The sequence below is a fragment of the Lontra canadensis genome, unplaced genomic scaffold (genome assembly GCF_010015895.1).
Source record: "Lontra canadensis isolate GAN:19392208 unplaced genomic scaffold, GSC_riverotter_1.0 scaffold4, whole genome shotgun sequence".
In the NCBI taxonomy this organism is placed as follows: domain Eukaryota; kingdom Metazoa; phylum Chordata; class Mammalia; order Carnivora; family Mustelidae; genus Lontra; species Lontra canadensis.
In genome coordinates, this window is record NW_022630998.1 from 51260502 (window position 1) to 51404680 (window position 144179).

Sequence of the window (144179 nt, forward strand, 5' to 3'; positions counted from 1 at the left end):
TAGGAATATACAGTTAGAAAATTTTTCTCATCAGTCACTTAAGCTATAAATATTTTAATTTAGAAATCAACTGTATTTTTTAAGTCAATAATTTCTCCTTGCCATTTAGTTCAACAAACCAAGGTTGAGTCTGTTTCAGCCCCTGCACTAGTTAGTGAGGGCACAGAAATAAATAAGATACTCTTCCTACAGCTGCAAAACATCTAGTCTCTTTCAGAAGAAAGGTAATTAAAGGATTATAGCCCAGTGGGAGAAGGATGAAAAAGTGTAGTTATGGTTGCCAAAGCATTACAGGGAGAATCATCTGACCCACCATGGGTGAGAGTAACTTCCTAGAGGAACTAAGAGTAAGTCTTAAATAATAAGTTGAAGTGAATCAGGTGAAAAGAGGGACAGCATGTCCTAGTAGAGGAATGTGATGATAAAGAGACCATTCCCCATGCTGGGAAATAGCAGTGGCTGAGAGGGTATCTTGGTCTTAAGATGGTGATAGTCCAGGAGATGAGAGAGTTGAGCAGAAGTCAGACCATGAAAAGAACATTTGAAGCCATCTACACTACTTCCCTTCACTTCTACATAAGTAGCAGTGTGTTAGTTTTATAGCATAATGATTTATGTATACACTGTAAAATGACCAGCACAATAAGTTTAGTTGACATCTGTCACCACACAGTTACAGTTTTTTTCTTGTGATGAGAACTTTAAGGTCTACTCTCAGCAACTTTCAAATACACAATATAGTGTTGTTAGCTATAGTCACCGCGTTGTACTCAATACCGTATATCCCCAGGACTTATAGCTGGAAGTTTGTACCTTTCAACCACCTTTGTCCATTTTTTGCCCAACAACAGCCCCCAACCCCTGGCAACCACCAATCTGTTCTCTATTTATGAGGTTTTTGTTTGTTTGTTTGTTTGTTTTAAAGATGCTACATATTAGTGGATCATACCGTCTTTGTTTTTCTCTTATTCACTTAACATATAATGCCCTTGAAGTTCATTGATGTTGTTGCAAATGATAGGATTTCTTTTTCACAGCTAAATAATACACAAGCGCGCGCACACACACACACATACCACATCTTTATCCATTCATCCAGTTGATGGACACTTGGGTGGTTTTATGTATTGGCTGTTGAAAATAATGCTACGGTGAACATGGGAATGCAGATACCTTTTTGTGATAGGAATTTCATTTCCTTTGGATGAATACCCAGCAGTGGAATTACTGGATCATGTGGAAGTTCTGTTTTTAATTTTTTGAAGGAACTTCATACTCTTCCACAGAGGCTACACGAATTTGCGTTCCCCAAGGTGATATCTCCTTGTGGTTTCAGTCTGCAGTTCCCTGACGATTATTCATGCTGGTCATCTGTTCCTGCATCTCTTGACCATTTGTATGTCTTCTTTGGAACAAACTATTCAGATCCTCTATGCATCTTTTAATTAGATTGGCTTTTGCTATTGAGTTGTGAGTTCTCAATGTATTTTGAATATTAACCCCTTAGGAGATACATGATTTACAAAGATTTTCTCCCATTTAGTAGGTTACCTTTTCATTTTGTTGTTTCTTTTGCTGAACAGAAGGTTTTTTGTTGTTGTTGTTGTTGTTTTTTTAAAGACTTTATTTATTTATTTGACAGAGAGAGATCACAAGCGGGCAGAGAGGCAGGCAGAGAGAGAGAGAGAGAGAGAAGCAGGCTCCCTGCTGAGCAGAGAGCCCGATGCAGGACTCGATCCCAGGACCCTGAGATCATGACCCGAGCCGAAGGCAGCGGCTTAACCCACTGAGCCACCCAGGTGCCCCGGTTTTTTTTTTTTTTTAAGATTTAATTTTTTTTATTTGACAGAGATCACAAGTAGGCAGAGGCAGGCAGAGAGAGAGAGGAAGGGAAGCACACTTCTTGCTGATCAGAGAGCCTGATGTGGGGCTCAATCCCAGGACCCTGGGATAACGACCTGAGCTGAAGGCAGAGGCTTTAACCCACTGAGCCACTGAGGCACCCCTGCTGTATAGAAGTTTTTAGTTTCATGTTCCTCTTACTAACTTTTGCTTTTATTGCTTCTACTTTGGTGTCCTATTCAAAAATTGTTGCCAAGACCATCATCAAGAGTTTTTATCCCTGTGTGTGTGTTTTTTTTTTCTAGGAGTTTTACATTTCAAGTCTTATAAGTCTTTAAACCATTTTGAGGTGATTTTTATGAGTGATGTAAGATCAGTGTTAATTTTCATTATCTGCAAAATTGTTACCCAGGTTTTTCTAGCAATATCTTGACTCCCTTGTCAAATATTAGTCGACTCTATATGTGAGGGTACATGCCTAGGCTCTTAATTTAGTTCCATTGGTTATTGTACCTATTTTTGTGCCAGTACCATACCATTTTGGTTACTGTAGCCTGATAGTATAGTTTGAAATCAGGAAATGGGATGTCTTCAGCTTTGTCTTCTTTCTCAGGATTGCTTTGGCTATTAGGTGTCTTTAGTGGTTCCATAGAAATTTTGGAGTTGCTTTATCTATTTCTTTGAAAATTGCCACTGGAATCTTGATAGAGATTGTGTTAACTCTACAGGCGGCTTTGGGTAGTATGGACATTTTAACAATACTACTTAAGTTTCTTCAATCATAGTTTTTTAGTTTTCAGTGTCTAGATCTTACACCTTCATGGTATTCCTGTCTTTTATTGGTCTTGATGCACTTGTAAAGGAGAATGTTTTCTTCCCTTTTCAGATATTTGATTGTTTGTATATACAAACTACTGACTTGTGTATGTTAATTTTATATCCTGCAACTGGAAAAAAAATTTAAATGAAGTTATTTGACATGTAATATTGTATTAGTTTAAGGTGTACAACATAGTCATTCAATAGTTACATATATTTTGAAACACTCACCATGATAAGTATAGTTACCATTACTTATCAAACAGTTATTTTGATATTATTGACTGTATTCAGTTAACTTGTTTTATTGACTGTATGCTGTACTTTCGATCCCCATTACTTTTTTATTTCATAACTGGAAGTTGGTACCTCTTAATCCCCTTTACCTTTTTTGCTCATCACCTCCCCCTACCCCCACAATCTCACTCCCCTTTGGCAACCACCAGTTCGTTCTTGGTATTTATGGATCCATTTGTTCATTGTTTTGTTTTTTTGGATTCCACATATAAGTGGAATCATATGGTATTTGTCTTTCTCTGACTTATTTCATTTAGCATAATATACCTAAGTCCATCCATGTTATCACAAATGGTTAAGATTTCATTCTTTATTTTTATGGCCAAGTAATATTCATGTGTGTGTATACACATCTTCTGTATCCATCTATTGGACACTTAGGTTGTTTCTATATTTTGGCTTTTGAATATAATGGTACAGTAGACATAAGGGATATATACTTTTCGTTTAGTGTTTTTGTTTTCTTTGGGCAAATGCCAAGAAGTGGGATTACTGGCTGATACGGTAATTCTATTAATATTTTGAGGAAGCTCCATACTGTTTTCCATAGTGGCTTCACCATTTTGCATTCCCAAGAGAGAAAGGAATCTTTTTTCCACATCTTTGCCAACATTTGTTATTTCTTCTTTTTTATACTAACCATTCTTATCAATATGGGGTGACAGTCATTGAGGTTTTGATTTGCATTTCCCCGGTGATTAATGATTTTGAGCATCTTTTCATGTCTGTCAGCTATCTGTATATGTTATTTAGAAAAATAACTAATCAGGTACTCTGCCCATTTTTTAATCATATTGTTTGTTTTTCAGTGTTTAGTTGCATGAATTCTTTATATATTTGGATATTAACCCCTCATCATATATATCATTTGCAAATATCTTCTCTTCTTTAGTAGGTTGCCTTTTTGTTTTGTTGGTGGCAGCCTTTAGTGCAAAAGTTTTTTAGTCTGATGTAATCCCAATAGTTTATTTTTACTCTTGTCCTTGTCAGAGGAGAGAAAACCAAAAAATACTGCTAAGACTGATGTCTAAGAGTTTACTGCCTATAAAAAAAGTTACTGTTTAAGATTGTTTATGGTTTTAGCTCCTGTGTTTAGGTCTTTAATCCACTTTCAATTTATTTTTGTATATCGTATAAGAATTTGATTGTTTTATTCTACTTGTAGCTGTCCAGTTTTTCTAACACCGTTTGTGGGGGAGACTGTCTTTTCCCCATTGTGTATTCTTGTCATAGATTAATTGACCATATAAGTGTGGCTCTACTTCTGGGCTCTACTCTCTGTTCTCCTCAGTTGATCTTTGTTTTTTTGTGCAAGTATCATACTGTTTTGATTACTATAGCTTTGTAGTATAGTTTAAAATCTGGGATTGTGATAACTCCAGCTTTGTTATTCTTTCTTGGGATTGTTTTGGGTACTCAGGGTCTTTTGTGGTTTCAGACAAATGTTAGGATTCTTTGTTCTTGTTTTGTGAAAAATGCTATTGGTACTTTTTTTTTTTCTTAAAGATGCATTTATTTGAGAGTGAGAGTGCACACATGTAGGGGGGAGGGGCAGAGGGAGAGAATCTCAAGCAGACTCCCCTCTAAGTGGGCAGCCCAGTGCAGGGCTCTGTCTCACAACCCATGAGACTACGACCTGAGTCAGAAGCTTAACCAACTGAGCCACCCAGGGGCCCCTGTTGGTATTTGATAGAGACTGCACTGAATCTATAGACTGCTTTGGATAGTATGGACATCTTAACAATATCAGTTCTTCCAGAGGAGGAGCATGGTATATTGGTATATATTTTCATTTATTTGTGTCATCTTCAACTTCTTTCATCAATGTTTTATAGTTTTCAGAGTACAGGTCTTTCACCTCCTTGGTTAAATTTACTCCTAGGTCTTTTATTCTTTTTGATGCAATTGTAAGTGGGATTGTTTTCCTAATTTCTTTCTGCTAGTTATCCTCACTGTATAGAAATGCAACATATTGGGTACCTGGGTGGCTCAGTGGGTTAAAGCCTCTGCCTTCAGCCCAGGTCATGATCCCAGGATCATGGGATCGAGCCCCGCATTGGGCTCTCTGCTCAGCAGGGAGACTGCTTCCTCCTCTCTCTGTGCTTGCCTCTCTGTCTACTTGTGATCTCTGTCTGTCAAATAAATAAATAAAATCTTAAAAAAAAAGAAATGCAAAGTATTTTTCTACATCAATTTTGTTTCTTTCAACTTTACTGAATTCATTTATTCTAACAGTGTTTTGGTGGAGTTTAGGATTTTATGTATGTAAGACTGTATCATCTGCAAACAAAAAGAGTTTTACTTCTTCCTCTCTGATTTGGATGCTTTTTGTTTTTTTTTCTTATTGTTCTGGCCAGGAAATTCTAGTAGTATGTTGAGTAAGACTGATGACAGTACACACCCCTGATTGTTCCTATCTTTCAACTTTTCTACACAACTGAGTTATGTAAAGCCCTCATCTTGGCAGCGTATTTACATAAAGGTTGAGAGATCTCCCTAAGCACACTGACCTTAAGGGAAAATAACAATTACGTATATGAAAACTTAGTTGGGTCTGATGTTAGTTGTGTACTTGTCATGTATGGCCTTTATTATGTTGAAGTATGTTCCTTCTATTCGCTCAACCCCTGTTGAGCGTTTTTTGTTTTTTTTTTTAAATCATAAAATGACATTGCCTTTTTGTCAAAAGCTTTCTGCATCTATGTGGCATATCACATTCTTTGATTGTATATATGGAACCATGCTTGTATCCCAGGAGTACATTCCTCTTGTTCATGGTGTAGGAACCTTTTGATATGCTGCTGAATTCAGTTTGATAATGTTTTGTTGTGATTTTTCGCAACTATATTTATCAGAGATTTTGGCCTATAGTTTTCTTTGCTGGTTGAGTGCTTATGTGGCTTTGATATCAGGCTAAGACTGGCCTTATGAATAGAGTTTAGGAGTGTTCCCTCTTTAGTTCTTTGGCAAAGCTTGAGAAGGATATTAATTCTTTCAATGTTTGATAGAATTCACCTGTGAAACAGTCTTGTCCTGGGCTTTTTGTTTTTCTGGAGGGAGGTAATTTTTTGATTACTGATTCAGTCTCCTAACTTGTTAACAGTTTGTTCACATTTTCTGTTTGTTCATGATTCAATTTTGGTAGGGACCTATTACGCTGCCATGATGTCACTCTCCCTTCACAAATTTTTTTTTTCTTTTAAGTAGGCTCCAAGCTCAGCTTGAAGCCCAGTGTGGGACTTGAACACCTTACCCAGAGATTAAGACCTGAGCTGAGATCAAGAATCAGATATTTAACCGGCTGAGCTACCCAGGCAACCCCCCTTCATAATTTCTTAACTGGACACTGCAGCTGTCTTCTGACTTTGTCTCAGCTTCTTGTACTACTGTGTTTCTTTCTTCAAGATGCTACTAGAGTGATCTTTAAAAAATACAATCATGCCACTTCCTGCCAAGGATTTCTCAATGTCTACCATCCCGTGTTATTTCTCCTCCTTTCCTTTTCACCCTAGTTACACCCTTATTCTCTCAGTATCTCTCTCTCTTTTTTTTAGGATTTTATTTATTTATTTATTTATTTGAGAGCAAGCAAGCGAGCAGACACAAGCAAGGGGAGCGGCAGGCAGAGGGAGAGGGAGAAGCAGACACCCCACTGCGCAGGGAGCTCAATGCCGGGCTGGATCCCAGGACTCTGGGATCATGACCTGAGCTGAAGGCAGACGCTTAACTGACTGAGCCTCCCAGGCACCCCTCAGTATGCCTTTATACGTGGTGAGAAATCTTTAGCAAATTGACTTTAAAGGAAAATAGCATTTAATTATCTCTAAACTTCTAAATAGGAATTTCAGCATTGTTGGAAAGGTACTTTGGGGTGTGATGTCTTTGCATCTTACATCATCATGTTAGCTTAGTTTTAGCCCTGCGTGGGTGGCAAAGGTATGAGGGCCATGAGGCATGGGTTAGAGTGATTCCAGGTTGACTATAAAGTGGTGATGCTGCTTCAATCATGGATGGAGTTCTCTATTCACATAATACAGAATATCTGTTGTCAAATAAAATTCACAAAGTTAACAATATCACAGTGATGGCATATTTGAATGTTACATATGCATAATATGCTACCTGATAATTAGGATTTAATGGTAAACATTTCACATTAGTGCATATAGTTAGCCATTAATTTTCTCCTCAGAGGTTTATTCTCTAGCATCTGTAATCAGCATCTCCACTTTCCCCTCTTCTCACAGCTCTTAAAAGACAAAAGTCCTGGATCCACTTTTCCAAAACTGAGATTCTCCTCCAGTAGTCTACCTTCTTTTGTTTTAAAAGACTGGACCAAATCAGAGATCAAAAAGTGGCTAGCCACAGGTTAAAACTAGCATATGAGTTTTGTTTAGCCTATAGTTCCTAATCCAAATTTTGAATTAGTTTCCCATATTTAAACAACAGGAAGTAGCAGATAAAATCCAGATTTCCAGCTTCTTTTAAAAATTTAGAGGCTTTTATTTTTTTCCCATTCCAGTATGGCAAGCACAGACCCCTTCTTGAACATGAATTTGGCATGAACTCTTAGGTTGGCCATAGACCCTGCTAAGGACACTTCAAGCCACATAGGTATTTGGATCTGTAACCTTTTCATCTATTTATACAAACATACAGTGTGCATCCAATGTGCCTGACAGTGTTCTACACTGTCACTTTCATTCTATAGAGGCAGAAGTGAAGGTTCAGAAGGTCAAATGGCAAGTGGCAGAGCCAGATTTGACCTAGTGTATGTATGTATTCATGGTTTCCAGGTCCCTCCTTATGACCCTACTACTGTTCCCTAGAAACCTAAAAACTGTCATGGTGTAGAAAGGGGACATATTGCAAAAGTTTCTGTTTAGTCACTGTTTTCCCCAGTGGCATCAGTATTTCATGCATTTTATAACAAGTGAATTACTATATTAATTCACATGTGCATTTGTTGGCATTTCTGGGTAAGCAGGATACCCCAACGTTTTTCTAGATTCTATCTATCCTATATATACAGCCCTTTTACACAATTATTATTGCCATTTAAATAGATGGCAAAGAATCAAAGAACAATAGCATTTATTTTAATTCCTCTAAGGCAAAAATCTGTTCTCAAAGGTACTATTTTCTGGAAATGACATAAGTGTACTGTTTAACAGTAATATCTAAAGCCTATTTAAAAGATGCACATTTAGGGGGGCACCTGGTGACTCAATTGGTTAAGTGTCTGACTCTTGACTTCAGCTCAGGTTGTGACCTCAGGGTTGTGAGATTGAGCCCCATGTCGGGGCCCACACTGGGCATGGAACCTGTTTAAGAATCTCTCTCTCCTGCCTGCGCCTCATCCCTGCCCCCCTCGCTTCCTCTCTTTAATAAAAAAAAAAGATGCATATTTTCACATTATACAGAGTCTTTACAACAAACGTAGATACAGAAAATGCCGTCTGAACCACCACTTAATCCGTGACATTACCTATTTTGCAGGCTTAATTCATCTTGTTTCTGATTAAGTTTGATCCTGTGAGAGATGACTACTGGCAGAAAAATGAAGAATGAAAGTAGAAATGAGCACACAACCACAAGGTACAATCTAAGACTAAAACTGTGGGGCAGGCCAAGGGAGTTCCCTGGTGTAGCTTGATTGCAGAATGATTGCAATTGGCTGGTTTCTGCATTTGTGAAATGGAGCGTAATCACTGTTCCAGGGTATGCCTGACAAATACTTCTGGTGAGTGAATCTTCATTCCTATACAATATAAAAAGAATTAACTAAGTTTAATCTGTGCTGCCTAGGAACAGTAATAGTATTTATATGAAAGTATATAACATGTCAAGCCACATAAGGTAGAGTGTTAAAAGAGTTATAATTTTCACTTAAGATTAAAAAAAAAAAACTTAACTTTTTTGGAAGAGCTTTCCTTCTTGGCAAAAAGTCCTTAGATGTTGATAGTTGGGGAGGCTGTGAGTCAATGGGGCCAGGAAGCATATGAGTAATCTCTGAATCTTCTGCTAAATTTTGCTGTGAACCTGAAAGTACTCTAAAAAAATAAAGTATATTGTATATATAATATATATGCTATTATATGTAGAGTATGTATCATCCAACTTTTATATATACATGTAAGATGGCTTTAAAAAATATATGTGGAACATATATATATGAAAGCCTACAAATAAGTAGGAACAAAGGCAGTCCAGCAGGGGTTGGGCCCCATGCAGGGAAGGCAGCCTGTCAGGGATTAGGAAGATTGGTTACACACTGGGGTTGGGGTTGGTGGGCGGGACTTGAACAAATAAGTCAATATATTGAGGTACATGTGAGTCAGGTTTTTCACTGTCCAGGAAAGGATTAAAAATATGGAAAGAGGGGAGGCTTGAATAAATCTCGTGTGGTAGACTGAAATTAGATTGGTATGAACTCATGGTTTGTGTGTGTGTGTATGTATATTTCTTGTATGTGCACAAGAAAAACTCTGGGAGCAGGTGACACAAAAGTGACACCCAAGAGCAAAGAGTATTTTTAGCACCCTGTTTTTAAATACTAGCCTCTATCAAAGGAATCTTTGGAAAATGGCTGATCCCAGGGCTGAAACAGAGAACACACAAGATGAGTCTCTAAATATGGAAGTGTTCGAAGAAGGTGGCTTGCTAGTAGACAGAGAAGCTGGCTTTCAGAGGGACCCAGGGGCTGAGGATGACTATTTGAGCCAATACATGATGACAGTTAATTGATTTTCTCTCACTGTATAGGAATCTAAAAAACCATTCTTATAAATGAGTAATAAATAGGAGAAGAGAAAGCTCATCTTATAGCAAAATGTCTATTAACAAAATACAGAAAGAATACAAGAACTAGAAAAATCACCATTTGGTATCTATCGGAGTAATAATTCAGAATTCAAGAAGGTTAAGAGCAGAGAGTGAAAGTTGAATGAAGAACAAACTATGTAATCTCAAAGTATCACCTCTACAAAATACTTAATATCCATACTAAGCTGGATATTAACTACAAAGGGAAATGGTAACTTTACAGTGGTGAAGCCTACTCAGATGATCACTGTTAATATCACCAGCATTGGGACAAATTGGCTTTGAAGCGCCTCCTGATAAGATACACCAGGAAGAGCCGGCACTGGGCTCCCTGTTCAGCAGGGAGTCTGCTGCTTCCTCTTCCTGTGGCTCCCCCTCCCCTCCACTCTTGATCACTCTCTCTCAAATAAATAAAATCTTAAAGGAAAAAAAAAAAAAACACACCAAGAAGAGCATAGCATCACCTCTCTGATATTGCTGTCACAAATGCATACGCTGAATCCAGTCATGAGGAAGCACCAGATGAACTCCAGTGGAGGACTTCTATAAAACAAAAACCTGTAATCTTAAAAAATATGAAGGTCATGAACATAAAAAACTAAGGAATGATTCTGGATTGAATGAAACTGAAGAAACCTGATGACTACGAGGAATACATATTCTTGGTCTGGATCCTTCATCTATAAAGGACATAACTGGGCAGCTGGCAAAATAAATAAAATTATCAACCTTTGTTCAAAAACTTTTATTTACTATAAAGACAAACACCAAAATAGGTACAAATACTATAAAATTGGTTCAATGGGGTAAAAATTTTAATTAAAATATCTCGATATATTTAAAATAACAAAGGATACATTTAAGCCAAATTTTCTTAACCCAGAGATTTTTTTTTTGTAACATTTGCTTACACAGTAAGGTGCTAATAGAAGTTAGCCCTTAAGCCCTGGAAGTCTTAGGAATCATAGTCACACAGCAAATATAATTTCATTGTGAAAGTGAACTTTGGTAGAAGAAGAACTATAGGACACCTGAGGTAGTAGAACCTGGAATAAACAGCAGTAGACATTATTTACAACTTTTGAGTACCAAATAACATTAAGAACACAAAAATAATTACACAATACAATTTTCAGTCCAGCTTTGATCCAAAGAAAATAAGAATATTATATCACATTTGCATTGAAAACAAAACAAAACAAAAAACAAAACACCACAATTACCAGCAAGCTGAGGGAACTGCAAACAAACTCAAACAATGGATTTGCATCTAGAGGCAGTTTGAGTTTGAAATGTGGTGGGCATGGTGATCTACAAAGTAATACTGATTAGCTGAGGTTCCTCAGTTTATACAGTTTACATTTCTGTCAGACACAGTATTAATCTGACCAGTGATGATCTTCCAGTACATAAAATGGCAAGAGTGCATCTGTTAAAGCTTGCACATGAGAAACTCGGAAACAATCTTATTAGGGTTGTGAAAATTCTAAGTAGTCACACACACAGAAAAGATAGAAAATAAAAAAAGAAAGTCAAGTACAACACATTTAGAGCTACCAAACTTCACATTTCGGTACTATTTTTAACTCTTCAAATATTGCCAATCTTCCAAAAACAAAGGAATGTAAAATTTCACTAAGAGACACATTCACGTAAAAAAAAAAAACAAAAAACCAAACCAAACCAAAAAAAAAAAAAAAAACACCTGCCTTTTAAAAATTATATGCAATATATCTCTGTAAACTTATCTTGTAACTTATTTTACTTCCAATTTGTGATGTACATTTAAAATGTACTCTGTATAGCTTATTTAGTTTATCCTGAGTCTTTGAGAATAACCAATTGTTTCACTCTGCAATAATTCAACTGGCTTCTGAAGAGTTAAAACTTCTCATCTCAAAAAGTTTTATTAAATATTTAAAGAGTCGCAAAAAAAGGATAAAAGAGCTGCCATTTTCCTTCAGGATTCCATGCATGTGAATTCAACTCTGATGAAAACCATTAGATAATTGAGCAAAATCCAAGAATTAGGGTGTAAGTCAAATTCAATTTCACTTTTCTTTCTGAACATGTTTTCAGAGTTCCAAGAAAATTTATTTTGTAAAAACACTATTACTCATTGGTAGTTATTAGTTAATTTCTTTAATTATCAGCCACGCCTACTGTAAAGAGATAATGCATGGTAGAAGGAAAATAGCAGTTTAATATTATTAGTGGTGATGGATGATGAATGATGGATTGTTACATACAAAGTAAGACTTCAAAGGTGTGATGTTTCCTATAAAAGAAACCAATACATTAAAAAAATCAAATTTCAAGGTCATCTTGATCTTGGTTTTGAGCTGCATCACAGAGAATAGTTGATTTTCACTTAATTTATACTTAACCTGCATGAAAAAAGCAGTGACTGACTCAGTGAAGGTAGTATTTTATTATATTCCAATTTTAAAAACAAACAAAATTAAATCTGTATTAAAAAAAACCCTCTTGCAATAGCAAGATACTTAATAAACTCTAGTTCACACCTAGTTCTATTTTTTTTTTTTCTGGTTTGAAAAAATCACCTTTCCCTGAATATTAAACAAAAGTGAAGGTGAAATGAAAATACAGAACCATGATTTCCAAAAACGAAATGAATGGGCCAACAGTAAAATGCACAGTGAACCACAACTGCCCAGGCATTTAAAAAATAAAGGTCAACTATGGTTCATAAAGAAGTTATCAACTTTTAAAAATATATTTACTGCTACTTATAGCATATTCTGACCTAAAAGAGGCAGATACTGATTGGGAGCCAGTGACAAAAAAAAAAAACAAAACTGAACGGAATTGCAGAACCCCCTGCTTGTGATCACGATATGAAATGGAAGAATAATTCAAACATTAAAATAGATCCTGAGCCCCTCAGCTGCTAATATTGCTGAAAAAGTGCTCCAAAAAACCCCCAAAATACGCTTCTGTTAGTCATGCAAACTTCACTGCTTTCCTGTTTACCTATGGCCAGTTCTTTGAAAGGCACGGTTTACAGTTTCTGCACAAATTGTGGGCTTTTGCATACTAAGCTTAGGTACAGATCATGATTTGTCAATCACATACTTAGGTAAGGGTTCCCCACTGGTCCTGTTCATAGCTGTTCAGTGGCATGAAGGCCAGCAGATTATCAGCGTGGTTCCCCACAAAAGTTTTGCCTTGTTGAGCATCCTGTCTCCATCAGAGTCTATAATTGGCTACCAAGTCGTACGGAAGACTGGATGCTTCAGTAGCTCTCTTGACGGAGGTCTGTCCTGAGGTTGAAGTTCTAAACACCGAAGAGCCACATCTCGTAAACCAGGAGACAAGTGTGAAGGGATCGATGGAGCAGTAGTTGCACTTGCAATCTGTAAGAAAAACCACCAGTGTGTTGACACCTTGCATGTCGGAACTCTGTAGTACACATGGATCTTGTGCACAGAACGGAAGCTGAAGTGTGTGGACTTTCTTCTGACAAAGTTTATGGGAAAACTCACCAGCCGGATGGGAGGCTTCCTCTAAGAACCTTCAAATTTTAGGATTTTTAGAATTTGACCAAATACATCCTGAGCAGATGGATCTATGCATTTCCCTTATTGTCTCAAATGAACACGGCTGAGAGCATCAAAATGCTTAGATAGGTAAAGTATTTATACTGTATGCTCTCCCTACATTTTATATTATGCAGCACAGAGAGCTATTCAAAGTGAGAAAGACCACACCTGCCCATTTTGTACATCAGACACACAGCTGCACCAAAGGAAGAAGGTCTCTAAGTATGGGAAGGACCAGAGGCAGTTATGGCAGCTGGGAGGTGCTGGGGTGCCAGTGCAGTGGACTTCGATTTACTCAGGCCCAGAGATAATCCCATGAAGTAGGTGCTGTCATTACACCTATTTTACAACCAGAAAAACAGAGGGTAGATTGAGTTAGTTATTCCCCTAGTGACAGGGCTATTAAAGGCTAGACCGTGGTTTGAAACCATGTCTGTAACACTCCAGAGCCCAAGCTGCTTTTTTTTGTTTAACTTAAATTCAATTAACACAGAACGTATTATTTGTTACAGGGGTACATGTCTGTGATTCATCAGTCTTATATAGTACCCAGTGTTCATGACAACGTATACATACCCTTCCCAATGTCCATCACCCAGTTACCCCATCCCGTCAGAGCCCAAGCTTTTAACTAGCACATGTCAGAGCCCAAGCTTTTAACTAGTACATGTCTGGATCAAAAGCTAAAAATCTCAACTATGATACTCTTCTTTGCTGGAAAGGGACAGAATGGATCTGAGCATTGTCAGAAAGATAGAACAGATAGGATTTGGTACCTGATTCAGGTGTAATTTTTAAAAATACACCAAAGAGTAAATCTGATTTTAAAAATTGGCAGATTGTGTACATAAAAAGCTCTATGTTCTTACTTTTGAAAGTTGGATACATCCATTTATGTATTTCACCTAGGAACAATGATTTATCATTTGCTAACTCATTGTTCCAAGTGACTTTATAGAGCCTTACTACTGTGAAAAATGAGGACTGACTATATTTGCTGCCCATATTCACCACACCATATAAATTCCTGGAGATGTACACATGCATATTTATTTCAAAGAGGATATGCTTTCACCTGAGATTGAGAGTTAAGGGGAATCCATGAAAATCTGCCTCCTGCCAATTTTAGCAGAAAGAAGTAATTTTTATATCACAGTTACCTTAAATATCAAAGCAAGATGATTGGAGTGTTTTTCTGCATTCCAAGGTGGTTTAGCACAAGCCATTTCTATAATGGCACAGCCAACACTCCATACGTCACAGCTCCTACCATACTGCTGACCTCTTAGTACCTAAAATGGAGAGTTAATTTGGAAATATGACTCATTAAAAAAAGAGAAAGATGTTCTGTAGTTATAGATCCTAGTTTTTTTAATTTCAGATCAAAACAATGGTAACTCCATGGACTACCCTGATGTCTCATTTATTTCATCAATAAACTTATTAATCTCCTATGTGGCACAAAAGTATTTTGGAAAATTCTGAGATAATGAAAGAAAGAGACATATCACAGAATTTCCAAGCACCCACTTAAGTAAACCAAGCGGCCAGAGGACAAGTGATCACTACATGTAAACACGAAGAGTTCGGAACACAACAGATGAAGCCTGATTCAGAACAGCAGTGCTTAGTTACACTTCTTCCACTGCTACTAAGACCGGCTTCTCTGTGCTCACCTCCCTTTGGAACAGGGAGAGACCAACTGTTGAGATTCCTAACTATGTGTGCTTTGAGTGTACTACAAAACAGTAGTACAAATCACCCCAAAGGATAAAATTCTTTGTTAGAAACAGTCTTATAAACAAACTATTAAAACCTGCCTTTTAAAATTTTGTTAAGACAAAGGTGGAAAGGCAGGGATTAAGGGTTCTGAAATCAAGGATATAATTAAAACCTTATTTTTAGAGCCATGCGCTTCTAATTTATAAGCATATACTGAATAACATTGCAAATTAATTTGCTCTAATTCTGTCATCTAGAACTCCAGGTATTTTCTTTCATCACACTCAAAGCTGCTTCTCACCTCAGGTGCCATAAATGCAATTGTCCCCAATAACTGTCCCTGAAACTCTCCTGCACCAGTTCCTTTTGATGCCAACCTGGCTGCAGCTCCGAAATCTGCAATTCTCAGTCTCTGACCTGTGCTGTCAATTAGCAAATTGGCACCTGTCAAAACAAAAGAACAGATTAGAAACTCAGTAAGATACTAACAAAATAGGACCGTAACAAAGGAAGTGGACATGGAAGGGTTCAGAAAAATCTCCCCTCTGAATTCATTTCATTCTTGCTAAAGGCACAGAGGTAACAACAGTGCAAAATAAATAAAATCCAAATCCTCAGAGGGAAGATTAAAGTAACGAGGCAGAAGGAAATAAAGGCAGACATTTAATAAAATGTTACTAAGTGCTGAAAACCTTTAATATAATGATTCCCATCAAAAATCTTCCCTCGAAGTTAAAATTTTAGTGTAGTTTCCATTTTAAGACAAAGTCCTACTGAAACACACTCACTAGCCCAAAAATATATACAGGAATATATATACAGGATATATACATACACAGGAATTTCACAATTCTAACTTATAAAAAATTAATGTTATAAAATTACTTGAATATGTTATGTCAAATACTAGCCACAGACATTCATGTCAGAAAGCCAACGTTGTTCTTAATAAGATGAACTGCAAAAGATTTGAAAGGATTTTTCTCAAAAAAAGTACATGACATCCCAATTATTCTAAATAAAGCCAGGAATAGGAACTTTTGGGGAGGCGGGAGGTCATGAGACCAAGATAGGAAATCAGAGACCCGATTTTTATACCTGATTTGCCATCAATTAGCAGTAGGACTGGAAAAATCAGTCCCTCCAAGGAAGACAGATTACATGACTCCACAGTTTCCTTTCACTTCTATTAATTCTAGTGATTTGAGTTACTCAGGAGAAACCCCAAGTTTCTAATTTGAACCCCATAGTTTCAAGTCAGAAACTATCAACAAAGGTCCAAGTTATAAAAAAACACTACATTTGTTTTCTATTTATTGGTAGTAGGTAGTAATTAAAAGAATTCCTACCTTTGACATCTCTATGAATGATCTGGTTTTCATGGAGATATGAAAGGCCACGAAGTAACTGTTCAGTATAGTTAATAACTACTGATTCCTTGAAGGCTCCGTATTTACTGAGCAAATGAGCCACAGATCCCCCTATAAGACAAACATAATAATTATCATAAACTCAAGCCAAAATTAAAACAGTTTTATTACACTTTGGTTACATATGCTTGTGCCAGAGCTCATGTTCAATTTGAAATATTAAATTTATACTCTGCACCAGAAGTGAAACGGATTTTGAAACTAATATATTCCAGGGATCTCAAAACCTATCAATTAGACATTTTCATCCAACTTTCATGACCTAGTTTTTTGGAAGGTCAAGATTTCAGAAAGCTTTGAAACTTAACAATTTTGGATGGAACTATTTCTGCAATGTACCATTCACCTCTCTTTTTGACCAAGATATACAAAATACCTTTCTTAGTAAGACTTAAGTAAAGAGTGCTAACATGTTATTTTGCAGAAGGTAGAGAGAAGCCAGACCAGAGAGGAGACAGAAGAGCCAGCAAGAAGCTTCATACTCTTACTATTTATGAGCTCTGACCTGGGACAGGTCACAAGCTCAATAAACCTCACACTGAGAAGTATTTATAATAGTCAACCTAAAAACAACAATCTACACAGCTACAACCAACATCAGAGAACATACCAAAAAACAAATATGTAAACAGAAATACACTCCTTCAGATGCAAAAAAATCTAAGATGTGAAACCAAGCATTTGTTCATTCATTATATCCCAAGTTACTTGTTCTACTGTATGTATGATATGATACCACATAAAATTCAGTTTTAATTTTTCAAGTAGATGACAAGGTTCAACTTTATGCTTAAGTGCTAGTTTGCCTACAATAATTTTTCCAAGTTATATCTTAATTTCATTTTTATACTGTCACATTAAAACATCTCAAATCTGTCCAACTGATGATGGCTATCTGGAAAAATATGGCTCTTACACATAAGCAGGTCTTAAAATTATTCCTGTAAAACAGTGCTACACAATCATCTAAAAAGGAACATTGAAAAAGTATGAAAGGTAGAGACAATGAATATCTTATTTATATTCAAATGTAAGACAAAATGGGCAACCCAATCCTCTTGGCTCCCCTCCCTCTTTGAGAGCTTTGTACTATTACTCAGTACACTTTGTTTTGCTGCCCACCAATCAATCAGTGTAAGACAACAAAGTATTTCCAGTTCATATTATGTTAGGGGTGATTTGCTATTAGAAAAGCAACTACTTACTAAAAATAAGTGTTTATTAAGCTGTTTTTCTCAAATTTAGTATTAGCCAGAAAGTTACATTCATGTACTATTACTGGCAATTTAAAACAGGAACGTACCTGCCATCCATTCGATGAAGAGATTATAATTGCTTTTCTCACACGTGGCTCCCAACATTCTAATGATGTTGGGATGATTCAAATGGCTCATCATTCTGATCTCTTCTCTTAATGCTTCCACTACTTCCTCTTGCTCAGAAGATGTATTTCTGACATAGGTCACCTGTTTCAGTAAGCATGTTTATAAAGTTTTGAATTCTGACGAATTTCTATTTATAAACTTTATTAACAATCTGATCTAAAGTGGACAATTTCAAATCAGTTATAGATTAACAGGAGTTAGCATTTATGCTTATGGATACAATGTAGATACTCCATAAAAAAAATCAAATTAGAAAGAAAAGAGAGTCTAGCTTAAGAAGCCATGAAATATCAGAAAAAGGGAAAAAACTGGGATGTAGCCATTCCTCCCAAACTGTCCAAAGATGGAATAAGAAAAGCCTATTCATAGAAGAACCAACATGATTTAAAAATGAAAGCTTTATTTTAATTTTCTTATTTTGATCAGGATGTTCATAAAAAGTAAACTAGAGATAACTCTTGTTTATAAAAAGCACAACCAGGGGCACCTGGGTGGCTCAGTGGGTTAAGCCTCTGCCTTCAGCTCAGATCATGATCCCAGGGTCCTGGGATTGAGCCCTGCATTGGGCTCTCTGCTCAGCAGGGAGCCTGCTTCCCCCTTCCCCCTCTGCCTGCTTCTCTGCCTAATTGTGATCTCTTGTCTGTCAAATAAATAAATAATCTTAAAAAAAAAAAGGCACAACCAAAAACAACCTCTATGAGGCCCATTGTGGTGCTGCATTTTAAATAATCATACTTTAAGACTATACTTTCAGGAGCACCTGGGTGGCTCAGTTGGTTGAGCATTTGCCTTCGGCTTGGGTCATGATTTCAGGGTCCTGGGATCGGTCCCCTATCGGGCTCCTTGCTCATCAGGGGAGGAGGCTGCTTCTCCTTCTCCCTCTACCTCTGTCCCTCCCCTAACTCATGCCTCCCCCCCTCCCAAATAAATATATGAAATTTTAAGAAGAAAGAAAGAAGACTATCAGGGGACATTTCTGCAGCTCATTAAAATAAATCATGCTTCAGCTTTCATTAGAATTCATGATGCTTTTGGTGCTTTGGCAGTATTTACTTTGAAATTTAGGTTTCTGAAAAAGAACTAAAGCATATACACACAGGAACATATCCTTTATTTTTCTTATTTGCTCATGCTTCATTTTTATAATTTAAGTCATTTATGTGCTCACTAGGTATTTACCTGTTTAACAGCCATTAATGTTCCAGTTCCCACATCTTGAGCCTGGTAACAGGAAGAAAATGCTCCAAGGCCTATCTGCTGACCTTTCAGCCATTCAGTGTCTTCTCTGTAAGGTTGTTTTGCTTTGGTATGTCCTGGTAGAGTTTCTGGTGTCTACATATTAAATGAAAGCAATCTTTTTACTGTTAGGTTAAAAGAGGAAGAGTTTGTGAAATTAGCCCAGCAAAATACTATTCTTGCTTGGTCTGGCTTCTCAGACCACCTATAAGTTGACCTCTGTAGGGACAGTGTTGATGACCAATGTCAAATGCAGAAGGGATCACCATTACAGAAATGCCTTTGAAATAGGCAAGTAGTGTTTGTGGTCAAGCAACAATAAAAAAAACTGTTATATAACTCTATGTGAAAAACTGCTTCTCACAATTAACTCATATGAAAAGCATCATTTCTGAGTTAGGTTTCTTTTAGCTTGGTGCAAGGAAACTCTCTAATCACTTCAAGACTATACTTACATCCTGTTGAATAATGATGATATCTTCTCCATTTTCAACTTGTAGTTGAGGAACTATGGGGAGGGCATCCTGAGACGCTGACATTGCCATGGCAATTGCTAAAGCTTCTTCTTCTTCAGCTTCCATCTTTTCTTTGCATTTCTGATTATGATTCACGTCATCTTTGTAGGTATCATCATTTTCATCCTTTTCAGGGGAGAGCACAGCAACTTCTGACTTAAAAGTTACTGTTGTATCACCTGAAGGCATAGATGCTTCAAGAAGGTCCTCAATACTGGAGTTGAGCTCTGTATTGACATCTAATCTGCATTTCTCTTCTACTGGGGTGAACACTGTCTCATCACTGGGTATGACAGCATTACTGCTATTGCTGCTGCCAAAGCTGTCATCACATTTGGCACTACTGTTCAAATCAAGTGTCATACTATTCTTTGAGGCCTCTCCCTGTTTACTTGTATTACCTGGGGAAGGTCGAGATGGCTTTGGCCTGTGTATATTACTAGAGGGCAGGGGTCTGGACTGAGTAAAGATGGGGGAAGATTTATCTGAGTCTCTGTTTTCCGAACAGTTTCTCTGGAACTGTAGAGAAAATTTGCGCTGTGTTTGAGGAGATGCAGAAGGTATTTTGCAGGGAACGAATCCCTGAGGTCTGTGCTTAGAGACATCCGTTCCAGTGCCAGTTGGTGCAGAGGGGGCAGATGAAGAAGGAGCTGACAAGGGTGGAAACATTAATGGGGAATGATGAGATAAAGGAGAGGTGTTCAAACACTGACTGTGGGGTCTGCCTTTTGTTTGAACCATTGGCTTTGGTTGCTCCATTGTTGTTGAACTGGGAAGTCCTAGTGAAATGCTGCCCAGTCTGTCAGTAATGTCCTCTGAAGTGGCACTCAGTTTTGTAGCACATAGTCCTTTTCCAGTTTTCTCTAAATGGTCTGTGCGCTCAAGGGAGCTGTTCTCTGTGGTTTCTGGGTAACTGGTTGGGACAGCCGCCTGTAAAAAGCTGTCATGTCGACCCTCCAAAGTGTCTCCTACGCCCAACTGGATGGCCTCAGCAATTTCCACCTCATCTGCAATAGCCATCAAACGACGACGCATCCTGGTAAAATGAGTGGAACTGGAAACATTCAGCATTTCTAATAGTTTTGAAAATACGTGGGGGACTGCAGTAACCATTCTTGCGGAACTCAGATATATCCTTCGGGAGAGTTTACCAACCATTGAGTGGGAATTATCAATGGACTGCAAAGCAAAGGTTAAGAGGGACAGCAGCTTTTTATACCTGAAAGAAAAAAAAAATTCAATTACTAGACAAGTCAAAATTACTGCAAACTATATGCAAATAAGAAATGTACTAATTTAAAGCTTATACACTGAAAAAAAGTAATTTCAGAACAAAGAATCTATTAAATTTTAATTAAATAGCCTAGACTTGAGGATTTTTTAATCAATCAAAGATTAAGGTATTAGTAACCTATATATACGTTCTGTAGCTTCTGAGTCTTTAATGAATCTAAAATATATCCTTATATATATATAAAGTAATATATATTTGCAGAAGAAAAATTACCTGACATCAACAGGCTCAGCTTGTGAAACATCAGTACTGACAATATGAGGGTAAAATTCAGCAGGAAATTCCAAGAGCAGTCTGTCTATAAGACAAAGGCGGCCCAGAAGTTCTTGCCAGTTGTTTGATTCAGTTTGGTTTCCAAGAATACAACTTAAGACATAATCAACACCACCAATACCAATGGATCCTGTGAAAAGGAAAGCAAAAATAATTGAAAAGTAGTGATATTAAAATCTAAAACAAAACATGGTCAAAACAGCACAATGTCAAGAACAATACTCAAACTATATTCATTTTAAGAATGTCTTAGGGGTTCCCTGGGTAACTCAGTTGCTTAAATGGCTGACTCTTGAGTTTGATTCAGGTTATCATCTCAGGGTCCTAGGATTGAGCCCCAAGTCTGGCTCTGCGCTCAGCAGGGAGTCTGCTCATTCTCCCTCTGCCCGTCCCTCTGTGCTCTCTTGGATAAATAAATCGTTTAAAAAAGAAAGAATTCCTTAGATTAATTCATATTTCTAACGTTAGCTGACTCAATCAATTTACACAATTACTCCAAAATCCTGTATACAACTGCCCTATCACAGATTACAGGATTAGACAGTCGGCGAAGGAAAATGGTAAGATCTGCTATATTATTATTAAGTAAAAAGTTATTACCAGCTTTAAGTATTTCTCTGCCAACTGCCAACTCTCCTGCTTGGCCTTTGCATAATTCCAACAGTGTCGATATAGACAGCTGACTTGTACGACTACAAATGAAAGAAGCAACATCAGACTTGGATCTTAGATAAAATGCACATTAAAAGGACAAAAGTAATGTAATGCTATGTGAAAAGGTGGGGAAAAAAGCTTCCACGTGTGTTTGCTTTTCCACCACTAAAATCACATTAATAATATTCCTACAAATAATAATATTCATTACTTAAGGTTAATTTCATTACCTCATTTGTGTTAAGCACAGAACTTTTACTAGTGGCTCTTGAAGAGCAAGTACTGATTTAAATAGCAAACCAGATAAAAAGCGTATTTTGGTTATTTCATTAAAATAAAAAATACTTGTTTTGATTTCTGAATTTTCAGTAAGAATCTCTTGCATTAAAAACAAAACCTTCCCATCCAAAACTTTATTTCTCTTATATAGCCTGAGTGAGTTCCAAATACCTTAAAATCTTTTTACTGTATTTTTTTTTTTATAATCTGTCACTGAAGAGACCAAGTAAACAACCTAATTTTAGTATTTGGGAAAGCACACAACACAACAAATGCCACAAAAGCAATGAAGTTCTCAGAAAAATACATACTCTGATTCTGAAAAACAGTAATTTTTCTATGCATTTTGCAAATTATTAATCTGCCTAATGTTGTTCATGTATTATAGTATTCTCTCTAAGCAACAAGACAATCTCTAATACTTTCAGTTCATAGGCTTGTGTGGAGAAAACAATGGAGGCAAAGCACAGACTTCATGAAATGAGAAGTCAAATCTAAGCACCTAGTTTTTGAGACCAGCTATAAACCTAAAACTACATCATGTGACTTAGGAAAGAAGACAAAAGTTGGGCTGAGCGAGCTTCAAATGGGTCATGGCAGAGGCACATGGGAGATCCAGCGCTTCCTCCCCCGAGATGGGCAGGACTGTAAAGAGGTGAGAATGCCCAACGACCTTTAACGCTAGCTATGCTCATTAATGGAGCAGAGGGCGAACCACTGGTCTCATAAAAGCACACTTAGAGCTTAGTTTTTACCATGATCATGACTCATTTCTCTACCTATCCTTACCTCTCCAATTAGCATTACTCTTGTTGCTCGCCAGTTTTTAAGGCTATTGCAGAACCAAATGGAATTTGTTGCTGTGTGGTTCTTTTTTTTTTTTTTTTAGCATAAACTGTCATAGAGTAAAATTCTAAAACACAGCAAATATGGAACTGTTTGGTTTTTTAAGCAGATGCAATGATTTTATTGGTTCCTATCCTGTGTAACTCATTCTCTAAAGTAAGATTATGTATATAACACCTACTGTTCTTTCAACTGGACTTGAGATTAAGAATATTACTTTAAGGGGCGCCTGGGTGACTCAGTGGGTTAAAGCCTCTGCCTTCGGCTCGGGTCATGGTCCCAGGGTCCTGGGATTGAGCCCCACATCGGGCTCTCTGCTCTGCAGGGAGCCTGCTTCCTCCTCTCTCTCTCTCTGCCTGCCTCTCTGCCTGCTTGTGATCTCTGTCTGTCAAATAAATAAAATAAAATAAATAAAATAAAAAATAAAAATAAATAAAATAAATAAAAAATAAAATAAAAAAAGAATATTACTTTAAGATAAAAGAAAATCAATCACAACACAGTAAAATGGTTATCCATGCAGTCTGTTAGCCTGGTTTTTACTTGTCACTAGTCCTTCTCCCTAGTGTTCAACAGCTTTAAGTGTTAAATTTTAACTTCAAATCTCATGTTAGAAAACAATATTCAAAGCCTCATTTAATAAACATGTATCAAATACTCACCAGGTGTGAGGCTTGTTGCTAGGCTTTTAATATAAGAGGGTTTGAAGCAGTTCATCAATAGGGCCTTACCTATTGGCATCTGCACACTTGACTAGGATGGTGTCTACAACTGGCCGGAGAAGTCTCTGCAGTTTGATTCTTTCTGCCAAACTATGGCAAGGAGTATATACTAGCATGGCTCTCAACGTTTTCTGGGAAGAAAAAACCGAAGGTCAGTTTAACTGCATTTGAAAAGCATCAGAGACCCTGGCATAATCTGAGACCATTTAATAAAATAAATTATGATAGGAAAGGATTGTAATCCATAAATAATCCATGATATATATATACATATATATATACACACACACACATATATACATATATGAATAAACAGTGGGGTATAAGGAAACTCTTGAACTATTTCTGCAATTTTTGAAGAATGAATTTTAAAGTAAGTTAAAAAAGAGCTTCTCATGGCCAAAGCTCAAATAATATAAGCAACAAATTAAATGATGATAGTACTGGATTATAATCCACAGAGAAAATAAATACCCATCAGTCTATATTGGTATAAATTTAAAAACTGAATAAATACATAAATGGGGGGAGAAGAGACAGTTTGTTCCTCTTGATAGAAGAATTCTAATTAATTAATATAGAAGGAATAAGGGAAATAGAAAATCACCATTAGAACACCATAATAATAACTGCTATAGGCAAGATCCACTGACAAATGCTAAAATCAGTGGGCAAAATTCTTAAGAGAAATAGAAGATATTTGCAGCCTCAAAGTATCTCCCCTAAGACATTTATTAATAGTAATTTTATAGCAAGAAACCCAATAAACTCTACTTAACCAAATGATGAAAGACCGCATCACCAATAATAAGACAGATCAACATTATATATCCTTTGATACAGTGCACTAAAATGGCAAATCACCTCTCATTCCTTTTTTTTTTTTTTTTTGAAGATTTTATTTATTTGACAGAGAACACAAGCCGGGGAGCGGCAGCAGAGGGAGCAGAGAGGCAGGTTCCCCGCTGAGCAGAAAGCCGGATGTGGGGCTCCATCCCAGCACCCTGGGATCTTGACCTGAGCCAAAGGCAGATGCTTAACCGACAGAGCCAACCAGGCACCCCAACCTCTCATATTCTTATGAAAATGCATAAACTCTATCAAATCATGAGAAAAAAACAGATAAACCCAAAAATGAGGGACATTCTTCAAAATAAGTGGCCAGCACACTTCAAAAATGTCAAGATGTATCCAAGACAAGGAAAGATTAAGGAAATGTCACAGATGGGAAGAGATTAAGGGAGTACAGTTAACTAAATGCAATGTGAGTTTCTGGACTAGATCCTGGAACAAAAAAGACATTAATGGAAAAACTGGTAAAAACTGAGTAAAGTCTGTGGCTTAGCTATAAAGGAGACTGTTGCAACAACGGGATATCTGAATTATGGATTTCATAAGTACATAATAATATTGTTATTAATGCTAAATTTCCCGAGTCTGCTGATTGCATTGTGGTTATACGGAAGAATGTATTTTTTCTTAAAAACTACTGGCTAAAATATTTGAGCTAAAATGTCATGTCGTGATGCCCACAAATAACTCTCAAATGGTTCAGCTAAGAATTGTATATGGCAAGGGAAGGGAGGGGAAAACAGGAAGGACAAAGGGAAGGGAGAAGGAGAATGGAGAGCTTTAAGGGATGGAGCCATTTCTGCTTCCACTGTGCATGGCACACTAAGTAATTATAGAGGAATCAAGAGTATAGTCTGATTCTCAGAGTCCTTTCACTACACAGTTCACAAACTAGATGGGAAACCATCTGAACTTAGGAAGAAACAACCAGACAGTAAGGCAGTACTTTCAACAGTTAAGTATGCCTGAAGGTTTGTGTTGGAAAACAGTAAGAAAAAGAGGTAAAAAGTTGGGCCAAGAACATTGGTCTTTATAGTTGCTGGTCCCTGGATATTCTACATGAAAAAACCAGACCATGGTAAGATAGTTTGGGAAATAATGCATTCTACTTCTTGCTCTTATAAATTCCTAATGTACATTATTTCACTGAAGGTTCCTAGAAGCCTTGCAGTGTACAGACCTGCTTAACTTGTATAATTCACTGCTCATCAATTTTAACTGAACAGAGAACTCTTCCTTCAGGGGAAGTTTTCATAATCCTGCTAAACTGCCATGGAATACGCTTTTGGAAATGCTGCTAATCCTCTAAGGGTTTCTAACCCAGGGAATAACCAAAGTGGTCTTTAAGGAATACTGATGGCTACTATGTAGTCAGTGTTCTTACAATGTGCCACACTTTATGGCTAGAGGTTTACACAATCTCATTTCAAACCTAACAGGTAATATTTTCATTATTTTATGTGAGAAAGTTGAAATTTAATGAGTCCTAAAGTCACACTGCCAGCAAACGGAAGAACCAGAATTTCAATTAAGGTCTCTATAATCTTGATCTTACGTTCAGACTGCCTAGGCTAGTCCCAGTTTAACTAGCAGATTATTCAAGTACCCCAGTTAGGATGGTCAGTTATGAAATCACTCAGTTCTAACTCCAAATTCATGTTCATAACCATCAGGCTATATTACTACATCTCAAAAAGAAGATTCACTGGGCATAGTTCTTACAGGATGGATTACAAGAAGACGGAGAGTGGAAGCAGAGAAATTAATTAGTTTTAAAAAACCTGAGCTTGGAGCCTAGTTAAAAGAAGAAAGAACTAGGTAAGAATTATTCTAAAGCAGTCGTCATGAAATGGGGCAATTTTGACCCTCAGGGACACTCAGCAATGCCTGGAGACATTCCTGGCTGTCATGAAGGAGATGGGAGGGAGAAGAGAGGTTTGCTACTAATACGTAGTGGGTAGAAGCCAGGGATGGTGCTAAACATCATACAGTGCACTAGACAGCACCCTTGCCCCCAACAAATAATTATCTGGCTCAATGTCAAGAGTGCTGAGGTTGAGAAATCCTGTTCTAAAGATATACATACTCAAAATGGAGAAAGTCAAGTTAGCCTCCAAAATTACAAATTAAACAACCTCCTCATTCCATCCCACTCATGAAAGACAACTTTTAACAGCTTCAACTAGAAAAACAACTCAGTTATCTATGTCATGGAACCCTCCTCTGTGAAAAGGATCCTGAATTTCCATACAACAATGTTTATTAATAATCAGTTCTCCTTAATGTCTAATGTCAAATTTTTTTAAAAAAATCAAAGGAACTATGATCACTTGCTATCCCATAAAGCATTTTTTTTTTTTAAGATTTTATTTATTTGAGAAAGAGAGAGTATATGAGCAGGGGGAAGGGGGCAGAAGGAGAAGCAGACTCCCAGCTGAATAGGGAGCCCGATGTGGGACTTGATCCCAGGACTCTCGGATCATGACCTGAGCCAAAGGCAGAGGCTCAATTGACTGAGCCACCCAGGCCTCCCCTCCCATAAAGCATTTTTAATTTGATCATGTATAAGGTACTAGGAAGATTTAAAGATAGGAACAGCAAGACATGGCTATTTTAGGGGATAAAAGTAACCAGCATATAAGAAAACCTGAATAGGTTAAAACAAGTAAAATCCAGGGGTGCCTGGGTGGCTCAGTGGGTTAAAGCCTCTGTCTTTGGCTCGGGTCATGGTCTCGGGGTCCTGGGATCGAGCCCCGCATCGGGCTCTCTGCTCGGCAGGGAGCCTGCTTCCTCCTCTCTCTGCCTGCCTCTCTGTCTACTTGTGATCTGTCTGTCAAATAAATAAATAAGATCTTTAAAAAAACAAAAACAAAAACAAAAAAACCAAGTAAAATCCAAATGAAGAGATTAAATAGAAAACTGCAATTTCTTGGGATTATGGAATAAAAATTTGGATTTTCCAAAATTAAATCAGATAAAGTAGTTTCACTGGATCTTAAGAGTGGTATCTACAAGTTCTAAACAAAACAAAAACCCACCCATAATGCTTTGGTTATGTAATAAAGCTACTTACTAAAGCAGCAACGTACACTTTGTAGACAGGGTCAGCACAGACCATTGACAAAACGTTGCAGCATGCCTCTACCACGTCTCCTGAGATACTGGTCTGGGAAGACCCACTGGCTCCAGCACTTGGGCTGCTTCTACCATTGCTCCCAGAATTTCCAGTGCTCTCCCCATTTGCCAATAGCAGAGCCCCACTAACATCGTGGGAAAGACGCCTGAGAGCCATCTCTCTTACATTCCAGTTTCTAGAAAATAAGCAGCCAACGAGTTCCATTCCAAATACCTGTAGTCAAACAATTCAATGTGAAGAAAAACTGGTAAGTCTCAAGTATTTGAAAATAAGCATGATTTTTGATTACTAAAGGAAAATTGTGGACATTTCTTAAATCTTCACCAATCTACAGGTTCAAGTTATGTCCAGCAACTTAAAAATCAGAAGGAGGAATTTTATATTCAAGATTAACTAGTAATTACCCAAACTCCTTAACATTCATTGGTGTAAACAAAATTAAGAGTGAACTTCATTAAGTAATTAGATGGATATGTATATGTTTTTGTACTATTATACTTATGACACAAAAAAAAATCTGTTTAGAACCCCAACTTTGTATTAAGGTTAGTTACAGAGAAAAAAACTGAAGCAAGATAAACCCAAATCAAAAAAGGCAGTGGAGTGTCCAAAGAGATACAGAGTATTTCTCCTACAGATGACAGTGGTTAAGTCAAAAACTTTAAATGTGATTTTTGTCTTGCAGAAAAAGGTTAAGGAAAAAAAATACCCTCAACAAAAAAGATGGAACTACAATTAAGGAGTGGAAAAATCTCAAGAAAAAAACTTGTGTTCAAATCAGCAAATCACCATGCCTGCAAAGAAAGGGTACATGGTCTTGACATTATGGGCCAATCAGTTAAAAGTAAACTTAAGACCCAAGATAACTTATCTTATGAAAAATTTCTGAATTTTTAGGGCAAATAAATGATTTATTTAAATGTGTTCCATTACAAGGTGACAGTAAAGGAGAATAAATCAACTAGAATAGTCAACTTATGTCTGGCATGCAGTGTTAAATAGCATACCATGACCTAAGTCTTAATTCTGTCTTATGTCATATTCTTTTTTTTTTTTTTCTTATGTCATATTCTTAATAAAAAACTAGTAGATAGCATAGTCCAGCCTAAAGCTTAAACAAAACTGACTACACCACTGCCCTGAAAGAATGGCATCCATAAACAATCCTGGAACACCGAAAAAATAAAATAAAATTAAAAAACAAAGCAAAACACAGATACTGCAAAATAAACAAACAAAAACGACAACAAAAAAACCACGAAAGAATGGCATCCCTAGCTCCTGAGTACCAACTTTGAGAATTCTCTTGAGGACTCATGCAGGGGCAGGGTAAGGGCCTATGTTCAATACCATTAATGAATGAGATAAATAAGGTTATGTTTTTTAAGTTTCCAAATTTTATTAGATTCATGATAGGTTACTTACATACTAAGAAAAGAATTCAAAAGCTGCAGGACAATGGTCATTAAAAAGTAAAAGGAAATCCTAATGACATACAAACTGAATGAGTCAGTGTGTCTGTTTACAAATTTAATAGTATTAAAAAGAATTTAACAGTTTACTGAAAACATTTTACTTCACTACTGTCTACTGGAGACATTGTTTAGTTTGGGATTCTACATTTGTAAAAAATAACAGACTAAGCAGACAACAACAAAGAAAATCACTAGAATCCAACCAACCAACTAACAGAAATTCCAATTTACCGAGTAAGAAAAAAGATTTCATCAGAAGAGAAAGTAAAAATGGAAACTGCCCTTTCAAATAAAAATGGCTAATATAAGGCAAAAGCTGTATGTTTTTTTTCTTATTCATCCACTCAGCAATTATTAAGCACCTACTATATGCCATGAGGATACAGAAAAGAGAAACTGAGTTTAAATGGTCATAAAAAGAAAAATGACAGAAAATTCTTCGTAGAAATGGGATTAAACATTTGAACAAGTTAGCACTGAAGGAGTCCAGCCTCTATCCTTAGATAATCCTGATGTCTGATGGTTCTGAGATTTTTCTAGAGATGGGAGGTGAGACTCCAAGAATGTTTGAAGTTTAAACTCTTTAATAAGCAGATGAGTGTTAATACCAGAGGTAAAATTTTTCAGTCAAATTATCAGTCATGATGGAGGCAAGCAAAAGTACTTTCTTAAGTTAGAACAACTGGGAGATAGCTACATTAATTGGTCTATAAAGGTTTATTTGAGAAATGAAGAATAAAAACTATTTACCTGAATCCATGGCTCAGCTAAATCTTTGTAAGCAGGGGGAATCTGCTGAGTTCCATAATGCATAAGGTTAAAATTGCTCTCCTGACTCCTCCGTTGGGATCCAGCCAAAGGTTGCTGATGTATGGTTTGCTGCTGTGCAGCTCGCAGGGAAGAAGGGGAATCCACAGGGCTTGACAGCTCGTGGCTAAATGAAAAATTAACAAAAGTTTGTTAAAAAATTTAGTAACACTTTTATTTTTTATTAAACATGTCTACATCATTAATTCAAAAACTGTTACCTGTAGAAATCATGAGATCTCCACTTAGACCTACAAAGGGGACATATTAAAGGTTCTCTATTTCTTCTACATTCTTCTGCCCCTGAAAAATTAGAGGAAAAAAACTTCAAAAAATATAAATACTTAACATTAAATAGTTGTATGTAATAATTGCTGCTAATGGTTAGTACAGGTTTATAGGAAGGAACCTCAAAAAATACTTTGATGTAATTACCTGAAGCAGGCAAACACAAGAGGTAAAATTATTCTGATGCATGTACCTTTCACATATGTTTTTTTTTTTTTTGTTACAACATGTATTTTGCTAACTGTTTTTTAGAACATTCTGCCCACTTGATTACCTCGTAAAGTCATTCCAAAACTTGCTTTCATGTTACCCGTCATTCCTGCCCAGGTCTTCTACCTCCTCACCTCCACGTACACTTTCCAGTTAAGAATTATGTTTTCAATCCTGTGCATGCTTTCCATTACTACATGTATCACCCTATATTACATTTCTTTGCTCACAAAGCTCATGTCCTAAGAGGTCCTCAACTCCATTTCATTGAAAACTTTACATAAGGACCTAGATATACCTCTTTTCTTCTCTCCCCAGTCTCCCCAAAAGTCATGTTAAAATCCTAAAGAATATAGTTAACTCCTAAAGTAACTGTGCTGAGTAGGCACAGGGAGAAAAAGAGACACATACAGATTGACATGCAGTGATGATGCAGCTTGTTCCTGCAGCCATCTTCACACACGGTAAGACTCTCTTCATCAAGCATGCCCAACAAGCAAATAGGACACATCTGTTCCTCCTCATCTTTTATACTGTGAGGAAGGAGAAAGGAAAGCATTAAATGCCCAAGAATATAATGCAGAATTAACACCACAGCTAAAAACAATTTTGGATTCTTTACGATATGAAAAAAACTCATTAGAAATTCTTGTTAGGAACATCTATAGAACTATTTGAGAAATATTTATTTCTTCTATTACTATAGAGTAATTTTAAGTAAGAGTCACACCGCTAATATTTATAGATTATGGGTATGCGTTAAGCTTCCCTTGCTATGAATACAATTCAAAATATGAAGTACAATCTTAGAGATCTATGTATCCCCAAAATTCTGCAGTTGTACCTTTTGAACACCTACTATAAGGTCTGACGATATGGAAATGTGATATGCCAACAGATTCAAGATTTCAATTATTGAAAAGGACCTTAGAGCTCCATCTATCCATGTAAGTATGAAGGCCCATCACAGGTGCTTTTTGTGGGTCTATAAACTGGTCCAACTTTCCTAGAAACTAAGCTAAAACATATGTCACATTGTTAATAAGCAAAACCCTTCAATTAGACTTCCAGGAATGTATCATAAGGAAATAGAATAATGAATATCTGTATCTATATCTGTAGATCTTCACTGCAGTATTATTTAGCATAAAGGAAAAAATCAACCAAATGAACATCAAAAGGTTAAAAAAATAGTACACCACACACTGTGAAGCTTTTAAAAAGGATCTAAGACATTCATAAATAATGACAAAAACATCCACAATATACTATATGGTGGGAGAAAAAAAGCATGACAGAATTCTAATTTGTATAGAACAATTTCAATATATGGCAAAATTGCAACTTTACTGTGTATATTTGAAGTATACCGTATATATTCGAACACTCTTACTACACCAAGTGCTTTTAAAAATCAGTAAGAAAAATACTAGTAATTCAATAGTAAAATGGGCAAAGAAGATGAAAAAGCAACTGAAATGAAAAACACCAATAGCCAATTAAGTATGAAAACTGAATTACAAATGCATATTAATGAAACTGTATCTTTTTTTTAAATAATCTGGTTGACACAAATTCTATAAGTTGGTAACATCTGGCCTTCATTTTGGCATAGGAAAACAAGTTCTCATATACACTACTGGTGGGAGTAAAAACTGAAATTTTTGAAAGGGAATGTGCTAATATTTCTTAAATTACTTGATGTACATATGCATGACCTAAAAAACCTATTTTCTAGGATGCTGTCCTACAGAGTTATTTGGAATATATAAACAAAGCAAATGTATTGCATTTAATAGGAAAAAAGTTGGGGGTACTAAATGTCCATTAATTACGGCAATGGCAAAATAAATTGTGTCCTATCTACATTATCTTATACAGCCATAAAAAGAAAGTAGTGTGTACTTTTGTACTGACTCAGGAAAATCATCCTGGTATCTAAAATTAAAAAAAAAAAAAAAGTTTCAGATCAAAATTTAAAGCATGAAATTTATATTTGTTTAAAATACAAAGATGAGAGAAGTACTAAGGAGTGTGTGTATGTATATAAAAAACAATGCAGGGGAGAGTTTTATTTCAGTTTTTAAAAGTTGTATTAAACTGTTAACATTAGTTATTTTGTATGTAGCTCAGACTGGAAGAGAGGGGTTTTGTTTTGTATTTTATAAATTTTTGTTGAACCTTCATGATGTCACGAGTGGCTTTTAAAAATCAATAATATTGTTTCCATTACAGTACACAGACTAGGTTCTGAGATGTTAAATAAGCTGCCAAAGACCATTAAAATCAGTTTGTGCTATGCTTTAATTTGAGGAGAATAGTTCATATTCTGCCTACTCCAACAAATTCGAGTCTCTACTAAGCTTAGGCTTTTCTCTGGGCCTAATATTAGACTTCTACAACCTTAAGCTATAGTTCCTGAAAAACAGTCTGGATGACAGCAAAGTAACAGTTTGCTTAAAAAACTTTCATAAAAGCTGAACAAACAGGTGCAACAAAGTCATGATGCATGGTTCCTGAGGTGAAGGCACACATACTAGTCTCTTTCCCTCCTGATTATTTGCCCCTTCTCTTCATCTCTTTTCATAATTATGGAGCTATGTGGAATGGGGAAGTGCTGTCAATGTATGTGGTATGTGGTAATATATGTATGTGGTAATGATAAAAATGAACAGATACATGGCAGAAATTACTTGTACAACAATCTATAATAAACATATGAATGGCAGAGATCCCAGGTCAAGTAACTTTCAAATTACACCAAAAATAGCTTATTCAAATGACTTAGAAGAAAAAAAAATTCCACAATTTAGTCCAATTGCAAGTATAACTTATCACTCAAATACTTTTTTTTTTTTTTTTTTTTTTTTGCAAGACTTTATTTATTTATTTGACAGAGAAAGAGACAGCAAGAGAGGGAACACAAGCAGTAGTGGGAGAGGGAGAAGCAGGCCTCCTACTGAGCAGGGAGACCGAAGCGATGTGGGGCTGGATTCCAGACCCTGGGATCATGACCTGAGCTGCAGGCAGACACTTAACAACTAAGCCACTCAGGCACCCCTCAAATGCTTTTCTGACTTCAGCATCTTTTTATTGCTGGACATGAATTGTTTCTCTATTTTCACCTTTTAAGAAACCAGCAGAAATATTTTTGTGCCCACTTCTACATTATACATTTTCTTTTTACCATAATTTTCTCAGAAGTAAAGTCACTTGAATAGAGAGCAGGTATTAGCATACTACAAGGGGATCACATTAGCCTGTACCAACTTTTGTAAATAAAGTTTTACCAGAACACAGCCTAACCCATTTATTCATTTATCCTGTATGGCTATTTCAGCTACAAGGTGATGAACCTTAAAGCCCGAAGTATTTAAAGTCACCCATAATAATGCCACCTGTTAATAACCATTAAAATTCTTACTCATTATGTATACACCCACAATACCTTTATATATAAAAATTAGATTCAGGCATAACATACAGTATTACATAACCTGGATTTGGTTTCATGCCATTCAGTATTCTTCAGACTACAAAATTTAAAAAAAAAATTTTTTTTTTTTAAATATTTAGAGAGAGAGAGAGATTAAGCGAGCAAGCAGGAAGTGCAGCAGACAGAGGGAGAAAAAGGCTCCCAACAGACAGAAGTCCGATGTGGGACTCGATCCCAGGACCCCGGGATCATGATCTCCTGAGTGGAAGGCAGACGTTTAACCGACTGAGCCACCCAGGTGTCCCCATAATTTTTTTTAAAGATTTATTTATTTATTTGAGAGAGAGCACAAGACAGCAAGCGACAACAGGGGAAAGGGGCAAAAAACTGGAAAGAATCTGAAGCAGACTCCCTGATAAACTCAGAGCCGGAGACCAGGCTCAGTCTCACAATCCTGAGATCATGATCTGTGCTGAAATTAAGAGTTGGATGCCTAGCCAACTGAGCCACCCAGGCACCCCAGAAGCATAATTTTAATAGCTGCTGCATGAACTATTCCTAATATGGGTATACTTTAACCATTCCCTGGCTGGATATTTAAGCTGCTCTCAATTTTTTCCATAATACTGTGACAGGGTTATATATATAAATCTTGTGCATTTCTCAGATTAAAATTTTTTGTCAAAAAAGTACATTTACAGGGCGCCTGGGTGGCTCAGTGGGTTAAGCCTCTGCCTTCTGCTCGGGTTATGGTCTCAGGGTCCTGGGATCAAGCCCCATATCGGGCTCTCTGCTCAGCGCGGAGCCTGCTTTCCCTCTCTCTCTGTCTCTCTGCCTACTTGTGATCTCTCTTTCTGTGTCAAATAAATAAAAAGTACATTTACTACGTCAACAAATATAAACGTTTTTTAGAAAAACACATTTTTTTCCAGAGGGCTACAGAACTTGACATACGGTGAAGCAAATCCTTATACAAGAACTGAACTGTCTGAAAAATTATCTAAATAAATCTATATAAATATCTAAATATCTATACAAATATATAAATAAATCTTTTTTTTAATGACCATTTCCTTAGTATGTTTGTTAGCTTCTTGAAATTTTTTTGTGAATGTTCTCTTCACGCCCTTTGCCCATTTATGTACTAAGACCTTAGGTTCACTTTGTCCTAATTCTGGCTTTTGTTGTTTCTTATATAATTTAAAATTAATACAATGCAATCAGGTCTCCAGACAGATTTCCTGTTTTTTTTTTTTTTTATTGTAGTCTTTACATATAAAAATTTGTGGTTACATGAAACATTAACCTACCTACCTATATAGTATCATGTCAGTATATCAAGATGACAGCTTCAGTGGTTCCCCCCCATATATATATTAATCCAAGTGAATAAACAAAACCTCCATATTATGGCCAGTCCATATTTGGAAGTTATCTTCATTTATTTTAGAGAGAAACTTTCTATTTTAACTTTGGCTACCTGGTTTTAAACATTTTTTTTTTTCTTTTCCAAAGCAAAAAGCTATAGCAATGTGAATCAAAAGGAGGAGGGTTCCAGAATAAGTTTGGGTCATGAAGCTCAAGAAATAAAGCTCACTTTTTCATCTATTTACAAGAGATAAGGAGTAAGAGAAAGAGCCCTGAACTAGAAGTCAAGATACTGAGGTTCTGGTTCTTCCTTTGCTCGGCTGAGCTGCATGACCTCTTTTGGTTTCAGTTATCACTAAACCATGTAAACTAGAAATCTCTAATTCCCCCAAAAACTTGTAAAACTCTGCAATTCTAAAATCAATTCATTTAATAAAAAATAAGAAAATTTAAACATTTACTTTTCCCATATATCTATCCATTCTTTTCTTTACAAATCCCTGACCTCATTACTTTCCATTCTTCATTAATTTTGAAGTAGTAATAATACTTAAAAAAATTGCTGATATGAAGATGGGACTTAATCACTAAGACTACTGCTTCTCAAACAGGCACCTCGGGAACATAATAGGAGGTGCCCTTTTAAGAGAAGCAGCATTCCTTTTCTGGAGTAATTTTAAAAACTCATTTTTACCAGTGAAGGAACCAATGAAGAAACCCAATAAAGAGCTTAGAAAAGAAAGAAAATTCAGATGAGAATTGAAAATTTTTTCACACCTGTCATTTTGGGCTTATTTCAGATTCTCAGCATTAGTTGTTCATTCTTATTAGCAGCTAGGCAATGGAAGAGTTTGAGAAGCACTGTAGATTTTAAATACCTGTGATTAACAGCTACTGTATCACTTAATTACAAATGATTAATCTGTTTAGAAGAGCATCCTTGTGTTCTCACACATAAAACAGCCTGTAATGAGGATTCTGTGAAAGTATCTATGAAAGAAGTAGTGATGTCATACAATTTAAGGTACTACATGGGAAACTGATTTTGGAAAACCACTTTGGCTTGTATATAATTTGTTTATAAAAGAACTAAAGACCTATTTTTTACACAGTAGCTTAACTTTACTGTCTGCCAAAGAGTGGTAAAACCATGTAATGAGGTTTGTATAAGAACAGAATGAGAAACCATATTAGGTGCTTGGCAAAAAGTAATGATTGATAAACAGTAGCCACTTATATTTTATACTTGCCACCTGATTTTTCTTATGAAGTGCCTATTATATTCTGATTTTTATGGTGCCATTTTTCAACAGCGTAGTTTTTCGGGATGAAAAGTCCATATATATATATATATGTATACACACAAATACTCAGATGACCTTTAACTATTGTTTACCCTTGATTTTAACTTCAAAGCCAAGATATAGTAATTATTTTCGAGCAACTTAACAAGTAAATACAAAAAATTACCCCTATAATTAAAAAGTAACACTGAATTAATGCTTTTAATTCCTTAAATTGTACTAACCTGTTTTCTGAACTAGATGTAGAAGTACTAGATGATGACAATGTATGGGAATTTGACATGCGTGAAACAAACTTCTGGATGGTGTTACGAGATGGAGCTTTGATCCTTGAGCTACGCCTACTGTGATATTTCTGGAACAAACTTTCAACCTAACATTGAAAAAAGACAGTAACAATGATATTCACACTATAACATACATATAAAGAGTTCTAGAGGTTCCACTGTCTTTTATTTCATAAATTTTTCACAAAGCCAATCTTAAGAGCTTCAAAAATAAGAACATATATAGTTTACTAAAGACAATATTCATTATAACATGTCAGTGTTTACTTTCTTTTCAATCTGGAAGAAAAAAACTAGTCAATGAATTATAAGAGATAAGTCTCAATCCTTAAATATCTTCACACCTTCAAAATGTCTCTTTAAATTTATAGCTCATGGGAAATTGCCAGGAATGAGCCATAAAAAATTGTTAGCAGTTTTACTCTAAAGCATTTATTAAAAATTACCTCAAAATTCTTTAAGGTTTTTCTCCATAACATTGGGTCTGAAGGTTCTAGTTGAAACACCCGGAGCATAACAAACAACAGATGAATACAAAAAGTTCCACGGCCACAGCTGCAGTTCTAAAGAGTTACAAGAGAATTTATCGGTAATAAATCTGTGGTTCCATTAGAATTCCTAAGATGATCACTTCTTTAAAATTTCCAAGTTTAACAATGTTTCTGTTAATTTGCTTCATTATTCTTACATAGTAAAGTATATAAGAATATGTAAGAAAAGTCTACACTATGACTTAATCTCTTATTTTTGGTGAATTTATTAAATCAGATTTGTGGTCTAAAGTATATTGAGTCATACTAGAGACCTTCACAAATACATCAAATAAAAATGTTTATTAGCCTAAAATATATTTTAAATTCACTTTAGTTAACTAAAGAGAATTAACTCATCTAAATTTCAACTGTTATAGTACATACATTTGAGTTAATACCAGATACTAATAAAATGTAAAATGGTGAAAAATCCTACCTGAGGCCCGATAAACACCCGGTATTTGTTGTCTGGGCTGTCTCCTCCAATCAGGAAAGAGTTAGGTCCTATTTGTTGCAGTAAGTACAGCCTGGCCCGCATAACTTTGTTTACACGGCGGTTTGTCTCCTCAGGGCTATATGGTGAGAAGCCATCTGGTGAAGGGGCTCTTCGAGGTGGTGTGATTCGCCCACTCTGAAACTTCACAACGTTGTTTTTGTGTTAGTTATATTACTTACTTCTTGATAAGAATCAATGACCTCCAAAAGGGTCATACCAGATATGGCCACGTGGCATTTTATATTCTGAAAAAATGCTCCAAAATATAACGGGACAAAATGTGTTTTGCAAATGTTTATCTGACATATGCATCACCAGTAAACTTCTAAAATCTCAGTCATCCTTATAACTAATGACAAATATTTGGCCAAGTGAGACAACTATGTGGTAATTTTACAAAATGTAAATATTTGAGTTCTTTGAAAAGTATCAGGTAAACCAAGATTAAAAGCATAAAAATTCATCCATAAGCAAGCAAAATGAATTGTTTCTAGTGATAAAAATTAAACATCCAATTTCCTGGCTTCCACTTAACATGTTACTAAATGTTCTTTGCAACTGGTAATTTATAACTACCATGGAATTCCTCCCGTATATTCTGTAGAGAACTAGTAAGTGACTTTCCCCAGATTAAGACATTTCACTGAAGGCAGACAAAATCTCCTGTGGTAAAGGTGATATATATCACTCATTCCACTCCACTGATTCCTCTAGAACTTGGACTTTCTACATCAGTGCCCAGGGGGAATTCTAGTCCTTTTTGATGCCTCGTTTAATTGCTAAAGGTAATAAATGTTAGTGAGAACATGAGGGATTAGAACCCTCATACAGTGGTGGGAAAATAAAATGGTACAGCTGCTTTGGAAAACATAAGCCAGCAATTCCACCTTCAGGTATAAACCCAAGAGAGGTGAAAAGATACAAAGAGATCTGTACACAAGTGTTCCAAACAGCATTATTCATAATAACCAAAGAGTGGAAACAACCCAGAAGTCCAGCAACTAACAAATGGATAATGTGTTTATCCATACAAAAGACTATTATTCTATAGTTAAAAATGAAGTACCTTCAAACAGAATTACAGAGAATTGGGTCAATTGGAAATTAGTTTTGAATGTTAAACAAACAAACAACCCCCATGAATATGGCATAGCTAATATTTTTATGTTAAAATATGTATGTATGTGGCAAAAATCAACCCACACATTGATAAACAAACATATTTTGTGGGGGGAAAAACAAAAGCCAAAAAAAAACCCAAAATGGGGGTACTGGTACAAGTTATACTATGGATGAACCTCAAAAACATGATGATAGGTGACAGAAACCAATAAAAAAAAAAAACATATACTGAATGATCCCATTTACTGTTTATGAAATAACTAGAACAGGCAAATTATATATAGACTAAGAAAGCAGATTAATAGTTGCCAAGGGCTGGGCAGAGACTGCTAATTGTCTGCGGTTTCTTTTTGGGGTGATGGAAATGTTTTGAAGTTGACTATAGTGATGGCTACAACTCTGAATAGACCAAAACCCAATGAATAGTACAATTTAAACAGGTAAAATTGTACAGTATAGGAATTATATCTCAATCCAGCCATTACTTTTTTAGTAGGCAGTTATTAAAAAGTAAAAGAAAAAACAAGTACACATGTACATGCTATATGACCTAAGTATTCAGACTATGGATATGCTCACAAATGTGTAAAATGCCATATGCATAAAAAGTATGTTTGCAGGACTGTTTTTTTTAGTAATGAAATGAAAATGAAATGAAAACAAGGAATATACATGTCCATTAATTAGTATGCAGTTATTAAATAAAGTATGATCTATCCAGATAATGAAAGGCTAAACTTGGTGTTAAAAAGAACAAGAGGTAATTTTGACTAACACATATCCTAAAGAGGGGGAGTGAAGGGGAAATGCAATTCTGTATATACTTGTGGTAGACTTTTATACTTTGATGTCCCCTATAAACCATACCTCCCTGTATTTACACCCTTGTGTAGTCCACCACCACACTGATTCTGGATATGCAACTAGCATGTAACTACCTTTGGGCAATAAGGCATTAGGAAACAAGGCAGTTTGATAAAAGCTTCCACACTGGACTTGCCCTCTTGATACACTTTTTTTTTTTGTCTCATAGTTCCAGAGGCTAGAAGTCCAAGAACAGGTGTGTCAGCAGGGTTCCATCTGAGGACAGAGAGAATCTGTTCCATGCTGTCTCCTAGTTTGCAAAACTTGGTGTTGCAACCTAACTTCCATGCTATGAGGAAGAGATGCCAACAGCCTCCAACTGTTCTGGTATCCCAGCTGAAGCACCAGACACACGAGTGAGGAAGCATCTTGGATATTCCAGCTTCAGCAGATACCATGAGGAACAGACATAAGTCATTCTTGCTGAGCCCTGCCTAATTTACATGAGCAAAAACAAGACTGTTCTTGTTTTAAGTTTAAAAATAATGACTCCGGGGTGCCTGGGTGGTTCAGTGGGTTAAGCCTCTGCCTTCAGCTCAGGTCATGATCTCAGGGTCCTGGGATCGAGCCCCGCATCGGGCTCTCTGCTCAGCAGGGAGCCTGCTTTCTCCTCTCTCTCTGCCTGCCTCTCTGCCTACTTGTGATTTCTGTCAAATAAATAAATAAAATCTTAAAAAAAAAATAAAAATAATGGCTCATTTAAAGATGTGTCAACATAAAGCCAATAAACACTGTTAGGTAGTTTGGACTTTAATGTAAAAAAATTTACTTTTGGAAGGATTTATATGCTGATCAGAGGAAAACCAGATTCCCCCCCTGTGGTCATGATCTTAGTCATTCTACCACCCACTCATTTGCTCTTTGCTCTTCAAGTTCAGAAAGTAAATTTTAACTTGCATTTCTGCCACTAGAAGTCTTTCTCTCTCAGAAAGCACCTACATTTTGCAAATCTCTCTAATGTCTGATTTAATATAGAAGACAGCTGGATTCTCATCCATACTTCTGCATTGAGTCTGCTGTGATAATGACGTTTTGGTTAAAGTACATGAAGAAAATGTGGCTTCACAAATATATGCAGCTGGAAAAGGTATTTTAAAAGACTTACAATAATTATGAACACTCTTCTTTGATACTAGTCCCAAGACTGTGATATGAAATCTGAAACCACATCAACAAACTTTTCCTACTGTTACACATGAAAATCCAGATGGTCTATCTTTCACAATTTGAATGGATCATTTACCTAAGGATGATTTTGTTTCATCATGCATTGGTCATTAAGAAAATACTGGTTCACCAAGTTATGCAGATTTCCTAAATGTTTACGCATTTCGCTGTGCAATACATTAAAAAAAGGTCACATCTGGAAACATCACCAATCTTGTTAGAAAATTCAAGTACTGGGAAACTGTCAAGTTTATAGTGGTGGATAGGAGTTTCCCGAAATTCGAAACTCCCTGGTGAAAAAACACTTCAATTTTCTTTCTTGAAGTTCCTTCCTTCACTTAACTTGTCTTAAGGCAAATGTCTGCCAAAAATACCCCGGTTCCTGTTGTCATAGCCTTAATTTAGGTGAATGCATCAGCTTTACCCACCACTGTAAATGTTTATGCAGTTAAAGAGGCAAGTGAGATCTCAGTTTTATTACAAAATTTGTTTTGATCTAATGGAGCCACAGAAAAGGTCTTGGGACCTGCGCTCTTCCCCCAACCAAGGGTCTGTGGACTACACTCGGAGAAATGTTGCTGTAACAGACAGCTAGCCAATCTTTTCTGGGTTATAAATGTATCAAAAAATTATGGAAACTTAATATACTTGTTGAAACATTAACTTACAGGCACTGGGGAAACTCTTTTTCTCCGAACTCCTGGAGATTCCGACTTCACTGAGCGACCTGATGGGGAGCTGCCAGGAGAAGGACTACGTCGGCCTTTGGGAGCGGGTGACGTGGTGCTTGCCTGGCCCTCTCCTTGTGACTCAGTTGCCAAGTTGTGAATTTCAGAACCATCTCCTTTAATAGGGATTGGTTTTACCACCTAAATTAAAATTCCAATATTCTGATTACTTAACCATATAAAAAACTAAGCAAATTTAAACACAACAGACCAAAAAATGAACTCAAGTTTTCATTACACAATGTTATACAAATATAACAATTTATCAACTTTTATTTAGTATTACTTCAAACAATAAATGTTAAGACTATTTTTACCCACAGATTTCATTCATTTAGGCTTTATCACTAGTTAAAATGTTACACATAATTTTAGAATTTAGTATTATCTGTTATTTTGTCCCCTAAATCACTTAACACTCAAAATCAATAATCATAGGTTAGTAAACAAACGTGAAAAATAAGCACTTTTACCTGCTACAGTTAATTTATTCAACTAGATTTAAGGAGATGTTTTCTTTTTCATTTCTATTGAGAAAATGCAGGATCTTGAAAACAATAATGGGCATAATTTAAATGCCCAAATAGTTTGATTAATGTAAAACCATTTTGCCTTTTTTTTATACAATGTTTTATTACAGTAGTTTAGACATGTATTTCAAAATCATCAAAGGAAACTACACATTTAAAAAGCAATGTCTCAAGTAGTAAGGCGTGCAAGACCTGTTGTTTCTCAAGAGACCTAATCTAGCTCTGACCAGAAGGCCAAACCCTGTAACCTTAGCCAATCTTCCCTGCCTTTCTCCCACTACTGTTTTATTCTACTAGCCTGCTGATGTGCCTACCAAACATGACTAACCTGTCATCTTCCTGGGCTTTCACTCCCACTCTCCCTGCCAATCACATCTCCAGCCTGTAGCACACCAGGCAGCATACCTTCACCTGGTAAAAACTCCCATCTTTTTTTTTTTTGTTTTTAAGATTTTATTTTATTTAATAGACAGAGGAGACACAGCCAGAGACGGAACACAAGCAGGGAGTGTGGGAGAGGTAGAAGCAGACTCCCCTCTGAGCAGGGAGCCTGGGATCATGACCCAAGCCGAAGGCAGATGTGTAACAACTGAGCCACCCGGACATCCCAAAACTCCCATCTTTTAAGGGTCGGTTAAAATCCCACCTTTTACAGATGTGCACTTAACTTTGTCAGCCTGACATTTTTCTTCTAAGCTGTTACTGTTCTCTGCCCACTCTACACATTTGGCATACAGTCACATACTGTTCTGTGATATCTCATGCCTTTATTTTTAAGTTCCATTTTCATAATTGGAGATATTTATACCTCACATTTTAAGAAGGACCTGATTTAAACTACATAAACATAGTAAAAACAAACAAAAGCAGAGTCTCCAAGTAGACTATAAACTTAAGGGTAATATGAAATCTGTAAACTGTGAGATGTAGGGTAGCATAACTGAATTTAAGGACTGTAAGTCATATGTCTTATTCCATACATCTTCCCTCTTTACCTCTGTCCTATACACAGATAACGTACTCAAGAATTTGATAGAAAGGGGACAGTGAGAAAAAACAGCCTTAGATAACTGATTGTCCTTAGTTTATATGTCATAAAGGTTTGGCTTTTTTGGCTTCTTTTCAAAAAAGTTGTGATTTCTGCTTTATGGTATTCTCAAAAGATCTGGACTCTCCATCAGCACAAGGAGCTTCAGAAAGCACATTCAAACTTCAGATGGATTCAAACTACTCAAAGGTTCTTTATATTAATTGGGTAGAAATTTACCCCTTCTATAAGATGTTTTCAATAGAACTTTCTCTTTTCTAAGATGAATCCCTGATTTCTTCATCTGCATCCTCTGACATGATTACTGCAACAGTGAGGGGTTCTCACCATACTACTTCATATGAAAAACAAATGAAAGGAATGTGGAAGCTTAGCTGGAAAGGAAAGGACTCATGGGTAGTATGGTAGCTTAGCATAAAAGCTGGTATATAAAGGAACAATTAAATATATTCTATATTAGCTCCATGGGTTAGCACCCTTGGGTAGAGTGTGCAAGACAGAACACAGCTCAGTGATGCGGGAAGTCTATATGGCTACTGAGCATTAGAAACATGGCTAATGTGGCTGAGGAACAAAATTTTTACTTATTTATATTTAACTAATTTATATTTATTTATTTTATTTTATTCTTTTAAAGATTTTATTTATTTATTTGACAGACAAGCAGGCAGAGAGGCAGGCAGAGAGAGAGAAAGAGAGGAGAAAGCAAGCCCCCCGCTAATCAGAGAGCCCGATGCGGGGCTGGGATCACGACCTGAGCTGAAGGCAGAGGCTTTAACCCACTGAGCCACCCAGGCACCCCTAACTAATTTATATTTAAATTTAAACTAAATAGGCAAGTGGGGGACACGTGGGTGGCTCAGCTGGTTAAGCATCCAACTCTTGATTTCAGCTCAGGTATGATCTCAGAGTTGTGAGATCAAGCCCCATGTTGGGCTCTGCACTGGGCATAAAGCCTGTGTAAGATTCTCTCTCCCTCTCCCTCTGCTCCTCCCACCTCCTCTCTAATCCTCTCATAAAAAAAAAAAAAGGGGCAAGTGGGATGAATGTAGGGCTAGATGATCATACAGCTGGAAGGTTTCAATTGTCAAATGAGTAGCTTGCCCAGTAACTTTTATGATTATACCCACCATCCCTCTGCCCTCCCCCAAATCTAATAAATCTTGTCTTTACTTACAAAGAACAAACAAAAAGCAAATAAAAACCTGCTGATACAAACTGATACTGGAAAACTTAAAAATCAAGATCTACTTCTTTTATAAGAAAGATGAACACATTTCAAAGTATTTGTATACTTTAAAAGAAAATAACCATGGCAAAGGATAGAGAATGCCTTTCTTTCCTAATCCTAGCTAGCTAAGTTTTCTTTCCCCAAACCCTGGGCATCTTTTAAATTTACCTCAAACCCCATGAATCTATTCAAACTTTTTGCTTTCCTGAATGATTTCTGGAACTCATATCTTTGGATCCTACCTCGGAGAAAGAATATCAAAATAAAATGTGAAGAAAAAAAAAAAAAGCTTTTCTTTTTCCAAGTACAAGTCTCTACTAAAAGGTTTTAGATACTGACAGTAGGGGGCAGTGTTGGGGCATGACCTCCCCAACCCAACCAGCTTAGTTCCTTTTTAACAGTTTAAGGTGCTTAGTGAGCATAGTTCTAGGTATATTTTGTTCCAAGTGGCTAGAATATCAAGCAAATGAAACGACTGTATTTAAAAATCAAGAAGAAAAAAAAGCTTACAAGAGGATCTATTTATGATTCATTTCCCACTTCCTGCTATGCTTTCTTCCTTACATCAGGTAACCTACGGCCACTTACCACAGGGCCTCTCCTGTTTCTCCTTTCCAGCCACTCATGCTTCCAGGCTGGCATACAGGTTGCCTTTAGTTTCTCCCTGATCATTCGTTCTTCTGGGCGATCGTCCATCTTGTGCAAGCCCTTGAGAGTTTCTTTACTCTCCATCTCACGACTGAAAGGGAGGGAGAAACAAGAATGAGATTAATATATAAAAAATAATTTCCAAGAACAAATAGAATTTTATACCTTCATTGGACATGTAGCTAAAAAGGTAACTGCTAACCCACCCCCCCCAATGATTTAAGCCAAGTATGAAAGTATCACTGTGAATCATATATACTCTTGTTCAATGTCACATGATAATGTGAGTTTAATAATGCCTTTTAAAAAAGAAAGGTTCTATTTAGAAGGTACTGACTTAACTAACAATATTAATGCAGTCCTTGTTCCCAGGTAGTTAACAAAATGGATCCCAAGACATTAAGTGTGGCATTAACGAACACATTCATGAACACTGCATTGTTTCCAATTGCACCACTCTCAAATCCTAAAGTATTTACAGAGATTTAGAAGAGTATTTTACTACTCTAGGATTTCCAGTAATTTAAGGATTTCCAATAATTTATTCTAGCATTTTCCAATAATTTAAGTCTTTATAGACTGAATCTGGTAGATATGCTCATTTTATGAAAAACAATAAATATTTAATAAGCTAACTGTAACCTAATCCATCTTCTGTGATCCCACAATATTTGTTCAAAGCCTATTATGATTAAATTTGTATTCTCCCAACAATAATTCCGTATCAAAGCATTGGGGATACTCTGTAAATAAAAAGTAAAAATTGGTACAAACATCTGACCTTTACTCCATAATATAGTGTGGAGTTATCAGAACAAAATAATCTGGAAGCTAGTAACTTTTGAGAACTAATTCTACAAAGCCTAAATGGTAAAGCACCTGCTAATTAATTTCTTTCTTTCTTTCTTTCTTTTTTTTTTTTTTAAGATTTTATTTATTCCTTAGAGAAAGAGAATGAGCACAAGCAGGGGGAGCACAGCACAGGGAGAGGGAGAAGCAGTCTCTCTGCCTGGCAGAGAGCCCAATGTGGGGCTCCATCATGACCTAAGCTGAAGGCTTAACCAACTGAGACACCCAGGCACCCCATCATCTGCTAATTTCAGATACACTTATATCCACATGAGGATATATATAGCAAATGCAAAACACATATGCACATATGCATGGATTTTAAAACCTTATTCATAAGGAAAGAGTTAAAGCATTTGTGCTCTGGAAGAAGTAACAACTTAAAAAATACTAAGCTAATTTCAGTAACTATTTTGGATATTCTATAAAGTTACAGAACAGTTGTGTGTTTTTTTTACAGATTGGAAAAGGAAATACTCAAGGAAATACCATAGATGATAACCGCAAGCTTACTAAAAAGTCAAATGCAAACTCCTCTAGGAATTTTCCAGCTAATTACAACCATGGAGCATCAGTATCTCCAGAGAACCAGCAAAAAAAACCTTACTAAAAATTAAATATGCACTAGAAAGGAAATGGTTAATTGGTTTTCCTGAAGCATCAATTCTGTGAGGGCAGTGGAAATCAACAAGTTAAATACTCCTGCATAGAGAGACTGGTCTAGTTTTAGAATGTAGAGGTCACAAAACATTTGAAACTTGCAAGTGGGCATTAAGAGCATATAGTAGGATATTTCCGCCACAACGGTCTAAGAAAACTCCTGAATAGAAAGTGCCTATATGTAAAGAAAAAAGGTAAACAAAGAATGGAGGGAAGGAGATTCTTTTATCTGTTTAGAAGTGCCTGGCTCTTTCCTGCTCTGATTATAGTATAAAATGTAACTTTTTGGGTGTCTAAGAGGAAGAGTAGAGAGAGGAGAGGAGTGGGAAAAGAAGAGAGGGCAGGAAGGGAAGGGGAAAGGGAGAAGGAAAGAAGAGAATGGGAGAGAAGGAGCTGGTCGAGGGAGGGCAAAGGAAGGACAAGAAGGCAGGGAGAACAGAGAAATGTTTTCCCAAAATTTCATCCTGTTCAGTTACTACTTACCCAGGGAAGCTCGGATTTACAGGGAACCCAATTTATGGGCTGACTGCATACCAAAAATTCACTTACAACTCTCTGGTTTGAAAAGCAAACACTTTCCCCTCCAGTAACTATGTTGCAAGGCATGGCTAGGTTCCCAGGCTAGTTCTCAAAAAATAAGACACACTGCAGAAGCACAGTGCATTTTCACCCCAGAAGCTCCTGCACTCATGGACAAAGGAGCTTATCTTCCCTTTGGTCCTAAATGTCTCTCCTCCCCCAAATTTGTTTTATGAGTATCTCTTCTCCATTCTGTATTTTCAGTGTCTCTCTCCCTAGCACGCACCCAAACATGAAGAAGACTCTCCCTGTCTAAACAAATCTTATTGAATGATGTGGCCTCCTTAAAGCTGGCATGATTTGCCTCTTTTCTTTACGCTTGTTTGAAAATACTGTAATCACTTAAACCAATTTCTTAATAAATAATAGGGGATATGCATACTAGTATCTCAATTTGTACATACATACAGGATTATTTCATCACAACAAATGCTGTGAAATGGAATTGCTGGGTCAAATAGTACACAAATTAAGATTTTTGGTGATACTGGCATATTATCTTCAAGAAAATGTATCTTCTACTCCAAACCCCCAGGTCAAATTGCCAACTTAGCTGGTCTGTACTAACAACAGACTCCTAAGGAGGCTTCTTCACTTTGAATCTTACTCCAATCCAGGCTTTACAGAGCAGCCAGGGTTACTTCCTCTATTAAAACCCTCCAGGCATCCCTCTGGGTTGGACTAGAATTCAAAATGTTTAACAGGTCCTATGTGGCCATGCATCATTTGGTCTTACCTCAACTGAAGTAACCTAGACCTCCACCTGGCTCCTTGTGTTTCTTTCACTTCCTGAAAAACTCCAACATCTCTCCTGCTCAAGACTTTTGCACAGACTGCTTCTTGTCTACTTTTCACTTTGTTCATTTCTACTGACTTTTTAACTTTTCTTCTATACCTCAGAGATGGTCTCAATCTCAGTTAGGAATCTGTAGTTCCATTCCTTCACACCATTGTACTTTTCCTTTAAAGTGCTCACTGCAATTTGCAAACTTATTTCACCACCATAAACTATAAATTCCATGAAGGCAGGGACCAGTGTTTTATCCATCATTCTATATCCAACAACTAACAATGTCTGGCTTATGATAGGTTTCAAAGCATATAATAAATGAATGCTCATTTATTAACATCTCTGGCAGCCCTAAGGACCTTCCTAGTTTTAAAATTTGGTCGGGGGGTGGGTGTTGGGTGGCTAAGTTGATTAAGCGACTGCCTTCAGCTCAGGTCATGATCCCTGAGTTCTGGGATCAAGTCCCACATCAGGCTTCCAGCTCCATAGGGAATCTGCTTCTCCCTCTGACCTTCTCCCCTCTCATGCTCTCTCTCTCTCTCAAATAAATAAAATCTTTAAAAAATTATTTTTTTTTAATTTTATTTATTTGAGAGAAAGAGAGAAAGAGCACAAGCAGGCAGAGTGAGGGAGAGGGAAAAGCAGGCTTCCCGCGGAGCAAGGAGCCTGATGTGGGACTTAATCCTAGGACCTGGGAGCTGAAGGCAGTCACTTAACCAACTGAGCCTCCCAGTACCTCCCTAGTTTTAAAATTTAATGACTACTCCTGTTAATCTTTCTATAGTTTTGTATTTAATACTACATTTGTAATTTAGATTTTATTCAGTGGAGCAATTTTTGTTGCTCCTAAATTAATCTGCAAATATAAACCAAAAAGTTATTTCTAATGTTTTAATAATCATATATTATTCAAAAATGTATTTTTTTTGCATTTTAGTATCTGTGAAATCTGAATACTTCTTACAATCACATGCTGTAATTTATGGTAGGGTTTATATAAGATAATGGTTCAATTTATACTCAATGGGATCTTAGATTCAATGAAATATACAGTGAATCCTGTCTACTTGCTAGGAAAAAAGTCATGTGTGTATGTATATAGCAGTCCTGTAACTTTTTTTTTTTTTACTTTTTTAATTTTTTTTTTATTTTTTATAAACATATATTTTTATCCCCAGGGGTACAGGTCTGTGAATCGCCAGGTTTACACATTTCACAGCACTCACCTTAGCACATATCCTCCCCAATGTCCATAACCCCACAGTACTGTAACTTCTTATTCAATTAATATTATAGCCATAACAGGAAACATCTTTTTTTTTAATATTTTATTTATTTATTTGACAGAGGTAGATCACAAGTAGGCAGAGAGGCAGGCAGAGAGAGAGAGGGAGAAGCAGGCTCCCCACTGAGCAGAAAGCCCGACGCGGGGCTCGATCCCAGGACCCTGAGATCATGACCAGAGCCGAAGGCAGAGGCTTAACCCTCTGAGCCACCCAGGTGCCCCGGAAACATCTTTTTTTTTTAAGCACAAACTAATCTAAACAGATAGTTGCTAAATCACTAGGAGATTAGAGGGCCTCTAATTCAATTTAGTTAAACAATGTGAGTGTTTTGGAGAGTTATTTTTGCATTAGTACCTACAACCAATACCTGTTATTTTACGTAAAGTAATAGCTTGTACATTTCTGACCCTTTGACAAAACAAACACACATATTTTGGGAAACTACTTTGAAGACTTTAAAAATAAATGAAATTTTAGCCAGACAAATATGAGAAACTTAAAGATTGTTACAAATTAAGCTTTATCCTCTTTTCCTGTTTATTTAGGAAACATGTTTCTTGCTTTTTTTTGGATCTAAACATCATCAGCATGAATCTTTGATCAACCTAAAGCTTCAAAGAACCTTTTCCCTCTGAAGTTAGGCTTCTTGTTCTGGTCCCTTTCTAGACTTACAGAATTTACCTGCTAACAAATGAGATGGTTCAATGGTCCCTTCTTAATGAAGCCACTTGGTCCTCTGCCTGACCACCTGTGGTAGCAAGTACTGTTAACTGGACTGTCACTCTTTTTTTTTACATTTTTTTATTTTTAAAGATTTTATTTATTTATTTGACAGATAGAGATCACAAGTAGGCAGAGAGGCAGGCAGAGAGAGAGGAGGAAGCAGGCTCCCTGCCGAGCAGAGAGCCCCATGTGGGGCTCGATCCCAGGACCCTGGGACCATGACCTGTGCCGAAGGCAGAGGGTTTAACCCACTGAGCCACCCAGGCGCCCCTGGACTGTCACTCTTAACAGCTCTCCTCTCCTTGAACTTTTACGAGGTGATTTTTTCCCCAGTTCTGCTTCTAACTCTCTGACTGACCTCACTGGTATCATATACCAGACCCTCTTCCTGGAGCCCCTTAAACACGAGCCACCACTTCTCAAAGCACTTAAATAAATACTCTTCTTAAAGCATACCAAGGTATTTCATACCTCTCTGGTACTGCCGATGATTTTTTTTTTTCTTGACAAAATGACCCTATCATCTTACATGTCTTCAGTAATTTCAGTAATATCCTACTATCCTACTATCCTTTCCTACTATCATTCTATAGCAGTTGCCACTCCCTCCCCACTGAGTTAATATTAATTATAATACATTATAAAGTTCAGTATTAGTTTAAGTATCTGCTTCCCTCACAACATTGGACGCTTTCCTGGGACAGGTTACAATATCTTACTTATTTTTCTATCATCAGTAGCAAATGTCCTCGACAGGCCACAAAATGCACCTGAACCCAAGCCAGAGGGTCTATCCAGCAACAGACACCTCCCCTTCCAACGGTGGTGCCTGATGCTTGGGAGTACCGTGCTTATACATCTGAACCCATCCTGCACTCCACCGTTGGCTGGCACAAGAATGTGCCCTGGTCCAAAGACCCTCTATACTGGATGGTACTGTACATTTTAACCAGATCTGCCCACTATGGATATGTGACTGTAAGATACACAGATCGTGTCACTGCAGGAAGAATGGCATTGAAATAGAGAAAAGAGCAAAGTAGTTAAGTAGGAACAATAAGACAAAAATAAAGAAGAAAGAGAAATTAGAAGATGTGGCTGGCAATAGAAGTAAGGGAAAAAGCAATTCAAATAAACTTAAGAGTTGTACCTGGGTCCCACAATATGCTGTTACATGATCAGAGCTACTTTTAAACTTCCCCGGGTGGTGAATAACCAATTCTCCAGAGGTCACATGTATGCACTGCAATGGAGGAAACTTCATGGCTCCATTTTACATTGCACTGAAATAAACCCTATTATGTCTCTCTCTCCACCATCCCCAAAGAGCTTGACTACAGCACTAACACAGCACATTGCTCTGGCACACAGAAGACACTAGAAAAACACTCAGAAATAGAATTCTACCAAGTTAATTATGATTTTTAAAAGGTATTTCTTAAATGGTTCATCTTTAGCATGGAAGTATGTATGTTAGTCAACAACTAGTGATATGGAGAAATAACTGCCAGACTTATGTCATAACAGAAAAAATTAATGTTATATGCCAGGCAAGGTGCTAAGTGCTTTATAGGTATTTACATGTACTTCACCCTCCCAATAACCCTATGAGGTAGTTACCATCTGAGGCTTGGAGGCACTCACTTACATGCCTGGGGTCACACAGTGTATAAGGAGCAGGAGCAGGATTCAAACCCTCGTCAGCCTGACTCTTGACTGCTATGGCAGGTCACCGTCAACTCTGATTCTGTTTTTACAATGCCTCAACATCAGATATCTGTGCTGTTTATCTACCTGATGAGAATACAAAGTTTAAACAAGTATTTACAATGGTGACTATTTTAAGAATTAAAGAAGCACGTTCTCTTCATTAATAGAGCACTTCACTGTAATAAGAGTATGTAATGATACATGAAACCTTCCTGGAAAGTAATGGGAGTTTAATTTTAGTAGATATATAAACATTTCCAGAACAGTTCACATTATGGATAACTTTATTTTGAAAGAAACTTAATTCTTTCACTGTCCAAGAACTCTCAAGGAACTCTGGAAAATACACTGGACTGTCTAGAATAGGTACAATTCAGAGCCACCCAACTGAGGTCCGCCTGGCCAAGGGAAGAGGAGAGCAAGCGAGGAACTATCTTCCAAGACAAAAACTAGTCTGTTGTGGGACCCTTAAAATTTGAGTTTCCAGGTAAAAGTCAAGAGAAGGAATGACTTAGTTAAGAATGGGGAGAGTGTGTGGTGAACCATAAGGCTAACAACAGAGGCTAACAATCGCTTACCATGGACAGGGCACTGTGCTAACAGCTCCACACGGGTCACCTCAGTCAATTCTCATGACTTGGGACTTTTACTGTCCCATTGGCAGATAAGAAAAAAACAAGGAGGTTAACTTGTTTCTAAGGTCTGTATGTGAAAAATACAGGATATAAACCCAGATAAGAATGATTCCACAGTCTTTTTTTTTTCAAGATTTTATTTATTTGACAGAGAGATCACAAGTAGGCAGAGGAAGAGAGGGAAGCAGGCTCCCCGCCAAGTAGAGAGCCTGATGCTGATGCGGGGCTCGATCCCAGGACCCTGAGATCATGACCTGAGCTGAAGGCAAAGGCTTAACCTACTGAGCCACCCAAGCGCCCCCGATTCCACAGTCTTTTATATCCTGCAGGTCAAAAGGAAAATGAGTATTTACAAATGCTGACCAAGATCTGAGTCCAAAATATCCATAAAAACTCTATTTTCCCATAAGATAATTTCTCGAGTATAGGCTTTTCTGGGCAGCAAGAATGAAATAAAATCAATGGTCAGTCCAGCCCTTCCACTTCTGTAATACAACAATTATGACATATCTAATTTTACATATGAAATAATAGTATATAAAATGGCTCACGTGTGTATGATAATTAGTCCCCAAAAGACTTTATTACAACTTGTGCTCGGTACTATTTGACTCTGAGAACTAATGATGGCACAATTCCTATTTATTTACAATGAGAAAGAGGAATTGCTTTTTCCCCCCCATAAAGAGTAACCATCTTCTCTTTAGTACAACAAAGGACTACTGATTTCTTAATATGGGTATGGTCATGGATAATCAGTTTTATAATATGTGGAATCTCTATCAGAAGTTTTTATGGGGAGGGAGCTATTTCTAGTATTGTACAAATCTTCCTATTTAGTCCTTTGAGGGATAGAGGCACAGACTCTCACCCTCAAAAAGCCCACGTACTGGTTAACAACATCAAAGGTAAAATAGTATGGAGGCCAAATAACAAAGACAATAATATAACTTATTGTCAAAAATTATTATTACAAGTAGTTTAATACCACCTTAGTGATTTTGATTGATTATATTTATAAATTATTCCAAATTATCTGTATGTACTAAAATTCCATTTATCTGATCTCATGTTAAAATGGCACCTCATCTGAGCTTTAGATTAAATTATTCAGTAAAAATTACAAAATTCTGAGAAGTTGAATATGGGATAGAAACATGAAGAGTATATATGAAATTAGACAAAATGAAACCAACAGAATATATTAATGGGTAATCATACTGCAAGTGCTTGTTTACTAGCTGACTTAGGCCAACATAGACAAGGAAAGTCAAGTGCTTTGAAGGGCCCTTTCCCCTGGCATGTCATGTAGCTACCAATAGAGCACCCAGAGCAACAGATCCCATGGGCTCCATAAATAATTGCTGATTCAGAGTCAGAAGTAGCTGGTTATCATTTCTAATAAATATCTGGGAAATAACACTGGGCAGATGTAGTATCTAGGAGACACACACAGCCTATTTAGCCCATAACTTCTATCACAAATTAGTGTTTCTGGGACATAAAAACAATTTCAAAGAGAATAAGAAGAATATTCAAAAGGTTTTTTGACTTCTAAATTAGTAATTTGTAAAATATTAGCTTAACAATCATTATGCAAATTACTTTACAAAAAGCAGAGAGCTACTAAACAATCTCAAAGCATCAAAGCATTAAAAAAGAAAGATTTATATATTTTGGGGTGGGGGGGAGGCAGAAGGAGAGAGAGTCTTAAGCAGACTCTGTGCTGAGTGCAGAGCCTCACACAGGGTTTGATCTCAACCCTGAGATCACGACCGGAGCCAAAACCAAGAGTTAGACACTTAACTGACTGTGCTACCGAGGCGCCCCAGTATCAAAGCATTCATAAAGGTAGCAAAAGCACATGGAATTTCTTTTGGCAGTCAATCACCTATTATCTAGTCTATGGAGTAAACTACATGCCTCAAAGTCTCCTTTTAGAGAATTCAAGTGAATCAAAAAGAAAGTGTATTTTGGGACACCTGGTTGGCCTAGTCAGTGGAACATGGGACTCTTGATCTTGGGGTTGTAATTTCAAGCCCTACGATGGGTATAGAGATTACTTAAAAATAAAAGATTTTTATTTACTTAACAGAGAGAGAGACACAGCAGAGAGGGAACACAAGCAGGGAATGTGGGAGAGGGAGAAGCCGGCTTCCCGTGGAGCAGGGAGCCAGATATGGGGCTCAATCCCAGCACCCTGGGATTGTGACCTGAGCTAAAGGCAGACACTTAATAACTAAGCCACCCAGGCACCCCTAAAAATAAAATCTTAAAAAAAAAAAAGTGTATTTTAACTACATAGTTCTATGTTATATGTTCTTATATATGTGATAAATATGTATGGATATATTTAAAAAATTGATATTCTACAGAATACTGAATAAATTCTAATGGATTGATAAGTCAGTTATCACTGGTAATTATAACTGTTTTAAAGTCAGACATCATTAAAAAGGTTTTGAAATGTACATAACATATTGTAATTACCAACTAGGGCATTATCATGATGAATGGGGGATAAATTGTTAAGTGAAGAAAGAAAAGATTTTAGGTTTTCTTTTATGAACTTTTTAATTTAATTCTACTTAAAACTGTTTTATGATTAAAAGGCACCTTTCTTGATCACAAATACCCATAACAATATTCAAATAAGAGTTTGATAAAAAATTGCTTTGCAGGAAAAGTAAATCTCGTGTAATTAACACACAAGCCTTTTGGATGGACTTCAGTAGCTTCCAAAGTGACTGACATGCTGAAGGTAAACACCACGGTTAGACTTTCAGGTAGATAAGTTTATACACGAGTAAACATCATCAAACTGAAGGGGTGTGTTTCCTGTGCCTAAGAACTATGTAAACCAAGAACAAGATACAGTGAAAAATAGTGTTCAAAATCACTCTTAAAGGGGCGCCTGAGTGGCTCAGGTCATGAGCCCAAGGTCCTGGGATAGGCCCTGCACTGGGCTCCCTGCTGGGCGGGAAGCCTGCTTTTCCTCTCCCATTCCCCCTGCTTGTGTTCCTACTCTCCCTCTGTCAGATAAATAAACAAAATCTTAAAAAAAAAAAATCACTCTTAACACTTGCCTAGTCCCAGGGAGAATATAAAGCAGCAATGCAAAAACTTGGTTAAGAAGTTTCCTTGGTACATCCGTGCATCTCAGAAATGTAATGGCATATTAAAAACTACCAAACATTCAAGTTAATGAATTTACCACAAACAGATCAGTCTAATATGCAGTACTAATGACATCATAGGGTATGGGACTGTGATACTCTATCCAAATCTGGAAAAAAATTTGCTGTTCCTTCTAAATGTGCTGACAGATGAATGTGAAAATCAACAAATTTACATTAAATGAAAATAATTATATATACTTTATCAAGCCAGAGGATATTTAAGAATAATCACATGTACTGACAAGTGTGTAACTGTCTGGTCAAGAAAATGTCTACAAAAGAAGTTAAAACCTGCCAGGAGGCAAAAAGAATTTTAAGAAAATAAAATTTAAATTTTATTTAGAAAATAAATTTTTATATTTATTAAAAATAAATATATTTTATATTATAAATTTATAATTTATAGAATATATAATATATAAATATAAATTTTATATTATAAAATTATATTATTTATATAAAAATTTTATATTATAAAATAAAATAATAAAGAACTTAAAGAAAATCTAAAGGAAATAAGGCGGCAAGCCAAGTTAGTAATCAAATTAAGTTAGGAAAAAAATCCTACAAAATTAGCAATTTGACATCAGAAAATATGTTCATAAAAAAGCACCCAAAGAGAAAAAGCAGAGACAGTGAAGGCAGACATCTTTTCAAGATAACACCCCTTATATACCGGCATAAAAGAACAAATCACACCACAGTTAAACACATGTTTTCAGTTCTATAATGACTTGACTTCAGCAAAATTCACTGACTCATCACAAATTATGAACTAAAATGAAATGGTAGTATTTATGGTAGACAAGTGAAAACTGTAAAAATGGTCAGAACTGAACAGAAATGACCTTTGTGGTTTTCTAAGATTGATCAACTCACAAAATACATGAAAATCTTACTGACAGAACACCAACAAATGCTCTTCTTCTAACAATGATGGAGAAAAACAAATGGACATTAAAGTTAACTAGCTGCCAGTGGAATGTTTACTATGTATTTTTTGAATATACTTTTTTTGCTCATCAAAGTAATGGCCTTTGTAACAATATTTCTAAATACTACGATCCTGCCACCCATTTTCCAGAGAAAGACTCACAGTATTCTCTTCTTTGCACCCACAAACTTGGGACAGCTACCAAGTTTAGTGTAAACTAGTTTCTCAGAGCCAGTGTTTACAAAGGGAGTTTAAGATCAATATGGTCCCATTTCTTATTTGTTCCTTTCCAACAAAAACCCATGAAAGCTTCAAATACTTTTAATCTTGAAGCTTTGTATTCTTTTGATATTCACTGCTAAAAATTCCACTGTTTATTCCTTCCTTTGTGTGTCCTTGATACTTGATGAAGAACTTTTAGAAACCTTTGAAAAAAATGGGATGTATGAGCATCCTCTTCCTTAATTGTTGAGCACAGATCAGTAAGCAAGGAAAAGGATGCTAATATTTTATAGTATTTGGCTAAATGTGTATTTCCTTTCAAGAATTCCCTTTTTGTGCTACATAACAAATCTAGGGTTGGGAATGTCTAAATGACAAATGATGCATAAGTATAGAGAGCTTTTATAATACATCAGAGAAGCAGATTGGAACTCCCTATACCACCACTGTGAGACAGTTTTCAGCAAAGCACTGTGTGTCCTGTCCTCCATCTACTACATAGTTCATGGTAAAGCAGGTAAGGGGACAGGGGGTTGTTGGGAGGGATGGCTATTCCTTCACCATTTTGCTTTTCATGGAGAAGATTCCAAATCAATGTTATATGGAAGCTCGGCTGTATGCTTTTCTTTGGAACCTTCTCCAGTGGGTATGCAACTGCATTTTTACTATGTCAATTGTTTTTCAAAAACCATGGCAGCTTAGTTTGAGTGTTCTTTTAAGAGATCAAATGAATAAGGCTAATAATTAGGAAACTGGTCTGTTATTGCACATATTCCCCTCTTTTAAGAAAAGTAGGTTTACAGTTAAAATTAGAATATTTTGAGTGAATACCATCGATGTTAATAAAAACCCTTGGGCTGTTTTTAGTGTTCCCAGATTAATGGAGAAGAGAGTATAGCACTGGATTACAGCACAAAGCCCTCTTACAGCCTTTGCTAGGAGAATGATTTCTTTCAAATGCCGCAGAACAGCTGATACTATTTCTATAGTACTTCCTTCTAGTTGGTGGAAAGGCATGTTAACTGGGATGCTCAGAATGAGGAAGAATGACTTCCTGACAAATGCTGCTTTTCTTCTTTATGCTTTTAATACTAGAAAACCACTCTGTTCAATGAATGTTGGCACGTCTACTATATGGAAGCTCTGGGCTAGGCAAGAGACATAGAAATACAAAGTGGGAAAAACAGAAGATAAGTAAGATAGGATCTCTATTCCTCCAGGTGCTTAGCCTAGCACAACAGAGAAAATATGATGCCATCTCGCTATAATGAAGTATTTTAATATATCATAAATAGTTGCAAGGATGGAGTGGATATCCATCCTTAATTTTATCTAGGGGAGTCCTGGGGAGATCCACAGAGGAGGTCATACCTAAATAATCTTAAAGGAAAGAACAGGATTGGTAGGCATGGTGCTGATAAAGGCTGAAAGATTTTCTAGACAAAAGATATAACTTTGGTGAAAACAATGTTCTATAAAATACTAAACAGTTTATGATTCTGCTGCTAGATAACATGAAATAAAATGAAATTAAACAGGTTATTTAAAAACCTATGTGCTGGGGCACCTGGGTGGCTCAGTGCGTTAAAGCCTCTGCTTTCGGCTCAGGTCATGATCCCAGGGTCCTGGGATGGAGCCCCACATCGGGCTCTCTACTCCAAGGAGAGCCTGCTTCCTCCTCTTTCACCCTGCCTGCCTCTCTTGCCTACTTGTAATCTCTGTCAAATAAATAAATAAAATCTTAAAAAAAAATAAAAGAAATAAAAACCTATGTGCACTTAATTTTCCAAGGCAGGGGGAAGAAGGTACACAGCATTCCTCATGCTGTTGACACAGAAGTCCCTTTGAGCAGAACGCCTTTGACAGAGTAGTGGTTTTGGGTATATACTAAGAGAAATCCGTACTAAATCATCTCTACAGTCCGTTCTGGCTCCAATTAGTATGTCTAAGAAGAATTCAGGGAAGAAACTAATACTGGCTATCTTACTGTCTTAATATAAGACTTCTCAAGCTATCACAAAATTCAGCATGTTTTTAATGCAACTAAGGCTCTGAGAATTCAAAATATGGGGGAAAAGATTACTTGACAGCCGGTTTCAGAAATGCGTAAATGCGTAAAATGCATAAAATCACCTGATACAAACCCATCCTAAGAGATGGGGATGTCAGACATTCACACTTTGCCTAATCTATTAGCAGAGGCCAGAGTCTGTCACTAAGATTTGCCCCTTTCTACTCACTCTCTGCCAAGGACTTAGGTCTTGGGTGAAGATGAGACGTCAGCCAAAGGAAAAAGAAAAACAAAAAACTAAAACCAAAAAACCCTGACAAGCCATTTTCTCTCATCTCCACATGACTCGAGTAAAGCCCCAGAATATGAAATAAAATAGGGACCTGGGGCACAGTCTTCACTTCACTGCAAACTCCCAGAGCTCTGGCACAGTGGGAGCACTCTTGTGTCTTTGGCACTGATAGCTGTGTTCCCGGCAGTGACTGGTGGGAAGGCGGTCAGAGCAGAAAGAGCATCAGTACCCGGCAGGAGCAGTGAGACCAATGTGGCCGGAGGAAGCAAAGGCAACAGACAGGGAGGCAGCGCTGTCCAGACATAGCTACAGGGCAACAGACCAAATGCATTCACAAGCCATGTCAGACCCACACTGGGGAGTTTAAGAAATACTGCAGAGGGTGGATTGGTGGGGTGTCTTAAGGGTACTGATGGGGGCAGTAGCCACTCAAACCAGTAAAATCTGGGTTGTACACATAATAAAGCCTAAAAGACTTCTTATTCACCAGAGATGACATAATTTGAAGGATATATTTCTAGGATAGGGTAGAAACCTAAGTCATACCACACACCTAATCAAAAAGTATGGCACAATGATAAGGGGAATGAACTCTGGAGCTAGACTGCCTGCATTCAAATCCAAGGTCTGACACTATTAGCTATGGCTTTGGCCCAAGGTATTTACCTTCTCTGTACCTCAACTTCCTCACTATAAAATGGGGATAAAAATACCTACTACATAGTGTCATTAGTAGGGTTAAATAAGCTAATGTATATGTAGAATGCCTGAAAGGAAGTTAACCTCCCTAATTTCCTCCTATTAATTATATGATGCACTTTCCTATGCGCCTTTCACTGTTTTAAGCCCTTTGCATATAGTTTTCATCTAACAGAATTTTAAAGTGAATGAACATCAATGAAGCACTTAAAAAGTGCCAATTACATGAAAGGCACCCAAATAAATTTATCTACTAAAATTACTACTATTATTGTTCATAGTAATGATGTTGATTAAAGCTGCATTTTAGGGAGCACCCCTTCTGTACTAGGTACTATGCTAGATGTTGTCCATAGAGTGGCTCTAATTCTCACCACAGCTTCAAGGTGAAACACACCATCCTCATGGTGGGAGCAAAGAAACTCTTACAGAAAGATCAAGTAACTTGACTAAGAATTCATAGTAATTGGATTTCTGAATTTTAAAACTGGGTTTATCTGGCCTCAAAGTCCCATCCTCCTCCTTGCACACTATGTTGATTCGTATTTTCTTTTAATGATACGTTAGTTGAAAAACAGATGAAAATAGCAAAATACAACTATGTTTTTCTAGTTTCAGGAGGTAACTGCTATACAAGATTACCAGGTGGTCTGTTCTCTGTGGAGTGCCAGGAGGGAGGCAGGGGGACAAACAACTATTTGTTTAATATTTGTTCCTGTAAAGTATGTACATTCATGTACCCAACTGGAACAAAAATGATAAAATATTAACATTTACTAAATACAGGTGACGTTTTATGGCTGTTCATTATACTATTCTCTAATATTTTCCCTCTGTATTTTTCCATATGGCCAAAATCTTTAAAAATAAGCACATGGTATATGGAACTACTACTCTCTACATTGTGGGAGGCTTCAAGAACCAAAGAATAAAAGGACTGGGGAGTTTGGAGATTCAGTCAAGTCCTAACTGCCATTAACCAGGTATGCGATCGTCGGTAATTCACAACCTTTCTGGAATTCCAAAATTTACCAAATCAGATCAGACTACAAGGCAGAACTTCAGGGTCATCCAATGTGAACATTATGACTCATTTATTAATTCCACTATTTACATGCTATAGTCCTAAAAGGGAAATATAGTATCAAAAAATATAAACCTCAACATGACTCCTAAACTCCCTTATTTGTTAAATTTGAAGGGTACCTCCTAATAGTTGATTTATGCAAATTATTCTTTGCCGCTCCTACGATTTAGTAGCTCCCAGTATTTTAAACTGTGAGAATCCTTTCTTAACATCACCAGCACCATCATCAGCAAGGTACATATGTGGACCTGAAGACCCTGTGAAAACTTAGGCTAGAAAATACTAAACAGACTCTGTATACTTGATGGTTACTATCATAAAAGCAATAAACCTAAATATGAAAAGGGATGAGTATTATATTAAAAGACTCTCAAAGCTCTCTCAGGGGTGCCTGGGTGACTCAGTGGGTTAAGCCTCTGTCTTTGGCTCTGGTCATGATCTCAGCGTCCTGGGATTGAGCCCCACATCGGGCTCTCTGCTCAGCAGGGAGCCTGCTTCCCCCTCTCTATCTCCCTACTTCCCCCTCTATCTGCCTGCTTCTCTGCTGACTTGTGATCTCTGTCTGTCAAATAAGTAAACAAATAAAAAGAAAAAAATCTTAAAAAAAAAAAAATCTCTCAGAAATGTCAAACTGTCAGGACAAACATTCAGAAAGGAGACCACGAAACATGGACTTTTAGGTTGTTTTACATTAAAAACTCTAGTTTTTTTTTTTTTAATGAATTAACCACAAATTTCTCTTTCTTAAAAGATAAAACCATTTTTGCATATTTAAGTGATATAAGTCAAGAAGATGTGAAGTAGTAGCTAGAAATGATAAATGAAGCATGGATACTTTCTGGCCAAGTCTCAGCTGCACTTGTGACAATGGCCAATCTGCATTCTAATTCCCATGGTTCCAGGGCTCTCTGCAGCCACACAGCACCTTTTTGTCATTATCTGGTGTCATAATTTCAGAAATGCTTGATCTGTGTCATAAAAGTGATGGTTTGCTTTTCTAAAACGAAGAAAATCTGGGATATGTTAATATTTAATGTGTCATTTTGAATTACTAACCTGAAAACCCAAACACTGCTAAAATATTTTCATTTTGTATTATTAAAAATTATGTTTTTTGAGGGGTGCCTGGTAGCTCAGCCTGCTGAGCTCCCAACTCCTGATTTCAGCTCAGGGCATGATTTCAGGGTGGTGGGTTCCAGCCACGTGTCATCGAGCTCTGTGCTCAGCAGGGAATCTGCTTTAAGAATCCCTTTCCCTCTCTTTCCTCTGTCCATTCCCCCACCAGCTTGTGAGCTCCCTCTCTCAAATTAAAAATATATATATATTTTCAGAGAATGCGTGCCATTCATTCAGCCAATTATCATTCCTTACTTATGTAATAAGAGTAGACATCACTACAATTTACTTTTTTTTTTTTTAAGATCTACTCTCTTAGATACAATTTATTCTTTAAACTGAAAGCGTGACTAACCTTTGGTTAATTACATCTGGTATTTAGGACACAAGCTTGACAGTTTGGAGTAGACAACATAAATATTTATTTATTTTTTAAAAGATTTTATTTATTTATTTGACAGAGAAACACAGTGAGAGATGGAACACACGCAGCAGGAGTTTGAGAGAGAGAAGCAGGCTTCCCCCTGAGTAGGGAGCCCAACTCAGGACTTGATCCAAGGATTCTGGGATCATGGCCCCAGAGGAAGGCAGATGCTTAACGACTGAGCCACCCAGGCGCCCCAATATAAACATCTTATATGGAACAAATTCTAATGCCCTACACTGTATGTTTTTCTATTTTTCAGTTCAGGATTTTAATACAAAACATCATTCCTCAGTGGGCTGTACTATTAATCTATCTACAACAGCAGGTATAAATCAATTGTCATGCAGTCTAGCTCCTCTTGAAAAAAATCACTCTCTACTTACATAGTCCAATAAATAAGCGGAAAAAGCTGCAAATATTTGATGCCTAGCAATAAATTAAGCCAAAACACCACAAATGTGCCAGTAAACTATAAATAATGCTCATGTAAAATTCTCAAATAAAATCTTTTAATTCTGTTACTGGTGTGTTTGCTAGTGTTCATGTTCTCAATCCTTCAATGATGAGATAACATCTTGTTCATAACTACCAAAAGTACCAAATGGATTACTGTGAAAGAGATATTAGGGTTTCCAACCTGACTTCAGTTATCTCCCCTACAGCCAAGTTGTGATCAAATAATCTCCGTATTATTATTATTCTTTAGGTGACTGAGATCTTCCCACCAGATGCTGAGACCAATGTCATATGTTCCTTACTCCTCTTCAGTTATTCCTTGGAATAATTACTTCCCACCCATTTGCCCACCTATTCCCATTCAATGAGCATACACATACCCATCTTTTTTTTTTAATTAACATACAATGTATTATTTGCCCCAGGGGTACAGGTCTGTGAATCGTCAGGCTTACACACTTCACAGCACTCACCATAGAACATACCCTCCCCAATACACATACCCATTTTAAAATGAAAACGTTTGGGCCAGTCAGTACATTCACGGGAAGGTTTTGAAACTTGCAAAGTGCTGAATCATGTTTATGTTATGTTTTCTCCAACTGGTTTTGGAGGCACAAACTTCCTCTATGCATACTAGCCACCTTATTTATTTAATCCATTGGATGATGAGATCAGGAGTGAACCTAACTTCTTCGTTCACTGGCTTGGCATAAGCTACCTGTTTGTAGTTAAAAAAAAAACAACTAAGAATTACAAAGTGAAACAGAACATTCTAGAATGGAATGACAGGGAAGGAAAAAATCCTCATTCAGCAGGTGGCACTCTTTCCTTTGAAATGTAATTTAGGTGACTATTAATATCAAAGATGTCATCCACCCCCCTACTTTTTTTTTTTTTCATTATGTTATGTTAGTCGCCATACAGTATCATTAGCTTTTGATGTAGTGTTCTATGATTCATTGTTTGTGTATAACACCCAGTGCTCCATGCCATATGTTCCCTCCTTAATACCCATCACTGGGCTAACCTAACCCCTCAACGCCCTCCCCTCTGAAACCCTCAGTTTGTTTTCTGTAGTCCATAGTCTCTCATTTGTCTCCCCCTCTGATTTTCCCCACTTCATTTTCCCTTCTTTCTCCTAATGTCCTCCATGCTATTCCTTATGTTCCATATATAAGTGAAACCATATGGTAATTGTCTTTCTCTGCTTGACTTATTTCAATTAGCATAATCCCCTCAAGTTCCATCCAGGTCAATGCAAATGGTGGGTATTTATCCTTTCTGATGGCTGAGTAATATTCCATTGTATATATGGACCACATCTTCTTTATCCACTTGTCTATTGAAGGGCATCTCGGCTCCTTCCACAGTTTGGCTATTGTGGACATTGCTGCTATGAACACTGGGGTGTATATGCCCCTTCTTTTCACTACATCTGTATCTTTGGGGTAAATACACAGCAGTGCAATTTCTGGGTCATAGAATAGCTCTATTTTTAACTTTTTGAGAAAGGGGAACCCTCTCACACTGTTGGTGGGAATGCAAGTTAGTACGGCCACTTTGGAAAAAGAGGTATCACTTTAAAGAAAATACACATTAATTCTGATATCGTGTTCCAAATATAGGCTGAGTTATTACTTTGTCTACCTAAATAATGTCTTCCTCATTTCAACAGAATTCTAGAGGTGTTCATAAATATGCCATTTTTTTTCACTGTAGCAAAAGCTACAATTTAGAAGAGCCAAATAATTGCATTTATTTTAAAATGGCAGGTTCTGACTTACTTAGCCTAGTATATGCTTCAAAAGATAGTCATTATAACCATTTCTAATTTTAATGAATTCAGTTATAAAAAGAATAATCTGAATGGAAATGAGGCAAAAGACTGTACTTATATAAATTACTATTTTCTTTATTGCTATTTAAGAATGTGGCAGCATCTCTTTTTCATAAGCATGCATGTGAATATTCTCTTTACTTGGAATAACTTTGACTCAATTTATTACCACTCTGGCTGATACTCAACCTTAAAACTTTTAAGTTGAAAAATGGGAACAAAGTTAACAATAAAATGTAATTTATCTACTATACAGAAGAAGAAAAAAATAAAAATAAAATTTGTCTAGTTTTAGTCTCAATGCCCTGTAGTTGCCATCTTATCACTCAAGTTCTAGGATTATCTTTACCTTAGAGAAACTGTCCCAGATACTGCTGTTAGCCTTCCCCACTAGTCACAGCCCCTCTAACTCAGTCTGAGGTTGGGGTGAGGGATGGATCCCTCCATCCCCACTGAGTAAATAGTACTATTATAATAGTCTCTTACATATCTGTCTCCAACACTTGACTGTGAGGGCCAGAAATGATCCCTGAGGGCAAAAATGGGTCTCAACATGTTCCCCGCCCTAGCAGAAAGCTTGGCATATGGGAGGTACTTAATAATTAAGTCCTCAATAAAGGAACAGGATGATCATTCCCCTCATGCTGTATTTTAAGGGTAAGGCCCATGTCTTACTCATCTTCCATTCTAATATTATGGACCTTCTAATGCTTGGCACCTGTACATAGCAGGCTAGGAAGAAGCAATGCCTTTTCAATATAAGCCTCTAGACCAGAAAGATCTCTAGGATGTAAATAAGCTTCAATGAGACCTTTGTTTAAACCAAGTATCCACCATTAGTTCTAGGGACTGCAGAAAGAGGGAAAAGCAGGGATCACTCCTTGTGAAGTGAAAGATTTCATCCCCTGTAAAAGAAGTCAAGAACCATGAGCCTAGACATCTGTCTTTCAGTGAAAAAACTTTCCAATAACTTTGGAGCTTACCCATGACTCTAATTTTGCTAACGCCTGTTGATTTTCCTATGGTTAATAAGAATAAAAAGTCTTGAAGAAAACCCCAACAGGTTTTGTGTCTGGGAGGGGAGAGGCAGAAGCCATGAGACCATTACTGTGAAGCAAACTTAGAGGGAACTAGCTAAGGGAGCCAGTGTAATGGGGTGTGTCCAGGGAAGGGGCAGTGTTGGAACCCCAAATCCAGACTCCTCAAACCAGGGTTCTCCTAATTTAGGGAGATATAGGTGGCAGGATGCATCTGAAGCCACAGCATAAGCATGAAAAACAGACCATCTATTTCTAGAATGCCAATTTTATGCTAAGATTTGGGAGAGGGGGACAGTGAAAGTTTTGTGTTAATAATACAAAGATGACTAAAACAAAATTCTAAAGAATTAATTAATGTAAACCCGAGGCTATAGACTTGAGAATCAATTTTGTTCATTATTCCAAGTAAGCGTTCTCAGGATGGCAGACTGCACGGGACACTCCTGGGTTCTTTCTAACAGAACTGAATGGATGGCGAAAGTGTTCACCAATAAGCTAAAGCAGCTGTTCTCAACCACGTTCCAATCACAATATGATGTTTACATAAACAAGATACAACAAAACTTAAAAAATTGTTTAGAGAGTGTAATTTATCGATGGCACAGCAACTAGCCATATGTAAGCAATAAGTCACCCTCTACCTAAGGCAGAGATAAGATAAACTGCATACCTGGGGCGCCTGGGTGGCTCAGTGGGTTAAGCCTCTGCCTTCAGCTCAGGTCACAATCTTAGGGTTCTGGGATCGAGACCTGCATCCGGCTCTCTGCTCGGCAGGGAGCCTGCTTCCTCCTCTCTCTCTCTCTGCCTGCCTCTCTGCCTGCTTGTGATCTCTCTCTGTCAAATAAATAAAATCTTAAAAAAAAAGAAAAAGATAAACTGCATACCTGCCAAGTATAAGCCATCTCTCTACCACTTTTCATCCAAGAAAGCCTACCAATTATGCAATGCACGTAATATTTACAGGGATATTTCTAAATATGTTCTGAAATATTTTTCTAAAAATATGTAAAAACTTTGATACTTTATTATTACCAAGAAAGTACTCTTGGATCCCCTCCCTGGCTGCATCGCTATACCACATCTTCAAAATCAAAATCTGATTGGCCAGTCAGGTTCGCATGCTGACCAAGTTAAAAATGGGACAATGACACTATTTCTATGAGGTAACTACACATGACAATTAGGAAGGGGTAAAGAAATGTAAGGAACCCCAAGAGGGCTAGGAAAGAAAGCAATCTTCTGAACACCTGGGGCACGGAAAGTCACTTAAAAAAAGTGTTCCTTGTCATCTGCAGGCAAGTCCATAAAACATGAACAAACTGTGTACGTAGAAACCATAAAATGGGTTCCAAGCACACTTAAAACAAAACACTTATGTTTTGTGAGAACATAATCTCGATAAGAGCAGGGATTTTTTGTCTGTTCCATTGCCGGTGTATTCCTAGCACTTGGCACACAGCCAGATGTGTTGAGTGAGTGCATGTTTTGCTACGTCATGAACTATAATAACTTAAACACAGAGAAAATGCCCATCTACATATTTCATAACCATGGCAAACTTTTAATCACAGACTGGCTTCCTATTCACCATTCAGTCAAGTGCCCTCCAAGCCTCCTCCTCAAGAAATGTCAGTGTTTCAGAAAAAGCAAGCTCGCTACTTGAACAACAAAACCTCCTCTCTCTGCTCCATCTCTTCAGCCTATAAGCATTCTTCCTTCTCCTAGCCTTCTATACAAACTAACCAAATCAACCCTGAAATGCTTCTTTGCCTTTTCTAACCCGTAGGCTTTCTCCCTCTCCATGAGCTTCTCAAGAGGAGCCTGTGCTTCCTCACTGCTCTGTCACTCCCTAATGAAGCACAGCGGCGCTGATGCCCACCGCTCCACTAAAACTGCGGGTCAGGAGACACACACCACCACCCTTGCATTCCTTGCCCAGCGGCACTGCTGCTGCTGACTGTTTTCTCCTTGGACAAAGTCCTCTCTCCTGCCTTTTGGGTGTCATCTGTCTTGTGACATCTCAGGCTCCTTTGCAGGTTCTGCTCTGCTCTCCTGCCAGGAAATCCTGGCACTCCTGAGAAGAAGATATCTGAGCTAGGATTTCCCTACTATTTCAGAAGTCCACATATGAGCTAGGGCCTATCCGTAATGGAATTAAAACTGCCCCCCAAAACTCCCCATTCATTCCTCAATCCTCAGCAACTATGAAAGATTCTGAGCAACCCAGGGTTCGGCTGAGCAAAGGTATCCTTTTTTTTTTTTTTTTTTAAGATTTTATTTATTTGACAGAGAAAGATACAAAGAAAGAGGGAACGCAACGAGAGAGGCATCACAAGCAGGGAAGTGGGAGAGGGAGAAGCAGGCTTCCTGCTGAGCAGGGAGCCCGATGTGGGGCTCGATCCAGGACCCTGGGATCATGACCTAGGCCGAAGGCAGACGTTTAACAACTGAGCCACCCAGGCGCCCCTGAGCAAAAGTATCCTTACAAACACTCATGAGAAGCCATGAAACTTCAATTACAAAGTTGAAATTATTATAACTGTAATAGATATGATTAAGCATATCTTACTTTCCACAAGTTATTTTCTTAAAAGATGTATATAAATAAAACATACCTAATAAAATAACTTTTAGGAATTTGATGAATCATTCTTGTCTTTTTTCTTGGGGAGTGTGTGTATATGTGTGCCAACTAACACTTTTTTAAGAGGCCTTTCTTAAGGCATAGCAGTATTTCTTTCTTCATCTTTTTTCTTCACTGCCTACATCATTTGTACACTAAAAGGATAATCAACAGGCAGCATTTATGAAGCTGTCCTCGTATCCAGCGTAAGCATGAATACTGTCAAAACCAGGTAGAATGGACAACCACTCCTTTTTTCTCTAAGAGTTTTTCCTGAAACTAGCTACCAGGAGTCAATAGCTAGGGATCACAAGAAATGAATCATCTTCTTACCTCTTCAACTGAGTTCTTAGCACAGTATGCGAGTATGCCAGTAAATATGGACTGAGTTGAAATGATAATGTAAGTTTCTATAAGGAGCACATATGTAAGATTTATAGGTCAGCAAACAGGTTACCATTATTTTTAAGAAAACAAAATAAGAGAATAACGTACATTTCTTGCCCTGAAGATTTCATTTTTACCTGAGTGGCGTTTCTATAGTTAAACTCAAAGATAATCTCCTTTGTTTGTGGGGGAGGCATAGGGTCAGGGAGATTACTGAATTCTCTCAAAGCCACTAAGCTCTTTTAATTATCAAAGAAGATGCCCGCTGAACACAAACTGAAGATCCCACACTTAGTAGGCAGGCATTTGTTAACTTATATTACAGATAAGAACAAACATCAATAAGAGAATAAATGGACTAGAATTCATTTAGGCATACCTGTATATTGGATGGTAGCCTTAGAAATTGACATCCTGACTGAACAGGAATAGTCAACAATTAAAATATACCTACTAAAAAAATGCTAAAGTCTGAACTGAGCTTTAATTGAAAACCACTGGACATGAAAACTAGTTATTTTTTTCAGGACTCACTTATAAAGAGCTCTAATAACTACATTTAGGTATAAAGGAGTAAATTCCAAAATGTCTGAAACACCCAAGGCAGCTACCTTAGAGTATGCACCAGGACACTCAAGTGTAAGCTGAGGAGGGAGTGTGTGCACGTACAGCAGAGAGTCAAGACTTTTCACTGTGCCTCTTCCTGATTCACTTGCTCGGGGAGGCTAACTATTCTGAGGTATTCCCACCATCTGTAAAATGGGAATGATGGCTGTGTCCCAGGGTGTGGGGGAGATAAAGTCTGTGTGTGCACTCTCTGAAGGGTGAAGATTCCACAGTATTCACGATGACCACTTTCAGTGCACATGTGCCCCAAGCACATCTCCCATTCTGTGGACAAAGTTCTGTGTGTTAATGAATTCAACTACATTTGCAGCCTGGAGCCTACTCCCTTCTCCAGCAGAGTAAACAGTGAAGTCTAAATTTATTTGCGTTCACAGCTGGCTTTATTTTATAAGAACTTCACGTCATGATGAAAAATGTTAACATGGTTTACTGATGCTTCCTGTGTATTTTGGAAGACGTAAACATAATTTAAAAGTCACCACCAGATAGGATTTTTACTTCAATAAAAGCCAAGACAAGGAAATAAATAACGGATAATAACCCATGTGCTATTATAACTCAAACCTATCCTGATTTAGTATGTATTTTTATATATATCATATAATATATACATGAACACGCGCACACACACACACACACACATATATATATATATATATACATATATATACACATCGTGTGCATGTGTGTGTGTGTATAAAAGATTATTTAAAGCTTAAGGGCATAGTCAAATTATGAGGGTTCACAGCCAGGCTTCACTGCCTAGCTAGCTGCCAAGTTACCTCATCTCTCAGAGTGTCTGCTTTCTCACTTGTAAAATGGGAATAAAACTGTACTTTACAAGGACAGTGCAAGGCTTAAGTGAGAGAAACTATATAATGCACCCAGTGGACCAGGCATGGAGGAAGCAAATTATTATTGCTCTTTCCAGTGAGACCAGCACACAGGAGTACGGGGCTGAACTATAATGAGCTGAGGGAACTCAGCACTGGCCAGCCACTGCAGCCTGGAACTCCAGGGCTCTGCTCACTCTGGCACTCCAGGGCTCTGTTGGTGTAATGCCACTGTGATATTTAGAGAGACAGGTGCTTGCACTCTGGAATTCTAGAGTGCTGGAACCATAAATCCTAGTGCATTATTTCTACCCTTTGAGAGCACTTTCATATACAGTATCTCATGTGATCTTCTCCAATTCTGGACGTAGGGAAGGTACTACGTCCAATTCACAGATGAGGACAAAGTCAAAGAAGTTGGAGTACTTGAGTCAATCTCCTGCAAAGTTGAGAAGACAGTACTGGGGACAGGCCAGATGGTGTGAGTCAATGCTAATACTTAGTCTACCACAATTAGCTCCTGGAGAGAGGTCAAATACCTTTCAGTTAAAGACATGTGAAAATTCCCTATACGATACCTGAAAGGGGAAAGAAGGAATCAGATGTGTCCATAAGAAACTCTTGAATTTGAACTGCAATTTAATTAGGCTTTTAATTTTAACTGAAACAGGGAAGAAAGTCCAAGTTTTGTATCAGAATAATTTTGGTTTTCAAAGTATTTTCCACATTTTCTCACCTTTAAGTTGGGCTACTTGATTCCTGAGAGGTCAAAGAAGAATTATCATGGAATTCATTTGTTCCAAATCTTTTTCATTAGTCCTACATAAGCAATTGTTCAGTATCTTGAAAAAGACTAGAATATTCTAAGTTGTTTTTAATGTTTAAGGTTCTAAGAGAAAGAGTTAATGACTCCAAATATCATTTAATAAATGCAGAAGTGAATATGCTACCAATTTTTTGAAAGGGTAGTCCAAAGCCCCATTGACAGTCCAATTAAACTTGAATTATGAAATGAACAATTAGTAAAACATTAAGTTACAAATCAGGGGTTAACAAAAAATTAAGGCCTGAGTCTTCTGTGGTCCATCTCCCTCTGTCAGAGTCTAACTACCTTGTAATAAATAAGCCTGATTCAAGTTTTGTAGTTCACTGGTTATAAAGATTGACTCTAGCTGATGTGGCTACCAGTGCCTCCAGTAATGGTCCCTTCTTTTCCCCATCCACCCATTCCTGATCTAGTCTCCTAAAAAAGTTCCACTGGTGACTTCTATGCTCCAGCAAGGCAGAACAATAGGTCAGGTCAATATCCTGAGCGAGTATTATCCAAAAGCAACTCTGTGTTATCTGTAGTATCTTGAACTAGGGCAAGGAGTCCACCCCAGCCTCAGCTGCAGCAGAGCAGAGAACCCCTCTTTGCCCAGGATCCAGGGTGAGACCCAGTGATGTTTCCTTCCCAGACTTATAGGAGAGACCCCAAAATAACTACTGGGCTGCTGGGCAGAAAATGAAAGCCACAAGAGCTAAGAGTGCTGACTTCACAATTTCCTCCATGACGCATAATCCTGGAGGAGAGGTGGTGATGGCTGTCAGGTCTTCACAGTGTCCAAACCCCATATTCTTACACATCAGTCTAAAAACCCAGGATTTTATCCCATTTTCACAGGTAAAAGTGCTGTAGAAGAAAGAGCTAGAATGGTGAAATTATAAAATTTCCAATGATATCTTCATGGTTAATGGAAAGAAGACAGAATATTATATTTTAAAAGATTTGTTTCAGGTGGCTGACAAGGCATATGGAAAAAACTGAACATTTAAAATATATCCCTTAAGCAGAAACTTTTTACAAAACATAAGTGCTATTACCACTGTTTTTGATGCAGGCAATCTCCCTTAGTGCACTTAAAAAAAAAAAAATCAATCCTAGATTAGGTATTTTTTTAAAAAATCAATTAATTGATAGCATGTACTTTTCTAGGTCTTTGAGCTAAATTCTCTGACAGAGTTAAAAACAATCTGACTTCAGCCAATATAAAATGTAGCTCCTGTGCTCAAAGTAACATATTAGGGCAGAAGTAACTCAACAGCATGAGGACAGAAAATCAGCCTAGGAGTAAAAGTATGGGATAAGCAACTCAAAGCATAGAGCAGATTGACTGCAAAGGCAAACCCTATCAATGCTCAATAAACGATTTTTAAGATTTATTTTTAATAAACAGCTGAGAAATACATGAAAATGTATGAATGCAATGGCATTATCAGAAACTTGCAAAGAACTCAGTTCTTACTGAAGACCTTGTAATATCAAGTCCCAGAACAACTTGTCAGCATGAGTGAAAAGGCAAGACCTACATGTGTGTTGGGGGCTGAGGGAGGGCTGAGGGATGTATATGTGTTACAGGCGGGGACTATGAAACACAGACAGAACTCAAAAAAAAAAAAAAATTCACCTTGGTTCAGTATATGGTCAACCGTATTATCTACTCAGATAAGAAATTTCTACTAATTTATTTTTAGTAATTAAAACCTGCAACATTCACTATTTTAGGGAACCTTCACTAAGAATAAAGCATTATATTACACAATGTAATTCTGAGCACATTTCTTTACCAAGCTGCTGTATTTAGAGATAAGCTGACTTCAGACACCAATGGTTTTCTACCATTCTACCAAAATTTGGCCCAGGAAGTAAGCGGAGAAGAGAAGCAAGAAGTTCTTGAGCATAAACCTTTTCTCTTTGGTGCCAAAACTGCCTTTATGGATCTAAGCCCCAAGAGAGAAGGCTTTGTTCTCATGCATCTTTGGCACTATTTAAAACTCCTAGCAAATCCTCCTGCAGTGGAGGGAATGTTCCACCATGCACTTATAAAACTGAAGAATGAGTTCAGTTTGCATTGTGCAAATGAGTCTCACCTGCCTTATCAGTGGTAACAAAAACTATTGCGAGTTATCATGATCAGTCACAATAAGCTAGAAGAATGGTGCTAATGCAATAGAGACTCAAAAGAACCTGCTCTATTTCTCACCACAGCTATGTCTGTGAATAAATCAGGTGCGTGTAGCATGTAATAAGTGCTCCCAGACGTATGAATAACTGATCCCAACATTCAGAACTAAGTGTATGGGCTGTGATGGAAACAGGAAGGGTCAAGTATTCCTCACGACCAGGAATCTAAGACAAACAATATTAGTGTTGGATGTGCTCAGCAATGAATTAGAAGCAGCTTTACTTCTGTGTATGAAGAACAGCAATGGGCCAGAGAGTTTTCTGTGGATATGCTTCAAGTTGGCACAATCACAATGATTAAGTCAGTTAAAAAATCCTATTCTACATCTACTCGAAAGTCAAATTTTTCTATAACCTGAGCCCCAAATTATTAGATTAAAAAAATTCGCAGTGAAATTCATACTTACTAGGAACTGCCAACTCTTTTCAAAGTATGTGAAAATAACCCCGCCCAATACAATTAAATTTGAATTTTCACAATCAGGAAACAATACAACTAAGCGTTCACCAAACAGCACATTTTAAAGTTTTAAGTAAAAAGGAAAGTATGTATGCATATGGCCATTTATGGGAAGAACTTTATAAACACAGGAAAAAGTCCAAGGAGAGCTTTGCTTATTAGAGGTTACCCCAGGGATATCCATCCTTATACAACTAAAGCTGAAGTAAAGAAAGACAATTTTTAACAGTATAGTTGCTTATTTTTTTTAAGATTTTATTTATTTGTCAGTGAGAGAAAGCACAAGCAGGGCGAGCAGCAGAAGGAGAGGGAAAACCAGTTTCCCCACCGAGCAGGGTTCTGATGTGGGGCTCAATTCCATGATCCCAGGATCACGACTTGAGCCAAAGGCAGCCAGTTAACAAACTGAGCCACCCAGGTGCCTCCCAAAATTAGATATGAAGTTATTTTCAAAATTCCGCTCTAACAGAATCTATTAAACACAAACGTGCTAACTACTCACAGTCCTAATTTCTCACCACTTTGCAAAATACTATTCTCCCAGTATAGTTATAGGCTTTAAAAAAGTAAGTATTTCCTCTTCATTTAACGTCACTTAACAAACATTTCTTGTTTCTGAGCTTTCATCAATTCTCCTTCGTATTTCTCTTTAGAGCTGGTATCCAGGTTTAAAATTCCAAGAGTCTGTAAGTTCAAAAAACTAAATGTTTCAATAATTATTACTAAAGATATACGTAAGAGGTAATTTTCAAATTAGATTAGTGGAAAGTTGCTAGAACTTTAAGGGAACCAAGAGATTATGTAAGTCCTCTTCTTTTCACAGGTGAGAAAACCAAACCCAGGAGACCAGCCTTATGTCCTCACAAAGTGATGAGATCCCTGATCTATGTAGTACCAATGATATGCTTTATCCCTCAACACATAGTTTTGAAAGTTGTGTTTTCTATTATTTTAGCAAATAATTTCAAACTAATGAAGAAAATAAACTGCTCTCAAGATGATGTATAATCTATACACACTACTTTTGCTAAAGTAATGGCAACTGGTAAGGTAACCTTGAGTCTCTTAATGTCATCCTCATCTGTACAAAGTATTAATTCGTGAGTCTTCAGTTACTTGCAGTGAAATTATTGACAGTTAATGTTTACTGAGTAGTCTTCTGGGTCAAAAATCATGCTTCATTATCTCATCTAATCACTCCCCTCACACCATTTCTGAGGTAGGACATTTGAAGTTCAGAGTAAGTGACTTGCCCGAAGTCCAGCAGTAGTAAGTGGCTAACAGGCCTGACTCTCAGGATGCAGGTTCCCAATCACTACACTGAGCCATCTCCAAAATATAAACGTGCAGTTCCAAAACCACATTCAGAATCACAGTGGATGGAATTTGTTTTACAGGAGAACACTTCCCAATCTGTGAACCTCTGAAACTGTGGGAGCTGTTGGCAGCGCAAAGAGCCACAGCTCCCAGACCTGTGGCTCAGACTATCTCGCACCAGCTCTGACGTAACTCCTTTGGGCCTCCTAACCCAATTCCCAGCAACCTGTGATTAAAAGTCAAACTACAAAAGCTTTTTATTTTGTCCTAAAAACAAAGATCTAAGGACCCGCCAGTGGGAGCGATACGGAAGCAGAGAGCATGACTCTCTGGACAGAGACAGAAATCTTGTTCCCAGCTTCATTCCTGAGCCCCATCTACACCCTGCTCTCCACCCAGACGGAGCTATCTGAATTATACTTGCAGTTCTCCCTATCAGCAGAGAGGGCCTGCCCTCCCAACCTCTGTCACCCCAGCCATGAAACCTTCCTGCAAGCCCCTTTCACCTGCTTAACAACTCCGCATTCTTTGGGACTTGCCAAGGACTTCCCATTTCCCAGAATACCCTCCCCATACTGCCTCACTCCCTGCTGACTGAGGCCTACACACTCCTTGTCACCAGTACACTGTTACCTTGTTAAAGTCCTTCATACCTAGGCTTCATCCCTGCTGGGTTCCTAGCACCTTGGTGCCTGGCTCACAGCAGTCACTCAAAGTGCTCCTGAAGACACGGGCAGTGGCGCCGTCAGGGGGGTGAGAGCACTGGCAATGGGCATTCGCCCTGGCATGTTTACTACTCTGCCCTTCGGGTTCTCTCCAGAGAGTTCAGACCAGACAAAAAGAGATTTCAAGTGATCCCACAACTGACATGCCTATCTTCTATAGCCCATCAGCTTCCTGGAACCTTGCCTGAGGAGGCCCGGAAACCGATATAAACCTTGTGATGATGTGCCCACGACACAGTCAAACCCTGTGCTTGCAGCTTTTGAGCATGTTTGTTCTCTGACTGGAGATGGTCTTGGATTATTTTCAAAGACAGCAATATGTAGTGTGGCACCAAAATATTTTCCTGATATTGCACCTTTGAAATTTTAGTACAAATAGAAAAATCTGACTCATTTTATAATAATATATACTTTACAAACAACTCTGTAAACACTACTGTTCAGTGAGACATGACCATGTATATGCAGTGACAGAGGCAAAACCGAAGAGGTTTAAAAGTGGCAAATCTAATTCAGATACTGAAGAACTCAAAACCAAAGAGTTCAGCAGTAATGAGTTCCCAATACAGTAATGACTTCTGCAAATAGCCACATTTATATGTAGCAAAATGCCAGTAATTCTTTATTGCAAAGAGAATAAAAACATATTTAAAAACATCTCACAATGGAAATAAAATGAGTATTCCAGATAGGGGAAATGGCACACGGAGAAAAAAGAGGGGCAAGCTGGGAAAACAGTAATATGAGCATGGATGAACAAGGATGAACACGGATGTCTGGAGGAGGATGCCCTGAAAGGGGAGTGAAGAGGGGAGCAGAGCTGGTCACCAGAGGCTTCTGAGCTACAATAAGGAGTCTGGACTTCATTCAGAGGATGAGCAAAGTTTCGTGGACAGAAGTGTCACGGTCCGACCTGCACTGTAGAAGCCCCACTCTAACCGCGGTGTAGGGAAAAGACAGGAAGACATGTCTAAAAGCAGTACGATGGTACAAAGGTACGAAGAAAGCTTTCCAAGAACTAGGATGAGGTGACAGAGGCGTGACCCTGTGTTAGCAGCTACGGTGTAGATTCCAAAGCCAGCAGAGAACTGGGAACACTAGAACTGGAGACTGCCTGGATGCTGAGGCTGAGAAAGCCAGTAGAGTAAGAGCACAGTAATTAGGGGGATGGTGGCAGGAATTAACAGGCATCCCAAACAACCTGGAGGTCTGAGGGAGAGGATGGGAAGGCTGGGGAGGACAGAGGATCAGTTTGGACAGGTGGCAACTGCAGTGCCTGCCAGAGCTGTACCTTCGAGAGAAACTAACCTGGAGGCAGTTGGATGCAGGATTTTGCCATTGAGGCTAAGACATTTCAAGAACCAAAATATTAATGAGTCAGCAAACATATAGTTAACAGTCTCGTGATACCTTCTTTCTCTTTAGTCAATGACTTTCTTTTAATTTTTGTACAAAACTTGAAATGTGACTATTCAGGAGTTTAGGCTCCTAGTGTTAAGAAAAGGATCTGGAATAAAGAAATGTATTTGTGGGGGGTGCCTGGGTAGCTCAGTTGTTAAGCATCTGCCTTCGGCTCAGGTCATGATCCCAGGGTCCTGGGATCAAACCCCGCATCAGGCTCTCTGCTCGGCGGGAAGCCTGCTTCTCCCTTTCCGACTCCCTCTGCTGTGTTCCCTCTCTTGCTGTGTCTCTCTCTGTCAAATAAATAAATAAAATCTTTATTTTAAAAAAAAAAAGAAATGCATTTGGGAACTTCCAAATGCTTGAAAATTTAGTGTATGATAAAGGGGATATTTTTTGTCAATTAACAGTGCTAGAACACCTAGTCATTTGGAAAAAATAAAGTTAGAGCCCTCTGTACCCCTTAAACTTCAGAAGGATCAGAGGTTAAAGTATTTCTTTTAAATACATAAAATTAGGGTGCCTGAGTGGCTCAGTTGATTAAGTGTCCAACTCTTGGTTTGGGATCAGGTTGTGATCTCAGGGTCGTGAGATCGAGCCCTGCATCAGGCTCCAAGCTCAGTGTGGAGTCTGCTTGAGATTCTCTCTCCCTCTCCCTCCGCCCACTGCATGTGCTCTCTCTCTCTCACTCAAATAATACATATAAATATATTTTTAAATACATAAAAATATTAGAAAACATTGGTGAATTGTGATAATTCTGCAATGGAGAATAATTATAGCTATTACTTACACAGGGTTTCCCATTCACCAAGCACTGTTTGAAGAACTATACAAAGATGAAGTCTATGCAATAACTATGAAGTAGTATCTTCATATCACAGTTAAGAAAACTGAAGTGAACTGCCTGGTTACCCTACCTGATAGTGGGGAAACTCTGATTAGAATTCACGTGTCTGTACTCTTAGATACTATGCGGCACTGCATCTCTAGGCCATTCTATAAGACCTAAACAGAAATAATGAAAAGAAAGAACTGAAATTTTAAAAAATAATTAAAGTTTCTCTATGGAAAAATACTGTAACTGAAATTCATAACTCACAACAGAAGTGGAGGAAAACAAATGCAATATATCTCAGAGCTAAAATTCTAATATACCAAGGATGATTACAGACCAGTAAGAAAAAAACAAACAATTCTTACCCATGTGTGAAAGGAAATATACCAAAAAATATGAAACTGATGATAAACAGGACAAGTTGTACAATGATGCTAAAAAGCTAACAAACATAAATTAGAATAAGAAACCATCTTTCATCCACCAAACTGGCAAAAAATGAAAGACTAATGATATGCAATGTTGGCCAAAATGTGGGGCCATGGGCACTCTCACATACTATGAGGTAAATATAAACTGGTACAGTGTTTGACAGGGCACTTCAGCTACACAATCAAATTTTAAATAAGCATGTCCTTTGACTCAGCAATTCCACTTCTGAATATTTGTTTTACAGAACTATAAGCACAAATTTATGAAAATGTATACACAATGGTAGTCACTGAAGCTTAATTTACAATCCAAAAACAAACTATATAAATGTCTAAAAACAGGAAATTGGCTAATGTGATATACATAAGATGGAATATTATTCAGTCATTAAAAGGCTCTGTGTTTATCATGATAACAAAATACTGTCAAGAAAAAAGCAAAGGACAGTCTACAATGTACAGTCCTTTTTGTTAAATGATAAAGATACAGTTTTTTTTTTTTTTAAAAGATTTTATTTATTTATTTGACAGAGAGAAATCACAAGTAGATGGAGAGGCAGGCAGAGAGAGAGAGAGAGAGGGAAGCAGGCTCCCTGTGGAGCAGAGAGCCCGACGCGGGACTCGATCCCAGGACCCTGAGATCATGACCTGAGCCGAAGGCAGCGGCTTAACCCACTGAGCCACCCAGGCGCCCCTAAAGATACAGTTTTTAAAAAATAAATTGTTCTGTTGCTTTCAAAAGGATTGGATAAGAATTTTATTAATGAAGTTTAATATTATAAATTCTGAATCCCAGAAACATTAGGACCTCATACAACAGCCTGGAGATGTCAGTGTACCAGAGTAATTGAAACATATTTTCAAAATTCAAACACTAAAACTTTTTCAGGAATCTTAATATCTACATTAATCTGTCACATCTTTTATAAAATCTAAGTTTCAATAAATACACAAGAAGAATTTAAGAATACTAACAGAAATCCAAAAAATAAGAGATGTAGCCAATTTATTATCTTGAAGGAGAAAAAAGAAATGTGAAATGTCTGCTCCAAAACACTTATCATCTTAGCGCATACAGATATGAAGAATGTTTTTGCAAGTAATTAAACCAAAAGCCTTGCAGTCATCAAGTAAATTGATCAATGTTACAGAGTTGGAGCTTACTGCCTGACTCTTCACAGCCTCACGAGGAGAAAGGTCAGTGTATACCAGGGGTGGTGATTAATAAGTATCCTAAGGAAACTACAGGGTATAAAATGGCTCAGGCCAAGAAATAAAGCAAAAAAGATTTTCCCATACAGACAATCCACATGGCATTTCTAATGAGTACCCTCCAATTTTACGCAGTTCTAAAAAACACTTCATTTATTCAGTATCATCAAGGCCATAAGACTATCTCTTCTAGGTAACTTAGAAGCTTACCACTTTAAGGATCAAAATACTTTCTAAAACTATCTTGAATGGAAATCTTGCTTAAAATATAATAAGCCTTCTAGCTCAGTTCAGTGAGTAGACAGAAACAAAACCTTGTAATAATGAGCCACACTCGCCATTATAAAAACAATCCTCATCACACTCATTCTATCTACATAAGGAAATTGGTACTCAAAAAGTAATGTGGAAAGTTCTGCCGTTTAATAAATTTATAATCTGAGAAGCTATCCAGATATGTGGAAATGAATGTTCTCACACCAGGTGTCCCCTGACACCAAGGCTATGGTGTCTTCTTCTCCCTCCCTCTCTCCTCTTACCGTCAAGTTTCTCTCTATACTGCGGCTATCAGGGAAACTGTCTCTTCCTCATACTGCTAGTCTAATTGGCTGCTTTTGACTGCAGTGTGTTGGGGATACCAAATGGATAAGACTACAAGAATAATATCTTAAATAAGTGTCAGTGAATTCTGAGCCAATGCCCTTGAACTGTTGTTAAGCATAAAATCAAAGAACTTCAAAGGACAGATTTTGTTACAGGCCCTCTGGCAGCTGAGAGCCTTTTTTCCTTAGTTCTTAGTGCTAAACCATGTTCTAGATAAGGCAGGCTGTAGGATTTAGTTACCACCAGTAAACTTTAAAGTGTTTTCTGTTACGTGGGCTCTTGGCTCCTAAGATTTCATACAGTATTTGCTTAGCAAATCTTTTCTTCAACACAAACATGAACTTCTATTTACTCTAAGATGAATTAATAACAAATTAATAAATTTTGCATGACAGTAGGGTTATTGGGACAAGAACTCCGTAAGTAGTATTTTAAGTTTACATTATAAGTACTTGAAAGAGGAATAATTACATTAATGCATAACACCTTTTTGAGTATATTTATACCTAAGATGTAAATACACTCAAAAAATAAATACTCAAGGGACAAGAACTCTAAAATGGTATCTTAAATTTACATAACATTCTGAGAATTCGAAAAAATGAGTCATTACATTAATGCATAACACCTTTATGTGTATATTTATGTATATATGAATATGAACATGATTACAGATATCATATATACATAAATATACATACACACCCATTTTCATCTCCCTAGTAAGTGCAAAAGAATTACATACAGATAGTAAACTCTTCCAACCTAGAGCAGATTATCACACAGTATAGCAGTCTCCCCTTATCCACTAGGGACACGCTGCAAGACCCCAGGTGATGTCTGAAACCACAGACAGTTCTGAACCCTATATATACAATGTTTTTTCCTATACATACATACCTACGATAAAGTTTAATTAATAAATTAAGCACAATAAAAGAGTAACGATAACTGATAAAATAGAACAATTATTGCAATATATTTTTAAGAAGTTATATGAACGTGGTCTCTCTCAAAATCTTACTGTACTGGTCTCTCAAAATCTTACTGTACTGTACTCACCCTTCTTATGATGATGTAACATGATAAAATGGCTACACCATGACATGAAGTCAATGATGTAGGCATTGTGATGAAGCATTAAGCTACTAGTGAGTTTCTGATGACAGTGTCAAGAGGAGGATCATCTGCTTTCAGACCGTGACTGACTGCAGGTAACCAAAGCCTCAGAAAGTGAAACCATGTAAAGGGGAGGCAGGGACTACTAAATAGCTATTTCCTCCATGCCACATTAAGCTGTCCTACCTTACTCACAGCACCTGGCATGTCTTATAGTCCGGATACCTCCCAAAGAATCTATCACAAACTGAGAATTAGGACATACCAATCATCTAGGCTTTTGCTGTTTAATCCTGTCTCAGCTAGGTCCTAGACAACTCTAACCAAAGGTGAAGAACAAACGATCTATGAGGTTGAGCTTGTCATGTCATTATTATCCTCACTCATTTATTCCACAAATATTTACCAACAGGCTACTCTGGGCCAGGCATTTTGCTAGGTGCTGGGTTGCTATCCAGCCACAGGCACTGCCCACTCAGGTCTTAAAGTCTTCTGGAGAAGATAGTCATTTATCAGATGAGGTAACAAATGTAAAATCACAACACTGAGAGTAAGGACACTGTGCTATGAAGCCAGTCTGGGAGATGAGGGAAGAAAAGCTTCCCTGAGGAACTAACAGTGAGCTAAGACTTGAACAATGAAGTGCTGACTTGGGACTGGGGAAAGTGTTCCCGGCAGAGGGAGCATGCAGTGCATGCCAAGGCCCAATGGCAGGAGGTAGTGTGCTGAGTTTGAGGAAATGAAAGAAGGCAGTCTTGCAGAGAACAAGGGCAAGTGTGATCTGAGATGGGCCTAGAGAGGCACACAGGGGCCAGACAGGGCAGGAACTGGGTAGGGCGTGTTAAGGATTCTCTAGTCTTTAACCAAAAGGCAAGCTTTGGAAAGTTTTTAGATTTAATCTTATTTGCATTTCTAGAGGAACATCGTTATAATCAGATTAACACTTTAAAATGATCACTCTGGCCATATAATATGGAGGACAGACCGGAAGGGAGAAAGCAGGATACAGGGAACAAGTCAGGAGGCTACTACATTAGTCCAAGAAAGAGATCATGCAAGCCTGGCCTAGGGATGTGGCAACAGGTCAAATCCCTAGCCTCTGATGGTGGACTAAATAACAAGGAGTGCTCAAGGGTAACTCCTAGGTTCTGGTTTTGCTATTTCATGAGCAAAGAATACAACAGTAGGACAAAGTATAGGGAAAACCCTGAATTTGATTTTAGATATCTGAGTATGGCTATGTCACACAGACAGGTGTAGGTCTGGAATTTAGGAGAGGTCATGGCTAGGAAAACAAATTCTGTAATCACTTGTGAATGGTCAATAACTATCTAAAAGCATTAATGGTGGGAATGGAGAAGACAAAATGACAAAAGTCCTGGGATCACCCTAAGGATCTCTTAATATTTACGTTCAAGTGGGTGATGATGGGCCACTAAAGAAAAACTGCCAAGGTCAAAAAGAAAATCAGGAGGAGTGCCTGGGTCGCTCAATCAGTTAAGTGTCTGCCTTCAGCTCAGGTCATGATCCCAGAGTACTGAGATCAAATCCTTCACTGGGCTCCCTGCTCAGCGGGAAGCCTGCTTCTCCCTCTCCTCCCTGCTTCTGCTCTATCTCACTATCTCTGTCTGTCTCTCAAAAAATAAATAAAATCTTAAAAAAAAAAAAAGAAAGAAAGAAAATCAGAAGGGTTACCCATTAGCGCAAATAACTAGTCATTTCAAATATCAGAAACTCAGTTTAAGCATGGCTCTAATTACTATGAAACTATACTTAGCTATTAAACTAAGTATTTTAAGTTTTATGTTATATAAAAGCAGTCAATATTATCAACCACTGATTGCTAAATACCAACTACTGCAACTATGTATCAACATAAGAAACAGATCTTGCCTTCAAAACTTGCCTTAAACTAGACCATGGTTAAAATCACATCAGAGTAAATTATTGTGATCTTCAGATACAGTAATTTAAAAATCACCACTTCAGGAAAATTAATTCATCCTAACATTTATGGGCACCTAATATCCATGGGTGTCAGACACTAGTCTAGGTACTAGGCAGTGGTATAAATAGTAAAACAGAGTTTCTCATTTGCTAACGACTGATATTTAGTATTAGAATGCTGTAGAACAGTTGAAGATTTGATAATATATCAGTTAAATGACTATTTAGGCAATAACAAAAGGTAATGATCATGTCTATTTGTTAAGAGTAAAGTCTCCACCCAATATCTACTATCTCCTTATTCCATATCCACTCACCAGCACTATACTTTCATGTGATAAACTTAGTTAATGCACGAACTACAGCACTGTGTAAGCTTCCTCCAGTCTTCAAGAGGTCTGATGCCTCTTTAATAATTCCTGGGTGTCAGACTGTATTCAGAAATATATGCTTGGTGGGTATTAATAACTTAACAGTTATTGGCACTCTATGACAACTCTACCAACTAACCAAACTAACCAGACTGGTATTCCAAAGGACTCAATCATTAACAATACAGAACTCCCTTCCATACCTAAACATACCTAAACCAACTGTGACATGCCATAGAGTAAATGAAGATAAGTATTATTTTTATTATCTTACACTCAAGAGCTATGTGACATTTCCTAACGTTTTCTTTCCTTTTTTTTTTAAGATTTTATTTATTTGTCAGAGAGGGAGAGTCAAGCAGAGGGAGCAGCAGCCACCTAGGCATCCCCTAACATTGTTTTCTTAACTAGCAGAGTTGCTGTTACTAATAACAAAGACTAAATTTTAAAACCACCATTGGTATATGTTGAGCTTCTTGCTCTCCATACCCCCTTTTAATGTTCTCTTTCAAGAAAAGAAAAAAAAAAAATCACATCTGAACTTGCAGTTCTGTACATATTCCTCTTAAGAGTGTAGACAGAAATTGTTTGAAATTAATCTAATCTAGATTGCTTTTTCCATTACTCTGGAAATGGAAAAACTACAGCCTATACTTGTCCTAAGAAAGGCTTTTGAGACCAAAGGAAAGGAGCCAAAACTCTGAGAACAAATATACAAGCACAAAGATACAAGCACAAAGAACGAAGCCACCACCCTTAACTACTAACCTGGAAGGCCAGTTAATTCCTCAGTAAGTTAGGGAGATACCACTGTAGTCCTGTAGTGAATACAGGACTGTGCATGAGACTCAAAGCACTAGTTTTTAAACTGGGAATCTCTCTGTATTTCCATCTCTCTTAAAGCACTTAGTGCTGTAGTGAATACAGGCTGTGCATGAGACTCAAAGCACTAGTTTTTAAACTGGGAATCTCTCTGTATTTCCATCTCTCTTAAAGCACTTAATATAGTACTGTTAAACATGTTCATACTAGACCCCTACCAAAAGAAACAGCAGCCATGCATCAATGATCTTTTTCTCTACCACTCAGACCATCATCATATAGAGATTTGTAAACCTTGGGTGAATGAAATAAAAAACAAAGGAGCAAGGTACCATTATACTGGAACAGCTTCTTTCCATGTGTGATGATTAAGATTCATGAGTAACGTTAATTTTACCTTATTCCCCTCCACTTATAATAAAGCACAAATAAAAAAAAATCTAACACTCAGCCTGAATCAATTTTTCTCCTTGCCTAACACAATAAGGTGATTTAAGTACAGTTTACTTGTATTACACATACGAGGCCAGGTTATAGAAAGCTATGCAGTATATACATATAAAGGAACAAATATATTGGCAATGGCACTGGGTAGAGACCTATCTTTTATGTTTATTATGAGTCCTGCAGAGCAAATTCTTCCTAAAAAATTATCAATTAATTTAATTATTAATTTGGAAAAATAAAACCAGCACAGATGGTAGAAAGAAATGAACTATGGAGTCAGACATAGTTCTGTCTTCTAGTTATGCGATCACAGGGCTTTAGCATCACCAATGAGTTTCCCTCTCTTGAAAACAGAAATTATGGGGCACCTGGGTGGCTCAGTGGGTTAAAGCTTCTGCCTTCGGCTCAGGTCGTGATCCCAGAGTCCTGGGATGGAGCCCTGCGTCAGACTCTCTGCTCCGCAAGGAGCCTGCTTCCTCCCCTCTCTCTCTCTGCCTGCCTCTCTGCCTAATTGTGATCTCTCTCTGCCTGCCTCTCTGCCTACTTGTGATCTCTCTCTCTCTTTCAAATAAATAAAATCTTAAAAAAAAAAAAAAGAAGAAGAAGAAGAAAAGAAAACAGAAATTATAATATTGGCCTTGGAGGGCTGTAGCGGTAATGAAATGAGATACTACATATAACTGGCCTAATCTGCAGAAGGCAAGAAAGGTGACTACATAAAAGGAATCCAAACATATCTGTATACTCAATGAACATATTTTAGCCAGGGCTAAAATCCTTTTATAATCTTGCTATAAGAAGAGCACCTAACTAATCCCATTGTTTTGCAACATTTACTTTAACTCTGTTCCTGATTACTTCTTTCATGTTTAAATATGTTCTTAAAATGGGGCGCCTGGGTGGCTCAGTGGGTTAAGCCTCTGCCTTCAGCTCAGGTCATGATCTCTGGGTCCTGGGATCCAGCCCTGCATCAGGCTCTCTGCTCAGCGGGCAGCCTGCTTCCCCCTCCTTTTTCTCTGCCTGCCTCTCTGCCTGCTTGTGATCTCTCTCTCTCTGTCAAATAAATAAATAAAATCTTAAAAAAAAGTTCTTAAATTCTTTGTTAATGACAACTTGGGTCTGTTCCTAAAACTGCACATTTCTTCATGTTAATCTTCTATCCATTTACATTTTTAAGTAGCTCTAACTTTTGACTTGGAATATAAAAAGAGGCAAGGACTGAGGAAAACCAAGTCTAAGTAATATACTTGGTATATCTGATACAAGCAGTATTCTCCAGGTCAGAGGTGCAATATATGCAATATAGTGTAGTTCTTCAGCAGCCTCTGGAGACCATTACTTTTCCATGCCGTTTTCTACTGCCTCCTTTACAGAGAGTTAACTCAACCCAAGAAAATGGGTAACAAATGCAAAAACTGTGCTTTCTCAGAGTACTTCTGAATGCTCCATATTTTCCCTCAGGGGAATCCATTCACCATTAACTGCTTTGCCACCCCATTATTTCTTCTTCTGGAATGCTTACAGACAGTGTCAAAGACTGATGAGCAGACAGCCTAGGCAAGCTGTAGCTGGTTATTTTGCTCTCTTGAAAACAAAGAACACTCCTTTCTTTACATGTTTTGAAATCTTCAAGTCAGTAAGTCAATGACCATTTTTAAGACATGCCACATATGTTCGAGGTGCTACAGAAGACGGGAAAGAGTATCAATGAGCAGGGCTACTTCCTGGTTTTTGTATCTAACAAAATGGAGTTATTATAGTGTATTGGAAATCATACATTAAGGAATGTTGGTTAACCAGTCACCCTTGCCAAAATCAGATATGAAAAGAAAACAAAAGTTGGCAACAACGATAGCTCTGATATTTTTCTTTCAGAATTACATTTAATAAGGTTAAATATAATAAAGAGTGCATTAATGTTCCTACCTGATTTAAAATAGAATCTGTAGAAAATTCATAACTATAAAACTTACAAATTCATGTAACCTAACTTATGTAACTACTTCTATTGTTTCATAAAATCACCAACTTAATTTTTTACAACTTATTTTTAGGTAATAATGTTCCTATATCTTCTCTAGTAAAAAGTCACTAAACTGTATTTTTAACCTAGCAGCTTCTAAAAGGAAGTGAAAGCTGAAGGCTATATGAGGATATAAAAGCTGCCTATGAAATGGTTTTAGTTTTAAACAAAAACTAACATTAACAAGTACAGCATATCTTGTTCTTTCATGGGGCCAGCAAATTGATAGTTAGGGATTTTTTAAGTTACAAAAATAGGATAGAATAATTATATCTACCAAACACAACAGCCTTTTCAATGGAAAGCAACACTGTAATTTTTCTTCAAAAATAATAGGTAGGGAAAAAAGTTCCTAATTCTATAATATAAGTTAAAATTCCAAACCCTTGGGCGCCACTTACAGGCACAAAACTTTCATTGATTTCAATTATTACACTAAAGGAGAGGGACAGACAGAAAATCTTATTTTTAATGAGTATGACTTACACAATTTATATTTCACAAATATGTTTTCCATATTTTCAGTTTCTACATCTAAAGAACAAAAAAACTGAAGGAAATTGTAATTAAAAATCACAGAATTCTCTTTTAAAAAATCCAAAAGGTCTTTAGACAGAAGGAACTCCAGACCCATGCTACTGGAACACAAAAATACTTCAAAATCTCGATGCCGTATTTTCCTCAAAAAAGTACAAATAAAACTACTGTCAAAAAAGTAAAATATAAAGTTCACTGAACTCTTTTTAGTCAGTGTTTATACCAATAGATGCAAATGAATTTCAACTCCACAGACAAGGAAGTGGAAGGAAAATCACTGTATTTTCAAATTGAGGAAATCAACATTTTACTATAAATGAAGTCTGCAGGTATTACATTTGGGGTGAACAAACAGCATTCTGGCTAGTGAAATTCATTTTTTAAAAATGATTATGCTGATTAGCTCATTATTTCATACACTGCAATACAATCCACTCCTTCAACAAAGAAGGCAAAAACACCTACCTTACAACATGCAAAAATTAAACATGGATTATTCAGTTCCTGAATTCTGCCTCCATCTTAGTCCTCTTATTTTGTGTGGAAGCAACTCTAAACAACTTCTATAATTATTTTTACAGTGGTCGCTCCTCTACTATATTCATAGCTCATTAAAAGGACTAGAATGCTGACACTAAGTTATTTACCGTATTCAAAAAGATGCCCTCGTAAGAACAAAATTAACTTCTAAAATTAAAGTTTAATATTTTTATATGGAGCTCATTTGTTGTACCAACTGTCTTCAAAGAATTAGTCTAGTGAGATTTTAAATCCAATCTTCACAGAAGCAGGAAGGTGTACAGAAACCTAGCTCTTGTTACACAAAGTTATATTTACAAGTGCACACAAAATTATCACAGCCACAAATCTCCTTTCCTCTCAAGATTGCCATGGCAGTGTTGACCAAAATTTTTAGGGTTTTTTTTTTTGGGGGGGGTGCAACTTCCTGGTAATAAATGAACAGTGGTTTTAAATAAATAAAAATTTAAGCTCAAAAAAGTGCCAAAGCACTTTAGATAATTAACCCAAACCAAGGATTCCTACTGTCAAAGTCGTCTCACAAGGGGAACAAATATAAGACACAGTCTTTAAAATACCCAGAATAAAGGTCAGGAAACTCTACAGGGAAACGGTTAACTATCAGAAAAACATTTCCAGCAACTCAAAATACTCATCAAGACTATGCTGTGCAAACACTAGTCAGATTTCCTAAAAAGAAGGATTACGACTGTCACACTTAAAAGAATTTCCTTTAACATAAAGATTTCCAGTTGCCAAAAAAGGGTCAGGCCGAGAACGGCTGGTCTGTTACCTTACACGTACCGTAATGCATAGGCACGTAGGACTCTCTGAGCCGAAGCCCACTGCACTGTGGTCCCTGGAATCCCGCAGCCGGCGGGTAGTCTGCTCAGCTAGCTGCACGGAGCAGGAAGCACCGCACCCCAGCCACGGTCCCCAGCCACGCCGGAGAGGCTGCGGGGAGCAGTCACCACTGCTTTGAAACTGAATGGCTGACACATCCGGTCCTGGCTCTTACACCACTCCGCCAAAAGCAAACTTCAAAGACCAAATTCAAACTCCAAACAGAAGTCACTCAAGTCTTAGTGGCGCTGTGCGCATTCCCAAGAACATGTGGAGCCCCTTGAGGGACGCAGTGAGAGAACCCAAGTCCTAAAATATTCCAAATCCCCGAGTTTGCAGCCTACCCGCCCACACCGCTTTGACAGGCGTTACGGAGCCTTCCACCCCGAGAGCCCTGCGGTCGTGCTGCCTTCGGGGCTCTGCCTGTCAAGGTCCGGTATACCTTGCGGCGTTCTCCGCGCCCCAGCACTCCCACCCGGCCTAGGGCTGGGCTCCGCACCCACTCCGCCCCCTTTTTGACCACCGCCTGCTTGCAGGCTCGGGCCTCACCCCCAGCAATCCCGGGACTCTCTTCTCCGGGCGCCGCCGCTGGGCTCTTGCCCGCCCCCCGGCCCAGTCCGGAGGGCAGCGCCAGGGTCCCGAGCCGGGTCACTTCGGAGAGTCCCGATTCCGGGAGCCCCACAAAGCCAGCCCAGGGCCCCACACCTTATCTCCACGGGTCCCTGCAGCGCGGCTCGCACGCCTGTCACATGTCTGCAAACAATAACAAACTCTCCGGCACGTCCCCGCCCCGGGTCCCCGTTCCGTCCCCCAAGCCAGGTCCGGGCCGCCGCTCGACGCCGGAGGGGTCAAAGGGGGTGCCCGAGGGCTCGAATCCCGGCGAGCGGCGCGCAGCCTCGCTGCGCGGAGCCCCGGGACGCAGTGCGCGGTGCCCGGGATTCATTCATTGCCCTCGCCCGCCCGCCACCCAAGTCCTCGCCGCGTTCCCGGCCGCGCGACTCACCCGGCGGGGGCCGCTGCAGGAGGCGGCTCGGCGGCGGGCGTCCGCTTCTCCCCGGGCTCGGCCCCGGCGGGGCTCGGGGCGCCGCTGTCCTGGGCGGCCGCGGGCTCCAGAGGGTGGGCGCTGCCACGGTTCGCGACTCCGTGAGGCTGCGGCACCGCCACAGGCTGGAAACCACTCCCGCCCGCCGCCGGGTCCGAGGGCTCCGGCGACGGGGAAGTGGAAGAGGACGACGGCGAGGCGGCGAGGAAGAGCGGCGGCTCCGGTAGCTGGTCCAGCTCCACACTCCGCACTTTGCGCAGCTGCCGCCGCCGCCAGTCAGCCCGCTCGCGGCCCCCGCTGCCCGCCTCCCGCAGCAGTCCCGCGGCTGCCGCGGGCGCGCTGCTCGCCTTGAGAGCCCCTCCGCCGCCGCCCGCCTCGGGGCTCGCCGCCCCGGCGCCCGGGAATCCCGACGACGAGGCGCGATTCCCCGCCGCCGCCGCCATTTTCTCTCGCGGGCTACATTCGCTCGGCCCCTGCGAGGGAGGGAAGGGGCGGGGAGAGTGCAGGGGGAGGGCAAACCGGCGGGCACTGCGCCGCTAGCGTAGGGCCGCCTGCGCCAACTGCGTGAGCAGGGCCCGCCGGAGGCTTGGCCTGGACCGTCGGGCAGGCGCACCGGGTTCCGCTGGGCCGGGTTGGTGGGGAGATGGTGGGGCGGGGTGGGGAGCAGGTGGAAGGAGTATGCTGTGCGCCCCGCGTCGCGCACGGGCCGTCGAAATGGGCTGGGACGTAACCGCCGCAAAGGCGCCCTGGGCTTTGCTTGCTGCACTTGCTGGGCGCCAGGTAGTCCCGGGTTGCACCGGCGAGAGGAGGAGTCACGGCGACAACAGCGTGCGGCTTCCTCTGCGCCGCAATCTCGGCCCGGCTCGTCGGGAGGTCGCCTAACGAGAGTTGCAGTTCGAATTTAGGTGTGTAGTGCGTTGAAGGGGATGCAAGCGAGAGGGTTTGCGGTCTGTCATTCTCACTGCCCTTTGCAGTAGGCGTCGGGGAACCCGGGCAAGGGCTAACCCTCCTCCCCCACTCCGCGCGGGAGGCGCAGGTGGCGCCCAGGGTTGTCGCCTGATGCAAAGCGAAAGAAACCCAAATTTAGCACACGTGCAGCCGCGGAGCACCCCCCTCCCCAAGTTGAAAAAAAAAAACCAAAAAACAAAAAACCTTTTCTCCTCTTGTCCTCCTCTCCCCCAACGCGAGCTACAAATACCACCTCAGAGTTTCCTGGGATATCTTGTTCACAAGCTGAAGTCACCGATTTGGGATATCCCTCTCACCTCCTTCTCCGCCCCCGCTATATAGAGACTTGGAGGGGCGGAAGTCCTTGTACATCTTTATTTTTGACTCCGCTGTTTTTGGGAAGGGCAGCAGTATACAGTACCACAAAGAGCTTGTTAGGGGAAGGAACCTAGGCTCTGCCAGAAAGTACTCGATAATGTCATTCTCGGCCAGGTTTTGGCCCTCCCCGAATCCGATGCCTCTGGCGGCACGTCCCTCTTCCTGGCAGGGTCGGGCCACGGTCTGGGTTCCCTCCGGCCCCCCCCCCACCCCCCGCCCTCCTCCGCAGTCCCCGAGTTGCCTAACCCGGCGTTCGGAACCGTTCTAGTCTTTGGGGCGGTCTCGGAGATAAGGAGCCCTGGGAGTGAAAGAGCACCATTTACATGTTAATGATTTTCGACCTTTCTTATGACACGTAGAGCTTCTGCGTGGCGTTTATTTCTCCCCTCCCTTCTTTTCCTCGAGCTGATTTGTCCGTGAGGGGAAACCTCCCACAACCGGGGACCTGTATCCCTAGATTTATTTTGTGAAACGTTAATTAAGACAAGGGGGTGGGTGGGAGGGGGAGGGTTCTTCAGGAACAGAAAGAGCGCGATCTTGTCAGTGTTCCTAGAATTACACTTTAAGTCAGTACTGTCTACAAAGTAATTCATTTGACTTCTTGGAACTAGAAAATCTTCCCGACTATAAGTGTTAACCGAAAACGGTGGTGATATTCGAGGGATTTTTAAAATGTTACTGATTTTATATTAGCTCAATGTTTTGAATACTGCTGCTTCTGCCATAAGATAGTTACATTCAACGGTACAAATTTTGAAGTTTAGATAAATCTGTTAAAATTTAAAGTCTACATTTAGGCTATAATTATACAGTATTTTAATGGTTGCCAAGTATATCATCTAAACTAAACAGTAATTATCTCCTGGGTCTTCCAGGGTGCCACACCCAACAAATCCTAAATTAAAAAGGGTCAACTTTCCTCTTTCCTATTTAGATCGAAACACATACTCAGGTACCTGTAAAGGAGAAAAGCAAGTGGATGCCCTTAGCCTTTCAAGATTGTTCCAATTTTGAAATTTGGCCATAATAGCAAAGTAGAACAGGATTCCAGCAAAACTCCTTATTTGTACCAAATACAACACTGTCAACTAGTCCCCAGTTCTCCACACCACCATGGAGAAACCCCAGTACTGATCTTTTGCCTAGTTTTGATGCTTTAAGTCATTTTGCCCTTGATCTTTTATATAAATATTCAGCTGTCATTATGCATCTGTACACTAACAAATTGAATTTTTTTTTTTTTGAGGGATAGAGAAATAAAGGACATGCTTGACTGCAAAGGATGTTCTTCCTCTGCCATATGTTATCCAAAGTCTCCTTTGAAGAGGAGTTAACTGGTGGGATTGCTACTGTAGTTTCTCCATCTTAAGCATGGTTAGGACTCTAGCACTGGTTTTGGTGCTATTATTGGATCCTGCTTTATGTTACTGCTCAAATGCATATCTTGAAGTGCCTTACTTTGATTTCTTTAATGGCATAAAGTAGACTTGTGTCTTTTCAAAGATTGCTTGTACACTGAAAATTCCAGTTACTATTCCCAAGTTCTTTAGTTCTATCCTTTCTTAGATACAAGCATTGCAATGATTACATTTATGCCATGACAACTTTACTAACCTTTATGCTAGTGCTTTACAGATCACTGCTTCTACACAGTGCTTCTGGGAATTGTCACATTTCAATTCCTACACACATTCATTTGGAGGATCTAGCTTAATACTGATGCATTTCTTGGTTGTGCATAAATATCGCTGACCTTAAAATGAACAGATTCAGTATGCACTACCAGAAATATTTCAGACTGCACATCATTCATCATGTATTTATTCAGCACCTAGCACCTACTATGCTCATGCAAGGGTTTTTCCTCTTCCCTGGGATATTGTTTGTTATTTTTCATATTTACAAAATTAAATGAAACATTCTTATCTGCAAATATTTTTATTAGGTATTTATCAGGCTGACTCTTTGAAGATTTCAGATTCGTGTGTGTGTGTGTTTTCATGCTTGTCTGTAAGATTTTATGTCTTAGGTTGACAAAGAGTAGGAATGTAACCTGGAGAATGGAGCAAATGCTTGTGTTCTATTAGATAGATAGATAGATAGATAGATAGATAGATATAATACTTGCAGGAGAGTTGGGCTAGAATTTGGTTTTTCCATACTTTCCAGACACCATATTTCCAGGTGCTTCTATATGTTCTAGGTCAGGAAATCTTGTCATTTGTGGGGTAATTGATCCCCCTACAAGGGCACTGTAGGTGACATTATAGTAGAAAGTTTCTTAAGCAGCCTTCACTTAGCTGACTCATCCAGCAACATTCCCAGTGTGGTGTACAACATGCAGAGGGATGCCAGAGGACAATGAATGCTCATGGTTCCTGTTAACTTCTCCCTCCAGGTGAATTGTGGGCCCCAAGAAAATCTGTCCTACTTGTTCCCAAACCTGATTATACCTATTATAACTGTCCTTACAAAATTTAATTAAACACTATTAAATTAATAAAACAAGGGTGTGTGATTGCAAAAAGAATGTTGTTCCAAAGAAAACTCAAGTTTCAGTTTGGAAAACGAAAGAAGGTGAGACATTGAAGAAAGTCTCTATTGGGTACCTGGGTGGCTCAGTTGGTTAAGTGTCCAACTCTTGATTTTGGCTCAGGTCATGATCTCAGGGTCATTAAATCAAGCCCCTCGGGGGTCAGGATTCATACTCAGCAGGATGTCAGCTTGAGATTCTCTCTTTCCCTCACCCTCTTCCTTGCCCTTCTCAAATAATAGATAAATAAATCCTTAAATCTCTATCAAATTAGTTGTGGATGGGATAACTGTAAAAGATTGGGAAAGCAAGTATCTATCAGTTCCCACTTTGCTTTAAAAAACTAAAAAAAAAAAATGTAGACAGTGAGATATGTGACAATGATACATGAAACTCTAAATAGCAAATGCACACTCAGCAGACCAAGGTCCTACAGCCAAATACTGGTTAAAAAAACCCAAACCATACAAAACAAAACCCTTTTATTTATGTTTTAGGCTAAAATAAGATATTTAAGATATGTGTATCTTATAAAGATATGTAAACATACACATATTTATGATTCATTTTTATTAACCAGCCATCTAAATATTTGGATATATTTGCATGTACTTAAAATCAGAAACTAAATTTTGTAGTAAATAAAAAAAACAGATGAATTGGGCTTTTCTACTTCAAAATAAAACTACAGCTTATGAAATTGATCTCTCTCACAGTTAGCAAAATTCTGCTACCTTTACAACTGCACTGATTCTTTGAATTCTTTGAGTCATGTTAATTAACATTTTCGAAGTATGTTGAGGTGTTCTTTCTCCATTTGACTTTTGTGGTTTATTTGTGACTATTATTTTTGTAAAAAGTATTTGAAGACTTCATACATTACCCTAAGGTCCTCCTATAATATTCAGTTACTTTCTTCGAATTGACGTCCCTTTTGGTTTTCTCTTCCTTTGTGGTCTGCTGGTTCAACTCTGTTGAATCTTACACTGAACAGGCTTTACATGTGAGCTAAGTACCACTTCCAGTGGCTTAATTAGCTTCTGCATCTTTTGCAACATTTGCACCTTTACTTGCAATTGATTTGCATTGTTTTGGGGTGAAAACTGCTAAATAGGTATACAAAATTGGCGTCTGCTAGAGCAGTGCTAATAAAATATAATGCAGGCCACAAAGGCAAGTCACATATTTAATTTAAAATTTTTAGTCTGCATGAAAAAAAAGTGACATTACTATATTGTGTTATTTTTATATAGTACATCCAAAATATTACTATTTCAATATGTAATCAATATATAAAATATTCATGATAACTTTTACCATTTGTTTTGTGCTATATCTTTGAAATCTGGTGTGTATTTTTTTTTAAAGATTTTTATTTATTTAACAGAGATCACAGGTAGGCAGAGAGAGAGGGAGGGAGGAGCAGGCTTCCCACGGAGCAGAAAGCTTGATGCGGGGCTCGATCCCAGGACCCCAAGATCATGACCTGAGCTGAAAGCAGAGGCTTTAACCCACTGAGCCACCCAGGCACCCCTGGTGTGTATTTTATACTTCAGAACATCTTGAACATCATTTTAGACTCACCACATTTCAGATGCTCAAAAGATATATGTAGCTAGTAGCTGTGATTCAGGCAGCCCAGTCCTAGAGCCTTTGAACCTAACATTTATGAGTTAGATGTACTCTTAACTGCCTGGTTAGGCCAGATTGGGGTATAATTAAAAATATGCCCCTTTATGTGTTCAGGAAATAAAAAATCACAACAGATAGAAATTGGTAACATATAATAAGTCAATTACTTTATACCTCCAGTGGAGGTAGTCTAGTGTTTAACCTTACAAATAAATTTTAGGCACTATTATCAATTATTTTTCTAAATTGCAATTGCAATTCTGTCTCTTCTTCTCAAACTTTTTAATGGTTCCACATTACATAGAGAATAGAATCTAAATTCTTTCTTTCATTCATTCAACAGATAATAAGGGCATTAACTCCTACGTGCTAGTCACCATGCAAGGACCAAGAATCTCCTAGGATTGAAGTAGCAGACATGCTTTCTACCCTCCTGAACCTCTCAATCAATCTCCTCCTTCTAGTTTCTACCATTAACTGTTCTGCTCTACCATTCACCTTGTCCTGAGGCCTGGGCTCCAGTTACGAGTATCTATCTATTCCTTAGGTCACCCCATACAGTTGTAGCTGGAAACAGCTGACCAGCCAGTGACTGTTTCCTAGCCATCCCTGCAGTTAGATATGGCCATGTGACTGGGTCTCACCAATAGAATGTGAACCATGGCTTTAAAGAAATGGAACTGGCTGGATACAGATGACTACAATACCCCATGGGATAGCAGTCACAGAATGAAAGGGTCCCTAAAGGACTAGGTAGAGAACAGCTCCTCTAGATAACCTGAATTCATTCCCTGGGATAAAATGCTATTGCCTTGTGCCATCACTTATTTATTCATGTATTATAACAATTTAATCTACCATAAATAACACAATATAATTTTCTTTGTTCACTAAAGCATTGTGATACTGCTTTTGATAGGAGAAGCACCGGTACACAGACACCAAGAAGTCTTCAGCATCAGCCAGGTTGGTGTTTGAATCTCAGTTCTTCCATTATTAGCCACATGACCTTTGGCAAGTTGCACACACTTCAGTCATCAGAAACATGGGGATTTTCTGTTGAAGCCTCCCCTTCTTCTCTCACTGTTACCATTAGTTTGGTCTATACCATCCAGATTTCTATGCCAGCAACTACATCTCTCTGGCCTCTGAGGTCACTTTGCTGACTATATAGGCTGCTGGAAGGGGACCCCATACCCATAACCTGAGCATTCCTTAACCAATGATGAGGAGTACAGTGGTGTACTGCAGATGGTTCTGCACCAATTTATAAGAACCTGGAGTGCACGTGTCTTCCCAACTTCACTTTGGTAAGCTTAAAATTGACCACGCTGAGCGTATTTGCACCATGGGAATTATTAGCAAATGCTACAAATTAGAACTCTACCATCTTCTACCAGAGCTGTTGGTTAAACACTGACCAACATGCCAGAATTTCTTACCCTTGGGGTGGGATAATTCAGGAGTGTGCTCCACAATGATTTCTAGATTTTTCCCCCCAGCAGGACTGATCTCCAGTTACCTATAGTGATTGCCAGCTTGGAAATACAATCTTTATTAGCTGTCTTTCCTGTCTCAGTTCTCCACTCCCCAGCGCTCCCCTCTCAAACAACTGTTTGCATTAAAATCCTGTCTCAAGGTCTGGTTTTAGGGGAACTCAAACCAGGAAAGGAGCTAGCAATAAATAAAGTTGAAATTATGTAAAGTGAATAGTGCTTAGTAGATGCTCCACAAATGTTAGCAATTCCCTTTACAGAAATAATATATGGCTAAAACCTACTGAGCAGAATTCTTATCTGTTGATTAACCATAATAGGAATTGGAAGTATGCATTTAAAACTCAGTTGGGGGGTGCCTGGGTGGCTCAGTGGGTTAAAGCCTCTGCCTTCGGCTCGGGTCATGATCCCAGGGTCCTGGGATCAAGCCCCACATCGGGCTCTCTGATTGACGGGGAGCCTGCTTCCCCCTTTCCCTCTGCCTGCCTCTCTGCCTACTTGTGATCTCTGTCAAATAAATAAATAAAATCTTAAAAAAAAAACAAAAAACCAAACTCAGTTGGCCTAAATATATAAATCACATCCAGTGACTTTTTAAAATTAGTTAATTAATTAATTAATTTTTTGGTGGTCAGCAAAGCAAGTTTATTAAGCAATAGCAAAGTGATAGTAAATAGCTCCCAATGAGGGAGGGGACCCAAAGGGGTTGCCCTCCAATAACTTTTTTTAAAGCTTTCATTATTTTAAATGGTTTTATCATACATAAAAAAACTATACATGTGAAAACTTAAGGTAAATGTCTGACATATCCAAAGAGACAAAGATAATTCAGGAATGTCATCTTTAGACTCCCTTTACATGCTGGTATCTATAGGCTTCTAATAAATTTTAAGTCTCTGATCCCTTTATTCATCGAGTTTGATTTTTCACTAACAACTGTCTGTTTTGTCTTATTTTGTTTTTTATTTTAGATTCCTCTCTTGACCTCATATTTTATGTGACCTTTTAACAGTGATGTGTGCTAGGATCCCAGTATTCTAGTATTTATAATTGTAACTTTGGAGCCATTACAAAGCTCTTTCAAGAGGTCACCATTACAAAGCTATAACCACTCTAAGAATACAGCTATTCACCATTTTTCAAAAGTTCTCCTTACAACTCTTTGCTTCTGCGAAGGGCCTACATTAGTACCTGTTTTCACTAACCAGAAGAAATATGAACTCACACACCACACTCAGCATCTCCGTGCCAAGCCGCCATAGCTTGGAACTGTGTCTGTGAGCAGCTGTGCCTTATCTTGATTTGTTTTGGCATCTGTTAGCAAGATATGTCATAAGGTATCAGAAAAGCCTGAGAGATTATTATTATTATTATTGCATCTGGGAATGCTCAAAAACTTTTCCATATAAATTAATAGTTGTTACTTCTTTGTTTTATGCTGTTTGGGCTTATAACGGGTTTCATAGGAAAGCTCTACTTTTGTATAGCAGGGGAAACCTATAGGCCTTTGTGATGCTCTATGGTGATATTATGAATAACATTTCTTATTATATTTCAATAACAAATGGGTCTTTTCAGACACAAGGACTGAGGATGTTTTGGAAAAGCCAAATGATCCGTTTCTAGAGAAAGGAAAGCATAATTTAGTAAGAAAAACACCAAACCCAGAGTCAGGGGTTCCAGATTATCACTTCCTCTGTCTGTGTCATATTGGGTGAGTCATTCACTCATTTCCCTTCCCTGGATTTTAGTGTCCACATTTTCAAAGTAAGGATCCTGAACAAGATGCTATGTAACATCTATTTCAGCTCTACTATTTTATGAAAATCTAACATTTTATCAGAGACTGACACATAGGAACAAAGGCCCCAATATGGGGCAACTGGGTGGCTCAGTGGGTTAAGCCTCTGCCTTCAGCTCAGATCATGGTCTCAGGGTCCTGGGATTGAGCCCCACATCAGGCTCTCTGCTCAGCAGGGAGCCTGCTTCCCCCTCTCTCTCTGCCTGCCTCTCTGCCTACTTGCGATCTCTCTCTCTCTCAAATAAATAAATAAATAAAAATCTTAAAAAAAAAAAAAGGCCCCAATATGTACCCATCATTTGCTAGTCCTGTCTTAATATGTCAAGGGCTATAAGACAGTATGAAAAGACTTAGTGCATGTTATATACTTGGTATTGTCTTTGTTGTGTCAATTACTATGTGAAAATCAGAAAGTACTGCCTTCATCTGGGGAAAAAAGGGGCAACGAAGAGTTTTTCCTTAGGGTTTTACTGTTAGAAGAAATGGCAGATTCTTGATTATCGTTTACTTACTGATGTTTTAAAGTGTTTTTTATATGTAACTTACTATTATTCAGACTTGCAAATTAAAGCAGTGAGATCTATTTTTTTCCCCTATAACATTGACAAGATTTAAAAGGGTGGACAATGCCTGGTATGACTGCAGATAAGAAGAAACAGTCGCCATTGGTAGGATTTAATCTCTATCTATGTTGACTGAGGTCCCCCCAAAAGCAAAGCCTGAGACAGGGGAACAGGAGTGGGGTAGTGAAAAGGGAGGGCTAAAGACAGTCCAGGGGAGCCTTTTCTACCTGGTTACCATCCTTGTGGGCAGTCTGGACTAAATCCTTCAGGGATCTTCTGAGGAGCTATGTGGATTATTCCTCACAATTGCACATGGGGAGAAGGAGGGGAGCATTTACCCACCTGGTAAATTGGTGCATAAGAGTTGCACCAATAAGTGTTATGTTAGCCTGTCACATTTCAAGGTGTGCACATGTGCAAAAGCTGATCAGTGTCCCCAGGCCTTGAGAGACCCTGGGGAGAAATGAGAGATAATGAGGTCAGGCTGGAAGGAGGTGCTGTGCCACTACAGACAGCTGCACAAAGCTATAGCAATGACGGAAATAAAAGGTGGTTGAGATGAGAGGTGGGCACAGGAGGCATCCAGTATAGAACCATAGAGGACAATGTGAAATAGCTTTCAAATTTTTAAATAAAACTGTGTTTTGAAGCAGCATGGTTTTCTACACTGCAGAGAACCATTTCTATTTTATGGAAAACTGAGAATGTCCTTTAGAGCGGTGTTTACATTCATGACAGAGTGACAGTGCACCAGATGCTAATTAGTTGTGGTTGGATTTTCAAAAATTATGCTACCTAAGTGAATATTCACTCATGGAGAAGAGTGAAGTAACTTGTACCTATTTATTATATTGACATAGATGTCTAAAATGTACTGAAGTGCAAAAGCAAGTACCAGAATAGAATAAAATTCCATTTTTTAAAGCCTATAATTATTATGTATACTATATATAATGTTAATGTAATATGACAAATTTTTATATATTTCAAATACATATAAGATAGTTAATAGCAACTGTTGGGAGTTGAAGGAAATTTCACTTTTTACTTCTATGTTGTTTGTCCATCTTAAAACAGACATGAATCTTTTCTCAATAATAAATTTAAATAATACTTACAAATATGAAATAATAAATCTTTCAAAAAAGTTTGCCTTATTATCAGTGATTGTGTTTTGGCTAAGTTTTAGTTAGAGTCCTATAACTTGCCTAACTTTTTGAAAATCAGAGTGTTTCTATAACAAGGCTTTAATTTATATACATTATGAAGTTTACGTTTTGGGTAGAGGAATAGTCTGGGTAACATTAAATGCTAGAATGCCAGGTTCCTTTTGGGGAACATAAAACTTTACTGACTTATTTTCCCCAAACTCTAGTGGTGAAACTTTGAGTTGGTTATGAAGCCTTTGCTCTTCAGTCTGAAATTATAACCCTGAAGGCCAATCCTTGCGATGTATTCAGTGTATGCTGTGGGCACAGCCTATTTTTCATCACAGTAAGTAATTTTAAAAAAGTGTTTTTGGTTAACTTAAAAAAAAAAACTAAAAAAGAAATACAATTCATGAGATGGGGGAAATAATCTTCATTTTTGGATTTAGTTTAGTGCCTCTCTGCATTTCCTTTGCAGACACCTATTACTGACTTCCATCTCTAATTAAATTACAAAGAAAAATAATTTCTGAAATGAAAATGTCATTGAATCAACAGCTCTAAAACACAGGCTGTCTTTCTGGAGAAACCCCCCCTTCACACATTTTGTTGGCAATTCCAGGATACATCCGTTATCTCAGACAATTCTTGGCAGAGAATCTGCCGGGCCAAGCTGCAGGAGAACATGGCGAGATGAAGAAGCTAAGCAGGAGCTTTTACTCTCCTCAGTTTATAGACTACAAAACAAATTGGGTCATATGCCCATCTGAGAGAGAGGCAAAGGTAAACTAAAATGGGTTTTCTTTGAGAAGCACTCCAAATGGTGGCAAAAATCACAGAACTATTTCTTTATTGCTGAAGAGATCAGTATAAGGCAGGAGGCCATAACTGTTCTAGCTTATTATTATATAAATGAAAACTTTGGAATGCCAACTTATTTTAAGATAAGAAAACACTGGACTAGGCAGAGTTAGACCGTGGAAACAAACTTTTCGTCTTACTTTAAATCACTTTTCATATTGCAGAGGGTCTCAAAGTTATGTTTTAAAGATTCATCTCCTTCTTTAGAAATAAGGTATTGGTAAAATGAAGTGAACTAATTTGAAAAGTTTTTAAAATTTTTCAAATATTAAAATGATCAAGGGTGGAAATTATATAGAAATATCAGTAGAGATCAAAAGCTTCTGAGATATAAGAACATTTCTAAGCTGATTTTTAAATTGCCAGATTTTCCTAAAAGCAATTCTTTATCTTCCTGAAACAGTTGACCCTATGTTGGAACTTAGATTGTGTATTGAGGGTTGAGGAAACCCCAGACATTTGCATTTTTTTAACTTCCAACTGCTTTGCAGGCTTGTTGGCTAGAACCAGTCAGTGGGACCTCACTGCACTTTCAGGGCCAGCCCCAGCTCTGCCTATTCATGTGACAGTTACTGATCATCAGGTCTGGCAGAAGCGAAAGGGGAGCTCCCAGTCTGGCCTGTCTCATACTGGACCTGTCAGCCTCCTCAGAAGCAGAGCATATGTTCAGAGTGGCCCCTTCTAACTCAGGTGATTTTTAGCTTCTTCACTTGTTATTTCTTCACTTTTCCTTGGATTCTATTTTCATTTTATTTGAAGGAAAATATCCCAGCATCCATCATAACTTTTCATATTAATCTAATCAACAATAATGTCAGCTTAGGTAACTGCCAAGAGGCCGTAATTGAGGAGAGGATGGCATAAAATCACCATCAGCTCAGTTCTCTGTGAAATGCTGCAGCTGTCCTTAACTAGGGAAGTTACTATTGGATTCACTGCCTCCTTTACCAACGTACACACTGTGAGCTTGCTAATACCTAAAAGTCAGTCTTAATCCTTTATATTGGCATTGTAATATTTTATATTCCTATTATTTTTGCTTGCATCTCTGTGCTTTGCCCAAAATGAGTTGGTTATTTATAAGAGAAAAGGAATACTACATAATCCAGAGAACAAAATAAATAGATTAAAATTATTGGTGGAAAGCCTAACATTAAGGACAAACTCATTCATGACAATGAAAATGTAGGATTCAATTCAACCAACATTTGCTCAGGGCCCCTGTCTATCAGGTGTTTTTGCACACTGTTGTCCACTTAATTCTTCCACAGGTGTTTTTGGAGACATACCTAGTTCCCCCTGTTTTACAGACTGGGAAATGGAATCATAGGGAGATTTCTTTATCCTGCTGCAAATCACTTAGCTGGAAAATTAGCACGATAGGATGCTAACTCTAAATTTGGTCTTCTAACCATAATACATCACTGCTTCCAGGAAGAATAAATGTACTCTTTGTGTAACAATCAGGCATCTCTAATCAGTCAACAAATGTTATCAAGTGCCTATCAGGCACCAGGCACTTGAAGGTTTTCTGTATAACCATAGTGAAATCAATCAAGGTCCTCAACCAGTCCTATTTTGAGCAGTAGCACAAAAGCAGGTCACTGGGGCTAAAAGTTTAGTGGGTGGTAAAAGTAACAAAATTTCTTTTAATGACGCTGAGTAACTCAAACAAGGACCATGACTGTCATTTCGGCTAATTAGCATTATGTTCTAACTCACTGAGTTATCCGCTCTCCAAAGTGGGCCTGGAATTCCATAACAGATTCTTAGGTATTTCAGTAGAATGATCCAACACTAGCTGTTCAGGATAAGCAAATACTGATATAACACTCTCAGTTTTGTATTTTTTCAGTTTTGCAAATTGAGTACGTCACATTTACCCTCTTAGTAAGTCTGTTTCAAAGTTCAGCTCTTTCATCTTTTTCTAAAGATGCTCACATGGATAAGGAAGAAAAAATATCAACCAAAGATGCCAAGAAAACACTTTAATAAAGGCCTCATAACTGAAGGAATGCTAATCACATATTCTTCCTAAATTGAGTTTTGGGCTGATTTCAATATGGAAAGCTCCAGTGAGGAAGGATGAGTCCCAGAAATTTGCAAATACTTAAAAACAAGTAGGATTTTATTTATTCTTCATCTTTGATTCTAATCTTTTCTATTAGCATTCAGTAGGGCTAACACAAGTCCAGTGGAGATGGATACACAGAGATGGTTAAAAACAAAAACAAGCAAAAACATTAGCTGGCCAGCAGTGAACAATAGCAGATAAAAATATCATTGTTCGTCGACTCTTAATTTTACAAAAGCCTTTGGGTGAAATGTTACCTCTATTTTCTGAAGTGCCTCCCTTTACCAAGTAATTAAAAATTTAATTGAACTCAAAAGGGCAGAAGAGGCCCTCAGCGTTTTACACTTGAAGTATAATCAGCATCTAATTTGTTTAAATGCATGGCCAAATGATGAGACATTATACAATAGCGTATGGCGTATGTTTTTATCATTTTCCCCTTTAATATTTCTATGTCACTGAATTAGAAACAGTATCATAAAATAGTGGTTGTAGGCAGATGACCTGAAAGCCCAGTCAAAACAACCCAAGTCTGGTTTTTCTTAAAATGGTGATAAATTAATGCTGCTGCACTTGAAAATCTCAGAAGTATCTTATGTGCAATCCTGTCTTTTCCTTCCCAGCACAAGTGAAAAAGAAAAGGCATATTTTCTAACCCATCTGTACATTTCTTATGGCCAGCATGATACCCTTTAGGAAATCTCTAGGGCTGCTGACAGGCCAGAAGAGGAAGTGAATGGCTTAAGATGATGTTTGGTTTACTAGGGGGAAAAGGGAGAGAGCAATTCCTATGAGTAGCAGAAGGTTAAATCAGTGGTTTTGGTAGAGGAGAAGGAAGGACTCCATTAGTGAGGCATCTGTGACCAAGGCATCTCCCTCCTCCCTTTTAACTAGCTCCTCTGTGACCCGTGAGGCCAGGGCCGCCATACCTCCTGCAGTATCTCCTCCCTATAGTCTCACAACGGGGTTTGGGCTGAAGCTGCAATATCTCCCTACAGTCCCACAACAGGGTTTACAGTAGATAGAACATTCCCTTGCAGTGGGGAATTAGATCCTGGAACACTGGGTTGGATCTGGGATGCTTTCCAAGGCACTGGCCCCTCTCCGGAGGGTGAATCCATTCCAGGGAGCCCTGCCTTTCACAAAGAAGAGAGAACTAACACCGGGGCTCCCGCCAGCTTCTCCAGGAGCTAAGCTGGAATTATATCCATTATTTTCTCTAAAACAGTATTAGACATGTTAGTTTGGTGCTATAGGACTATTAATCTTATACTATATAGGAAGTTACAACAGATTTTCTGTTCCAAGATTTTATAAACTGCAGGTCAAAACCAATTAAATGATTAGGAAATCATGTTATTGGTTTGTAACCATTATAAAAAAAATCAAATAGGATAGAAAATATGAGAGCGCATTGTCTGAAGTGCAACATGGATCTTCTGTGTGTGTGTGTGTGTGTATGCATATTCATGTAGTTACACTGTAAAGTGTATTCCTTACCATGTGTTACAGTACAGTAGGATTCAAGATCATTCAGAGTAGGACCTAACCTACATTTATACATTTCACTTCCACCTGTTGAATCAGGCCCATGTAGTAAAAGTCAATTCGGTGACAATAAGTGAATTTGCCTCAAGCCAGTTCATTGAAAATCCATTCCATGAATGATTTAATCACAAACTTATACTTCATTGCCTTACGGGGGACTTCTCCTATATTCTAGTTTCCTTAAAGCTTTGCTATATTCTTGTAGCTAGAGATTTGTTAGACTCGTCAAATTATCAGTTTTGGTTACCATTCTCACAATTTAGATACCTCTGTCCATTTTGCCCCTGGCCACGTGGATGTCTTGTATGGTAACATAGCTGCGTTGAATTTTCTGACAAATTTCCGCAAATCTGTTATTTGGCAAATAAATCATTTGGTATATTGACTTATAGCAAACTGACCTATGATTCACTTATATTGTTTCTCCTTAGGAAATTTTCTCCCACTCATTTCCATTCACCAGGACCTCTCTCTCTGGTTGCTTGAACAGTCTTTCTCTGAATCACACTGTGCATTATGATATGCTGTGCTATTCTCTAGTTATACTACATCCCAGTGTCATACATATTGACATATATATTTGAATGTAAACTTGGAGCAAGACCACCTGGGTTTGAAACTGATTCTGCAACTTAGTAGCTGTGTAACTGAATAAGTTACTTAATCTCCATGTGCGCTGATTCCCTCATCTAGAAAATGGGCATAATAGTGGTACCTATTTTATGGGGTCCGAGAGAGGGGTGAATGAGTTAAAACATATGAAGCACTTAAAATAGTGTCTGGACCACAGAAAGTACTACATAAGTGTTAGTTGTTCTACTTCTATATAAAATAAAATATAAAGTACTTATGAATAAAGTAATTTTATTTATTTATTTATTTTAAGATTTTATTTATTTGACAGACAGAGATCACAAGTAGGCAGAGAGGCAGGCAGAGAGAGGAGGAAGCAGGCTCCCCGCTGAGCAGAGAGCCCAATGTGGGGCTCGATCCCAGGACCCTGAGATCATGACCTGAGCCAAAGGCAGAGGCTTAACCCACTGAGCCACCCAGGTGCCCCTGAATAAAGTAATTTTAGAATCATAGATTTGGGTTTCTTTTTAGTTACCAGCTTCCAACATTTTAAAACCTGTCTTTTCTACCTTACATCATCAATTAACCATGGATTGTTCCCAGAGACTCTATAATATCCTTAGCTGTGTGGAACCAAGAAGGCATTTGAAAGTGATAAAAAGCAAAGGAGTTTATAGTGTTGTTAAAAAATGATATGAACATGAAGCTGTTCATGAGGATGACAGTCCTGTACAAACAGGCACCAGATTCTACAATTATGTAATTAGAAAACATCATAGTGTATAATGATGCACCAATCCTAAGAGTTGGACAATATGTGCCAAATAATACAGTTTATTTTCCTCTAGGTACACACTGTTCTCCCAATAAACTGAGATTTCAGCCATCTCAGTGTCTCTCCTCCACACGAAAGCACTAATTCCTAAGAATTTTGTGAAGAAGGGGCACCTTGGTGGCACAGTTGGTGGAGTGTCTGACTCTTGATTTCAGCTCAGGTCATGATCTCAGGGCTGTGAGATCGATGCCTCAGGTCAGGCTCTACACTCAGTGCAAAGTCTGCTTGAGATTTTCTCTCTCCTCTTCCTCTGCTCATCCCCTGCTTGTGCACTCTAAACAAATACATAAAATCTTAAAAAAAAAAAAAAAGAATTTTCCTAAGATACTTCTTTCAGTTTTCTCCCACTTTCCCCCCATTTCCATCCTTTCTCTGAGTTCATTTTTTCCTGGAATATTGTGGTGGTTTACTGATTTATTTTCCAAGCTCCCCTTCCCTCTTCCTCCTCTTTAAAAAAAAAAAAAGTTTTATCAATAAAAATTATTAAGGGACTCAAATAGTTCCATGAGTTTTAAAAGCAGTGGTTCGTTGGCTCCCTTTCCACCTCTCAGGTCATGAGACCCTCTTCAAAGGCACCTACATCAATGGTGTCAGGCAGTGGCTGGTCCTGATCTCAGGGTTGGTGGCACAGCCAGTGTGGTGGCACCAGGGGACTGATACTCCTCTCAAGACAACAATTGTCAACAGAGGTAGCCTAATGCCCGGTGAGGGAAGGTCTGTTTGTTTTTAAATTAAAATTTATACTCTAGCAAGGGAGTGAAACCAAGTTTGTATTTGGTCATTACGAAAGTTGTGTTTGGAAACTTATGTGAAAAAAAGTAAGATAAATATCTCTCTATATGTACATTTATCACAATATCATTTGCATAAGTTAAAAATAAATGTACACCTGCACCATTATGACTCATGCTTGTCTCTGTGTGCATGTTTTGTATACACATGCTTTAAAAAAAATATACCCCCAAAAGCCTATTATTAAGACATTTGCTCAGTTTCAATTTGAGCAGTTCAACTGGAATTGTCAGAGATAGAGTATTTGTTCAAAAAATCTTGAGAGTTTTTAAAAAAAACAATGCAAAGAGATGAGACCTGGTCTGAGAAACTTTGAGGGAGAAGGAAGAATGGTCAACCTCACATATGGGCTTTGTTTGGAAACATTGCCTTAGTCAATTTCAGCAAGAGGAGCCTTGCCCTTTAAACAACCCAGAGAAGAGATGGGGAGAACATCTCCACAAAGAGGAACAGGCAGTTTTACATGGAATTATCACTAGGACTTTGTTTCAAAATTGATTATAAAAATGATATGTGGATAAAAATGAAGTAAATTAAAAAAATATATGCATCAAAATGATCTTGAAAAAGAATAAAATTGAAATATTCATACTTCCTGATTTCAAAATTTACTATAAAACAACAAGAATCAAGATATTATGGTACTGGGGGCGCCTGGGTGGCTCAGAGGGTTAAGCCTCTGCCTTCAGCTCAGGTCATGATCTCGGGGTCCTGGGATCGAGTCCCATATTGGGCTCTCTGCTCGGCAGAGGCCTGCTTCACCCGCTCTCTCTGCCTGTCTCTCTGTCTACTTGTGATTTCTCTCTGTGTCAAATAAATAAAATCTTAAAAAAAAAAAGATATTATGGTACTGGCATATGGAACATGCATACGGGTCAGTGGAATGAACTGACAGTCCAGAAATAATGCCTCATATTTATGGTAAATTGATTTTTGACACAAATATTAAGACAATTAGATGGAAGAAAGAATAGTGTTTTTGACAAATGGTTCTGGGACAACCAGATAGCCACATGCAAAAGAATGAAGTTGGATCCATACCTCACAGCATATATAAAAATTTACTCAAAAAGGATCAAAGTCCAAATGTAAGGGGTAGAATTATAAAGCTCTTGGAAGATAGGAATAAATCTTTGTGACCTTGTATTTCATAATCGTTTTCTTAAATATGACACAAAGCACAAGCAGCAAAAGAAATTAGACTTCATCAAAATGAATAACTTTTTAGTTTCAAAGGATACTATAAAAAAATTGAAGGGACAACCCTGATAAGATTTTTTCTTTCATCTAGCCATTTATTCCACAGATGCTTTCCAGATACCAGGCACTGTGATCAAAGCTGCGATTCAAATATACAAGTACTTTGGTCCTTGAGCTCAAAGAGTTTTCATTCTAGTGGGAGAGACAAACACTCAAAGCAACAGTTATAATATGGTAAGATACATGCCATTATGAAGGTATTATGGAAACTGATGAATTGGTGTCCTTTAGTTAGAGGTTAGTATGATAGTAATGTGCCAAGCATTCAGAATTTCAGATTAGCTAAAGTCTAGCTCTAGATTGCCTAGATTTAAATCCCATCCCTTCTCCTTTGAATTGTGTGGCTACAGACAAGTTAGGTGACTAGTGTGTGCCATGATTTCATCATTTTGAAGTGGAGATAATAATTACACTTCTTGCATTAGGCTGATACCAAGATAAAACAACTTAATATATGTAAAACACTAGAATTAGTAATATTTAGCAATATTTACATATACTATATGTTAATTATAATTATCACCCCTTATTTTCAAAATAGACTTGACATTCCATTAGAGCAGTAGTTTCCAAAGATAATCCATTGAGAGCAGGAAGAAAATACTATAAATTCTTTCCTATTTATTTATCTTTAGATTATGTATTTATTTATTTATCAGAGAGAGAGAAAGCCAGAGAGCACAAGTGGAGTGAATGGCAGAGGGAGAGGGAAAGCAGACTCCCCACGGAGCAGGGAGCCAGATGCAGGGCTCCATCCCAGGACCTGGGGATTATGACCCAAGGCAAAGGCAGACACTTAACCAACTGAGCCACCCAGGTGGCCCATCTTTCTTATTTATTTTTATTATCCCTTTTCAATTCTATTTTCTGTGTCTTAGAATATGTATAATATATTAGTAGAGAAGTATACATATATAGTTTATTAATCAGTGAAAAAACACATATAGATTTTATGGTAAATGTTAATTTCTTTTAACTGGTACTCATTCAGAAGCTTAGAGATGATTACATTACTGAACTATATGACACTTCTGTCCACAGAAGGGACTTGGAATTTATAATTTACCAACACTTTTATATACATCACCTCAAGTGCCAAGAATATACTGAGCATATTAGTAACTACATGCTTTTCATCACGTTCTGATTCTTGCTACATCCAAGTGGATGGAAGTGAATGATGCAGATATAGGCATACCAGAGTAAATGATTTCAGGTCAGTTCTTACACCCCTGAGGAGGCATCTGGTAGGCTTTGCAGAGGCTCAGAGAAATTGTCTCGTATTTTGCTAGCCTATGTGCTCATCGGACACACTCAGCTATTGCGTGGAAATACACAAGAAATACAAAAATCCACTGGAGTATAAGATGCACATATCATTGGTTAAATTTTTTCCAGTGTGAGGGTTAATGTATGATCTTTTTTTGGTGTTTACTTTCTTGAGATTTTAGAAGTTCTCTGAGGCAAGCATACAAAAACATTTACTATGTAAAGCAATCTGGTCTTCTTGTCTACATGACTCATTTTCAGAATTTTTTTTGTGTAAAAGAGACTGAAGACACCACCAAAACAACAGCTGCTTAGCTATAAATTAAAAAAACAAGCCTCTCTTGCAAAATTATTTTTGAAGGGTTTTATTTAAAGTAATTTACAAATTCATGAAGGATTTCGATGAATACATTCACACTTGATACGGCTTTTGAAGGCATTTAGGGAAGGTCTGGGAATTACACAGGAGCAACCCCTTTTTCTTCACTGAAAATTTGAAGAATAATTTATGTACACCAAAAAGGAAAACCATATTTGTTAGAAATTCCATAAGCTCACTACTTATTTAATTGGGGTTCCATAAGACCTGTTCATTAAAAAGGAAAGCTTCTTGAGTCAAAAGAGAGTTATCATCAACTTCTCACTTACTAGAAAGATAACACAGAGGAGATGGTGATAATTAGTGGGAAACTTTGGTACATACAAATTACTAGCTTTGGAAATTCTGTTCCCAGTTGAAAACACACGTACACACACACACACACACAACTATTCCCTTTACCAAGGCTCATTTTCCTAAATTGAGTTATTTTCTCCTTTGGTTTTGTTTTGTATTTCTCGATTTTTTAAGAGACAAAAATCCAAAGCATTTGTCTTAACCTAAAGTCTACTCTGCATTTGAAGCTGACTCATGCCTGCCTTGGACAAGTCATTACCTCCTCCTTCCTCAGTTTCTCCATCTGCAAAACAAGGATAATAATGACTTCCTCACAAACCTGCTGTGTGAGTTTATTAGCTAATAATGTTGATGAAGCATTTCTAAAGATGGAATGTACTGATTATTGTTACTTTTGATATACTTACTTAGATAATTTGGGATATGCACTCTGAATTTTTTTTTATTTTTTATTTTTTTTAAAGATTTTATTTATTTATTTGACAGACAGAGATCACAAGTAGGCAGAGAGGCAGGCAGAGAAAGAGAGGGAAGCAGGCTATCCGCCGAGCAGAGAGCCCAATGCGGGGCTCGATCCCAGGACCCTGGGATCATGACCTGAGCCGAAGGCAGAGGCTTTAACCCACTGAGCCACCCAGGCGCCCCTGCACTCTGAATTTTTTAATGAGAGTAAATAACCCTCAAGTTTCTCTTCTTTTGATTGTATATGTGTGTCAAAGTGATTTGGTCTCTCTCTTTTTTTTTTTTTAAGATTTTATTTATTTATTTGACAGGGACAGATCACAAGTAGGCAGAGAAGCAGGCAGAGAGAGAGAGAGGGAAGCAGGCTCCCCACTGAGCAGAGCACCCGATGCGGGACTTGATCCCAGGACCCTGAGATCATGACCTGAGCCGAAGGAATCAGCCTAACCCACTGAGCCACCCAGGTGCCCCGTGATTTGGTCTCTTAAGAAAAACAAATATTGGGGCACCTGGGTGGCTCAGTGGCCTCTGCCTTCGGCTCAGGTCATGATCCCAGGGTCCTGGGATCGAGCCCCACATCGGGCTCTCTGCTCAGCGGGGCGCCTGCTTCCCCTCCTCTCTCTGCCTGCCTCTCTGCCTACTTGTGATCTCTCTCTGTCAAATAAATAAATAAACTCTTAAAGAGAACCCAAAAAAACAAATATTGTGAACTTCTGGTTAATTTGTTAATGAAGTATGACTTACCTTGAATGTTTAATTGACAGACTACTCCTATGATATTCATAACAATCTGTAAGTGTTGGGAAACACAAAGAGGACTGTTTCTTAATTTTTTTTTTAAAGATTTTATTTATTTATTTGACAGACAGAGATCACAAGTAGGCAGAGAGGCAGGCAGAGAGAGGAGGAAGCAGGCTCCCCGCGGAGCAGAGAGCCCGATGCGGGGCTCGATCCCAGGACCCTGAGATCATGACCTGAGCCGAAGGCAGAGGCTTTAACCCACTGAGCCACCCAGGTGCCCCTGTTTCTTAATTTTTGAAGATCCAAATGTCTCCTCTTCTTGAACAAAACAAAAGAATGTTGGGAGTATGAATTTCAAATGCTATTTTCTTTACGTGGGTACTTCCTTTGATAATTTCCAGATTTAGTAAATTTCATCCTTTTTACCTGATGAGCTTCTTTTTTTAAGGATTTGAGAGCTACAAAACACACAAGGCATAGCCTATTATCAATGAATCGATACAAGCTTAATGAATATCTTCTTTCTATTAGTCCTGGTATAAATAATGTGGGCTAGCTGATCTCAAAGTGTAGTCTCAGGACCAACATCACCTGGGAACATGTTAGGTAAATTTTGGATCTCATGGAAGACCTCATCAAAGACCTCTGAATCAGAAACTCTGGGGAGGGAGTTTAGCAATCTGTGTTTTTTAATAATTTTTTTTCTTTTTTTAAGATTCTATTTGTCAGAGAGAGAGAGCATGCACACTAGCAGGAAGAGCAGGAGGCAGAACGAGAAACAGGTTTCTGCTGAGGAAGGAACCCTGTGTGGGGCCCGAACCAAAGGCAGACATTTAACCAACTGAGCCACCCAGGCATCCCAGCAATCTGTGTTTCAACAAATCCTCTTGGTGTTTGCTGAAGTCCAAGAAGCATACTGCTCTGGAGCATATAAAGTTGGTTAGATTGTTTGTAATTTATAAACTGTCCCCATCTGTGTTTGCTGCCAGCATTTGGACTGATACAGTCTGTCAGTGCACACCTTCCAAATAAGCGCTTCTGTTTACTATTATATACTTGCATTTTTGGGTTTAGTTTAAGAAACACTCTGTATTATTACTTCTTGTACCTCTACTCTCTATAAGCAGGAGTAGGTATTGATGTTGCCCTGGGAATATAAGATTCTTTTACCCAAATTCAATTTTTCTAGGACTGATGATCAGTCCTACATTGTAGGGTTTAGACAAGGGCCCACATCTGTGCAGAAGGATAGTTTAAGGCTGTGATAAAGGCAGCTCAGCGTTGGAAAGTAAGACTGATTGGAGTGGTGGCAATAGGAGGTTGTAGCCCTTGGTTTGTTTTTGTGCTTCTGTCTCTGTTTTTTTTTTCTTTTTACTATTTTTATTTTGTACTACAAACAACAACAACCAGTTACATACTGCTTTTCTTCACATTCATATGGATTTTAGGGAATTACTGCTTTTACCCTTGAAGAAATAACTTGCAGACAAAAAAGTAATACCTGTAAATTCCAGAAGTCAACAAACAGCTTGAAGACAACCCATATGGTCAGGGAAAAAAACACCTGTTCTAAGAGATGAGACAAGCACATACAAGGACAACGAACCAGGGGAGATGACTGTTTCAGTGCCACCTGACTTAGACAGTAGGTACTTTTGTTCTCCCGCCCCCCACCCCAGTGCTACCACCTCAAAGGCCTGATTGGGTATAAGATCTGAAGAAGTTTTTTCAAATGACAGAAAAGATGGTTTGAGGAGAGGTATGATAAGAAAGTCTCGAGTATGAATAAGAATTGTGCAAAGTCCAAAGTCAGGGAAGAACATAGGACACAGGACACCCAGAAAGATCAATATCTCACTACTTCAAGCAATTGCCTCCACTGGGCTCAAGGAGTCTCAAAAACATCTGAGATTAGAAATCAGCACACAGACTGTGTCCCTACAAACCCTGTTCGGTTATTTTCCTGACTGGATGATGATAAGCTTATGCCATGAAGCAATGGAGACAGAGTCTGAGATTGCCAAAGTTTAAGTAAGGTGGAAATTGTGTTTCCTTTAAAATGAATTGACTTCATAACTGCTTTTTTCATTTTTCTTTTTTTTTTAAGATATTATTTATTTGACAGACAGAGATCACAAGTAGGCAGAGAGGCAGCAGAGAGGCAGGCAGAGAGAAGAAGGAAAGCAGGCTCCCTGCTGAGCAGAGAGCCGCATGCGGGGCTCCATCCCAGGACCCTGGGATCATGACCTGAGCTGAAGGCAGAGGCTTTAACCCACTGAGCCACCCAGGTGCCCACTTTTTCCATTTTTCTACAGGTTATCTATTGCCTTAGCTTGAAATGAAAAGGTGAACTAGTCAGCATACAGAGAACTGCAGTCTTGAGAAGGCACCGGGTCTGGAAGTACAGTAATCAACACATGCTCTGCTTTCATAAAAGCTTGACCTTCCTTCAGTCCCAAAAACCCATCCCTAAGGTTGGTCTGAAGTTCATTTGCAGGTCTGGTGACTACTCACTATCACTCAGAGTGGGAGACAGTGAGGGTTCAATATTATATGAAATGTCTGAGTTTAAAAATAAAATCATAGTTGTTAGGGTTGAGCTAATTCCCCTAGCCCAGTTTTCGCAGGATGTGGCTGTGGCTGTGGGGTTTCTGCTGAGCTCTGAGACTGCTGAATGTGTAGGCACTGGAACCAGCACTGAGGTAGGGAATGTGCAGTAGTAACCCTGCATCTTAGGGCTCAATGTTTGCAAATGGGCCACGAATGAAGAGCTGGCTGCCTTTCCTTGGCAGGAGGGAGCCAGGGAGTGGGTGTGGAAGGTAGGATCTCAGACTCATACCACAAGAGCTGCTGGCCCATGAAGCCAAAGTTGGACAAGACCATGCTGCTCCTCTGCTTGATGTAATCGAAGGTATCCTTCAGGCAGAACTGCTTGGTCTTCATAAGGCAGGCCATGCAGGTGGTGTGTGAATGGGAGAGCCCAGCCTCACAGTGAACCAAAACCTTGCTTCCCCTTTCCCTGACATCGTGAAGCTTATTGCTTCTTTAAAGTGGGAGTTAATGTCAGTCATGTGACTGTTCTACACGGGTTCCATCTGTACTGCCGGAGGGTCATGCACGATTCCAAGGTCTACTGTGAGGCATTCAGCAGGGCTGTGATGTGGCGGTTGGCCAAGAACTCGCACTTAGATGCATGATAGGCTCTTCCAAGGTGGAAGACCCGGGCACTGGGCTGCCCAGGTCATAAGCTGGCCGTAGCTGATGTTGCGCATTGGTTTCCCACACTGGCTCATGAGGGCTTTCTTGGTTTCAACTTTCTCTTGTGAAATGGGTTTTTCTATCCATGCAACACTGAGGATATTCTGAATAGAAAGCCTCTTACCTCCAGAGAAAGGATATCCACGGCCCGCTGGAAGGCAGGTGAGGAAAAAGGAAGGCGGGACGCCTACGTCGCTCTATTCCCAAATCCCCGGGTCCCCCACACGGCTTTCGACCGCAGCAGTTGCGCGTGCACACGCCGGCTCTCGGCCGCACGCAGGGTCGCCACCGTGCTGCGGTCTCTGACGCAGCACCACCCAACTGGGGCTGGTGTGGAGCGATGGGCTCTGGGTTTTTGGTCCTGCGTTTTTGCTGGGTAGAACCCTTGGATCATCTCAGCTGGATTCCGCCTTCCCATGTGAATGAGATCTTTTTTGCCAGATGACGTGGCTTTACCCTCAGGTCCACTAGTAAATAGCTGCTGCTTCGGTCCCTGTCAGGCCAGGAATGTTCCAGATGCTTTCTGGTAGCATTCATGAAGCTGGTGGGGTTGTGGAATGTAAATGACCACCTCGTCTATCCTGATGCCCCTAAGTATGGGCTGTGGCTATGACGATGTCCACCCTCCTGTCCTTTGTTCCTACAAGGGCCGCTCCTGCCTGCTCCTGGCTCCTTCAGGTAGGTCTGTCATCTCTGAAGTCAGACTTTTCTCCTTGATGGTCTAGGATGGCAAACCCAAGATGTGTGTGTACCACCTGAACACATACCTGACAGGAAAGTGTACCTGCTTTGGAGATACTGGGGAGGCTTCCACTGGCTCCGTAGCCGCGCAAGTCTCAGGACTCCAGCTAGAGACTGGGATTAGTCCTTGTAGTGGTGAGAGCTCTTGGGAGGGAAGGTGAAATCTGGTTTCCGTTTCTCTAAGATGGATGGATTTATGGGAGTAGCCCCTCCTTGGACACTTGTCTTTGATACGGTGGAGGCCCCTCTAGCTCGATCCCATCATCCCCCTCACTGCAGGGAGCTGGGCCTGTTCTGTTGGAATGTCTGAATATTGCTCTGCTCTAGATTGTGTGTTGACTGCCACCTTCAAGTCACTTAGGTGGGAAAAGAGGAGCTGGAATGAGTGTTTTTTTTGTTTGTTTGTTTGTTTTTTTTTTTTGCTCTTGAGGTGAGGGTAAAACTTATATTGTTGTTAAACAGGTCTCTGACTGGGATACAACCTATTCCCCTGTTCCTGTCCTTTGTATCATAGGCCTAGGGCTGGCCGAAAGCTGACCTGCACGTTACGATGTCAGTTCCTCACCATCTGGCATTCCTCTTTGGAATACTCTCTCATGGTCTGGCTTGGATGCAGGACACGAAGACGTTAGTTACTGGTCTGTGTCAGTTGAGAACCTGGGACGCTCTGGTATGGAGGATGTTGCTGGATGCTGACCCTTGGTTGAGCGTTGGGCCTTTGGTCTCATAGAAAGGTTGTTTCTCCTTGTCATTTAAGAAGCTTTCTGAGTAATGACTGCTTAACTTAATTATAGTGGGTTTTTAATTATCATTAATAACACTTTTTAACCATGGTGCCAGAGTTGTGTTCTCTTATGTTGGATATGTATCTCTTAGGCAACACTAACATAAATAATATATTATTCCACTTATATGAGGGACCTAGAATAGTCAAATTCATAGACAGAAAATATAATGGTGGTTGACAAGAACTGGGCATAGTTGGGAGAGACTGTTTAATTGGTATAGAGTTTCAGCTTAGGATGATGAAGAGTTCTGCAGGTGGAAGCTGATAATAGTACACAACAATGTGAACATACTTAATGCCACAGAGCTGTACACTTAAAAGTAGTTAAGATGGTAAATTTTATTTTGTCTATTTACCACAATTAAAAATATTTATCTTAAAAAAAGCAAAACTGATACTGTTAGGATAATGGTTATTGTTAGCTGACAGGTGGGCAATAGGGGAGTATGAAGGGAGGTCACTAAGATGGGGAATGTTCTTAATCTGGGTGGTGGTCCCACGGGTATGTTCAGTTCCTGAAAATTCATCAAGCTGTTAACTGCTGTGCACTTGTGTCTGAACACTAAAGTGCAAAGTCACCGTGGATGAAAAATAAAGCAGTGTCAAGTTTTAAAGCACATCAGTTTGTGCTATATTACACTACTGAGTGCCATGCGCAAGGCACTCTCCCACTCACTTAGCACTATTACTACACTCTGAGGGAGGAGCTGCTTTATGAAAGGAAATTGAGGAATGGTGATTCCCAAGGAAAGAGTAATCATTTACAGGTTTGTAGTATGAGATATCAGCTATTTCAAATCTTCTGGGTATACATCTTTATGGGTGTATTCTCTTGTCTACTCAGTTTAAAGTTTTTCAATCTTCAAAATAGAACTTGTAATTCTTAAATAAGACCTGGTGTTAAATTACATGTGTCTCTACCAGAAGGAAAAAAAATATCCAGTTTAAACTAAGCAGAAACTTTCTCACCTGTGTCAATTTCAGGATAAGCAGGGATCATAGGATGGGTGCTAGCTCTGGATAATTCAAAAGCAATCATGATAGCCCTATTTTTTTAACCTAAGCGATTTTTAAAAATTTATGATGGCTCTAAAATTTGTTAGAGGGTGGGGACCAAATTAGGAATTCATTTGGAAAAGTGTACATTTAAAAATGTACAAAGTGTACTATTTTGTATTAAAATATCCTTTTCTTTCTTTATCCCTACTTATTTTACAGGAGGGAGAAACATTCTGATATGTCTTCCCCTCTAGATTCTACTTTCCTGTGTCTGTCTGCTATCCCCACCCTTCTGTTTCCATATTTGTCTAAGGCATGTTTGTCCTTCCCTGTTTAGATTTACTGAGCTTTGAAACAGTACCACAGCTACCTTCAGCCTCAGTCACATCTACTTATCTCCGGCTGGCTGATCAGAACTCACAGCAGCCGTGGGTGGGATCCTGCTGCAGTACAGAGGTATGTGCCCTGGTTGGCTGCTCTGGGCCTTGTTCTCTTTCATAGCCCATCAGATTTTTGATACTGCATCTTGCCCCAGGGACTGGATCTGGTTAAAATAAACTGTTCAGAACACTTTCACAATTGTTATCTGGAAAGATTGGAAAGAAGGCAGAGAAGGACAGTCATTTTGGAAAAGATAAAGAAAAGCAGGACAGGAAATGGGGACGAGATAGGGGTAGAAGTTAGTTCTTATCACAGCCAAACTGGTGCATCTTGCTATATATCTTCCGAAATATCTCCTTTGACCAGCACTTTATAAGATGTCTGCTGGTAACTCCTACTTATTTCACAATCCTGAATTCAAGGGTGCCCATCAGAGAAGAATACAGTCTCTATTGAAAAGACTCCCACATGAAGCCCATTGTGCTATTCCCTAATTTTAGCTTGAATTCAGGCATGCTAACATATTTTAAATGGGGGATCTGTGTTCACCCTCACTTACTGCATACAAGCCATTCTCCCGCTATGTGGAAACCTCCCATTTCTTTTCCCCACTGTATCTTTGGTCAACAGTTATAAACTCTTTCTCAGACAGCTGGTTGTATATTAAAGTCTATTTATAACAGTCAACGGACAACTGCTTGTTTATGGGGAATCATGGCAATTTTTGCTTAGGAAGGACAATTGGGGCATTTCTTCTGTTGTGGAGCGGGTTCAGTTGCTGGAGTCCACAAACATTGCCTCACTTGTCTTCTTACATTCTGTGGACTGAGGTTACCCTGGGTGCTAATGATGAATTCAAACCCTGCACAGACTGCTGGTTCTTCAGTCAAGGTTTTTGGGGGCTGGACAATAGAAAACATGAAACAATTATACTTTGTGAGGAGCAAGGAAGTATAAAAGTACCCATAGTTGTGAGGAACAACATACTATACTCAAAATCTGAGTATAGTTCATGAAAATGTAGATCCTTCCCCAACCCATAACCCCCCCACTCCCATGGCGCTACTTAAACTAAGACCATATAATAACTTGTTAGCGTTGGAAACAAAATGAAATAAAAACTGACTATTCTGGTACGTCTTGAGTTTTTTTTCCCCAGAACTTTTTTTTTAAACTAGAATATAATACAAAACTAAAATCTGGATGTGAATGGACAGTGAAATAAATATATGAATGGGAAAAATCTTGATTCCTAGAGGATGTCTTAAATAATGTTTTTTTAAACCAGTTCTAACTTTAATATGATGACTTTGCCCTCTTCCCTAATTTTTTTGATAACAGAATGGGTAATGGTATTTAATTTTAAAATAGCATATATTCAGTTTTTAACATAAGAAAACAGAAAAAAATTAAAATAGGCTATATCCTCATTATCCAGGTAACCCTTGTTTTATTAAAAAGAAACTGTCACTAGTATATAGTTAGAAAGCTCAACTGGAGAGCTTTAAACTAAACTTGAAATGAAGACTAAACATAACTGTTCATCATTATCACCAGAAAAAAATTGTGTATGTGTACCTTCCATACATATAGATATATCTGTATCCATGGAGAAGTTTTTTGTTTGTTTGTTTGTTTGTTTTGTTTTTTTATGATTTTATTTCTTTGGGAGAGAGAGAGTGTGTGCATGTGTGGGAACAGGTGAGGGGCTGGGGAGGAAGAGGGGCAGAAGGAGAAGGAGAAACAGACTCCCCCTGAGCAGAGACCCCTCCATTATAGGACCCCGAGATCATGACTTAGACGAAGGCAGATGCTTAACTGACTGAGCCACACAAGAGCCCCTCCATGGAGAAGTTTTAAACAAGTATATTTAAATGCTAAAATGGACCTTGTCCACCTCCTTGTTAACTAATTCTGATTTCAATTTATTTTACATCATTTTACATCATTTACATCATTTTAAAACTGAGTATACTGTATTCATTTTATTGTCTTTTCTTAAAGATGATAATAATTGCAATGAACATGATTTTGAGTGACTTTATAGTTAATAAGTCGTATAATTTATAAATTGGGTTTACAGAATTCTTAGAGTCACTTTGTTTTTCAAAGCAGTATGTTATCCTTAAGTAACTACTTATCCCAGTTTAGTTTTGTTTAATTTAATAACTTTTTAAAATATTTATTTGTCAGAGAGAGAGTGAGAGAGAGAGACCACAAGTAGGGGGACAGGCAGAGGGAGAGGCAGACTCCCTGCTGAGCAAGGAGCCTGATGTAGAACTCGATCCCAGGATCCTGGGATCATGGCCTGAGCTGAAGGCAGATGCTTAACAGACTGAGCCACCCAGGTGCTCAATTTAGTAACTTTTTGAACGACAGTTAAACCCTTGTTTTCTGTGTGTGTGGGTGTGTTTGAAGACCAGTTTCAACAAGAAGCAACCTTGTGTTGCTGAAACAATTTGTTCTTAATTCTGTATCTTTTGGAACTCATTTCCAGAAACACTGCGGTAAACCCCCTTTTTTTTTTCTTCCAATATTGCCTCTTGGAAATTTGGTCCCTGTGCATTTTCTCTCTGCAGCAAAAGGTAAATTAATAATGAAGTGCACATGAATCAGCCAGAGTCCTTTCAAGAGGAGAATGTACAGCAATATCATGGTTTCTTTTCCTACATTCTTCTTAACATCTCAAGATTCTTCTGGGATGCAAAACTGCAAAAGCTTTCTGTAGAGGTTGGAATCAGTTTCAGGTTGTTCAGACAAGGCCATCATTTTCTCTTGTCTTTTCTTTCCCCCTCTTTTTTTTTTTTTTTTTTAAACCACAGAAAGAGTGGTTCTCCAAACTCACTGGAAGAAAAGAATAGCACATGTTTTCACCAAAGCTTTCTAGGAAACTCTGGAAGGGCAAAGGGGGAGGTAGAACATTCAGGGAAGTGACTTAAGGCGACAGAGCAGAGAATGACTGAAAGAGACAGAAGAACAAACCTAGGGCAAGAGCTGTATGTAGGTGCTTCTGGATGGAGTAAGAATCCTGGGATGCTGAGGGGATGGGGAAACCACTTGAGAATCCGTGCAGGCGCCATGGGTGTTCTTGGTGCCATTTATTTAGTGCAGTTCTTCTCCATGCTGGCTTAGTTGGGTTGAGCTGAACTTGGGGTCACCCAGACACAGTACATTAGAATCTCTGTAGGGGTGTTTGCTATATTTAAAGTCCTGTCTAGGGGTGCCTGGGTGGTTCAGTTGTGTAAACATTTGACTCTTGATTTCAGCTCAGGTCATGATTTCAGGGTCTTGAGATCAAGCCCCCTGTTGGGCTCTGGGCTGAGTGTGGAACCTGCTTGGGATTCTCTCTCTCCTTCTCCCTGTGCCCCTACTCCCTGCTCTCTTTCTCTCAAAAAAACCAAACCAAAACAAAACAAACAAACAAACAAAAATCCTGTCCATGTAATTTTAATGTGCAGCCATGAAATCAGCTTCTGATCAGGGAACTAACATCTAGTTTTGAGGGTTTTTTTATTCCAGGTTTTTCTATTCCAGAAAAGATCTTATAAATTCCAGCATGGAATTATTTTTAGGTGTTAACCTTGGGTAATACTCCAACTAATGCCTACTTCGTGGAGTTGTTGGGAAGAGTATCCTTGCAGTTGAGCTCAGAGGTTTGGAATCAAATACTCTGGGTACAGGTATGTGTTCTTAGGTTGTTTAATTTCCTTAATACTCAGTTTCCCCATTTGTAAAATGGGGGCAAAAATACTTGTAAGGAGCATTTAGTTCTTTACCTGCCCAGAGTATGCTACTTGACATATGGCAAGCATGCAAAAATTGTAGCTGCTCTCTTCCTTCCCTTCTCCTCTTGTTACTATTATGATATCTAATGCCTAACAAAATGTATAAAAACCTAAATGATAACCTTTCTTTCCATTTATTTTTAAAAAACATATCTACTTATTTTAGAGAGAGAGCACACGTGCACCTGTGTGTGCGTATGTGTTGCACACGTGTGGGGGCATGGGCAGAGAGAGAAGGAGAGAAAGACTCTCAAGCAGACTCCATGCTGAGCGAGGAGGCTGACATGGGGCTTGATCTCACGATCCTGAGATCATGACCTGTGCCAAAAGCAAGAGTTGGATGCTTAACCGACTGAGTCACCCAGGCGACCCTGTGGCACATTATTTTATTATATGTATATTTTATAATGTGTAATGTCTTCTGCCTTTTGATTTTTTTTTTCTTTTTCTTAATGTTGGCAAAATAGTGGAAGGACTAAATGCTGTTTGCCTTGGTGAGGTTTGAGCCAGATCAAACGTATATCACCACCTCCTAGATAATAACTGACTATGCTGAGCACCTCACATGGACTGCTCAATTCAATCTTTCCAGGAACCCTTTGAGGTCATTAATAGAATTGCCTGTGTTTTTCGATAGGGAAATGAAGGTTTGCCAAAGTCAAAGCATTTGCCCAAGGTCCAAGAGCCAGCCTGAGGTGGAGGAAGAAGAATTCTAACTTGGGCAGGCTGGCTGAGCATAGCTCTGCTTGTAACTTCTTTGCTAAATAGACCTTACTTGCCGTGGGTCAGTGTTAGTTTCAAGGTCTTCCAAGGCAACTCTAAGGGAAAAGGGAGAACCAAGAAGCTGTTTTCTCTGGGCTGCTAAATATCGGTTTTCCTCATATATAAATTACCACTTAATGGCACACTTTTTACACTGCTATTTTTGGCCATGGTGTTTTATGTTCCTGTGGTTTCATTATTTATGTATATCTGCACATATCTGAAAACCTATATGTAAGAAGGGTGATAATAAGGCATGAGAAGTCCTGAGAAAAATAATACTGATCTTATGATTTAAGATTTATTTTCTTATATAAAACAGGTACAAAAATCAGAACATAAGGCAGCATGTACAGTATTGTTGACTATTTTAAAATGCATTTATACATGGAAATGTACAGAGGAAAGTAAATCTTAAATGTTCATGCCAAAATGTTGACAGTGGTTATCTTCTACAAGGTGGGCTTGGGTTGATACTGCTTTATTTTTAAGAAGTTTTGAAATTTTTTTCCTTAAAATAGGCACATGGTACTTTTATGATCTGAAAAATAAAAAACATGTCCATTCTAGAAAATTTGGAAAAATCCAGAGAAGTATAAGGAAGAAAATAACAATTATCCCATATCCACCACTCAGTTAAAAATGCTAATGTTTTGGCCAGTTTACTTTCAGTCATCCTTCTCTATATGTCTATTATGTGATCATAGAGTATGTATAGCTTGGGGAACTAAGTTTCTTTTCTTTCTTTAATCTTTTTTTTGGATACATATGTTTTAAGCATTTTATGATATGAAAAACTTCTCAGGCATTGAATAGCTACATAATAAGTTATATATACAGTTTACTTGACTATTGTATTTTATTTTCTTTTTTTTTATAGTGAGCATCAATGATATACTAAACATCTTTGTTCATGAATCTTGGTCGATATTTCAGAATTTTTTCTGGATTCTCAGAATTACTGGAAAAATTGAATGATCATAATTTAGTTATCTGTTGCTATAGAACAGACTGATCCAAAAGTGAGAGACTTAAAACATTATTGATATTCACGATTCCATGGGTTGAATGAGCTGAACTTGGCAGTTCTAGTTTCTGATCTTATGCAGTCAGTTGGACGCAGGGGCTAGCGTTATCTGAAGGCTTTAGTGGGCTGGACATTTAACAGGGCTTCTTCATGCATGTCTGGTATTTCTATGCTTTTCCACATGGCCTTTCCCCAGTGAAGTGGCTTAGATTTCTTCCATGGCACTCAGGTCTCCACGAATGGGAAGGAAAGCTGTCAGTCCCTTCAAGGCCAGGACCCAGAGCTGGTACAATGTCACTTCTACCATATTCTGTTATTGAAAGCAGTAACAGCTAGCCTAGATTACACCTTCTGATGGAATAAGAGTGGCAGGTACCTGCAGGGAGGGTAGGAATTGATGCCAGTCACATTGGAGTTAAGCTACTACAGATGACTTTTGAAAATGTATTTAAATATAGTTTGGTACAGTTTAAGGCAAACTTGTGAAGTGATTAAATACTTACAGAATTACACAGAAAAAGAAATTTATGTCAGAAAGAAGTCTTAGTAATGCCCCTAAATGAGGATAAGGGAGAGAAGCAGGCCTATCAAGACTGGCTCTCCTTAGCAGCCCTAAATATACAGTGAGGGCACAGCTGGGATGGAGTACTAACTAGTATGAGGTTCTGTTGAATGACTTGTCATGCCTCAGGCAAACACGGAACTTTCTCATTATCTGTAGTTCATCTCGGGCTGTCCCTGGCCAGTGTAGACCTCTAGGGCCAAACCACAACCTGAACAGAGGTGCCAGGAAAGAGGGTCGGGGATGCTGGCAGAGTATTGTCCTGGGGCAGCCCTGGAAGGGCAAGGACAAGCTGTCACTGAGAAGAGATTTGAGATAGGGCTATGAGGGGAAGAAAGACAGAGGCACAGGACAAGTTGATTGAGACAGAGATACTCAACTCTGGCCTAAATATGCAGTGTATCTATAGTGCTTATCTTACAGTGGTCCTAAGTCCACTATGACTCTTTCTGGAAATGGTTGTCATTTTGCTTGGTGTGAACCCTCCACCCAAGGATCAGAAATCTAGCTTTCTGCCCTGGTAGAAATGCACCCACAAGGTATTGGGAGGCTCTGAAATACTTGAGGAACAAGAAACTTGAGGACTTCTCCATCTGCTTCAAATGTTCCTCTGTCCTGCTTATACCACTCTAGAGCTCCCCTCTTCCCTTCACCCCACCCTCCACTGAAGCAATCCCACCATCCTTAGCTATCTCAAGTCTTCATGAAATCAGGGGACAGTAGTGATTAGGACCTTCTGGAGCTCACTGCTCAGATTCAAAGTCTGCCTCTACCATTTAATAACTGTGAGTTTTGGTAACTTACATAGTTTTTCTGCACCTTGGCTCTCTCATCTATAAAAAGGGGATTTAAAGGATAATCTTATCTATTTGGTTGTACTGAGGATTGAATGAGTTAATTCGTATAGCTTCTTGGAACTATATGTGGCACACCATAAACACAATTCATTAGTTATTTTAACTTTGTATCAATTTTTCAAACTTAAATTTTTTTGAGTTTTAAATAGATTTTATTGTTTTAGAGCAGTTTTAGGTTTCCAATTGACCAGAAGGTACACAGATTTCCACATTATCCCCCACCCCCCCAAATAGACATGGTTTCCCTCACTATCAACATCCCTCAACAGAGTAGCACATTTGTTACAATCGTTGAGTCTACAATTGACACATCTTTATCATTCAGAATTCATAGTTTACATTAGAGTTCATCCTTGGTATTGCACATTTTGAGAGTTTTCACAAATGTCTATTACAGAATCACGCAGCCTAGTTTTGCGGCCTTAAAATCCTTTGTGCTCCATTTGTATCACTTTTAATAACAGCTTGCCTAAAATTGTAGATAATGGAAATTTCTTAGGTGTGCTTTAATTCCTCTTCTAAACCAGAGCTGAGTTAGTTTATGTGACTTGTACAATTAATTGCTCCACAGAGCCAGACACAGCACAATGCAAAAAGTATGCTGAATAATTGGTAGTCCGCATGCGCAGATGAATGAGCAAGATCTGTGGATGGATATAAAAGACTCAAACTGACATGACATTTTCATTTTTTTATACTCGATATTTTCCACATTTTTCTCCTATGAACATATCCTTTTTATAATCAGTAAATAAACAGCACTGAAGGTGACTTTTGTGGGTTTTTTTTAAAAAGGCCTTAAACTTGTTCTTTGCTCCTCAGCCTGTTCCTCACTCACTAATTCTTAGCCCTGGCTCATCTTGTGGCAGTGAGCACCATGTTGTCTGTGGCAGGAGTTACTGGGTTTTTCCATTAGTGTTCACTTATATAGTAGTTAAGGGCATAGACCAGAGCCAGATGCTTGGGTCTGAATCTCATTTCTTCCTATCCTAGCTGTGTGAACTTGTGTAAATAACTTATTTCTCTGTGCCTGCTTTGTCTCATCTGTAAAATGGGTAAAATGATGGTAACATACTTACTGGGATTTGTGAAGATTACCTGAGCTAGTCCGTGTAAAGAACTTAGTGACCAGCACCTAATACCTGCTTGTAAGTTGTACCTCTGCAGCTTGTTAGGGTATCCAGGATCAGCCCAGAGAAATCTCTGTTCCAGTTAAGTGACTGTGAGTTTCTGTGACCCACCCTATGCACTGCCACACCCAGACAATGGCCTGAAGAAATAAGATTCTGACGAAAGAAACTGCATTTTCCATTTTTTATATACATTTAACTGTAAGCTTCTGTTACATTTTGAACTAAAGGTGTTTTGTAATATAATAAACACATCAAGAAAATAATTAGACTTAGAGATTAGATTGCAAGGCAGATTATAAAGGGGGAATCTGCTTGCTCCTTTGATCTCCCTTTCACCCTTTAGTAGCAACAGCAAGATGCAACAAGACCACAATGTGAGTTGAGCCACTGTTGAAATTGTCTAGTCAGAGATGGTCCAGGCAGGTCTTATTACTCTGTATCCCAGCTCATCTTGGCATGGGTTATGAGAATTTGTATGGTTGGAGGTTATCACCATCCCAGCCAAAGTGCCAATTGCTAGATTCTTCATTGTTAGAGAAATGTTCAATGTTGTGGCTTCTGCCAATTGCAGTCAAACCTGAAGTCCAAATCCAGACCTTTTTGGTTATTATTATGCTTCTGTTAGCCTGGGGTTTCCCCAAAGTTCCTACAGTGATTTAATCAGTATAAAAAAAATCTCCAAATAAAATGGTCCTATTTGCAAGTAATGGCCAATATGTTCCTTTACAAAAATGACCTCATTTAACAAATAGTTTTAAGTAGCTAGTGGTTCCAGGTACTGAGGTGGGTGCAAGGGTACAGTGATGAATAGGCCAGTGAAGATTTCTTTTTTCATGGAGCTTGCAATCTGGACAAGAGCCAAAGACTGATTTGTGAATCAGTGATATTCAGTGCCTCAACACAGAGATAAAATAAAAGCTCCACATTGTACAGGATTTTTGTTAAAGCCTCAGGATTGTTTCCTGTGATTCCTGGTCAGATCTCAGATAGGAGGGTTTAATCAACTCTCTCTTTTTCCTCCCTTTCTCTTCACCAACCCCTCTTTCTGGATCCTTCTTTGCCACACTGACTTCCTGTTCAAAGTCTAGGGATGGCGCTTTTGATTGGTGGATGTATTAGTCTGGATTTTTCAGAGAAACAGAACCGGTAAGATATATATATGATTTATTGTAGAGAATTAGATTATAAGGAATGAGGTTTATTATAAGGAATGTTTCATATAATTATAGAGGCTGAGGAGTCTCTAGATCTGCTGTTGGGGGCACCTGGGTGGCTCAGTGGGTTAAGCCTCTGCCTTCGGCTCAGGTCATGATCTCAGGGTCCTGGGATTCAGGCCTGCATTGGGCTCTCTGTCTGCCTGTCTCTATGCCTACTTGTGATCTCTCTCTGTCAAATAAATGAATAAAAAAATCTTAAAAAAAAAAAAAAACTTAAAAAAAAAAAAAAAGATCTCCTGGTGGCTAGTCTAGAGACCCAAGAATGCTGGTGGTATAGTCTCATTCCAACTCAGAGTCCTAAGAACCAGGAAACTCAATAGTATGAGTTCTACTCTGAGCCTGAAGGTAGAGAGAAGACAGATGTCTCAGCTTCTGGGAGAAGCCAGATGTCTCAGCTTGAGGAAGGTCAGGGAGAAAGAACAAATTTTTCCTCCTCTGCTTTTTTGTTTTATTCACGCCTTCCGTGGATTGGACAAGACCCACCCATATTGGAGAGGGCAATCTGCTTTATTTAGTTAATGGATTGAAATGCTAATCTCATGCAGAAACACCCTCACAGGCACACTACATACACAGAATTTTTTTTTTTTTTAGGATTTTATTTATTTGACAGAGAGATAGCACAAGTAAGCAGAGTGGCAGGCAGAGGGAGAGAGAGAGAGAGAAGCAGACTCTCTGCTGAGCAGGGAGCCTGATGTGGGACTCGATCCCAGGACCCTGGAATCATGACCCAAGCTGAAGGCAGCCGCTTAACCAACTGAGCCACCCAGGTACCCCATCCCAGAATATTATTTAACCAAATATCTGGAAGGCTGTGGCCCAGTAAGTTGACACATCAAATAAGTCATCACAGTGGAGCCATCATGTACCCAAATTCTAGCTGCAAGGGAGGCTGGGATAATGACTATCTGGTCTTTGAAGCTTATATAATGTGAGATAGGTTCTGTTTCTTAAGACAAGAGAGCCCTTAAACCTGTAAAGGAAGGTCACTACAAAGAATGGCAAATGTTTACTGAAGTTTAGAATCTAGCTTTCTTGATTCCAAGTCTCATGCTTTTTTTTTTTTTTTTTTTTTTAACTACGTCTTGGTTGTTGCTTTTTTCCCCTTTATTTTCAGAAAACAGGCTTTTGGGGTGAGAGAGCATGGAGAATTCCATTCTTGAGTGTGTATTTAATTCTTTCTACACTGGAGCAAATGCCATGGATTGATTTTTTTTTTTTTTTTTCATGGGAATTCAAGCCCCACTCTCTTTGGCAGAAAGTCCTAACTATTTTTGGAAGTTGGAAAAAAATTCAGAGAATCTGGTTCACTTTTGGTCATGTACAGTAATGTTATTTTTATGTATCTAGGACAGTGGCATGGTCAGTGCTTATTTTTAATTGGCTTTCTGGGGACACAAGGATGGGCTGTGAGGTTAGGAACAAGACAGGGAAATCACTCAAAACTGACTGGAATCCTGTCCCTTCAGTCTGTACTTTCTATCCCAAACCCTTTTCTCCCTGATTACCTGAGATTGTTCCCTTCAGAGCCTACAAGGCCTCTCTCTTTGGTCTTCCTATTTCCTTTTGATTCCAGCTAGAATGTTCTCCAAGGGTTGGGAGAGAGTGCTCTAGTCCAAGAATCAGGACAGCAACATTTGAGCTGTTGCTCTTTCACTTAATCACTTCTAGTGTTGAGCAAGTTACTTACTCATTTGGAATCTCGGTTTATCTGTGAAACAAAGTTACTGGATTAGATGATGCCTAAACAGAGGACTTTTGTCTGAAAATCATAAGGTTTAAAAATCATAAGGTTTAAAAATAAGGGACGTATAATGTCAAAATAAAAATTCTGGATTTAAGATTATTTCATGGGGGGCGCCTGGGTGGCTCAGTGGGTTAAGCCTCTGCCTTCAGCTCAGGTCATGATCCCAGGGTCCTGGGATCGAGCCCCGCATTGGGCTCTCAGCTCCGCAGGAAGCCTGCCTCCACCTCTCTCTCTGCCTGCCTCTCTGCCTACTTGTGATCTCTGTCTGTCAAATAAATAAATAAAATCTTTAAAAAAAAAAAGATTATTTCATGGATTGGTTCAGCAGCTCAGTGTTATAACTAAGGACATAGACTCTTTTGTCTTATCATGCTGTCATCTTTAGTTTAATGTCTCTCGTGATGGTTGCAGATGGTTGCCATCAAGAGTGTACTTCCTTGTAAGGTTTTTTGTGTGTGTGTGTGTGTTGTTGTTGTTGTTTTTAAATCAGGGAGGAAACCTTTCATAGAAGACCTCAGCCGACTTCTTAGGTTCCTTGCTGTAGTCACAAAAGAATGTAGGAAAATGACTATTAGACATTTGGAGCCTCCATAGTATGATGTCAGGGTTTACCAATGAGAATAAAGACCACAAAATCCTTTCAGTTTCCAACATTCTTTGATGTCTACCAGGATCAGGCTTTGGCCCTGCTACTTGAGTGTTAGGTCTTTTGTGACTTTGGAAGAACAGTGGCCTTCTCCTTTGAAAGGTACATGGAGTGAATCTTGGCAATACTCTTCAAAAAGTTTTTCATGGGGGAAATAATGACTTGCTTGTTTGGGGTGTAACTTCCTTTTTTAAATACAGAAACAGTGATATACTCAATGTATGCTTATCATGAAGGTTTTTTTTTTTTTTTTCATATTTCCTTCTGTAATGCATCCTCATCGCATGGCAAGGTTGTAAGCATTCCATTTGCCCTGATCATAGATTGGGTTCTCTGGAAACAGACCCTGAGACAAGGACTAAAACCTATAGTTCTCTGTAGTAGAATTCTTCCACTGAGACTTTCCATCAATTCAGATGGCATCTTCTCCTATTACTGATAGTTCCAACACCACAGTGTCTACACACCATATGGCCTTAGTGGCAGGGCTACCTTTACCACAGCCTGAATCTGCTATAGATCCCTTTACCATCTAGGCCACCCAGAAATCTGGCAGCCTTTTGTATCAGTATGTGGGATGGAAAAGTATCCTTGCATGTGGGTATGTTGTCTCCAGAACCTCAAGAGGTTTACCAGTGCTTCTTGCTGATGGTGTAGCATGGTCCTTTCTCCTATGAACTTGTCCACATCTTCAGTCTTTGGGTTTAGATCTGAAAACTGGCTTGGGTCCAGAAACTGGGCAAGAAGTGTGACATTTTATTGGGATGAGTGCCCTCCAGCTCCCAGTTATCTGTCCTTAATTTTCTGCTGGTACAAGTAGAATAGTATTTTTGTCTGCCATTTATTATTTTGCTTCTTTGGATACTGTGCTCTGAGTTAGGCACCCTAGACTGCCATCTCAGTTTTGCTGATTCCTGCAATGACTGTAAACTGCTGGGTTCTGGCAGTTTGGGCTGTATGTTCTGGAGCCCTATTATTTTCTTTGCTGTCCGTCATCCCAATTCTATAATGGTATCTCCTACCCTGGTCAGCCATGACCTATGAAGAGGAGCCAACACTGTTTTTTTGTTTGTTTATTTTTGCCCTTCTCCCTGGTGTATACCTTATGGCTTTACAAATGGTGTGTCTTTTGGGCTTTTCTGTGGAACATAATATTCTGGTGGGTCATCTGGCCATAAACAGTATATCCATTCCAGTATGGTCACCTTCCTGAGCCTTTCTTTCTTTCTTGGTATCAGTGGACTGATGAAGTGTGGGAACATTTCAACTATATTAAATTGATTTTTTTCGGTGTCTTATTTTCCTGTTTTGAGTCTTTGTACTTTTTAGCATTGTAGTTACGTGTTAAGGTTTTGATATCAAAGAGGCATGAGTTAATTATACCTCAGGCACTTAATATATTTTTGTAACTCCCACTTCCTGAGCTCAGTTTCTTTGTTAGTAATATGGGGATACTAATATCTACCTCAGTGATTGGGGAGATTGGGGAGAAAATAAGGTAATGTACAGTTCTTAGAACATTATCTTCAACATACAGTTTAATAATGACATACACGTTATAATTATCTTCCCACCTCTCTTTTAGGGTATAATAAAGTATGAACCAGACCTTATTCATTTTTTTATGTCACTTACCATGGCTAGCATAAGGTTATGAACCTTATACACACTGAGTATTTAACATAATTTGAAGTAATTTCAGTAGTACTTTAGTTTCCATTAGTTGAAATGCCTTGTACAAATTCAAGACATAATAAGAATTATATACTAATTTTAGATCATGCTTTTGATTCCCTATAATAGAATAAACATTTTGGAAGTTATTTGACAGCATTGTTGGCTTTTTTATTGAGTCAACTCTTCATTTGCTTGCTGAGTCCCCTTTGTGAACTTGGTGGAAGCATGATGCAAGATAGTGAGCTGAGGTTGGGACAAACGGAGTGAAACCAATTGCAGCCACAGACACACAGCTGCAATTTGGCCTCATTAGCACAGTGCCCTAATTAAGTGCCAAGTAGTTATTATCAATAATTCAAGTATCCATAATGAGCTGATCGCCTGAGCAAGAGATGGAGGGTCCATTGGCAAAGGTAGAAATAAGCAATAGTAGAAACTGCCACCGTTCTAATAAAATGGTTCACCTAATATGAATGGTCTCTGTACTGCAGGAAGCTTCTTAATTTCATTTCTACCTATAATTGAATGAAGCCTTAATAGCATTGGGGTTTGGGCTATGCTTCTGTCAGAGTATATTTAGTTCTGTAAATCAGGATCCAACAGAAGCTCTTCTTATAGAACAAAGACAAGGAAAACAAGGCCACTGGGGTCACAGATCAATTCAAAGTAGCACATTTAAAAAAATACTATTAAATTATGAGCACTTTCTATAATACAAATATAGACCCAACAATCAAATTGGTGGAAGATAAGAGTTCTGCTTCCAGTCATTAATTATAAGTGATATCAGCATATTGCTGGGTAGGGTAAAATGGTCAAGTGAATCAGTATCCAAAATTTATTTTTAAAAAATGACTAAGTACATGTTTAAAATATATTTTTTTTAACTAAAAAACACCATGGAAAAACATTTATAGTAAACTTATTTTCTTTCTTTCTTGTTGCTGGTATTTACTCAGTATTCATTGTCATTATCACTGTTCTCATTAACTTCCCGATATTAACAATATGGATAAAAAATGACCTGTTTTTTTTTTTTTGTTTTTTTTTTTTGGTTGGGGGATATGCTGCAAGGTTGGTAGAGGATAGAGAGGTGGAATATGAACCTGAATGCTGAAATCTCCCAGAACCACTGGCCTAGAAGAAAACACATCAGGTTGAGGGTATTCAAATCTCGTATTTGTCCACTGATTTAACTAAGTTAGCTAAACCTTGGGTGCCTCATTTTTCCATCTGTAAAGTGGAATTACTTGCAGATATTACTAATACCATAGGAATTGCTGATAAATAGATCAGTAGGGCATGTGGAGAAACTTTGTTACAGTGCCTCTTAAATATTTTCTGTACATAACACAAAAGACCTTGTCTATTCCTTACCCCAGGTGTTCCTTCTTACTCTCCAAACTAGCACCAACAAAAATCTTACCAGAATCAACAGAATGAGCGTTTCTACGTCTGAGTATGAAGAATGAGGGTTTTTCTTTTTTTAAAGAGTTTATTTATTTATTTGATGGACAGAGATCACAAGTAGGCAGAGATGCAGGCAGAGAGAGAGAGGAGGAAGCAGGCTCCCCGCTGAGCAGAGAGCCCAATCTGGGGCTTGATCCCAGGACTCTGGGCAGAGGCTTTAACCCACTGAGCCACCCAGGCGCCCCAAGAATGAGGGTTTTAAAAATACAACATAACAAAAGAAATTCACATAAAAAATGAGAAATGCACAGTTAAAGTATAAACATGAATTCTTGGATCCATGCAATGAGATGTTTATTCAAAATCTGGGGGCCCAGTTTTGGAATGTGGGGAAGTCAGGAGCTACTAGCTCCTCTCTTGAAACTTCATTGTAAATATGGGATTGGAGCATGGCTGTATGTGCTGAAAGAGATCTAAAAATACGTTAAAAAAGAATTCTTGCCAACTAAGCCACAGGACAGGTGGGGGACCCCCAGTGGTATGTGGCACAACAATGTCCTCATTGGAAATACCTAACTCATAGATGCTAGCAATATCTGCCCTAGTTCCCTTTTGCCTGAGGCTATCTCGAATGCCAGCTACCAGGCCTCTCTTCCTGGGGCTATGTTCCTGGGGCTCCTGGCATTTCCACTGCCTACCAGATGTGGTAATTGGGTGATTGGGTGATGGGGCACTGGTTCCAAATCAACAGATGAGATGGGAAGATGGTTCTTCCCATCTCATCTTCCTAAACTTCTTCTGCAACTACCCCTCTCCACAGTCAGGGTTGCTATCATCTACCATATGACATACAAAGAGAGTAGAAAAATTTTTAAAATGAAAATGACATTTCAGCACATAACATTTGATCCTCGGTCAAGAGTCTCCATTCTGGTAGGCCTTCTGCTCAGCAGCCACACTCCAGAATTGTATAGGTATTGTCTCCTAAAGAACGCAGTTCACACATGATGAGTTTTTATATGAGCTATAGTATACTCCACTGGTTTTCAAAGTGTAACCCACTATTGGGGTCTCTGAGACTTCTTCAGGGGGTCAGCAAGTTCAAAACAATGTTTATAACAGCAAGAGCTTACTTTTTATCTGAGTTGACGATTGCACAGATGGCACAAAAACAATAGTTGGTAAAGCTGTTAGTCACTCAACAGAAATAAAGGCAGCAGCTCCAAATTGGACTAGTTGTAATTATATTTATTTTTCATCACCACACTGTTGACACAATTTTTAAAATATTTTTTATGATGAAATGGAAGTCTGCTTCATGAAGTACTCCTGTTGTAAATTGAAGTATGTCATATTGAAAAAAGGAAATTATACAATTTTTTGAATTTGGAACACCATCTTTACTTGAAGGAATGGCAAACCATGGATATTTAAATTTGGGTATTTGGCACACATTTTCTTTAAAATGAGCAAAGGTAGACTGCCACTTTCAGAAGAACAACTGGCAGTATTTTTGCTGGTGTTAAAACCTGAGATTTCCAACAAAAAAGAAATCCTGAAAACTTGTGTCTGTCACTGTGAGCTTGATAGCTGCCCAGTGTTTAAAGATTTTTTAATGAGATCAGTGTTACATTTTTTAATGAGATCAGTGTTACATTTTTTAATGAGATCAGTGTTACATATTATATGCTAGTCTGATTATAATCAACAAATGACAACATCTGCTTTTGTGTGAAGAATTGTGTCAACATTTGGAAGATTTTTGTAACTCCAGTGAACTAACACTTTCCAAATGACAATGCATAGTTTTACGTTATAACAAGGGTAAAAGACCCATTAAAATGCATAAGACTAATGGATTTTAGTATAACTGTATGAAAAAGAATTTTTTAAGATTTATTTATTTGAGAGAGAGAGAGAGAGGGAAAGAGTATGTTCTTGTTGGGGGAAAGAATGGGGGAAAGGGAGAAAGAATCCCGAGCAGACTCTGTGCTGACCATGGAGCCCATTGCGGGGCTTGATTTCATGACCCAGAGATCACTATCTGAGCCAAAACCAATAGTAAGATGCTTAACGAATTATACTATCCAGACACCCCAACAGCATGAAACATTTGTTGATGGGGTTTTGTTTTAGATTCTACATTGCAACTAATTTTTAAAATTTATTTATTTTTTTAAGAAAGATTTTATTTCTTCATTTCTTAGAGAGAGAGCGAGAGCGAGAGAGCGTGTGCACGCACACACACACACACACACACACACACAAGATGGGGTGGGGGAGAGGCAAGCAGAGGGAAAGCAGGCTCCCCTCTGAGCAAGAAGCCTGATGTGGGACTCAATCCCAGAACCCTGGGATCATGACCTGAGCTGAAGGCAAATAAATGCTTAACGACTGAGCCACCCAGGTGCCCCAGAGTGTGTATCTTTTTCATATATTTTAACAAAACAACGTATCAGAACAGACTGAATATAAAAGAACTCAGTTGCCTATTAAGCCAGACATTAAAAAGATTGACAAACATTTAAACATTGCCACTCTTCTCACTAATTTTTGTTTGTTTTGATAAATGTAGTTAGTTAAAATATATTAACTTACAATGGGTTTTTTTTAAATGAATAAATATTTTAGAATTTTCTCTCTCTCTCTCTCTCTTTTTTTTTTTTTTTTTAGTTTCCAATACAGTAAATATTGGTCTATGTAACCTATATAAAAACAAGTTATTTGAGGACCTCATTAGTTTTTTAGCAGTCTGAAAATTTCCAAAGCCTAAAATATTTCACAAGCACTGGTCTGTTAAATAGAATAATTGGTTGAACTCTATAGGGCAGTCCTTAAGTTTGGAAATATGTCAAGTATCTATAATAGATAATTTTTGTATTATGATATATGATGTTATTTCTCTCTTTGTGTTGTTTCTCTTCAGCAGCACATAGTCCAGTGCTCTGGGCAAAACCTCAGGGAACATGTGCATTAACCAGGTATTTAGGTAAATCTATGCACATACATCTCAGATGAGTGGCCTCAAGTGATTTGTGACTCTGCTTTTAACTAAGTAAACCTATACCTTTAGCGTAACGGGAAAGAAGTAATCAAGGGAATTTAATCTCTCTGTGTGTGTGTGTATGTGTGTGTGTGTGTGTGTAGGCATAAAGTATGTTTCATACTTACTGGCCATCCTGTAGTTCTGACCCCACTCATGATGCAATGTTTAGCTTTGCCATTTTCTCCCTATGTTTGTGAGGTGAAAGAAGAGTTAAGAGAAATGTACTTTAGGTCCTTTATAATTAATCACTTTGATTAATGACCTAAGTGCTTTTCTTTTTGATTTTTTGCTAGTGTTTAATTTGCAATTGCTAATTTTAAAAGAACCATCACTCATTCTGTATCTTGAGGAAGCCTTGTGGTCTTTTGGTTTCCTCTCTCAATTAAATATATCTTTATTGCCTTCAGGTTCTGCGGAAAATGTGCTGTGCTCGTCTGGAAGGATAAGATGGCCATTTGGGCTCTGGGAAGCAAATTGCCCTTGAATTACATTTTATTGAGAAATGTCTTTTTGAAATAGTGAATTGTCAGTAAAAGTTATGATTTAAGTCTACAAATGAGATTGAAATAGATTGGGCTTTCTGTTTTCAGACTTGATAGTGTCAATATCCTTCGGCCCTTTCTTCTTCTGACTCACCTAGAGTGTGAGCTTTCTGACGCAGGCACAGTAAGTAGATGATTCTTGAATCTATGTGACCTCCTTTGGGGCTATTAATATTTTGTATGTATACAGAGCTATTCTCAACTTGCTGATGAAATATCAAGCCCAGAACCTAAGCACCTAGTTTTGTGGAGGGAAATAAGTCATTTGGGAAGAAATTCAAATTACTTTGGAAATGAAAATGTGCTGATATTTTCCCAAACCCAGCTTTTTATTTTCGGACTTGCATTATGACTAGCCATCCTTCAAAAAGAAACCTCAGCAGACCCCTAAATTTTACTTCTGTTGCTCGCTACTCTAAGTGTGCAAACTGAACTGAGTGATTCAATAGAGGGATTAGTGACCTTCCACTTAGATATTGCAGCCTTTCTGCCAAATATAATGATTTTTTTTTTTCTCAGCAGTATTAGCCCTGGACCTATAGGCTTCTATTGATTGCTCCAAATGATATTGAATAAAGACTTAGAGGAGGATACTTGATATCAAGAAAGGGAGTTCCTTCCAATTTTTACTGTAGTTCTATTAAGCAGTTTGGAGCGGACTTATCTGACAACATTCATTACGGGAAGTAGCACCAACAATTAAAGTTTACAAGTGAGCATCATGGTTAGGAATAGTATTCCTGAGTCAGAAAGTGCCACTTTGTGACTTTGGACCTGTTACTTAATTTTCTGAGTCTGTTTTCTTAACTGTGAGTTAGAGATTATAGTATGTGTTTTACAGGGTTGTTAAAACGATTCAAGTAGATAATCCATGTAAACAAATCAAATAGAATAGGCCTTGGCACAAGGGGCACTGTAAAAGTGAGTGGGATCTCTCTCTTTATATATATATTATTATTGTAACTATTACTTTGTTAGCAGATTCCAAAGAACAATTAACCTAGTAAATGTGTCAAAATTTTCAGTTTGGACTAAAGACAATTCATGCCTCTGAAATGATAGGCTGATGAAAGATAGTGAATGCTGCAAATACTATAGCCTTACATTATTTAAAAACAAACTCAGTAGCTGGGCTCATTAGGCCTGAAGTCTGCTTATTCTTAATCAACTGTACTTATTTAGAGAGCCATACTATTTGATTTTAAGGAGGAATTTGATCATCTGTTGGTTAACTGGGGAATATAGAGGCTTTCTTTGTTTTTGGCACTGGGGTGGATCACATTTGTGGTGATTCTGGAAACACTGTATCTCCTGAAGCTTTAATTCATTTAACTAGATTGGCACCTGGGGGTCCACCAGACGACCAGATTCTAAACCATTCTGGCAAGAAATTCTGTCCTAGAGTCTTTTTAAATTTTAGGCAATTAATTAGTCATTTTATAGTAGGTGAAATTATTAGCTCCCAACCTAGAATTATACTGGAATTTACAAAGTAAAAAGAGACTATTTAAGGACTGTATAATTAAGTGAAGTAACTTGCCATCAGTGGAAATTTGTGCTGTAGAAATTCCTATTTCACAAGTTGTTTTGGGAAGAGAGATTAATATATCCTAAACTATGCATTTATTATATATTTCTATAGCTGAGTCAAAGTTTCTAATTTAGGATTTTTGAAAGAGGTGTAGTCTTTCTAAAATATTTTCAGTGATGTTTAGGTTTTAATTGTTATTTTGCTTTATTACCAGTAGTCTTTATCAAACAAATTATAAGATGATGAATTTTACATTTAAATGTACTTAAGACTGGCTTTAGCCCTTTATCATCAAGAAGTACATAATTAAGAAAATTTCAGATGAAAGATAATATGTGACAAGTACTATCATTCATTAGATCCTTGTTATCAAAGTGTGTCTATGGCCCGGCAGCCTGGGCATAACCTGGGAACCAGTAAGCAAGGGAAACTCTCAGGCCTCTCTAGACCAGCTGAATCAGAATCTGCATTTTGATAGGATCTCTAGGTAATTTGTATGCACTTTATATTTGAGAAATGCTGTTCTGTAGCCCAGAAACTAATCAAATAATTTGAGGGGTGGTCTTCAGCCTTTAGTACCCTGTTCCAGAGTCTCATTGTTCTACTTTGCAGTGAGGGTCAGAATAATTTTATTAAAACTTCTCTTCAAAACCTACAATAAATTAACAAAAATTAAGCTGAGACATTTCGGGTACACATAAAGTACAGAAACTAATAGACTATTTGTAAACCTACCACTGGGTTTAAAGAAATAGTAAATTTGGCATTTTGCCATATTTGATTCACCTCTTTCTCCCTCCTGAAGGAAAATTTTTATTAAGATGAAAGAAATATAACATAAAAATTAGCATTTTAACCTTTTTTTGAGTGTACAGTTCAGTGACATTAAGTACCTTCACATTATTGTACACCATCACCACTATTCATCTCCAGAACTTTTTCATCATTCCAAAATGAGATTGTCTATCCATTAAATAATAACTCCTAACTCCCCCTTCCCCTGGGCCTTGTTTGCCACTATTCTACTCTCTTTATGATTTGGCTCTTCTAGGTAGTTTATATAAGTGGAATAATACAATATTTACTGTTTTGTATCTGGCTTATTTCATTTAGCATAATGTTTTCAAGAGTCATCCATATTGTAACATGCATCAGAATTTCATTCCTTTTTAAGACTGAATATATTCCATTGCATTACATTTTGTTTATCCATTCATTTGTCAACAGACATTGGGTTGTTTTGGTCTTTTAGCTACTGTGAATAATGCTATGAATGTTGGTCTACAAATATCTGTTTAAATCCCTCCTTTGAGTATATGCATAGAAGTGGAATTGCTGGATCAGAATTTTTTTTGATGAATTTTTTCAGGAACCACCATATTGTCTTCTACAGTGGCTGTACCATTTAATATTCCCAACAGCATTGCACAGGCGTTCCAGTTTCTCCACATACTTACCAACACATATTTTTGTTTCTTTGTTTTATATAATAATCATCCCAGTGGATGTGAGTGGTATCTTATTGTGGTTTTGATTTCCATTTCTTTAATGGTTAGTGATGTTAAACATTTTTTCATGTGATTGTTGCCCATTTGTATATCTTCTTTGGAAAATTATGTGTCAAGTCCTTTGCCCATTTTTAAGTTGGGTTGGTTTTTTGTTGAGTTGTAGGAATTCTTTATATATTTTGGATATTGATTCCTTACCAGATATATGATTTATAAATATTTTCTCCCATTCTGTAGGTTTCCTTTTCATTCTGTCAGCAGTGTTTTTGATACATAAATTTTTAAATTTTAAAGTCTAATTTATTTTTTATAAATAAATTATTTATAATTTCTCTTGCCTCTGTGATTGGAGTCATATTCAAGGAATCATTTCCAAATCCAATGCTATAAAGCTTTTCCTTCTATTTTCTTCTGAGAGTTTTATGGTTTTAGTTTTTATGTTTATGTCTTTGATCCATTTTGAACTAATTTTAATATATGGTATAAGGTATGAGTCCAATATCATTCTTTTGCCTGTGAATGTCCAGTTTTCCCTGCAGCATTTTCTGAAGACTGTCTTTTCCCCTTTTGAATGGTGCTGACACTCTTTTCAAAAATCATTTGACCATATATGCAAAGGTTTGTTTCTGGGCTCACTGTACTACTCTACTAGTCTATATGCTTGTTGTTATGTGAGTACCATACTATTTTGATTACTGTAAAAAAATGTAAATCTATCTAAAGGTTTAAAAGAATTACAGGTAAAGCAAAGCTCTCTTCTCCATCTTTTCTCTTTCCATCTGTAGAGGTAACCATTTGTGAAGTTGATATGTGTAACTTCCATGAATGTTTTCATACATTTATTATATCTTTGTATGTACCCATTTATAGCTTCTTTTGTATGTTAAGTTTTTGCTTAAATACTGGTGCCATGGTTAGAATATATGTGTCCCTTCCCCCATTCGTATGTTGAAATTCTAACCCCCTATTGATAGTATTAGGAAGTGGGGCTCTTAGGGGGTAGTTAGGTCATGAGGGCTCTCGTGAATGAGATTAAAAGAGATTCCAGAGACTCTTGTCCCTTTTACCTGTGAGAAGACAGCAAGAAATTTGCAGTCTGTACCAGAAAGAGTTCCTTTACCAGAACCTGATCATGCTGACATCATGATGTTGGATTTTCCAGCTTTTATAACTGTGAGAAATTTCTGTTGTTTATAAGTTACCCAGTCTGTTATAGAAGTCCAAATGGACTTAGACAACTAGTATACTAAAGATAAACTTTTCTGGTTTGCTTTTCAACTTCAACAATATATTTTGAGATTTATCCATCTGGATGTGTACATACAATTCATTCCTTTTATTTGTTGTATATAATTCTGCTTTATTTACATTAACTATAAATATCTAAATCATTTCTCCAATAAGGGGTGGTTAAATAGTTTCTTACCTTTTGAAAAATGTCAAACAGCATTGCCACAAACATTTTTGTACATCTCCCATGTGCAAGAATTTTTTATAGTAGAAAACGAGAAGTAGAATTTCTATTGTTAGAGAGTAGGTTGGGAAATGATAACTTTTTAACAATGTAACCTAAACTTTTAGGACTAAAGTGTATATAAGTTGTAAGAGACTATTTTTTTTGAACTATCACTAGTTAATTGGTTATATTATATATGTCATTCCTAATAGATTTATTCTAAAGGATGCTGTATTAATTGTAAAAACATGAGGATGGATGAGTTTGACCATCTGGTGTCATCACTTGGTCACGTGGTTGAATCTTTTCGGAAGCAATTCTTCTAACAGATCACTGCCAGCCTTAAAACCTCCCAAATTATTTTGTCACTTGTTAGACAGCTTGAGACTCTGATACTCAGAAGCTAATCACATTGGTTTCAAGACACATGCAATTGTAAGTACAAATGTATCCTTAATTTTTAAATGTAGTTTTTTATTTAAAAAATAGTTTTGCATTTTTAATCAGGAATCTGCATTAGAACTGAGAGAGATAGGGTGTTAAAGAAGTAGATAACTCGGAGGCTGTTAACTGAAATCAGTTAACATTCTGACTTCTCCAAAAATGCATTTGGCAGAGGGAGTGCATGAAGAAGAAATCTTTAGCAAGTAGATATTTAATAGATATTTAAATAGATATTTAAAAGTAAGTCATTGAGATTATTAGAATAAATCACTGCTGATCCCATCACCACTCAGGCTAACTAATGTCATCTTAGAAATAGGTAGACTTGTCCGTGATGCAACAAGCTATCAGGAGATGTTTCCATTTGAACCAAAGAACCAGTATACTGGTAGGATCATTGCTTTGAGCCAGAAGGCCTGGGATTGAGTCTTGGTTCTGTCACTTACTATTGAGTTGGTCTTAGCTTGTCTGAATTCCCAATTTTCTCATCTACAAAAGTTGATGATGAAACCATACTTATTTCTATGGGCTTTTTTTTCTTTTTAAGATTTTATTTAGTCATTTTAGAGATCGAGAGTGAACATGGGAGAGTGCAAGGGGTAGGGGGAGAAGTGAGAGCAGAGGGAGAGGGATGAGTAGACTCCTTGCTTAACCACCTGAGACACCCAGGTGCCCCACTTCTAAGGACTTTTTTGAGGATTCAGTGAGATGGTGCATGTTATAGTTGTTGAGGAACTATAAAACCTGTAAATTGTTATAAATATTAATGGTTCCTCTTATAGTCATTGAATGCCCAGGTCCTGAGTAAGAGCAAGAGTGGCACATTTGGTATATACTGATTGTGTTTTAATAATAGGTATGTAATGTCATATTTACTGTTTCTTCTTTTGTTCTCTGTTTTCTGTGAGATTATGATTTTTGCCCATTTCAGTTTTGCTATGATGCAACTCATGGACCTAACTGAAGCAGATTAATAAAGGATTATATAGTACAGATTGAGGCCAGGACCTTGAAAAAGCAGTTTGTCTGAGTGATGGGGGTTATTATGTTTTTATTTTGGCTGAAGCCTAACCAGTTGTTTCAACAAGACATTCAAGAACTTTGAGATAAAGGCAGTTAAGCATCCCCAACTTTCAACCTATGAACTGTGCTCATCTTTAACAAGTTCCAGCAATTTGTGCTAGAATTTTTCTATTTGCCTAGATGCTGACAAATAAATATGAATTGTATTAATCATGGAAGATATTCATTAGATGTGATGAATGCAAACCTCTCTTAAAATGAACAATACATGCATTGTATGAAACATAACAAAAGATAAAACATTCTACTGGAATGTTTTGATACAGTTAGTTTGCAGAAATCAATTTTGCCAACCATCCTCCCCCACCCCTACTCACCAGCAAAATTGTTTGATTCAAAACAGGATTTCCTGTATGCTACCAGAAGCATCTGCAACTTTTTTTTTTTTTTTTTTGGTCAGTTTGTCTAAAGTTCCCCATTTGTGTCTTTCAGTCTCCTGACCACATTTCCCCCCAGATGTGGTATGGTGTAGTCTGTACCTTGCAGAAAGGCACCTGTCCAAAGGGTAGGAAGAGTGAGGGCTGAAATCCAGCCATGCACCTTCACATCGGTTTATGTATGCTCAAAAGGGTTGCTTTTCCTAAGCTGCATAAGATACCACAGGGCTAGAGGAGGCTCTGTCATCTTCCTCAATGTCTTACTTCTCTCTGTTCTCCTTCCTACCCTATTTTCCATTCCTTGGCCTTTAAACTGCCCATCATCGTGTATTGGCCAGATCTCTTTCTAGTAACCTTCTCAGCCTCTGTGCCTCTCCAGCTGTCCCACAGGCCATTTTAAAGCGCCCTCACTGTCTTGTTCCCAAAAACCTCTTCTAACTCAAATATGTTTTACAAGATAGATTCAAGTGTATGGTTTTATAGTGTCGTTCGAAGCACATGAGATCAAACAAACTTCACTGGTTTGGTGCATTGATTTTTGTGACTATAAAAAGAATAAAAAGGATGAAAGCTAGGTTGAGTTGGAATGTAAAATTATAAAAAGCAAAACAGGAAACAAATGTTTGCTTGGCCAACCATTTCCTACTGAGGCTCTCTGTGTAATGTGGTCTATGAAGAGTTCACTGTTCAGCCTTAAACAGATTGAAATGATCCGTGGGGGGAAATCGCACCAAACCCAAGGGCTGTGTGGAAGTGATGTGTAGCGCCAGATCCCTGAGCTGCTGTAGAAAGGCGGGTTGTGAAGGCCTATGTGTCTGTGTTAAAGGGAAGTCTTTGAAAGCTATCTTTCTAACAGGATAAATGTGAAAGCCACGGGGGCGGGGGGCGGGGGGAAGCAGCATAAAACGGCCACTTGAGCATTGCTTCCTGCCCATGGAGCTCTAGCTCTTTACTGACAGTTATTCTTAGGCCTTCTTTGGCTTCAAAGGTTTCCTCTTTTCTATTTTTGGTAGCAGAATATGGATTTAGATCTGCATAGTCCCTCTCAACTGCTAATCCATGCCCAGAAGAGAGTCGGACTGCTGTGTTCTGTTAGCTATCAGTTCTCTTTTCAGCACCTCCAAATGATTTTTAATATTAAGGACACAGATTTATGGGAAGGAGTCATTGAGTTTTCAAACTGATTTGTAGTCCTCTAATTTGCACATTCCTTTCTCCAGCAGGGGCATCTCAGAGATCATCTCAAGTAATGGGGCCTGACTTCTGTGATGAGTGAAAGAATCCAGGTTGGTAAAACAGATGGTCATCAAATGACCAAAAAGTAAGCAAAGATGATTTGCATTGGAATAACATGTAACAGATTAAGCACAATTCCATTTTGGAAAGAAAGAATTTATGTGTATGTAATCTAAGATTAGCTTAATATATATAAACTGCAACAAAAAGATACAAGCTATGCCGGACTAGAATGCTGAAGACCTTGGCCTCTGTAAAGGAAAACCATTACCTAGAGCAAGCATTTTTAATTTTACAGGTGTTTAATTTCATGCCCTCTAATTCTTTTTCTTGAGTTCTTTCTGTTTTGCCTGATCTCATGACTGCCTAACTTTGTTGGCCTACTAATAATAATTACCTTGCAAAAGTTATCTTCTGTCTCGAGATACCTCAAGATTTTTAAAAAAGAAATGTTAAGTGCTCAAGTCCTCCCATGAAAA

At 38.3% G+C, this 144179-nt stretch overlaps 1 protein-coding gene and 1 pseudogene across 6 annotated transcripts; both read right to left on the reverse strand.

Annotated features, from left to right (window-relative positions):
- Nucleotides 1-11476: 11476 nt before the first annotated feature.
- MAP3K1 (mitogen-activated protein kinase kinase kinase 1) lies at nucleotides 11477-90356 on the reverse strand. 6 transcript variants are annotated; one of them, XR_004381728.1, is made up of 21 exons: nucleotides 89860-90356; nucleotides 45173-45323; nucleotides 41716-41916; nucleotides 37835-38035; nucleotides 37312-37428; nucleotides 36803-36951; nucleotides 30882-31003; nucleotides 30194-30275; nucleotides 29916-30099; nucleotides 27628-27903; nucleotides 23712-23833; nucleotides 21802-21893; nucleotides 21142-21331; nucleotides 19575-20853; nucleotides 19063-19215; nucleotides 17802-17964; nucleotides 16418-16549; nucleotides 15370-15512; nucleotides 14507-14638; nucleotides 12880-13160; nucleotides 11477-12170 (listed from the first exon to the last, which is right to left on the reverse strand). XR_004381728.1 is itself a non-coding variant. In XM_032850269.1 (20 exons), the coding sequence occupies exons 1-20, from the start codon at nucleotides 90339-90341 to the stop codon at nucleotides 13011-13013; spliced, it is 4521 nt and encodes a 1506-aa protein (XP_032706160.1). In that variant the 5' UTR covers nucleotides 90342-90356; the 3' UTR covers nucleotides 12318-13010. The 6 variants fall into 6 exon arrangements, 4 of the variants coding, with proteins under 4 accessions (XP_032706160.1, XP_032706176.1, XP_032706170.1 ...); XM_032850269.1 differs by lacking the exon at nucleotides 11477-12170 and having other exon boundaries at nucleotides 12318-13160; XM_032850285.1 differs by lacking the exons at nucleotides 11477-12170; nucleotides 89860-90356 and adding an exon at nucleotides 88818-89003 and having other exon boundaries at nucleotides 12318-13160.
- Nucleotides 90357-113994: 23638 nt separating this feature from the next.
- On the reverse strand, nucleotides 113995-115283 carry LOC116863970 (annotated as a pseudogene).
- Nucleotides 115284-144179: the final 28896 nt, after the last annotated feature.

Excerpts from the sequence above, each read along its gene's own strand:
- MAP3K1 (XM_032850269.1), bottom strand. The coding sequence starts at position 90,341 with ATGGCGGCGGCGGCGGGGAATCGCGCCTCGTCGTCGGGATTCCCGGGC. Across the intron at positions 38,036-41,715 it reads AAAGAGTTTCCCCAGTGCCT|TTTCAGAGTGGGCGAATCAC; the intron begins GTAAGTTAATGT and ends AACGTTGTGAAG. Across the intron at positions 21,894-23,711 it reads AAGTGTGCAGATGCCAATAG|TCGTACAAGTCAGCTGTCTA; the intron begins GTAAGGCCCTAT and ends TTTCATTTGTAG.